The 144,179-nt window shown below is 38.8% G+C and overlaps 6 protein-coding genes, 2 long non-coding RNA genes, 6 other non-coding genes and 2 pseudogenes across 16 annotated transcripts; 14 read left to right on the top strand and 2 right to left on the bottom strand.

Moving 5' to 3' along the window:
• Positions 1-51,902: 51,902 nt before the first annotated feature.
• Positions 51,903-68,136, bottom strand: LOC113168111 (tripartite motif-containing protein 2-like). Of its 2 annotated transcripts, none has more exons than XM_026369115.1 (14): positions 68,036-68,136; positions 60,274-60,997; positions 59,478-59,626; positions 58,232-58,412; positions 57,830-58,089; positions 57,598-57,736; positions 57,324-57,509; positions 57,005-57,200; positions 56,662-56,765; positions 56,393-56,560; positions 56,139-56,307; positions 55,893-55,963; positions 55,583-55,723; positions 51,903-55,487 (listed from the first exon to the last, which is right to left on the bottom strand). In XM_026369115.1, the coding sequence occupies exons 2-14, from the start codon at positions 60,370-60,372 to the stop codon at positions 55,335-55,337; spliced, it is 2,016 nt and encodes a 671-aa protein (XP_026224900.1). In that variant the 5' UTR covers positions 60,373-60,997; positions 68,036-68,136; the 3' UTR covers positions 51,903-55,334. The 2 variants fall into 2 exon arrangements, with proteins under 2 accessions (XP_026224900.1, XP_026224901.1); XM_026369116.1 differs by lacking the exon at positions 68,036-68,136 and adding an exon at positions 64,960-65,012.
• Positions 68,137-69,764: 1,628 nt separating this feature from the next.
• On the top strand, positions 69,765-72,728 carry LOC113168121. Its single transcript, XR_003299340.1, has 9 exons — positions 69,765-69,819; positions 70,419-70,476; positions 70,693-70,818; positions 71,021-71,091; positions 71,296-71,354; positions 71,563-71,625; positions 71,912-71,980; positions 72,186-72,256; positions 72,461-72,728. It is a non-coding gene; the product is annotated as an uncharacterized LOC113168121 (long non-coding RNA).
• Positions 70,520-70,612, top strand: LOC113168757. The gene has a single exon (XR_003299518.1). It is a non-coding gene; the product is annotated as a small nucleolar RNA SNORD14 (small nucleolar RNA).
• On the top strand, positions 70,858-70,950 carry LOC113168758. Its single transcript, XR_003299519.1, has one exon. It is a non-coding gene; the product is annotated as a small nucleolar RNA SNORD14 (small nucleolar RNA).
• Positions 71,130-71,222, top strand: LOC113168760. The gene has a single exon (XR_003299521.1). It is a non-coding gene; the product is annotated as a small nucleolar RNA SNORD14 (small nucleolar RNA).
• Positions 71,403-71,495, top strand: LOC113168756. Its single transcript, XR_003299517.1, has one exon. It is a non-coding gene; the product is annotated as a small nucleolar RNA SNORD14 (small nucleolar RNA).
• LOC113168759 lies at positions 72,023-72,115 on the top strand. The gene has a single exon (XR_003299520.1). It is a non-coding gene; the product is annotated as a small nucleolar RNA SNORD14 (small nucleolar RNA).
• LOC113168762 lies at positions 72,295-72,387 on the top strand. Its single transcript, XR_003299522.1, has one exon. It is a non-coding gene; the product is annotated as a small nucleolar RNA SNORD14 (small nucleolar RNA).
• Positions 72,729-73,157: 429 nt separating the features above from the next.
• On the top strand, positions 73,158-77,145 carry LOC113168112 (RING finger protein 175-like). The gene is made up of 9 exons (XM_026369118.1): positions 73,158-73,178; positions 73,525-73,562; positions 73,713-73,854; positions 74,042-74,196; positions 74,341-74,448; positions 74,791-74,911; positions 75,076-75,209; positions 75,510-75,611; positions 76,068-77,145. The coding sequence occupies exons 1-9, from the start codon at positions 73,158-73,160 to the stop codon at positions 76,186-76,188; spliced, it is 942 nt and encodes a 313-aa protein (XP_026224903.1). The 3' UTR covers positions 76,189-77,145.
• Positions 77,146-77,497: 352 nt separating this feature from the next.
• On the top strand, positions 77,498-79,590 carry LOC113168114. Its single transcript, XM_026369119.1, has 2 exons — positions 77,498-77,703; positions 78,245-79,590. The coding sequence occupies exon 2, from the start codon at positions 78,310-78,312 to the stop codon at positions 79,459-79,461; it is 1,152 nt and encodes a 383-aa protein (XP_026224904.1). The 5' UTR covers positions 77,498-77,703; positions 78,245-78,309; the 3' UTR covers positions 79,462-79,590.
• A 3,875-nt stretch (positions 79,591-83,465) lies between these two features.
• On the top strand, positions 83,466-90,244 carry LOC113168469 (protein FAM111A-like). Of its 2 annotated transcripts, XM_026369485.1 has the most exons (6): positions 83,466-83,531; positions 83,964-84,088; positions 85,015-85,073; positions 85,315-85,362; positions 87,478-87,525; positions 87,620-90,244. In XM_026369485.1, the coding sequence occupies exons 3-6, from the start codon at positions 85,047-85,049 to the stop codon at positions 89,387-89,389; spliced, it is 1,893 nt and encodes a 630-aa protein (XP_026225270.1). In that variant the 5' UTR covers positions 83,466-83,531; positions 83,964-84,088; positions 85,015-85,046; the 3' UTR covers positions 89,390-90,244. The 2 variants fall into 2 exon arrangements, with proteins under 2 accessions (XP_026225270.1, XP_026225271.1); XM_026369486.1 differs by lacking the exon at positions 85,315-85,362.
• Positions 90,245-90,373: 129 nt separating this feature from the next.
• Positions 90,374-91,217, bottom strand: LOC113168746 (toll-like receptor 2). The gene has a single exon (XM_026369778.1). It carries the CDS (start codon positions 90,761-90,763, stop codon positions 90,374-90,376), a length of 390 nt encoding a protein of 129 aa, XP_026225563.1. The 5' UTR covers positions 90,764-91,217.
• Positions 91,218-98,388: 7,171 nt separating this feature from the next.
• Positions 98,389-99,657, top strand: LOC113168470. The gene has a single exon (XM_026369487.1). The coding sequence runs from the start codon at positions 98,419-98,421 to the stop codon at positions 99,475-99,477; it is 1,059 nt and encodes a 352-aa protein (XP_026225272.1). The 5' UTR covers positions 98,389-98,418; the 3' UTR covers positions 99,478-99,657.
• A 4,250-nt stretch (positions 99,658-103,907) lies between these two features.
• Positions 103,908-106,712, top strand: LOC117153104 (annotated as a pseudogene).
• A 4,134-nt stretch (positions 106,713-110,846) lies between these two features.
• LOC113168471 lies at positions 110,847-112,763 on the top strand. Its single transcript, XR_003299438.1, has 3 exons — positions 110,847-110,954; positions 112,083-112,130; positions 112,299-112,763. It is a non-coding gene; the product is annotated as an uncharacterized LOC113168471 (long non-coding RNA).
• Positions 112,764-114,947: 2,184 nt separating this feature from the next.
• Positions 114,948-117,628, top strand: LOC113168745 (annotated as a pseudogene).
• Positions 117,629-144,179: the final 26,551 nt, after the last annotated feature.

Genomic DNA, 144,179 nt, shown 5'->3' with positions numbered 1-144,179 from the left:
ACCTGTGTGGAGCGCTACCTGGCTGTTGTTCACCCCATCACCTACCTGGCTTTGAAACAGGCAGGTGGGGTCAGAATCAGAAATGTCAGCACTGTATGTGTTTGGCTGCTGTGTGTTGGACTCTTGAGTTTCTTTAAACTTTTCATTCCTGCTTTTAGTTCTATCACAGTGACTTGTATAATGGTTTTCTCCTTAATTATTCTCTTTTTCTGTAGCTTTTCAATTCTCCATGTTTTGAATCATGCAGGGCCAGGGCAGGTTAGAGGGGACAAGAAGCGGCTTGACCAATCGAAAGCAGAGGGCCTTTCACACCATTGTGGCCATAATGGTAGCACAGATGTTTAGGTTTGTTGGAAACCTGATTTCCAATACTATGTTTACTTCATCAGAGGTGACCCACGCAAAGTGTGTAGTAGGGTCTTCTGCAATCTGGTGGACTCTTCCTTGTAGTCTGGTGTTACCTCTGCTGTTCCTACAAAGAGCTGGAAAACTACCAGGCTGCAAAGGCAACGCTAAATCAAGATAAAGTTTGATTTAGAACAACAGGAACAGGAACCGAGTGCAGGCAGGTTGGAGCGGGTGGAGGAAAGTGTCAGGAGTGTTGTGTGACAGAAGAGTGTCAGCAAGACTCAAAGGAAAGGTCTACAAGACAGTGGTGAGACCAGCTCTGCTCTATGGGTTAGAGACGGTAGCAGTGAGAAAGAGACAAGAGGCTGAGATGGAGGTAGCAGAGATGAAGATGTTGAGGTTCTCCTTAGGAGTGACCAGGTTAGACAGAATAAGGAACGAGTACATCAGAGGGACGGCTCACGTTGCCTGCGTTAGCAACAAAGTCAGAGAGACTGAACTGCAATGATGAATGGCAAATGTACTTTTAAGGAGACTGGGTAATTGGTTATTGAGACCAAGTTCATAAATTATATATTATCATTTTAAAAAAGTGAAGTATGGTTTTTAATTTATGGCTTGAAGTTCAATCCCTGCCCAATTTCAAATTGTTACTTGTCTTTTAAATTGACATTTTACAACCAGATACTATTTTGTTTCCTTTTAAAGTGAAAGTTTGTTATAGGAGATAGAAAAGTAGTATAAGAAATGAAAAGCAGGCTAAACTTAATTAATTACACAGAGGTTTATTCAAAACTAAATGTATTTTGTACTTTGGTATTGTAAGTGTTAAACAGCAGCAGGACTGCAGAGATTTTCCATGCTGTCAAACAAACAAAGGTTTTTGTATGTTGTATACATATATATATATATATATATATATATATATATATATATATATATATATATATATATATATATATATATATATATATATATATATATATATATATGTATACACTGTAGTTCTTAAGCACCTGGTGCATGTAAGACTTCCTCACTAGTTTGTTCAGCCTGTGAGTATCTGCCACTCTCATGTTGCTGCCCCAACAGACCACAGCATAAAAGGTGACAATGGATGATGATTAAATGTGTAATTTTAGTTAGTTAATGTCATTTAGAGTTCAACATCACAATATGTATATGAAATGGTGACAGTTGTATCTTTTCAAGCTATTTTCTATTCTTCTACTGACTTATAGCCTGAATGTAAAACACAGCACTTCAAAGTAACAAATGAATGTGATGACAATATCAGTAACCTTCAGAGATTAATTAACAAAGATCTGTAGGACAAGAAAAAAAACATTTAAAGTTAAGAGTTAGATAACGAATAGCAATGAGGTTTGACTCTAAAGTTATTGTCACTTTTCACTGGATGTTGGAAGAAAAGTGTAGCTACAATGCATCTGTGCTGCACAGGATTGATTAATGGGGAAGGAACATTTGCTTCTCGTGATCAATCATTTATTGGTTTTCCAATATGCAAACAAACTTCACGTATCCCTGCCACCTGTTGCAAAATACACACACCTTCATCACAAAAGCATTAAAGTATGAAATGGGGTTTGTTGCCATCATTTAGCGAGGTTGCCCTTGTAGAAAACGAGAAAACACTGTTCTGAAGGTGAGTAATAATTACAGAAATTTAATAATTACAGTGTTTGTCTGATTAGATTTTGGAAGTTATGAGGGGATTATTCATGTTAATCAATAGTTAAATCTTTAAAAATCTAAAAATTGTAAATGCTTTTCTACACACCTGTTCGGTTTTGCAAAGATTTAAAGATAATTTTCACTTTAAAAGCGTGGAACCTGTAGTAGTAGTAGTAATTTAAACAACACTGGACAAGGAAACAGTAAGATGAAAAGTTAATACACTCTAGTTGAGACAAAAACATCTACTCTAGTACTGGGACGATGAGAATGAGAGAAGTTATTTTGATCTCTGATAACTTATAATCCAGAAACAGTCAGGCTAAGACAGATGTCATACTCTGATCTCAGATTTAATATTAATGCTGCTCTTTGTATGATCTCTATGTCTCATCTTTGTCTATGTAATTGTCTCTTTTTCTTCTCTTCCTACCTACAGACATGTCGTTCAACGCATTCAACTCCTCTGACTCTTATCTAAGTTGCCTCAAATCCCAAATAGCCATTCTCATATTTATGCCCTTTATCATCACCTATGTCTTCCTCCTCTTACCTCTCTTATCACTCGTCGTCTATTTGGCCTTCCAGCAATGGAGGAAGCAGCGCTACAAGTCATCAGCTGCAACAATCAGTCACTCTGACTTCTTCACCTACAATGTAGTTGGCCTGGAACTTATCAGCATTTTGGCCTCTGCGGTTTTTTTCTTTGGTCTCTACGATGAAGGCCAAACACCACTACTTGCTGCGTTATCTCTCTACTCAATCAGCGGACCTGGACAGAGTCTGTTTCACCTCCTAACTTGTGTGGAACGCTACCTGGCTGTTGTTCACCCCATCACCTACCTGGCTTTAAAACAAGCAGATGGGGTCCGAATCAGAAATGTCAGCGCTGTATGTGTTTGGCTGTTGTGTTTTGGAATCTTGAGTTTCCCTGAACTCATCATTCCTGCTTTTAGTTCTATCACAGTGTCTTGTATAATGGTTTTCTCCTTAATTCTTGTCTCTTTCTGTAGCTTTTCCATTATCTATGTTTTGAATTATGCAGGGCCAGGGCAGGTAAGAGGGAACAAGAAGCGTGTTGACCCATTGAAGCGGAGGGCCTTTCACACCATTGTGGCCATAATGGTAGCACAGATGTTTACGTTTGTTGGAAACCTGATTTCCAATATCATGTTTAACTCACCAGAGCTGACTTACACCAAGTGTATAGTGGGGTCTTCTGCAATCTGGTGGACTCTTCCCTGTAGTCTGGTGTTACCTCTGCTGTACCTGCAAAGAGCTGGAAAACTACCAGGCTGCAAAGGCAACACTAAATCAGGATAAAGTTTAAATTAGAACAATAGGAACCAGCTGTAGTGAGTTTGAATGAAACCAAACCATGGACATATTGGATATGTCAGATTAAAATTATGTCACTGGTTGACAAGAATCTTTAGGGAAAAGTTGTGCAAAAACATGTGATTTGTTAAAAATTATTAAGAGCTCTCCTCTGGAATCAAAAGTTAACCTGGAAACTCCTTTTTATTCAAATTTGATGTCTTACAGACATCAAATCTCTGTGTGTGCAGACAACAACTTAGTGGAAAGGCTGTATTGTGTGACCACACACAGTCACAATGACCATCAACACGCTGGTTCAAAGTGCTCGTCAGGGTCAGAGCTGAGGCACAGTGAGGTGTTCTACTTTTGGGTTAAAGAATTTATTTTGTTACTACTATTTCTATTTAGGTCCAGTTTAATATTGCTTTAAAACAATAAAAAATAAAAAAATATTTTGTTTTTTTTGGGGGTCACCATAGGCACTTTGTCTCTATTCACATCTCTATCTCTGTACAACTTGTTCATGTCAATGTAACTGTGTTCAGTATTTATAGATAATACATGAACATGTGTGTATGTACTTTATGTATATATATGCATTGTTGTGTTAACCTATTTTAAAATCAAAATCAGAGAAGACAGCAAATTAGTACTTTGAGTAAAGTAAAATTTTTGGATTTACTTAGTCAGCAAACAAACACTGAACCACACTAAATATCTGATCTTAAAATATTTGATGTCATTGTTTAGTGATTGTATATAATAAAAAGCCATCAATGTCAATAAAATTAATAACAACAAACAGCACTCATCAATGGTAACTACAAAAACAAAAACAAATGTTTTTTCAGCAAAGAAAAACATTAGGCTTTGGGGTAAAATTATATCAATTAGGTAACTTTCTCCCTAATGTACAGAGTAATGATTGGTGTACCACAATGAATCAATTATGGCAATTTTGAAGTGTATAAGTTAATTTGTACACACAAACTAATTTGAACACTGTATGATTCATCATTGATTGATCCTTCATCAAAGTGTGAGTATTTCAGGTTTAAACAAACTTTGAAATTAAAGACGTATGTAGACATACAAATTGAAGATGTCTGTATCAGCGGCGTAGTGCTGCTCTTTTAGCCTCAAGACATGTTCCAGTCTGTGTAATAAAAAGTTCTAACATGACGAGTATAGAGAGTAGTCCATTGTCTGAAGCTAATAGAAGATCATTAGTGACCTTTACCAGTGCTGTTTCTGTGCTATGATGTACTCTAAATCCTGACTGGAAATCTTCATACAAGTTATTACTGCGCAGGTGGTCATACAATTGCTTAGAAACTAGTTTTTCAAGTATTTTAGAGATAAATGGGCAGATTGGATATTGGTCTATAATTCACTAAAACCCCCGAGTCCAGAGTAGGCTTTTTGAGTAAAGGTTTGACTACAGCAACCTTAAATGCCTGTGGTACATAGCCTGTTTGTAAGGATGGATTGGTCTGATCTAGTATGGACGTGCTGATCAAAGGTAAGACATCTTTGAGGAGTCTAGTAGGGATAGAGTCTAAGAGACATGTTGATGGTTTAGAGGAATTAATTACTGAAATTGATTCAGAATGATCTACGGGGAGGAAGCAGTCTAAGTACGAGTGTGGTCTTACAAATTAATCTACAGTTGTTGAGGATCTGATCTTTTTTTTCCTCCAATAGTTATGATTTTATTTGTAAATAAATTCATGGAATCATTGCTGGCGAGAGTTGAGGGAATACTAGGCTCAACCGAGCTATGACTCTTTGTCAGCCTGGCTACAGTTCTGAAAAGAAACCTGGGGTTGTTCTTCTTTGTCTCCACTAATGATGATTAATAGTAGTATTAGCTACATAAAGGGGTTTTATGTATTATAATAATAATAATAATAATAATGTATACTTTATTCATCCCCTTGGGGAAATTCGTCCAATGTCTTCTCCAAGGATACCTCAGCAAGTAGCCAGGAGGACCCAGAAATCAAACCACTCACCCTGGGGTTCGTAAGCGACTGCTCTACCCCCTGAGCTGCTGCCGCCCCGATTATTGAACGGTATTTACAGTCTAGGTAAGATTCATCTAAATTAGTGGAACGCCACCTTCTTTACGGCTCACATCTGAGTCAAGCCACTAATATGTCAACTGTACCCTGGAGCTAACTTCCTCTGATTCGCTACCTTCTTTTTCAGAGGAGCAATAGTACTGTTTTTGTTGTATGATCAACAAGATGAGCTGGAGCAACATTATGGTGACTGCCCTATTCTGTGTTGGTACATGGCTCTGAACAGTGAGTGGGGTTTTTTTTTACATTTTGAGTAAATCAAATGGAGTTTAACAGTGAATTAAATGCAGTGTTGAAGCAGGTATCATGAACATCTACGTGGATATTAAAGTCACCCACAATTTACATTTACATTCAAATTTAGTCATTTGGCGCTTTTGTCCAAAGAGAATTACAAGTGAGTCACTTTATTTATTATAATTCATCACATCATTATTTAAAGTAAATCAGCTTGCCTACAATAAATCACTGGAGCAGTCAGGCACTTTACTTAAAGCCACTGAATCACTAACAGTGGATTTACCACGCAGCTGTGCAGAATGACCGGTGTAACAATCTAATTTGCCTGGTGTGATTCTTATTATCCATACACACTGAATTACTTTTTGGTTTTGCAGTATGCAAAAACATTTGAAGTGTTTCTCCCAGCTGTCATAAATCCACAAAATCTCGATCACAACAGCATTAAAGTAAAGACCGGAGATCATTTAAGAGTGCTGCAGAGGACCAATCCGAAAACATTGCTGTGAAGGCGAGTGTGATTCAATAATGTCAGCGTTTCACTAAATGCATTTTACAAATAATTTTGAGATAATTCCTGTTGTTCAATAGTTATGTGATGCAGTGTTAGGACAATTGTGATTCTGAGATCAATGGACAATTCATGTTAAGTTAATGAGAATATCATTCAAGTAGAAGTTTAGAGATGGAATGAGATTCCTCCAGAGCAGGCAAATGTGAAGAAAATGTTATGGTTCTGATTTTCAGTGTATTTTCAGAGTAAGCCAAGGCTGATTTCTTATTATGTTCTCTGATTTAGTATTAACACTGTTCTTTTTATGTCTTTTCTTTATCTCAACCTCTTTTTCTGCTCCACATACCTACCTAAAGGAGACATGTCATTCAACTTCTTCAACTCCTCGGACTCTTACATCATTTGCTACAAATCCCAAACAGCCATTCTCATATTTATGCCCTTTTTCATCACCTATGTCTTCCTCCTCTTACCTCTTATATTACTTGTTGTCTATTTGGCCTTCCAGCAATGGAGGAAGCAGCGCTACAAGTCATCAGCAATAACAATCAGTCACTCTGACTTCTTCACCTACAATGTAGTTGGCCTGGAGCTGATCAGTATTCTGGGCTCTTGCGTTCTTTGTATTGCTGCCTACAACGAAGGCCAACCACTACAACTTGCAGCGGTGACTATCTGCTCACTCGCCGCACCTGGACAGATTCTGTTTCACCTCCTAACCTGTGTGGAGCGCTACCTGGCTGTTGTTCACCCCATCACCTACCTGGCTTTGAAACAGGCAGGTGGGGTCAGAATCAGAAATATCAGCGCTGTATGTGTTTGGCTGCTGTGTGTTGGATTCTTGGGTTTCTCTGAATTCTTCATTACTTCTTTTTATTCTATCACAGTGTCTTTTCTCTTGGTTTTCACATTAATTCTTGCCTCTTTCTGTAGCTTTTCCGTTCTCTATGTTTTGAATCATGCAGGGCCAGGGCAGGTAAGAGGGGACAAGAAATGGCTTGACCAATCAAAGCAGAGGGCCTTTCACATCATTGTGGCCATAATGGTAGCACAGATGTTTAGGTTTGTTGGAAACCTGACTTCTAATATCATGTTTACTTCACCAGAGCTGACCGAATCAAAGTGTATAGTGGGGTCATCTGCAATCTGGTGGACTCTTCCCTGTAGTCTTGTGTTACCGCTGCTGTTCCTGCAAAGAGCTGGAAAACTACCAGGCTGCAAATGCATTGCTAAATCAGGATAAAGTTTAAATTAGAATAACAGGAACTATATGTCAAATTAGAGTTATGCTACTGGCTGAACAGAATCTTTAACAGCAATCATTTTAAATTGTGCACAAACATAACAGACATTCTACTTTTGGACTCATCAACTAATTGTTACTACATTGATAATACATAATGGAATTCCCACGCTAGATTAACAGGCTGCTTAGCCTTCAAGTACTGAAGGCTAAGCACCCTTGAGAATCAATTCCTAGAACCGCTCCTGCAATTAACATTATTTAATAAAATGTATTGCATTGTAAAGAAACTATATGTGATGATATTGTGTTGTGTTTGTTTATACTTGTGATGTAGATCAAAAAATGTTTAATTACCAGGGAAGGCAAATGAAAATACAGTTAAGTTATCTTTCACCATCGTTTGAGAAAAAAAAAGTTGTTCGGTTTGTAACTTCATTCATTTCAATAAAAGTTTCTCTCCACAGTCGCCGAGTGCTTGTTCAAGTGAGATTGTTGTTGTTGTTTTTTATTATTCTGGTTACAGTTATATTTTATAAGCTCTTAAACTTTATACACTGTAAAGTGCCATGAAATTACTTTTCAGATAAAATGAATTTTACTTTACCAGTGCTAAGCCATCAAGGCTAAGAATGTGGTTAGACATAGAGTCCCTGAGGTTTTTAGGACCAAACAAAATAATCTTGTCTGAATTTAGGAGAAGGAAATTGGAGGACATTCAGGTATATTTTAAACATGGTTAAAGTTAATTAATTCATTAGTTTCTTCTGGTTTCATAGATAAATGTACCTTGGTATCATCTGCATAGAAAAGGAAATTTATAGATTGTCTTATAATAATATTTCCTACGTGGGTCATATATAGAGTGAAAAGAATTGACTCAATCACAAAACCTTGTGGAACTCTGTAGCTAACTTTTGTGTGCATTGAAGACGTGTTATCATTAACATGAACAAAATAAAATCTCTCTGATAGAAAATCCAAGTAGCCTGGTGCAGTTCCTTTAACCCTAATGGCATTTTCCAGATTTTTTTATAAAATGTTGTCTGATGCTAATACAAGATGGTTAGAGACCTTTACCAGTGCTGTTTCTGTATTATGATGTACTCTAACTAACTCATACAAGTTATTTCTGCACAGGTGGTCATGAAATTGCTTTGAAACTACTTTTTCAAGGATGTTAGAAAAAAGGGTGGGACACACTGTGCAGTGGGTGGGAGCGATTGTCCAGGGTTGAGAGGAGTTTGGACAGCATCGTCCTCCCAGCTACAACATGTAAGAGGATCCAGTTCCACCCCCCTGAACAGAGCCAGCCCTCCGGATCAGTTTGTTCAACCAGTGAGTATCTGCCACCTTCATGTTGCTGCCCCAACAGACCACAGCATAAAAGGTGACAATGGATGATGATTAAATGTGTAATTTGAGTGTTCAACATCACAATATATGTTGAAAGTCATGTCTTTTTAAGCTTTATTCTATTCTTCTACTCACTTGTAGCGTGAACTCAAAACACAGTATTTCAAAGTAGCAAGTACATGTGATGACAATATCAGCAACCTTCAGAGATTAATTAACAAAGATCTGTAGGACCAGAAAAAAACATTTAAAGTTATGAGTTAGATAACGAATAGCAATGAGGTTTGACTCTAAAGTTATTGTCACTTTTCACTGGAAGTTGGAAGAAAAGTGTAGCTACAGTACATCTGTGCTGCACAGGATTGAATAATGCAGAAAGAACATTTGCTTCCTAAGATCAATCATTTATTGGTTTTCCAATATGCAAATAAACTTCACGTATTCCTGCCACCTGTTGCAAAATACACACACCATCATCACAAAAGCATTAAAATATGAAACAGGGATCAGTTGCCAACATTTGGTGAGGTTGGTGTTGTAGAAAACCAACAATCAAAAAACGTTGTTCTTAAGGTGAGTGTGATTTAAAAATTACAGTGTTTGTCTAAGTAGATGTTGCAGGTTATTCATGTTGTTCTATAGTTACATCCCAAAAAACACAAAATATTGTAAATATTTTTCTAGTTTTTCATATAATCTTGTCTTTATAACCATGGAACCTGTAAAAGTACTAGTAATTCAAATAATCCTGCACAAGGAAACAGTAAGAAGCAAAGTTAAAATGATTCTAAACCATTGAAGATGTAGTTGACAACGTACTGGGACAATGAGAATGAGAAAATTATTTTGATCTCTCATGACTTAATCTAGTAACAGTCAAGCTAATACTCTGTTCTCAGATTTAATATTAGCACTGCTCTTTGTATGATCTCTATGTCTCATCATTGTTTATCTAAATGTCTGTTTTTCTCCTTCTCCTACCTACAGACATGTCGTTCAACATCTTCAACTCCTCTGACTCTTATCTAAATTGTTTCAAATACAAAACGACCATTCCCATCTTTATGTCCTTTGCCATAACCAATGTCTTCCTCCTCTTACCTCTCATATTACTTGTCATCTATTTGGCCTTCCAGCGATGGAGGAAGCAGCGCTACAAGTCATCAGCAGCAACAATCAGTCACTCCGACTTCTTCACCTTCAATGTAGTTGGCCTGGAGCTGATGGGTATTTTGGGATCATTCCTTCTTTGTATCGGTGCACATGAAAAAGGCCAAGCACCACTACTTGCAGCAATATCTCTCTACTCAATCAACGGACCTGGACAGACTCTCTTTCATGTCCTAACCTGTGTGGAGCGCTACCTGGCTGTTGTTCACCCCATCACCTACCTGGCTTTGAAACAAGCAGGTGGGGTCAGAATCAGAAATGTCAGCGCTGTATGCGTTTGGCTGCTTTGTGTCGGTTTGATGGGTTTCTCTGAATTCTTCATTCCTACTTTTAGGTCTATCACAGTGTCTTGTTTAATGGTTTTCTCCCTTAGTCTTGTCTCTTTCTGTAGCTTTTCTGTTCTTTATGTTTTGAATCATGCAGGGCCAGGGCAGGTTAGAGGGGACAAGAAGCAGGTTGACCAGTCAAAGCAGAGGGCCTTTCACACCATTGTGGCCATAATGGTTGCACAGATGTTTAGATTTGTTGGAAACATGATTTCCAATATCATGTTTACTTCATCAGAGCTGACCCACACAAAGTGTATTGTGGGGTCATCTGCAATCTGGTGGACTCTTCCCTGTAGTCTGGTGTTACCTCTGCTGTTCCTGCAAAGAGCTGGAAAACGACCAGGCTGCAAAGGCAACACTAAATCAGGATAAATTTTAAATTAGAATAACAGGAAACAGCTTAAGTAAGCATAAGTGTAAACCATGTAAACCTATGGTAGATAAGAGTTATGCTACTAGATGACAAGAATCTTTAACAGCACTTATTTTAAATCGTGCACAAACATAACAGACATTCTACCTTTGTACTCATGAACTAATTGCATTACGACATTACTTCAACAGATGTCAAAGAATCAGGGATTGTTTAGTCCCTTTTTAGGGGGGCTATTTAGTAACAAATGCTTGATGCTAATAATTAATGGAATTCCCAACAAACTTGCTAGATTAACATCAGTAGTTATAAAGTTGTGAAGGCTAAGCCGCCTTAAGGGGGAAATCCTTAAGGCAGCTTAGTGTCAATTGCTCTTCCAGTTAAGCTATTTATTGAAATGTGGTGAGATGGTTCAGAGTCACCTGATCCATCTCTAACTATAAGCTTTATAAAAAAAAGTTTTAAGTCTAGTCTTAAATGTAGAGAGGGTGTCTGCCTCCAGAATCTGAACTGGCAGCTGGTTCCACAGGAGAGGAGCTTGGTAGCTAAAGGCTCTGCCTCCCATTCTACATTTGGAAACTCTAGAAACCACAAGTAAACCTGCAGTCTGAGAAGGTAGAGTTCTGCTTGGAAAATATGGAACTATGAGGTCTTTAAGATAAGATGGAGCCTGATTATTAAGGGATTTATAAGTGAGGAGAAGAATTTTACATAAAATTCTGGATTTTACAGGGAGCCAATGGAGAGAAGCTAACGTAGGAGAAATATGATCTCTCTTGCTGATTCCAGTCAGAACTCTGGCTGCAGCATTTTGGATTAACTGGAGGCTTTTTAATGAGTTATTGGGACAAACTATTAATAATGAATTACAATAGTCAAGTCTGGAAATAACAAATGCATGGACTAGTTTATCAGCACCACTTTGAGACAGGATGCTCCTAATTTTAACAATTTTTCTGGTTATTAACACTGTACTTTTTGTGTCTTTTCTTTATCTCAACCTCTTTTTCTGCTCCTCCTACCTACTTAATAGACATGTCATTCAACTTGTTCAACTCCTCGGACTCCTACCTCAGCTGCTTCAAATCCCAAATCTTTATGACATTATGACTTTATGTCCTTTGACATCATCTATGTCTCTTACACCTCATATTACTTGTTGTCTATTTGGCCTTCCAGCAATGGTTGGAGTTGAAATTAGAACAACAGGAATCAGCTTCAGTAAGCATTTTGTTTGTGGTATTTTTCCTTTTAGAATTTAAGTCTGTATTTAGCCAGCTAAAACTTTCATCATTTCAACTGTTTTGAAATCTATAACTCTATATATTTGTTATTTATATATGTATTTTTACCTGTCTATAAAGAGGTGGAGTATGCATTTCTGTCATAAAGTTTGTCACTTTAAACAAACATAACAATGTTGTTTACTGAAAGTAATTTCTGTAATAAAATGTTGAATTGCATACTTTAATTTAGACTTAACTGTGATTTATAATATTTTTTGTGTTCATTTTTTATTAGTTATAATATTGAAGTTAAAGGCTCTGAAAACGAATTCAGTTTAATTTAGTTTTGTAATTAAACTGCAGAGCAGGCTAAACTTTACTAAAAAGAATTCTGGAAAGACTGGAAATCCTTTTCCCCATTATGAGCAGAATGAAGAGAATTGATTCCTCGGATATATGTATATTATATGCACCATCATATGACACAGAAAATATATGAACATGTACAGTGGTCTGTAAATTGAAAAGCTGCTCCATCCTCCAACATACTGTCTGTAAACTGAAAGTTTGTGTCTATATGTTGTTCTTCGCTCCTCTTGTTGCATGTTATCTGTTCCCCCTCTCCTCCAAAGAAGCACACAGTGCTCTACTGGAGAAACAATGGTGATTCCAATAGATTGGAATTTTACGATCAAATGATGTCCATTAGAAGACAGTGAAAGACACTGGATCACGAACAGTGGTTATACCACGCAGCTGTACGGTACAAGAATGACCATGCAAAAATCTAATTTGCCTAATGATTCCTAGTGTCTATGCAAACTAAAACACTTTTTGGTTTTGCAGTATGCAAAAACATTTGAAGTGTTTCTCCCAGCTGTCATATAATGCAAACAATCGTGCTCACACCAGCATTAAAGTAAAGACCAGATATCAGTAAAACTGTGCTGTAGAGGACCAATCAGAAAACACTGCTGTGAAGGTGAGTGTGTATTTAACAATGTCAGTTATTTATCAAAATGCATTTTACAAAGAATTATAATGAGGCAATTCCTGTTGTTCTATTGTTACACAGCAAAAAATTGTTTAGCACGGTATTTACAGTTTTTAATCTGTGTGGTTTTGTGTTTTTACTCTATTTCTCTGGATCCTTGCTGAAAGAATTAAAGTAGAATGTAAAGTTTACAAAAAGATTTAGAGAAAATCACTGCAAAACTAAAGCTGACACAGTTTAAAGATAGAGGGAGATTGCTCCAGAGCAAACAAATGTGAAGAGATTTGTAATCTAATAAAAAATTAAGCTAAGGCTGATTTCTTATTATGTTCTCTGATTTTGCATTAACACTGTACTTTCTATGTCTTTTCTTTATCTCATCCTCTTTGTCTGCTCCTCCTTCCTACTTATTAGACATGTCGTTCAACTTTCTCAACTCCTCAGAAAATTACTTTGACTGCTTCATATCCCAAACAGCCATTCCCATCTTTATGTCCTTTGTCATCACCTATGTCTTCCTCCTCTTACCTCTTATATCACTCGTCATTTATCTGGCCTTTCAACAATGGAGGAAGCAGCGCTACAGGTCATCAGTAGCAACAATCAGCCATTCTGACTTCTTCACCTACAATGTAGTTGTCTTGGAATTGATCAGCATTTTGGCCTCTTCGGTTTTTTGTTTTGGTCTCTACGATGAAGGCCAAACATCAGTACTTGCTGCGGTATCTCTCTACTCAATCACTGGGCCTGGACAGACTCTGTTTCACCTCCTAACCTGTGTGGAGCGCTACCTGGCTGTTGTTCACCCCATCACCTACCTGACTTTGAAACAGGCAGGTGGGGTCAGAATCAGAAATGTCAGCGCTGTATGCGTTTGGCTGCTGTGTGTTGGATTGTTTGGTTTCTCTGCATTCTTCATTCCTGCTTTTTATTCTATCACAGTGTCTTTTCTCTTGGTTTTCTCCTTAATTCTTGTCTCTTTTTGTAGCTTTTCCGTTCTCTATGTTTTGAATCATGCAGGGACAGGGCAGGTTAGAGGGGAGAAGAAACGGGTTGACCAATCAAAGCAGAGGGCCTTTCACACCATTGTGGCCATACTGGTTGCACAGATGTTTAGGTTTGTTGGAAACCTGATTTCTAATATCATGTTTGCTTCATCAGAGCTGACCCACACAAAGTGTATAGTAGGGTCATCTGCAATCTGGTGGGCTCTTCCCTGTAGTCTGGTGTTACCTCTGCTCTTCCTACAAAGAGCTGGAAAACTACCAGGCTGCAAATGCAACACTAAATCAGGATAAAATTTAAATTAGAACAGAAACCAGCTTCAGTAAGCGTAAATGTAAACCATTTCAATATATGTCAGATTAGAGTTATGCTACTGGTTGACAAGCTTCTTCAGAGATATTCATTTTAAATTGTGCACAAATATGACATCTTAAATTATTTAGATCTCTCCTCTGGAATCAAAAGCTAAAAAAAACTATCATTCCTTTTAAGTGATAACCTGGAAACTGAAGTCTCTGTGTGTGCAGACAACAACTTAGCAAGCCGGTTCAAAGTGCTTGTCAGAGTCAGAGCTGAGGCACAGTGAGACTTTCTACTTTTGGGTTCCAGAATTAGTTTTATTACTAGTGACAGATGTCAAAGAACACTTGTTATTTGCTTATCAGGTTATTAGTTTAGGGTCTAATTAAAGTGGTTATATTATGATCAATGACAAATTGAGATTTTAGGGTTATATTTCTCATGTTACACACGCACACAAGGTGAAACACTCCATTTCCTGTGTCTTACTGCCACCAGCTGCAGATCAGCAAAATAGCAACAAAACTGGGGAGATTTTTTAGAGTACGCATGTCCAGTCTAATATGGCTATAAAATATAGATAGATAGATAGGTGAGTGTGTGTGTGTGTGTGTGTTTAAAGATTACAACTGTACAACTGTGTTATCCAACCCTAACTACCCTAATTACCTATGAAGACAGAAGAAAATATGCTCAACATCTGTTTTTCTGTACAACTTCCCACTGCACATGTCAATGTAACTGTGTTCAATATTTATAGATAATACATGGACATCTGTGTATGTGATCTATGTACATATGTGCATTATTGATATTATCTATTGTACTGTTCAATCATGTTTTATTTTATGCAGTGCTGTGTTTAGGTGTGTTAACCTATTTTAAATCAAAACCAGAGAAGACAGCAAATTAGTACTGTGAGTAAAGTAGGATTGTGGACTCTGATTTACTTAGTCAGGAAACAAACAATGAACCACAACGAATATCTGATCTTAAAATCTTTTATGTCATTGTTTAGTGATTGTACATAATAAAAAGCCATCAATGTCAATAAAATCTATAACAACAAACAGCATTGATGAATGGTGACTTCAAGACAAAACCAAATGTTTTTTCAGCTAAGTAAAATGTTGGGCTTTGGGGTAAAATTATATCAATTAGGTAACTTTCTCCCTAATGTACTTTCCAGAATAATGATTGGTGGACCCTAATACATAAATTATGGCTGCCAAGTAGTTGTTGAAGATACAAGAGTGGCTCAGAACAAGGTAGAGGACGAGAAGGGGGAGAGGATGAAGGAGGAGTCTGACTGTGTTGAAGGCAATGGCAATGAGTCCATCTCTAGCATTTGAGCAGTGGTGAAAACTAGTGAGGGAAGAAGAAGAGGAGTTGACTCCCACATTGTGAACAGTTTGTGTGGTGTCTCCGTCATGGAGAAAAGAGCAAAAGTGATCATTCCTGTACTGTAACATGTTTTTTGTCTCTTGCCTGACCCCTGGTGCTTTGAGTTCTGCTTACCACCCGCCATTCCCCCTGCTCAAGGTACCAGACCTGTACCTGTATCTGCCTGATTCCCCTTCCCGGACCTGCACCCCTTCGACCTTGTCTCTGTATGATTCCCCTCACCAGACCTGCCTGACCTGAACCTGCTTCCCATCTATTCTTCTGTCACACGAGTGTTTTCCCCGGATCTTTTCTCTCCTTCATTGTTCCTTTCCCTGCTTCAACTCTGTTTGGACCTCCTAGTGTTTTTGACCTGGACTGTCTTTTCCATTGTGGGTTTTGCCTGCTGGACCTTTTCACTTTGTATGACCTGCATTGCCCCTGACCACAAAGTATAGCCTGCTGGATTTATATTTGCTCTGCCCTTTACATATCCCCGGACTTTAGTAGCACACTGTGTATTGGACTTTGGTTTCCGTCATCATCATCTGTGTTTGGATTTGGACTCTCTTCTGGACACTCCCCACTATTGTCAGCCGCCATTCCCAGCATTCACCATCTGCAATCACTTCCGCTTCCCACCCAGACCTCCACACTCAAAATTTTGTTTTGTAATTAAACAGGAGAGCAGGTTAAACCTCACTTAAAATGATTCTGGAAAGACTGGAAATCCTTTTCCCCCAAAGAAAACCCGGTTATTACTAGTGACATAGTATACGTGGATGACAAACTAAAGCCTTGGCTGCTCTAATATGTGTATTTTCTGTGTTGCATCATATGACACAGAAAACATGAACATGTACAGTGGTCTGAAAATTTAAAATCTACTCTATCCTCCAAGTACACTGAAACTTTAAGTCTATATGTGGTCCTTCACTCTCTTGTTGCATTTATCTGTTTCCCCTCTCTTCCACACAAGCACACAGTGCCCTCTGAAAGTCCTGGAACAGCAATGGTGATTCCAATAGATTGGGATTTACAATCAAATTAAGTCTATTAGAAGACAGTGGAAGACACTGGATCACTAACAGTGGTGATACCATGCAGCTGTACGGTGCAAGAATGATGATAATGCACATTTGCCTAATGATTCTTATTGTCTAGGCACACGAAATCACTTATGGTTTTGCAATATGCAAAGTGTTTCTCCCAGCTGTCATATAATGCAAACAATCGTGCTCACACCAGCATTAAAGTACAAACCAGAGATCAGTGAAGAGTGCTATAGGGGACCAATCAGAAAACATTGCTGTGAAGGTGAGTGTGAATTTAATATTTATCAAAATGCAATTTACAAATGATTATTGAGATAATTCCTGTTAGGTTATGTAGCAAAAATATACATGACCTTTTTATTAAATTTAGATTAATTAAATTTTATTAAATTAAATTCTTTAGCACATTATTTACAGTTTGTAATTTGTGTTTTTTTAAGGTTTTGTATTTTCACTCTATATCCCTGGATTCTTACTGGATGAAACTGTTACAAACAAACTGACGGGGACCAAACAAGTAAGAACAAAAGGATATTTTATTAACAAAAACGGCAGGGGACACAGGGAACTAACAAACACTAACAAAGTATCAACATAAAGAGACCCGAAAAAACGGTGGATAACTACAAAGTGACAAACAAAAGTGCTACAGTGACGCATGCAAAAGAGGAACTAAGAAACTAAAAAAAACATACAAAGTACCAACTAATAAGCAATGCACAAACACACAAACTACAACTCACCAAAATAGAAATACAAAGTAACAAACGAAAACACTGCCTAAGGCAGGAGAACATTAACAAACAGACAAACCAAACAGTGCAAAGTATCAACATAAAATGCTGCATTAACGCAGACAAGAAAAAACACACAGACCGAAACAAACAAACTTACCAGAGTTGTGGAGCAATACGGCACAAACGAAGTCCATGAATAAAGCAGAGTAATGTGAGCAAAGTAGTGTGACTACCTGACAGACTGACTAACTGACGGACGAGCAAACTGACGAGTGAAGTAGACCCATGTGAGATGTGCAAGAAACCAACTGAGGACTGAGGGGTACTTAAAAAATAAAGGGTGACGCACAGGTGAAGTCAGTAATCAGTCTGGTGAGTAGAGAGTGGAGGAAGAGGAAGTCCAAATATGGATATGGCAGGAGAGCGATACACAAAACAAAAACCAAACCCACAGACAGGGGCAAAGGGAGGAATCGTAACAGAAACATAATGTAAAGTTTACAAAAACATTTAGAGAAAAACACCAGAAAACTAAAGTTGTCACAGTGTTGGGACAATCGTGATTCTTAAAAGAATGGACAATTCATTTGAAGTTAATGAGAACATATTCAGATTCAAGTCAATTTAAAGGTGAAGGGAGACTGCTCCAGAGCTAACACGTGATAAAAGTGAGGTGGTACTGATTTTCAAGAACTTATAATCTAATAAGAAATCAGCTAAGGCTGATTTCACATTATGTTCTCTGATTTTGCATTAACACTGTACTTTCTATGTCTTTTCTTTATCTCAACCTTTTTCTCCTCTTCCTTCCTACTTTTTAGACATGTCAGTCAGCTTCTTCAACTCCTCTGACTCTTACTTCAGCTGCTTCAAATCCCAAACAGCCATTCCCATCTTTATGTCCTTTTTCATCACCTATGTCTTCCTCCTCTTACCTCTTATATTACCTGTTATCTATTTGGCCTTCCAGCAATGGAGGAAGCAGCGCTACAAGTCAACAGCAATAACAATCAGTCACTCTGACTTCTTCACCTACAATGTAGTTGGCCTGGAGCTGATCAGTATTTTGGGGTATTGCCTTCTTTGTATTGCTGCCTACAACGAAGGTCAACTACTACATCTTGCAGCGGTGTCTATCTGCTCAATCACCGGACCTGGACAGACTCTGTTTCACCTCCTAACCTGTGTGGAGCGCTACCTGGCTGTTGTTCACCCCATCACCTACCTGGCTTTGAAACAGGCAGGTGGGGTCAGAATCAGAAATGTCAGCGCTGTATGTGTTTGGCTGCTGTGTGTTGGACTCTTCAGTTTCTCTGAACTTATCATTCATACTTTTAGTTCTATCACAGTGACTTTTCTCTTGGTTTTCTCCTTAATTCTTGTCTCTTTCTGTAGCTTTTCCGTTCTCTATGTTTTGAATCATGCAGGGCCAGGGCAGGTAAGAGGGGACAAGAAACGGCTTGACCAATCAAAGCAGAGGGCCTTTCACACCATTATGGCCATAATGGTTGCACAGATGTTTAGATTTGTTGGAAACCTTATTTCCAATATCATGTTTAGTTCACCAGAGCTGACCGACTCAAAGTGTATAGTGGGGCTTTCTGCAATCTGGTGGACTCTTCCCTGTAGTCTGGTGTTACCTCTGCTGTTCCTGCAAAGAGCTGGAAAACTACCAGGCTGCAAAGGCAACACTAAATCAGGATAAAGTTTAAATTAGAACAACAGGAACCAGCTTCAGTAAGCGTAAATGTAAACCATTTCAATATATGTCAGATTAGAGTTATGCTACTGGTTGACAAGAACCTTCAACGGCACTCATTTTAAATTGTGCACAAACATAACAGACATTCTACTTTTGGACTCACGAACTAATTGTTACGACATTACTTCAATAGATGTCCAAGAATCAGGGGTTGTTCTAGTTCCTTTTTAGGGGGGATTTTTAGTAGAGATTAGATTAACATAAGTAGTGCTGTTATACAGTAGTGAAAGCTAAGCCGCCTTCAGGATCAAATCCTAGATCTGCTCCTGCATTTAACACTATTTACTGAAATTAATTGCATTGTGAAGAAATTAAAAGTAAAGAGGTGAAGAGGCGAGTGCATGCAGGTTGGAGTGGGTGGAGGAAAGTGTCAGGAGTGTTGTGTGACACAAGAGTGTCAGCAAGACTCAAAGGAAAGGTGTACAAGACAGTGGTGAGACCAGCTCTGCTCTATGGGTTAGAGACGGTAGCAGTGAGACAGAGACAAGAGGCTGAGATGGAGGTAGCAGAGATGAAGATGTTGAGGTTCTCCTTAGGAGTGACCAGGTTAGACAGAATAAGGAACGAGTACATCAGAGGGACGGCTCACGTTGCCTGTGTTAGCGACAAAGTCATAGAGGCCAGATTGAGATGGTTCGGACATGTTCAGAGGAGGGATAGTGAGTATATTGGTAGAAGGATGTTGGAGATGGAGCTGCCAGGCAGGAGGACAAGAGGACGACCAAAGAGGAGATATATGGATGTCTTAACAGAGGACATGAGGTTGGCTGGTGTTAGGGTAGAAGATGTTCATGATAGAGTGAGTGTGGAAAAAGATGATTTGCAGTGGCGACCCCTGATGGGAAAAGCTGAAAGAGTAACTTCATTCATTTCAATAGAAGTTCCTCTCCACAGTCGCCAAGTACTTGCTCAAGTAACACTGATGTTTGTTTTCTTTTTTATTCTGTGTACAGTTATATTTTGTAGAATCTTAAACTTTAAACACTACAAAGTGCCATGAAATTACTTTTGAGATAAAAATGTTTTTACTTGTTCTGCTGAAAGTCACTCCATCAGAACCACTGATCAGGTCTCTGTTCTACTGCCTAAACCACAACAAATGTCTGATCTTAAAATCTTTTATGTCAAAGTTTAGGGATTGCACATACAGTAATTCTAAGCAATCAACAAGCTATTGCATATGGTTACTACCCTTTTAAAAACACCTTTTACAACCAGATTCTATCTAAGTATGTTATAGGAGATAGGAAAATAGTATAAGAAATGAAAAGCAGGCTAAACTTCATTAATTACAGGTTTATTCAAAACTAATTTCTGCATTTAGGTATTGTAAGTGTTAGACAGCAGCAGGACTGCAGAGAATTTCCATGCTGTCACACAAATAGAGGTTTTTGTATGTTGTAAATCGTAGTAGGCAAATTTTCTCAGATCAAGGTCAGATCAATTCAATTAACTTTTATTCGTATAGTGCCAAATCACAACAGTAGTCATCTCAGAGTCATCTCAGAGTCATCTGAGTCATCGCTAACTACAAAATTTGTAAAAAATGACAGTTTTAAGTCTAGACTTAAATGTGGAGAGCGTGTCTGAATCCCAAACCTGAACTGGGAGCTGGCACATCCTGTACAAGACAAGTGTCTTGTATAATTGGCTCTTTCTGTAGCTTTTCCATTCTCTATATTTTGAATCATGCAGGGCCACGGCAGGTAAGAGGGGACAAGAAGCAGGTTGACCAGTCAAAGCAGAGGGCCTTTCACACCATTGTGGCCATAATGGTAGCACAGATGTTTATGTTTGTTGGAAACTTGATTTCCCATATCATGTTTAACTCACCAGAGTTGACTTACACCAAGTGTATAGTGGGGTCTTCTGCAATCTGGTGGACTCTTCCCTGTAGTCTGGTGTTACCTCTGCTGTACCTACAAAGAGCTGGAAAACTACCAGGCTGCAAAAGCAACACTAAATCAGGATAAAGTTTAAATTAGAATAACAGGAACTATATGTCAAATTAGAGTTATGCTACTGGCTGAACAGAATCGTTAACAGCACTTATTTTAAATTGTGCAAAAACATAACAGACATTCTACTTTTGGACTCATCAACTAATTGTTACTACATTGATAATACATAATGGAATTCCCAGTCAACACGCTAGATTAACATCAGTAGTGCTGTTATAAAGTACTGAAGGCTAAGCTGCCTTGAGAATCAAATCCTAGAACCGCTCCTACAATTAACACTATTTACTGAAATTAATTGCATTGCAAAGAAACTATAAGTGATATACTGAAAGTGATGATACTGTTTTTTGTTTTTTTTTACACTTGTGATGTAGATCAGAAAATTTTTAATTACCAAGGAAGGCAAAAGAAAATACACTTAAGATTAAAAAAAAAAAGCTGTTCTGTTTGTAACTTCATTCACTTCAATTAAGGTTCCTCTCCACAGTCGCCGAGTGCTTGTTCAAGTGAGATTGTTGTTGTTGTTTTTTATTATTCTGTGTACAGTTATATTTTATAAGCTCTTAAACTTTATACACTGTAAAGTGCCATGAAATTACTTTTCAGATAAAATGAATTTTACTTGTTCTGCTGAAAGTCACTCCATCAGGACCACTGACCAGGTCACTGATCAACCGCCTAAACCACACCAAATATGTGATCTTAAAAATATTTTATGTCAATGGTAAGCGATTGTATATAATAATAAACAAGCAACATGGTATCAACTGGACTTTAAACTGCAATGATAAATGGCAAATGTACTTTTAAGGAGACTGGGTAATTGGTAATTGAGACAAATTTTATAAGTTATATATTGATATCTTTGTTTATCTGAAGAAACTGATTTTAGTAAAAAGTTAAGTATGGTTCTTAATTCATAGCTTGAAGTTCAATCCACTGCCCAATTGCATATGGTTACTAACCATTTCCTCTTGTCCTATATGATTCACATTGTGGAGAATGATGAGGCTGCAGGAAGACGCAACTAAAAAAAAAACACCAAAGACCCCAGCTAAATGTTTTAGTTTCAGATGGATGACTGGATGAATCACAGCCAGGTAGCGATCTACACAAGTCAGGACATGAAAGGATGTATGTACAGTGAGAACAATAAAACATTAATAATAATAATAAATTCAGTTTCTGTAATTACATTTTTATTTGTGTACTATAACCGAGATGTAATTATGATTTCATTTATTTGGATTTTATCATGATTATTTATTGCTAGTAATGATATTGAAATTAAAAGTAGGGAAATAGTTTCACATATTGTGTTTCTTAATTGACATTTTACAACCAGATTCTATTTTTTTTCCTTTTAAAGTGAAAGTGTGTTATAGGAGATAGAAAAGTAAGCAGGCTAAACTTCATTAATTACACAGAGGTTTATTCAAAACTAAATGTATTTCTGTACTTAGGTATTGTAAGTGTTAAACAGCAGCAGGACTGCAGAGATTTTCCATGCTGTCAAACAAATAAAGGTTTTTGTATGTTGTAAATCATAGTAGGCAAATTTTCTTTTCACAGGGAGGTCAGATCAATTCAATTTCATTTGTATAGTGCCAAATTACAACAGTAGTCATCTCAGAGTTATCTGTGTCATCTCTAAGTACAAGATTTGTTAAAAAGAAGAGTTTTCATGATGATGTTGAGAGGGTGTCTTCCTCCCAAACCTGAACTGGGAGCTCATTCCATAGGCCCGATAGCTAAAGGCTCTGCCACCCAGTCTACATTTGAAAACTCTAGAACCACAAGTTAACCTGCAGTCTGAGAAAGGAGAGTTCTGCTGTGAAAATATGGAACTATGATGGCTGCAGCATTTTGGATAAACTGGATGGATGGAGACTTTTTAAGAAGATATTGGGACATAGTCCAGTCTGGAAGTAACAAATGCATGGACAAGATCTTTGCCATCACTATGGGACACAATGTTCCTAATCTTACCAATATTCCTTTGATAGAAGAAGGCAGTTCTAGGAAATTAATATATTATATATATATATATATAATGATATAAAGGAGATATCCGGGTCAATGTAAGTCTGAGGTTCCTCACAGTGTTCCTTGAGGCCAGTGATAAGTCATCAAGGGGAATAATGTGGTTAGACATAGAGTCTCTGAGATTTTTAGGATCAAACAAAACAATCTGTCTGGTCTGAATTTAGGAATTCAAAATTAGAGGACATCCAGGTATCTTTTAAGCATGCTTGAAGTTTGACTAATTGATTAGTTTATTTCGGTTTCATAGATAAATATATCTGGGTATCATCTGCATAGAAAAGGAAATTTATAAATAGTTTCATAATGATATTTCCTACTTGGGACATATATAGAGTGAAAGGAATTGACCCAAGCACAAAACCCTGTGGAACTCCGTAGCTAACTTTTGTGTGCATTGAAGACTTGTTATCATTAACATGCACAAAATAAAATCTCTCTGATAGAAAATATTTAAAGCACCCTGGTGCAGTTCCTTTAACCTCAATGGGATTTTCCAGATTTTTTAAGAAAATGTTGTGATCTATAGTGTTGAATGCAGCACTGAGATCTAACATGACGAGTATAAAGAGTCAGTTGTTTGATACCCTGTACAAGATCGTTAGAGACCTTTACCAGTGCTCTTTCTGTATTATGATGTACTCTAACTAACTCATACAAGTTATTTCTGCACAGGTGGTCATGAAATTGCTTTGAAAGTACTTTTTCAAGGATGTTAGAAAAAAGGGCAGAACATACTGTTTAGTGGATAGGAGTGATTGTCCAGGATTGAGAGGAGTTTGGACAGCATCGTCCTCCCAACTACAAAATGTAGAGGCTCCAGCTCCAAACCCAGAACAGAGCAAGCCCTCCGGATCATTTTTTTCAACCAGTGAGTATCTGCCACCTTCATGTTGCTCCCCCAACAGACCACAGCATAGGTGACAATGGATGATGATTAAATGTGTAATTTAGTGTTCAACATCACAATATATGAAATGTTAAAAGTCGTATCTTTTTAGGGTCTAACCTATTCTTCTAGTGACTTATAGCGTGAACTCAAAACATAGTACTTCAAAGTAACAAATGAAAGTGATGACAATATCAGCAACCTTCAGAGATGAATCAACAAAGATCTGTAGGACCAGAAAAAAACATTTAAAGTTCAGAGTTAGATAATGGATAGCAATAAGGTTTAACTATTTCTTTAAAGTTATTGTCACTTTTGACTGGTTTTTGGGGAAAAAAAAGTGGTGCTACAATGCACTGGATTGATTAATGGGAAAGTAACATTTGCTTCCTAAGATCATTCATTTATTGGTTTTCCAATATGCAAATAAAGTTCACGTATTCCTGCCACCTGTTGCAAAATACACACACCTTCATCACAAAAGCATTAAAGTATGAAACAGGGATCAGTTGCCAACATTTGGTGAGGTTGGTGTTGTAGAAAACCAGCAATCAGAAAACACTGCTCTTAAGGTGAGTAATAATTAGAGAAATTTAATAATTACAGTGTTTGTCTAAGTAGATTTTGCAAGTTATCATGGGATTATTCATAGTTTTGTATAGTTAAATACCAAAAAACACAAGATATTTTAAATGTTTTTCTACACACCTGTGTGGTTTTGTAAAGTTTTACATATATTTTTTTCTTTATAAGCCTGGAACCCATAGTAGTAGTAATTCAAATAATGCTGCACATAGAAACAGTAAGATGCAAAGTTAAAACGATACAAAACCATTGAAGAGGTAGTTGACAACGTACTGGGACAATGAGAATGAGAAGATAAGTTTGATCTCTGCTAACTTAATCTAGTAACAGTCAAGCTAATACAGATTCCATATTCTGTTCTCTGAATTATGATTAACACTGTTCTTTGTATGATCTCTATGTCTCATCTTTGTTTATCTAAATGTCTCTTTTTCTTCTCCTCCTACCTACAGACATGTCGTTCAACTTCTTCAACTCCTCTGACTTATATCTAAGTTGTTTCAAATCTAAAACGACCATTCTCATCTTGATGCCCTTTGCCATAACCAATGTCTTCCTCCTCTTACCCTTCGTATTTCTTGTCGTCTATTTGGCCTTCCAGCGATGGAGGAAGCAGCGCTACAAGTCATCAGCAGCAACAATCAGTCACTCCGACTTCTTCACCTACAATGTAGTTGGCCTGGAGCTGATGGGTATTTTGGGGTCTTGCCTTCTTTGTTTTGGTCTCTACGATGAAGCCCAAACACCACTACTTGCAGCGGTATCTCTCTACTCAATCACCGGACCTGGACAGACTCTGTTTCACCTCCTAACCTGTGTGGAGCGCTACCTGGCTGTTGTTCACCCCATCACCTACCTGGCTTTGAAACAGGCAGGTGGGGTCAGAATCAGAAATGTCAGCACTGTATGTGTTTGGCTGCTGTGTGTTGGATTGATGAGTTTCTCTGAATTTTTCATGCCTACTTTTTGTTCTGTCACGGTGTCTTTTCTCTTGGTTTTCTCCTTAATTCTTGTCTCTTTCTGTAGCTTTTCCGTTCTCTATGTTTTGAATCATGCAGGGCCAAGGCAGGTAAGAGGGGAGAAGAAACGGGTTGACCAATCTAAGCAGAGGGCCTTTCACACCATTGTGGCCATAATGGTTGCACAGATGTTTAGATTTGTCGGAAACATGATTTCTAATATCATGTTTACTTCATCAGAGCTGACCCAAACAAAGTGTATTGTGGGGTCTTCTGCAATCTGGTGGACTCTTCCCTGTAGTCTGGTGTTACCTCTGCTGTTCCTGCAAAGAGCTGGAAAACTACCAGGCTGCAAAGGCAACGCTAAATCAGGATAAATTTTAAATTAGAACAACAGGAACCAGCTTCAGTAAGCATTTTGTTTGTTTTGTTTTCCCTTTAGGATTTAAGTCTGTATTAAGCATCATTTCAATTGTTTTGAAATCTATAACTCTATGTAATTTATATATATTTATGTTTACCTGCCTATAAAGAGGTGGAGTACGCATTTCTATCATTTCTATCATGCCCATACAAATAATTCTTTGAGAACCTCAAATACTAACAAAGGGCCTTCTATGCAGCTCTTTGTTACAATTTTAAAGTTCCTACCAGTAACATTTTAAACAAACATAACAATGTTGGTTATTGAAAGTCATTTCTGTAATAACATTTTGATTTGCATACAAAAATTTTGACTTAACTATGATTTATTAAATGTTTTTATGTTCATTTGTTATTAGTTATGATATTGAAGTTAAAGGCTCTGAAAACTACCTAATTTGGCTTTGAAATTAAACAGGAGGGGCTAAACTAAAAAAAATTCTGGAAAGACTGGAAATCCTTTTCCCCATTATGAGCACAATGAAGAGAAAATCCAGTTATTACCATTGACGTACTTTAGTATACGTGGATGACAAACTAAAGCCTTGGCTGCTCTAATATATGTATATCCTATGTCCCATCATATGACACAGAAAACATATGAACATGTAGAGTGGTCTGAAAATGGAAAATCTGCTCCATCCTCCAACATACTGCCTGTAAACTGAAAGTTTGTGTCTATATGTTTTTCTTCGCTCTCCTCTTGTTGCATGTTATCTGTTCCCCCTCTCCTCCAAAGAAGCACACAGTGCTTTACTGGAGAAACAATGGTGATTCCAATAGATTGGGATTTACAATCAAATGATGTCCATTAGAAGACAGTGAAAGACACTGGATCACGAACAGTGGTTATACCACGCAGCTGTACGGTACAAGAATGACCATGCAAAAATCTAATTTGCCTAATGATTCCTAGTGTCTATGCAAACTAAAACACTTTTTGGTTTTGCAGTATGCAAAAACATTTGAAGTGTTTCTCCCAGCTGTCATATAATGCAAACAATCGTGCTCACACCAGCATTAAAGTAAAGACCAGATATCAGTAAAACTGTGCTGTAGAGGACCAATCAGAAAACACTGCTGTGAAGGTGAGTGGTAATTTAACAATGTCATTTTTCAAAACACATTTTACAATTAATAATAACGAAATAATTCCTGTTGTTCTATAGTTATGTAGCAAGAAAATACATGGACCTTTTTAAATTCTTTAGTACAATATTTACAGTTTGTAATCTGTGTGGTTTTGTATTTTTACTCTATATCTCTGGATTCTTGCTGAAAGAAACAAAAGTAGAATGTAAAGTTTACAAAAACAGTTAAAGAAAACCACTGGAAAACTAAAGCTGACACAGTGTTGGGACAATTATGATTCTGAGAATAATAGACAATTCATTTAAAGTCAATGAGAACATATGATTCAAGTCGAAGTTTAAAGATAGAGGGAGATTGCTCCAGAGCAAACAAATGTGAAGAGATTTGTAATCTAATAAGAAGTAAGCTAAGGCTGATTTCTTATTATGTTCTCTGATTTTGCATTAACACTGTACTTTCTATGTCTTTTCTTTATCTCAACCTCTTTTTCTCCTCCTCCTTCCTACTTATCAGACATGTCGTTCAACTTTCTAAACTCCTCAGAAAATTACTTCGACTGCTTCATATCCCAAACAGCCATTGCCATCTCTATGTCCTTTTTCATCACCTATGTCTTCCTCCTCTTACCTCTTATATCACTCGTCATCTATTTGGCCTTTCAACAATGGAGGAAGCAGCGCTACAAGTCAACAGCAGCAACAATCAGTCACTCTGACTTCTTCACCTACAATGTAGTTGGCCTGGAGCTGATCAGTATTTTGGGGTATTGCCTTCTTTGTATTGCTGCCTACAACAAAAGCCAACCACTACAATTTGCATCAGTGACTATCTGCTCAATCACTGGACCTGGACAGACTCTGTTTCACCTCCTAACCTGTGTGGAGCGCTACCTGGCTGTTGTTCACCCCATCACCTACCTGGCTTTGAAACAGGCAGGTGGGGTCAGAATCAGAAATGTCAGCGCTGTATGTGTTTGGCTGCTGTGTGTTGGATTGTTTGGTTTCTCTGAATTCTTCATTACTCCTTTTTATTCTATCACAGTGTCTTTTCTCTTGGTTTTCTCCTTAATTCTTGTCTCTTTTTGTAGCTTTTCCGTTCTCTATGTTTTGAATCATGCAGGGCCAGGGCAGGTTAGAGGGGACAGGAAACGAGTTGACCAATCAAAGCAGAGGGCCTTTCACACCATTGTGGCCATACTGGTAGCACAGATGTTTAGGTTTGTTGGAAACATGATTTCCAATATCATGTTTGGTTCACCAGAGCTGACCGAATCAAAGTGTATAGTGGGGTCATCTGCAATCTGGTGGACTCTTCCCTGTAGTCTGGTGTTACCTCTGCTGTTCCTGCAAAGAGCTGGAAAACTACCAGGCTGCAAAGGCAATGCTAAATCAGGATAAATCTTAAATTAGAACAACAGGAACCATATGACAGATTAGAGTTATGCTGCTGGTTGACAAGATTCTTTAACAGCAATCATTTTAAATTGTGCACAAACATAACAGACATTCTACTTTTGGACTCATGAACTAATTCTTACTAAATTACTTCAACAGATGTCAAAGATTAAGGGGTGGTTCTAGTCACTTTTTAGGGGGCCTTTATAGTAAAATAAGCTTGATGCTAATACATAATGGAATTCCCAATTAACACGCTAGATTAACATCAGTAGTGATGTTATACAGTAGTGTCAGTTGCTCTCGCAATTAACACTATTTATTGAAATTAATTGCATTGTGAAGGAATTATAAGTGACGACATTGTGTTGTGTTTGTTTATACTTGTGACTTAGATCAGAAAATGTTTAATTACCAAGAAACACTCAGTAGTTAATGAAGAAAACCCAGTAAGGGTTCATAAAGTTCCCACTGTACACGTCGATGTAACTGCATTCAATATTTATAGTACATACACTGACATCTCTGTATGTACTGTATTTATATATGCATATTTTTGTACTTCTGTGATTGTACATAATATTCAGCAATCAACTGACACAGCATTGTGAAAAGTGACAATTTTGTTTACACAGGTCAGAACATGAAAGGACGTATGTACAGTGAGAACAATAAAACATAATAATAATGAATTTGATTTATGTAATATAATTCTAATTTGTATACTATAATTTAGACTTCATTATGATTGAATTTATATAAGTATTTTAGTATGATTGTTTATTATTAATTATGATATTGAAGGTAAAGGCTGTGAAAATTACGTATTTTATTTCTGTAATTGATATTTTACAACCAGATTCTGTTTTTTTCAAGTGTGTTAGTGGAGTTAGGAAAGTAGTATAAAAACTGGGAGGGAGACAGAGAGGAGGAAACGCAACTATGGGAGAAAGAAGATACAAATGCTGCCCAATCTCCTCTCAACCCTGGACAATTCTTCCCACCCACTGCACCGTGTGTTGGCTGGAGAGAGGAGCACATTCAGCCAGAGACTTATTAACATTAAATGCTCCACAGAGAACCACAGGAGATCCTTTCTACTTGTGGCAATCAACCTCTACAATTCCTCCCCCCTCTTTAAGGGATGGGGGAACTGACACTTTCTGTCATATAATTGCTGTCATTCCACCCTGGACTATAAATATTGGGCCATTTTCATTAATCTCATATATTCTGTATATATATTGAGTTATCTCTATTGATGTTATTGTGTATTTATGTTGGTGTGGATCTTTATTGGTTGTGTAAAACAATTTCCCTTTGGGATTAATAAAGTTTTTTTGAATCTTGAAGTTAATGACATGCAATGGTAGCAGTTGAATAGATAGAGAAGAGAGGAGAGGAGCTTGGTGTATCAGTAGAGGTCCCCCAGCAGACTAACCTATATCAGCATAACTAAGAGATGGTTCAGAGTCACCTGATCCACCTCTAACTATAAGCTTTATGAAAAAGGAAAGTTTTAAGTCTAGTCTTTAATGAGTTATTGGGACATCCTATAAATAGTGAATTACAATAGTTCAGTCTGGAAGTTACAAATGCATGGACTAGTTTATCAGCACCACTTTGAGACAGGATGCTCCTAATCTTACCAATATTCCTCAGATAGAAGAAGCCAGTTCTAGGAATTTCTATATAACATATATTAGTATAAAGGAGATATCCTGGTCAAAGATAACTCTGGGATTCCTCACAGTATTACTTGAGGCCAATGGTATGTAATCTAGGGTAAGAATATGATTGGACATCATGTCTCTTTATGTCTTTTAAGCAGCTTGAAGTTTGATTAATTTATTAGTTTCTTCTGGTTTCATAGTTAAGTATAGCTGGGTATCATCTGCATAACAATGGACATTTATAGAGTGTTTCCTTATAGTATTGCCTAAGACTTTGCTGTGCATTAAAGACTCATCATTAACATACAAACTGAAATCTATCTGATAGATACGATTTAAACCACTCTAGTGCTGTTCCTTTGATTCCAATGACATGTTCCAGTCTGTGTAATAAAATGTTGTGATCTATAGTGTTGAATGCAGCACTAAGATCTAACATGACGAGTATAGAGAGTAGTCCATTGTCTGATGCTAATAGAAGATCCTTAGTGACCTTTACCAGTGCTGTTTCTGTGCTATGATGTACTCTAAATCCTGACTGGAAATCTTCATACAAGTTATTGCTGCGCAGGTGGTTGTACAATTGCTTAGAAACTACTATTTCAAAAATCTTTGAGATAAAGGGCAGATTGATTATTGGTCTATAATTTGCTAAGACCCCTGAGTCCAGAGTAGGCTTTTTGAGTAGGGGTTTGACTACAGCAACCTTAAAAGCCTATGGTACGTAGCCTATTTGTAAAGACAGATTGATCTGATCTAATATGGACGTGCTGATCAAAGGTAAGACATCTTGGAGGAGTCTAGTCGGGATGGGCTCAAAGAGACATGTTGATGGTTTAGATGAATATATTATCTGCATCTAAGGCCAATGATTTACCCATTGAGTCACCAGGCCGCCCAGCTACATAGTTGTCAAAGTCACCCACTGTAATGATTTTATTTACACTAAGAACTAAATCAGGTAGAAAATCTGAGAATTCAGTTAAAAACTTCTAGACTAAGGGACAGGAGGACGGTACACAACCATTCCAGTTTGGATCAGAGAGGCTAAGACTGAGTCTCTCAAGAAGATTGCTGGTACTCTTCCATCCCCTGACCTGTGCTTCTAGGAATATGATAATAAAAATGACTTGGGGGGGTTTGACATTCAGACAGACATATTCTTCCTTCTGCAGCCATGTTTTAGTAAGACCAAATAAGTCTATTTTATGGTCACTTATCAAATAATTTACTAACAGGGATTTAGCAAGAGATATCTGAATTTTACCAGGCCAAATTAGATTGTTTTCTTTTTATTTTGTTCTGTGTGAGTCCTCTTTATTTTTTATTAAATTCTTATGAATCACTCCTCTTGTGTTGGTTTTTGATATATAAATTAGGTGTTCGGAGAGCTGACACTGTCTCCATGATCAAAGGGTCAAGATCGAATGTTCTAGAAAGATTAGAAATCCCCAAGCAGAAAGTATAGAAAAAAAGGGAAAAACAGCAAAGTTTGTTTTGTGTTCAAATAATAATCAATGTTCATAATCAAATTATGAACATGAGACCAGAGTTGACAATGTGATGCTATACATATGACCAGTATTTAGAGTAAGAAACAGCATTGGAACAGTTAATTAGATTGCCCAGAATAAATCACTGGAGCAGGCAGACAATTTACTTTTGGAAGCCACTGGATCACTAACAGTGGTGCTACCATGCAGCATGTACGTGCAAGAACGACTGATGCAAAAATCTAAATTGCCTGGTCTGATTCTTAGTGTCTATGCACAGTAAATCACTTTTTGGTTTTGCAGTATGCAAAAACATTTGAAGTGTTTCTCCCAGCTGCCACAAAATGCACAAAATCCTGATCACACCAGCATTAAAGTACAAACCAGAGATCAGTGAACAGAGCTGTAGAGGACCAATCCGAAAACATTGCTGTGAAGGTGAATGTGATTTGTGTTATTTTTCAAAATGCATTTTATGTAGCAAAAAGATACATGACCTTTTTTAAATTCTTTAGTACAGTATTTACAGTTTTTAATTTGTGGTTTTGTAAGGTTTTGTATTTTCACTCTATATCTCTGGATTCTTGCTGGATGAAACAAAAGTAGAATGTAAAGTTTACAAAAACAGTTAGAGAAAACCACTGAAAAACTAAAGCTTACACAGTATCAGAGTTTAAAGATGGAGGGAATTTTCTCCAGAAATGTGAAGAAAGTGGGGTGGTACTGATTTTCATCTAATAACATGTCAGCTAAGGCTGATTTCACATTGTGTTCTCTGATTTTTCATTAACACTGTACTTTTTATGTCTTTTCTTTATCTCAACCCCCTTTTCCACTCCTTCTACCTTCTTAATAATAGACATGCCATTCAACCATTCCAACTCCTCAGACTCCTACCTCATTTGCTTTAAATCCAGAACAGGCATTTCCATCTTTATGGCATTTGCCATCACCCACATCCTCTTCCTTTTCCTTATCTTCTTTCTCATTTTCTACTTTGGCCTCCGTCAAATGAGAAAGAAATGCTTGAGTCACTCTGATTTCTTTTACTACAACGTGGTTGGACTGGAGCTGCTCAGTGTTTTGGGGTCTTGCCTTAACTGTTTTGGTGCCTACAATGTAGATCTATCAGTAAAAGTCACAACGGTGACTATCTGCTCAATCACCTCAACTGGTTAAACTCTGTGTGGACAGGGAGCGGGTTGACCCATCAAAGCAGAGGGCTTATTACACAATTTTGGCCATAATGGTAGCACTGCTTGTGAGGTTTGTTGAAGTCCTGGTTTGCAATATTATGTTTACTTCACCAGAGCTAACTGACACAAAGTGTGCCGTGGAGTCCTCTGCAATCTGGTTGAATGTGCCCTGTAGTCTGTTGTTCCTCCAGATAAGTAACGGAATAACTGAAGTAAAATCAATTATTAGAACATATATGTGCACTGCCCATCCAACCCATTGGACCACCTTTAACTTTAATTACAGCACACATTTACAGTGGCATCATTTAAATAAGCTTTTGCAATGTTTCAACATTTATTTCCATCCAGAGTTGCATACATTTATTATTTTAGTTTTTATTGATCAGACCACATGACCTTCTTCCATTGGGCAGTTCTTAACCCAGTTTTAGTAGTTTCATCAATCTTATTAGATGTTTTCTTTGCTTCATTCATGCCAATAATTTTTCTAATCTTTTCCACAACCACAGGATGTCTTCAGACATTGTTGTTTACTAACTTGTTTGTGGCTCATTTACAAGGCCCAAATTACAAATGATAAAAAAAAAAGAAATTAATAAATTAATAAAATAAACTAAAAAATTCTTTGCTGTTGTGCTGTGTCTGATGTGGTGCTGTCTGTGATAGGATGACAAGCTCTATAATGAATTAAAAATGATCTGTGCAGTGGCAATTTGCCTTATTTAAAGTCAGTGTACCTTTAAAATGATGAAAAAGGAGCTTGTGAACAAGACTCTGGCTGTCCACCTTGCAGGTGCAATATTGATTAATGCAAACAGAATTTGACTGGTGTATTTTTTTATTTATTAGATTTGCATAATGCTTGCACCACCTGTCACAAAATACACACACCTTCATTACACAAGCATTAAAGTAAGAACCAGAGATCAGTTATCAACAGTTGGTGAGTGTTGTGACACAGTAGAAGACCAATGAGAAAACAAGGTGAGTGTGATTTAACATCTTCAGTCTATCAAAATACTTTTTAAGGTAACTATATCTTAATTCCCGTTACTCCATAATAACACCTAAAAACTGCTTAACAGCTTTCACTTTGGTGTAATTTGTTGTTTTATTGCTCAGTCATAATTGTTGTATGTCTATAGAATACAACACCTTGTTTTTAAAACTTTAGTAACGACACACAGTGTTGTCACAGCAAGTGTTAAAGGAGCTTATTTCAGAGAACAATATATGTGAATAAATTATGTTCTGTAGATGTAAACTGTTTAACATTTAATAGGTCTGATTAAAGTTAAAGTCTGATTTTCAATAACCAGTGATTCCATAAAGATGGGCTAAGATTAATGGCACACTGTGTTTGTTCCAGAGACTCACATCGACAAGTTTTACACTATTTGTTCTTTACTTCAGTCCCTTTTTTGCCCTTTTTTCCTGCTCTTCATATTTCCAGATGGATATGTCAGCGAACTCCTTGACCAACTCCACGAACTCAGCTCTTTTTTTTTTACTCAACCACTGCTTTGAATCCAAAACGACCATCTTCATCTTTATGTCCTTCGGCATGACCAACATCCTCCTCTTCCCTCTCTTCTTTTTTATCCTCTACCTGGGCTTTCAACAGTGGAGGAAAGAGCGCTCCACTTCGACAGCTGCAACAATCAGCCACACTGATTTCTTCACATACAACGTGGTCGGCCTGGAGTTGATCAGTATCTTGGGGTCTTCATTTTATACTTTTGGTGCCTACAATGAAGACCAAAGACTAAAGCTTGTGGGGATGTGCATCTGCTCAATTACATCACCTGGACAGACTCTGTTTCACCTGCTCACCAGTGTGGAGCGCTACCTGGCTGTTGTTCACCCCATCAGCTACCGTAGTCTGAGACAGGCGGGTGGCATCAGAATCAGAAATATTGCCACTGCGTGTGTTTGGCTGCTGTGTGCTGGATTGACGATTATTGGATTTTTCATCAGTGCTTTAAGTTCTGTCAGTGTGTCTTGTATTTTGATTTTTGCCTTAATTCTCGTCTCCTTCTGCAGCTTTTCTGTTCTCCGTGTTCTGAATCACCCGGGGCCAGGGGAGGGTGGTGGGGACAGGCAGCGGGTTGACCAATCAAAGCAGAGGGCTTTTCACACCATCGTGGCCATAATGGTAGCACTGATGCTGAGATTTGTTGGAGTCCTTGTTTGCAATACTCTGTTCTTTTCACCTGAACTGACCCACGCTAAGTGTGCAGTGGGGTCGTCTGCAATCTGGTGGACTCTTCCCTGTAGTCTGGTGTTACCTCTGCTGTTCCTGCAAAGAGCTGGAAAACTGCCAGGCTGCAAACACAACGTTAAATAAAGATAAAGTTTAGATTGTATATTTCAAATAATAATTATTGTTTTGTTATTTTTCCATAACAAATTGCAAATGCATGTTTCACATGTGTAGCAACATCTGTAGAATTCCTCCCTACTGAATCTTTATGTATTAATCTTACATCACATCTGCTTGTGTCATAAACATTATAAAATAAAAGTGTTTTACTTATTTTGTACATTGTTAACTGGAAAGAGGGTAAATGTCTCCAGGAGCACTGAATAAGAACAACAATGCAGTGTAGTGATTGTCTACAGTCATTGGTGTCAATAGCTTTTGGTAATTTGATTATTTTAGGGTTTGTAAGGGAACAAATAAAGTGTCGTGATTGCATTCTGACTTCCTGTTTTGCAGACATTTATTCTGAAATTCAGAACCTACTTCCTGTTTTTTATTCTCCTCAGTCACTTTAGACTGATTAACATAATCACAGACTTCAGCTTTTTTTACTTACAGATTCTAAATTTGTGATTTATACTTTATGTTTTATAAATGTTTTTACTGTAACTTACCTTTAAGCAGAATTTCAGGTAACTACCAGTGATGCCCATCTACTGCTGATCCTGTGCTCTGACCTTCCTGTGAAAGAATAATGTGAAAAGAAAATTTGCCTGCCAAAATAATTAGTATGACACTATGCAAAAAAATGGACGCTCTGCCTACACTGCTGCCTGATATTGACAAGAGGGCATCATTAATATCCTTACACACACACAGTAGACTTAGTTTGGAGATTCAGGAAAGATGGACACACTGCTGATGAGGTGGGTGTTCTTTAATTACACAATATCTTCAGTTAATATTTTCAATAACAGCTTTTAATTGGATAATTACTATTTCCAATAGTCAATCACTCTTTTTGGAGCGTTCTGTTTATTCTTCTTACAAAAAATGAAATGTAACAGTATTAAGCCAAAACAAAAAGCATCAAGCAGCAAATGTACCTTTGACAAATATATACATTATGTAATAACAGGTGATTTAATGTTTTCCACTTAAAACTTGGTGATTTAATGAGAAAGTGATTATTTTATACCCTGTTACTGAGAAGAGAGACATACAAATTACATTTAACTAAATTACCTTACCTTTACATGCTGTTCCCTTTTGTTTACAATTTGTACACAATGGCACACATTTTTTTCATAACTGAAATTGTTTTCTAATTTACTTTTTGTTACTTTCTTTTCCCTTTTATGGATAAAAGTAAGACCAAACAAACGGCTATGGCACTCAACTCGTCTTTCTCCCTCAGTCGTATTTACCACTGCTCCGAGTCCACAGTTGGATTTTACACCATCGCTGCTTTTGCAGTCACCAAAATCTTCCTCCTGCTCCCTCTCTCCCTCCTCGTCCTCTACCTGGGTCTCCAACAGTGGAAGCAGCAGCGCTCCTTTGCCACAACAAGCCACGTTGACATCTTCAGCTACAACACAGCTTTCATGGAGCTCACCTTTGTTTTGGGGGGGGCGTTTTACTTTTGTGGCAAATGTGTTCATTGGTCAAAGTTAATGGCAGTGGGGTATTACTTGTGTTGTGTTTTTATGCCTGGAGAGACATCTTTTCACCTCTTAACCTGTGTGGAGCGCTATTTGGCCGTGGTTCACCCTGTCATCTACCTGGGGTTAAAACAGTCAGGAGGGGTCAGGATCAGAAACATCAGCATTGGGTGTGTTTGGCTGCTGTGCTTTGGCTGGATGGGTGTCTTAGCTCTGTACAGTCCAGAATTTCCCTCTACCCTGATAACCTGTGGTTTGTTTTTGGTCTTAGTTGTTGTGGTGTTTTGCAACCTCTCTGTTCTTCATGTTCTGCTTCGTCCAGGTCCAGGGGAAATGGTGAGGAACAGGGAGCAGGTCAACCAGTCAAAGCAGAGGGCTTTCAACACCATCGCAGCTATACTGGGAGTGTTGTGCTTTTGCGTTCTTGGGTGTCTTGTTTGTCTTGCTCTAGATAACTCACATGTCCTTAGTTACACTCATGGCTGTCTGGTGCTGTTATCTGGAAACCTTTTTACTCTGCCAACCAGTTTAGTTTCACCTCTGCTGTTTCTACAGAGAGCAGGAAAACTAAACTGTTGTCAATGCAAAAATAACGACTGTCACCGTTGATAACACTGCATAACTCCAACTACATTCGTAAACACAAACTCATACAGTGTTGTAGCAAAAAGTTGGGTTTATTACCTTGTCTTTTTAACAATCTTCACAAGATTGTAAAAATATAATAATGTTGAGTATTTATTAGGAATTTCACAGTTCAGTTGCTTTAAGTGATTCCCTTTAACTGTAATCCTTGTATTCTATTATTTTTTTAGCATCTACTACTACTATACTTACTCCACCTTGTAATATCTTTCAGAGTTTGTTTCAATCAAATGACTTTTATTTGTCATTTGATTTGCTTAATTCTGTCAGCTATCCTTTATAATATGTATGGAGCCTAATTACTGATTACTTAGAATTAACTCAGGACATCTCTAATATGTTTAGTAATGTTTCCTCGTAATTTAATTAAATAATAACTGACCTAAAAGATTCTATGTCTAATGTCTTTTCTGTTTAAGCCATCTGTAAGTTTCTGAAGATGTTAAGTTCGCAAACAATCTCAATCTCTCCTTTTTATCGTCGCCAATTATGGCAGATGTAAATTCCCTCTACTCCCCTTTACATGAACAGTGAGAACTAGCAACAAGACGACAAGATGAATATAAATGATTGATACTTACACATTGGCTACCGGGTGGATAACTAAAGCTAACAAAGAATAATATTAACATAGAACAATGATCCTACAACAATCACAATTTACTAACCATAATTGTTTGGTCCAATTGGAATGAGCAGTCAAATGCTTTGGGCCAGCAGTGTTTGGGTGCCAGCATCTAGTTTGTCAACAGGAATACATGGAGCTAATCCTTGTTTTGTTAATCTGAAATATAGCATTGCAACATGGCAGCCTCCATGAAATTGGACACACTCCCTATAGATGCACTGTAAAAGGCTCCTTGTAAGGTGCTCTGATTTCCTCCCACACTCCTACATGCTTGTAGGTCTCAATGTGAACGTCTCATCAGTTTGAACAAGACTTAAAACATCTGCCTGAAAGATGACACCGTAATGCTATAAGCCTTTTTCATCACTAAACATTTAACCTTGTTAAAAATTATTCAGGAAATATCACATTTTTAAACAGCTAAATATAGCATTGTATTATTTTATTATATTGTATTCTATTCATCGTTTTTTCTGGAGAGTGGGTTGGGATTAATTATGCAAAAACTGAATTTGCCTGATATGATTGACAATAATTTATCTAATGCAAAAACGGTGCTACCCTGGTGTTGTTTGTCACTCTGACACATCAAACAACACAGTATTATCAGACAACAGCAGACAAGAAGGAAAATCAGTATACAATACACTTGACAAGGTGAGTTTCATGTAATTTAATGTTCTTTTTTTCAATTTCAACATTTGATATTTTTGTAATAATGAAATATGTTATTTTAAGACATATGATCTTCCTTTGAAAGTAAAATAAGAATATCTACACTTACATTTGTACACTGTAAAGCACAAAGTGCATATCATCTCTTACCTATATCTCAAAAACTGCTGGCTAGAACAACTTTAAGACATGCATAATCTTCCAAAGCACAAATCTTGTTGATTTTGGGGATCTACTGATTTCTCCAAACAAAGTGGCCATGTTAAGGACTAGGCCCTGCTGATCCCATCGAATTGGGAGTACAGGATAACAAAATAATTAGGCTGTGTGAGATCTAACAGGTGTGAAGGGGTAGCCTGTTGTTACATACAATTAAATCAGATCGCAGGTTGAGGAGCCTGAAGAGTGAGATTCAGCATGCTCTCTTTACACCCTCTTCCTTACAACAGTCCCTTTCTCTCTTTCTAGTACCAGTTCAGACATGTCAGCCAACTCCTCGCTCCATCATGTGCTCACATATTGCTTCGAATCCAGAACAACCATTTTCATCCAGACAGCCATGCTCATCACCAACATCCTCCTCCTCCTCCCACTTTTGTTCTTTATCATCTACTTGAGCCTCCAACAATGGAGGCAACAGCGCTCCAGTTCTACAACAGCAACAATGAGCCACTCTGACTTCTTTACCTACAACATGATGGCGCTGGAGCTGATCAGTATCTTTTCGTCTTTTTTTTACTGTTTTGGTGGCTACACGGACGGGCAAAAACTGCAGGGCTTTGGGAACTCCATGTTTTACTTCACCTCACCGGGACAGAGTCTGATTCATGTCCTCACATGTTTGGAGCGCTACCTGGCTGTTGTTCACCCCATCACTTACCTGAGCCTGAGACAGACAGCTGGAATCAGGATCAGAAATATCAGCACAGGGTGCATTTGGCTGCTGTGTTTGGGGTTGTTGGGTCTGACCCAAGTCGTCAGCAGCACTTTTGTAACTGTCACAAATTCCAGCATCATGGTTTTCTGCTCAGTTCTTGTCTCCTTTTTCAGTTTTTCATGTTTCCATATCCTGAATCACCCAGGGCCAGGGGAGGGTAGTGGGGACAGGCAGGGAGTTGACAAATCAAAGCAGAAGGCTTTTCACATCATTCTGGCCATAATGGTAGCAGAGTTATTTCGCTTGGTAGGAATCCTGGTTTCCTCTGTAATGTATGGTTCATCAGTGCTGACACACTTTAAATGTGCAGTGGGGTCATCTGCAGTTTGGTTAGCTGTGCCTTGTGGTCTAGTGTTACCTATTCTGTTTCTACAAAGAGTGCGAAAACTACCAGATTGTAAACACAAGAGCCCGAATATTGATCAGATCAAAGCATCACAAACCACATAATGAAGTTTAATAGATCCAGGTGCATCAATAAATACCAGATTACCAGTCACATTTATAAAAGTCAATATCATCATGTCAATAAAATGAATCAATGGAAAAACTGTTCATCTGTAGACGTCTTCCAGTCTTGACCTGGTTTAGTCTCCACCAGCACAGTTGTGTCATGCACTTCATAAAGTAAAACAGTTTTTCATTTATCTGAAAGTTTAGTCATGGCAACTGGACATCTTTCTTGTAAGGGTAAAGGTTTCACTACTTTTCCATTTTTTTCCATAATATAAAGTGAATTAATTGAGATTATGTTAAAATTTAGTTTTAGAATATAGATTTTTTTTTACATTTTTTAATCTTTGGCAATAATCTGTATTTACAACGTCACATCACATTGTAATTAAAAGTTATTAAAGTTAAACTTGAAATAAAGCAAAGTCAGTGACTTTTTGCTGCTTTATTAATGTCAAGGAGCCTTTTTGTCACTTTTCTGGTAAATTCAATTCAAGTTAAAAATGGCATTTAAATGTGCAAAAAGAAATTCAAATATGAACATTAGACTAAACAAACAGTTACAAACAGTAACACTACATGTTTAAGTCAGTCATATTAAGTCATTACCAAAATAGTAAGTCAGATTGCCCTACTATCAATGAATAAAGTTAGGATAGGGTTGAAAATCGCTTTTGTTTATTATTCATGGCTACTGGATGCTACAAATAATTGTTAAGTATTGAGATTATTTCCTATAAGAACTCATTATGGTCATTATGGTTTAAAAAGTTTTTTTACATTGCTTTGCTCATTTTCAAGCATTCAAAGGATTTTTTCCAAACTGCTATCTAATCTGTTGACAATACCACAATTATCTACATGCAGTTTGCATTTGACTTTGTGTAATTTGAATAAACACCTGTTTTTGTGTGCAGGTGATTTGAATCATATCGGATGTAAAGGATTGATGGAAAAAGAAGCACAGATACTGCTAAAAAAAACATGTCAACACCACAGTTGTTTTACCTAACATTAATAGACATGGGCTGATTCTCTTTTATAAAGTGGCACATCTTTAAGGTCGAGGATGTGGATTGATGATGAGTGGGTTGGTTGCATACCTGTGACTCTACAATTTTTATTTTCCAACATGAGTAAGACAGCACTGTCCTGGGTCTTTGTGTTTTGACATATAATCAAAGGCTTCTAGAATCACCTAGCTCTTTCTTCTAGACAGTGGGTTGGGACGATGAATGCAAAAATAAAATTTGCCTGCGACTGTCACTCAATATAATGTATTTGTTTTGCAGCATGCAAATATAGATCTTCTTCTGTCTGTCATTCTGGCATATTATACAACACACACACACTCACATGTAAACAGCAGTGTGTGAGATTACATTGGAGGGGGGGGCTGTTTTCTAATCCTTCATGCCCTACCCATTGCTGATTACCTGGATCAACTTTGTTCAGTCCCTCAGTCCAGTCAGGGCAGGGATAGTTGGAAAACAAACAGCATAGCAGCCTACAAGGACCAGAATTCCCCACTATTCAATTGGAAAAGGTGAGTGTGTCGTTTGTCAACCTGGATTATTAAATCAAGGATGAGATTATTCTTATTGTTCTACAGTTACAACCTTTACAAAAAAGTCAAACAGCTATTGAATTACAATTGTTAGAATTCTGTGAATGACTCTAGAGATCCTCTTACCTAATAAAATAACTGGAGCATTGGAGGAACAGGCTGTGCTTCCTTTCTGATTCCAACCCCATCACTATTGTTGTTTGTATTCTATATCTTCACCTTCTTCACCTCAGCCCCCTTATTTCTCTCTTCCTCCTCCTTCTCTCTCAAATAGACATGTCGGTCAACTCCTCCTTCAACACTTCCCTCCACTATGTACTCACGAATTGCTTTCAATCCAGATTGACCCTTTTGGTCTTTACACCCATGCTCATCATTGACGTCCCCATCCTCCTCCCTCCGTTGTTATACGTCTTGTACTTGGCCCTCCAACGATGGAGGCAACAGTGCTCCAGTGCTACACCAGCAGTGATGAGCCACTCTGATTTCTTCACCTACAACATGGCTGCCATGGATCTGATCAGCCTCATAGCGTCTGGCTTCTACTGTTTCGGTGCCTACAGTGATGGCCGAAGCCTGCAATGGGTGGGGAACTCCATGTTCTCCCTTACCGTTCCTGGACAGACTTTGTTTCACCTCCTTACGTGTGTGGAGCACTACCTGGCTGTTGTTCACCCCGTCACTTACCTGAGTCTCAGACAGGCAGGGGGCGTCAGGATCAGGAACATCAGCACTGGGTGCATTTGGCTGCTGTGTCTTGGATTAGTGGGACTGACTCAGATTTGCAACAGCATTTTATTCATCATCACATATTTTGGAATTATGGTTTTCTTCTTAGTTGTCATCTCGTACAGCACTTTCTCTATTCTCTGTGTTTTAAAGCACCCAGGGCCAGGGGAGGTTAGAGGGGATTCGGAGCGAGTTGACCAATCAAAGCAGAGGGCGTTTCACACTGTCGTGGCCATAATGGTGGCACTGTTGTTAAGGTTACTGGGAGTGCTGGTGTGCGCTGCGACATTTACTTCACCAGTGTTGACTGACACAAAGTGTGCAGTGGGGTCAGCAGCAATGTGGTTGACCATGCCCGGCAGTCTTGTGTTACCTCTGTTGTTCCTGCAACGGGCAGGAAAACTGCCAGGTTACCAACACAAGACTGACTCGGGATAACGTCGAAATAAAAGCATGATGAATTTAACCCAGTTTCAGTAAGGTTGTGATGATGCCACTGCAGGGTAGGGTACAGCATGTAGATAAGTAGGTATATAAAAAGGTAGAATGAGAAAACAGAATAAATCTAGTTCAAGAAAACATTTTGTTAAGTCAATACAAACTTTGCATATTAAATAATTGAGGATAATAATGTATATTCTTCCGGGTCCCTTTAATTAACTACTAAAAATTACAACATTAGCTGGCGCTTCAGTCAAACTGACCAGAAGGAGCTTTTATCTCGAAGTTAAACTGATGTTGAACTGGGTTGTGATGATTGAAAATACAGGTTGCCTTATGTGGCTGTCACACTCAATACTTTGTTGTACGTCATGCAATCCACAGCAACCATACACACACACATATTAATGTTTTATCAATGACAATTGATGAGATTAAAAACACAGCTGACTGAGTGAGTTAAAGTAATAATAAGCACTTATTATTCCATAGCTAAATGCTTTTCCTGAACATTGTTACTGTGTTTTTGGTTTATGATCATATTTCTCATTTTGATTTGTCTACTTTTAGGCCAAGGTCAGTTTAAATATAATTTATTATTAAATGTGTAAATAAAGTAAAATGAAAAAAAAAATAGCACAGCTATATACAGAGAGTGTGAATGTGTCTTGTTAATTTCAATAAACACCTGTCTGTGTTTGTCGTCATTTAAATGTTGTCAAATGTAGTGAGGCGTAGTGTAGTGTATGGAAATGCCTCAATACAACTGTTGAGTCAGTCAAAATGAGTGCTCAGACATTTATTAACCAGTGATGGCAGCTGAAAAGACAAGTTCATAAATCCAAGTGCTTCTTTATTTTTGGTCAGAGGTGAAGTTGTAGTTTATATATAGTGCAGATAAGTTTGGTCTCAATTGAAGGAAATACAACTAAAGACAGGAAGAAGGTGTTTAAAATAGAAGGAAACAAATGAAAAATAGTGATACAAACTATTATAATTATTTGATATAGTATTGACCTGTCAAAGCAGCAATGGTGAGATGTTTCAACGCCCCATTTCACCACACAAAGAATCTACATAAGTATCCTCATTTTACTTACACAGAGTTATAGAGTCTATTTAAATGCTCTGATTTTATAATACAGACTTAACAACAAGATAACACTGAAGAGTCAGAGAACACAAACCATTTCGTCATAGTCTGGGGTTGCTTTAACACATTCAAATGTAATATTTAGTATTTGGCAGCAGATGTCACTGTTTTATACTGAATCAGATGTTCAGAAGCAGGGGAGCATTTCAACAAATATTTGGTGTCTCCACCATGTATTCACTTACTTACTACATACACGTTGAATCTCTTCCTAATTAGTTTTGGTGCTTTTCTCTTTAAATTAGACGACAAAATGTTTTCTGAGGTTATTCTCTCACTACCACATCCTGAGTTATATCATCAATAAAAAGTAACGTAAGTAATAAAAAGATCCAGTTATGCAGTTTATCTCAACAAACGTTTAAGTTTATATTCATCAAAATATTCTTAGGGTATGAAAATGATCATGAATTAGCTGAAATTACAAAGATGACAAAGTTAGAATTTAATTTTTTATGTAATGATCTCATCTCATGACACATCATGTAAGACAAATATCTCTGCCCAAAGGTTTTTTAAGAAACAATGTGCAACAATATTTAAGAAATGTGCAACCAATTAATTTTCAATTAGTTTCTTTAACTTTGCATTCATTCTATCACTATCATTATATTTTTGCTCTTCTAAACTCAAAATAAATACCTTTTTATACCTTTTTTTTTTTACTGAATTGTTTCAGTGCTTAACATGGTTTTTACAAAACTGTCTAAAAAGCACTTCTCCGTAACCTAATGTCTGCTTTTTGGTGCTTATTTTGTCATTTTGCATAATTTAAACAGGGATTTTGCTTTCTCATACCAGAACCAGAAAATAACAAGCCTGAATAGATTTTATAGAAATACAGTTTATTCAGAGGTCTTTTTGCTTCTGTTTTTTTAAGGAGTTTTGACACGTTGACACATGATGTTAAAGAAAAAATTGTTTTTTGCTGCCATAGATCACACAATAAAAAACGATCATGCACACACAACCACAGGAACCCAGAGCAGACAGGTGCTCTAAGCTGCGGGACACCTTTAGATTTGAATACAAGACCAAACTTTGTGTAAAACCCACCAGACTCCAGACTGTCAAATGCTCATTCTGTATGGATTCAGGATTTAGGGTAGCGACAGAAAAGTAACTTGGTGGTCTTGAGGACGAAGCCTTGAGGAGGGCACATCAGGATGATCTGATATGACTTCACAAGATAAGCAGATTTGGCTCAAATGTTAATAATATATATTGTAAGGCATTTGTCTGTACTACCAAATCTGAAGCCTTTGATCATAGTTGGATTAATAATTAGACCACCAGCAGCACATAAATGCTAGTAGTAGTATCTGTAGCCCATTTAATAAAATTATTTTAATAGTAATTTGACGTGTTTGAAGATGTGTTTAGTTTGTTGTGGGTGGCAGTGAGGCCTTTTCATTACAAACACTCTCTTGTTTTGAAGCCCTGCTTCTACAGGAGAGGTGGGAAAACAAAATTTGCCTGCTTGCCAATTTACCGTGAAAGTATCAGAAAATCTGCATCAGTTTTGCAACATGCAAAAGACCCCACACTCCTGCCCCCACCTGTTCCTCAGACAGACACAGAAGCATTAATATGTATTTGAACCAAGTGTCCATGCATGGCAGTCAGCGAGTTCAGAGACACAGAGGATCAGAAAACAAACAGTGCTGACGAGCGAGGTGAGTTTCTTTATTAAAATGATTCCTTTATGCATTTATACAAATATCATCAACATTTTCCATGATGTGGGTAACAAAAAAGCACCAAAACAAATAACATCTGGCTACACTGTCAGATTCTTGGTGCATATCTCAACAAAAAAAATAATATAAAACATAATACACATAGATTTGTTTATATGACTTTGTCCCAGCAAGCAAAAGTGTTCATTATGTAAATCCTGTTTAAAAAAAAAATGATTTCAGATTTTTGTTGTTTCAAATGCCGCCTGTAGTCACCAACATCTTATCACAAAACTTAACTTTCACCATGACTCAGTTTGTTTTAACACAGTCTCTTCCCCTGCATTTGCTGCTTCTCCTTGTCTTTTCATCTCTGTGCATCTTGTCCTGATCTTCAGGCCACCATAGATATAAATATGTTGGTCAACGGCTCTTCCTTTGCTGATCTTCCTCTTGCTCCTGACCTTTCCTCATTCAATTCATCCCTTATTCCTGTCTTGGACAAATGCTCCAGGTCCACAAAGGGTATTTTAGTCATCGCATCCTTCTCCATGGCCAACATCCTTGTTATGTTTCCTGTGTCCATCATTGTCTTATATCTGGGATTTCGTCGATGGAAATCAGCTCCTACAGCAACCGTGACAAGTTCTTCAGACATCCTCATCTACAACATGGCCGCCATGGTGCTGACTGAAGTTCTGGGGTCTGTTCTTTATTGTGTTGGAGGGTACGCTAATATCTTAGCCATTGTTACCTTTTTATATGACTTTTTCTGCACTGTGTGGTCTGTGAAAATGCAGTTGCACATGTTGACCTGTGTAGAGCGCTACGTGGCTGTTGTTCATCCGGTTATATACCTTGGTCTGAAGAGCAAGAGGGGTATCAGGACCAGAAGAATTTGCATTGGGTGTATCTGGCTGCAGTTTGTTTTATGGGTGGCGTTAATTCCTATAACTAGTGCTGAATTAAACTTCACTATATTATTCTGTAATTTAGTCTTTGCATTCATTGTTATCTTTTTTTGCAATGTCTCTGTTCTCTGTGCTCTCCGTCGCCCTGGACCGGGGGAAGTGGGTTCGAACAGGGAACAGCTAGATCAGCTAAAGCAGAGGGCTTTCCACACCATCACTGCTATAATGGGAACTCTGTTGTTGTGCCTAGGAGGGTTGCTGGTTTGTTCCGCCCTGTACGCCTCATCACTGCTGAGCTACGTTGAGTCATGTGTAGCAATGATGTCTTTTCTTTGGTTCTCCCTGCCCAGCAGTTTAGTTTTACCTCTGTTGTATCTGTACCGGGCAGAAAAACTGCCACTTTGCACAGGCAAAGAAGAATCAAGTTAAGGATGTGCATTATTGTTATAATTACTACCATAATTATTGTATGAGTTTTAGTCTAGATCATCAGTATAGCTCACCATTAGAAAGTTGCAAGGTGGTTGCTAGTTGTAGTCAGTCACTGTCATGTTACAATGGGCATTTTAAAAACAGACCTGTTACTTTGGACTTGGCAAGTTCAAACTTATAACAGTGGGGCATCGTGTTGCATGTAAGTTTGGCTAACAGTAAGGTCCTGAAGGTTGTTTTTATGTGTGCTGCTATGTGTTCTAGCTAAATACTTAGGTGTCATGGTTTGACCTAGCATTCTTTTATACCTTATAATGCTTGTGTAACATTTGCTTCAATAAATAATAGCTGTATCAAGTGGTTTTATTTATTATTCTATTTAATAACTTGCTGGGATTTAGGCAATAAGTAAGGATTTCAAAGAGTTTACAAACTGCTTTTAACTGTATTCACAAGAGGTTGAAATCAAAGTGATATTTTTATGTTAAATAGAATTATTATTGCAAAAACAGATTATTATTATTGAAGACACTAACTCACATGCAAATGGCTTCATCAGTACTGAGTGGTTGTGCAGTCCCAAGCTACTCCACTTTTAACCATATGTATTTTCAGATTGCGAGCAAGACTAGCTGCTACTAAACAGCAACTTTGGGATAACTATCACCAAGATGTCTGAGAATCTCCACAGAGTTAAATTCCTTGCATGCAAAAACTTATGACGATTAATTTCTTTCTAACTTCCTCCTTGCAGCTTACTGCTGCACTTGCTGAATCAAGTCAGAGAGCGATGGACAGGAAAACATTACTTAATGCAGTAATAACCAATAACAAACAGGTGAGTATAGTTAACTAACGTCCCAGGCTGAAACAAATAGAATCAGATAGAACTATAACTTTATTGTTTCATTTATGTATCCACACATGAAGAGCTATTCAAAACAGAAGTAATGTTGTGTTTCCCAAAAGCAGGAAGTCATGTGAAGTAGGTACAGGCTATGCAAATGCCACTGTATATCATCTTTATTGGGGCATAATGCATGGAATATGTATCTGAGATATATGGTGTGAGTTGTTCAGGAGTTTATTTAAAGTGTGATCACCACAGGGGCCTGATTTAATAAAGACTACGTTCTTTTTCATTTGAATAATGTCACTATTCTGCTGCCATAGCTGAAAATGGTTGGGGTTTTTTATACAATCTTTGAATAACATGATGAATATATTTCAGGAAGACAACAATGTCACAATTCACTGTTCACATGGTTGAAAGTATGTGGACAATCAGATTATTATGTGATTGGTGAGCGAAAAAAAATAATTCTCTATCATTTTTCTCATTGACAGTGTCTTCAACAAACAAAGTAGAGCTATTATGGTTAAAATGCCTCCTTGTATTGAAATATATACAGTAAAATAATGCAAAGTCAAATACAACATATTATACACTTTTCTTAGAAGAGAATGACTTTTATAATAAGGAGGAAAGCATAAACACATTTTTCAATCTTGTCACATTTAGTATTATTTACAGTATTAAATGATTTACAGTAAAGCATCAAATTGGTCTAAAGCATCAAATTGTAGAATCATTATTTCAAATGCTCAAAAACTTTCAGGTCACTAACTTTTGGTTAGCACGTAACACATATAGTTGGACCCTGGGAGCTCAAATTTACAGCACATATAGCAAACAGAACATAAATATACAGAACCTCCATGGAAAGATTATATAATGGTGGTTACATGATCTCTAATCATGATTATTATCTTCTTTACAAAAGTGTATGACACAGGTATAGTTCAAACCCAAGTACAGTTTTAACAAATGTGAAACAAGTCACAAACTAAGAAATCACAAAATATTATTTAATGTATGCGGCTGGTTAGTGTAGTGTTAACATCACCGCCTCCCATGTGGGAGACTGGGGTTCCACTCCCAGCTGTTGTCTACCACCAGTAGGGGTCCTTAGGCAAGACCTCATCATGCTGCCCTGCCTACCATTGTACCTTGTAATGACTTGTAAGTTGCTTTGGATAAAATCGTCTGCTAAATGTAAATGTATGTCTTTTTTTACATTCACCTTTGTAAATGTTTTGTATGCAATTGCTATCACAGAAACTACTGCTTTCTTTATCTGTATGCTACAACTACTAAACATTAGCAATACCACATCTGAAACTACAATCTACCTCCCAAGCAGCTACTGTTACCACAGAAAACACCCTAGCATCCACCCTTGGGTAGATAGAATGACTGGCCACAAGTTTTCAGTGCACTCAGTTCTCATTGGCAACGTGGTAGTTTCCCAGCTCTTTGCAAAAACAGCAGGGGCAGAGTCAGGCTGCTGGGGAGAGTCAACCAGACTCCAAAATTCATGAACAAACATGCATTTTCATGCACTGATACTATGTTTGACAAGCCAAAACTAAGAAAAAGTCCAAGAAATCTTAATAACAATGTTCCCAATATGTTCACAATGATACGGAAGGCTCTCCGCTTTGATTGATCAAACCCATCTCTGTCGCGGCCCCTCTTTCCTGGCCCTGGGCGATTTAGAATGTGGAGAACAGAGAGACTGCAGTATAATACAATGAGTATAGAAAATCCCAAGAGGCAAATAAATTGGATATTGGGAAAAGATGGGGAGTAACAAGCTCCTACACCCAGACATCCAAAGCAGGACAGCCAAACACATCCAGTGCAGATGTTTCGGATCCTGACTGCACCTTTTTCTCTCTGGCGGAGGTAGATTATGGGGTGAACAACAGCCAGGTAGCGCTCCATGCAGGTTAAGCAGTCAAACAACACCTGTCCAGGTAAATACATGCCGAACACATAAACAGCCGCTGTGATCATCTCCTTCCTGTCTGTAGAAATGCCATAACTGAAAAGGATTAAAGCCAAAGATCCAAGGCCATTTAGTGTGACCACGTTGTAGGTGAAGAAGTCAATGTTGCTTATTCGTATCACACCACCCGCGGAGCATTGATTCCGCCATTGTTGGACACCAATGTAGATAACAAGGATGTGGAGAGGGAGGAGGATGAGGGTGTTAGTGAGGGTGAACAAAGGGTAGATAATAGCAGCTGAATGGTATTGGTAGCACATCCTCAGGGTAGGAAAGAGGGAAGAGTTGGTGAAGGAGGTAAGGGGAGAGGGGTGAAGGGTAAGACTGTGGGGAGAGAAGAAGCTGACAGACATGACCTGTGAAATAGTACAAGAAATAATAGTAGTTTAAAAAAGTGTTACCAGAAATTGTTTGTGAAGTCATGACTAGACGTTGAGGGTCAATTTTGCCAGGTTCTATACAACCATTTAAACAGTCTACTGAATCAATGGGACAGGTTTAAACTGAATCCAATATAGTAACAAAAAAAAAATCTAAAGGTTTCCTGCTTCCCACAAACAGGAGAAAAGTCATAGTCATAGCAACAATGAAAACAGAAGATTAGTTTTGAATGTGTTTGTCACATGTAATCTGAAAAATTTAATTAAAAAAGACCAACCTTGTCAGTAGAATTTTCTTATTATTAATTTTTTGTATATTGACGGAGCTCACAGGAGACTGCCATACACAGGTGTCCTGTCAGTAGAGAAATATTGTTGATGTAGGTGTGTCTTATGAATTAAACGTCTTTGCATGTTACAGAACCACAAATGATCACATTATTAATATTATTGATTTTGTTTTCTCATGCTGCAGATAAATTGTGTCTTCATTTGCCTGCAGTGAAGGGATGTGGGTGGAGGTTCATTTGGTGACTTCAGAAACAACAAAGTAGCTGCTGCGTGATGAAACACAGGTTGAACTGGGTTATTGAGAGGGCAGATACAGAAATAATCATATAACAGGATGTTGAGCTTTTAGAGCATCTGTGGTGTACTTAGTCCTACATGACCACATGTACAATATGTGCAGCTGTTCAATAACAACTTTTCCATGGGGATCAAAAAATTATGTAATTATTATTATCCTGTATTATCCATTATCTATCTAAAAGAATACAAGGCAACATCACTTCCTGTATTCCACATAGAGCGATAGCTGGCAAACCTTTAAATAAAGAGTGTAATGTTAATGCAATTTAACCAGTTAAATGTAGCTACATATTAATGTTTGCCCTCAGAGATTTCTGGGTGGAAGTTAATGCATGCATAAAATTTCGAAAATAAAGTAGCTTCCAGTTTTTTTTTTTGTTTTGTTTGTTTGTTTTTTTGCATCCCATCACTATAATTCTGTGGTGCTAACTGCAAGTAGAGAGCAAAATGTTACTTGGGAAGCATGTATGAAGCATGTACACTCTCGGTTTGTATCATTATCGTGGTCATAAATGGATCAGATAAAGAAAACACAAGGATCAAAATTAGATGGTCATAAGGAGGTGAAAATACAAGAAACCGGTCCACAAATACCAAGCAAAAAAGACTTGTGAACCTACATTTACATTCAAGAGTATTGGAGTCTAATGCTTTTGTATGATGGTCTAAATCCATCTCAAAGTTGTTAACATAGCAATACATTTTTTTGTATAGCATTTTTTTGTATATACTTTAATAATCTAAAAAAAATAACACTGTAAAATAGGAGTGAGCTGTGCTTATGATCACTCAAGGTCAGTATATAGTAGGATTATCATTACTCCACTAAGTGCATATTTTTCCACCTTCCTCTTTTAAGTGGATAAACTGAAGAGTTGTATGGGAAACTATGCTGTTACTAAATAAGTATGCATAATATGCATGAATGAATGAACAGAAGAAGAACAATGGTTCTCAGTAAATATTTGAACAGGAAGGTTTAGATTTAGATACAGGTGGCACATGTGGCATATAAAAATGTGCATTTATTTAGATGCATTCTTGTGTTTTTTTTAGGATCTTTCAATATATGCAGAGTTTTCACAAAACCAAACCACTACAAAAGGCGTCCATGTTGGAATCGATGCTTTATTTCAGCGTTGAGTGTGTGTGTGAATAGGAGACAGTCCATAACAGTGAACAGACACAACAGATAGTAAATACACAGAGAGAAAAAGCAGGCAAGTGACACTGTAAGGAATTAATCAGTGTTTCAAAACACTACATCTCCATCTGAGGAAAAAACAAAACTGATGTACATATTTGTTCATGTCATGCTGCTGATGTGAACTGATAATGATACACAACCAAGAAATGATGAATGCAGTATATTTCCGCTGTGTTGATTTGGGGGCTCTTTCTTTTTCCCTCAAATGGATGTGTAGTCTGCGATTAAACTATTGATGTTTTAAACGGTTTGAATGGCTACATCTTGCACACATATAAATCAACATTACTCAAAGGCAATTTCACCATATCAACTTTGAAACAACATTCATGTGTATCACTGACATTAAGGCTGAATCTCCAGCATACAAGGCCCAGATCACTGTAAGAAAATGGCCTGGTTTTGTTGAAACAATCAATAGAGCCAACAAATCTCTCAGTTTGTTGTTGATGAGCGAAATGTGAACCTTAATAATGCTATTGGGCAACTGGCACTTTTGACGGACTCTTGACGTCACTGTCCTGACACAACTTATGGAAAAGGTGAGCTCTGTCAATTTAATCTGGACTGATCAGCTACAACATTACCACCACGTTGTGGTATTAATATTGCCGAAGACCACGGCATCATTATAGAAACAATCTCATGCTGGACGTGGTGAACAGTTGTCAAACATGCTGTGCTTTGCAGCTTGTCTGTGGGGCTGATCAGCCACAAACGGACACTTTAACACCACCATGTGGGTTTAATGTTGTGGCTGATTGGTGTATTATCTTTATTAAACATGTACTTGTTGTATTTCACTTGCATAAAAAATATTTGATATCTGTCAAAGCGACAGTTAGCATTAGGATTGAAACCAGTGTCTAAAAACGACCAAAACTATAGAGTTAGCTTTAAGTACTTTCACCATATCTTACAAAATACAGTGCTAGTTATTGAAACCTAATGGCCTGAACACCAGCAAGTAATGATCTATACAGTTGGTCATTCTTGTACTGTAGTCATGCGTACAGCTAATTAGCTTGGTGGTAAAAGTAGCCACTGGTTTCCATCAGAAATGCTACGCTAACAAGCTATTTTTGGTAACTTGCTAGCTTGTTTATTTTTTTCCCCCACATCAGGACAACCTTCATTTTACCAAAAAATGATACAGTAAAACTTTAAACACTCATTTGTCTCCTTACATTAAGCCAATAAAAAACATATCAAATACCAACGCCATGTTTTAAGTTAACACAGACAAGATGTATCAAAAGGAGAAATATAATGGGCACTTAAGAACTGTAATGCACATGGTGGAACACAATCAAAAAAATATTAAAATGAATAAATGAATAAATAAAGAACTCATAATATGGTAATAACTTCTATTGAGTAGACGTTTGTTCGGTTGTGATTGTAGTATATTTATGTTACTAATAGCTGTTTTTACTTCCTGTTTTATTAAAGACAACATTGTGTAAATCACTGACACCACAAGCATCTGTTAGTCAACAAGATGTTTTCTGTAAATGAAAGATGCAGGTTAAACTCTCCAAACCATTGTTAATGTGAGTAACTTAAATCTAGTTTTCCTATTTAATAGTTGATGTAAATGCTTTATATTATTATCACTTTGCACTTTTCCAAAATGACTTCGTAAATGCTTTGTAGTTTCAATTACTTTTCGTCCTACACTGTACTTAACATGACTGTAAATCTACTTGGTTGTGGATGAACTATGTGTCAAATGGGAGCTTGCATTTGGAATCAGGGATGTTCGATGTTAGCGGCATGCTTCTAGAACACTGAGGTTTTGTTTCACTGGTGATGACGGAACGTGAAATTGCACAAGCGAGCGACAGCACCGGAAATGGTCGAAGAATGAAAAGTGACTTGAAACATTCTGGTTTTCCATCCTCCAGCTTCTTGTCTTCCCAACAGAGATTGCGAGCAGAAACGAGCGTGGTAAAATGTTGATTCCAAATATGTTGATTACTCTGAATATTTCACATGATAATATTAAAGGTATTCTCACAAATATATAAGTTAGATTTTATAGATTTTTTTTCCTCCTTGCAACAGATTTCTCGGGAAAAAAATATATTAACACCTAAAACAAGCGTAAATAGGCAATGCTGCTTCTCTCAAAGCTATGTCAATCAACCAAATAAATCTATCATTCAGACAATCAGAATCACAGTCAAGCAATCATTTCTAATGATTAATCTGCTGTATAACAATTGTAAATAATACAAGCATACGCCAAGAAAGAAAGTAAACATTCCATGAACAACAGGCTGAAAGTGGCCAATGTCTTGATCTAAAAACAATTTATTGTGACATATGACAATGTAGTCAATGGAAATTTGGCTGAGGAAATACCCACTTTTAGCACTTTTTGTGTATCTTATTTATGGATTTGCACATTTACTGTTGTTTCCTTCTAAAACTACAGTATGCTACTGCTGGACCAGTTTACAGTAAAGTGTTGTCTTCAAGGGCAGCCAGCCAAGTCCTAAGACTTGCTAGCTAATATTAGTTTCCAAATGTTAGAGCAGATGTTGGTACAAAAGGTTTAAGGGAAATCTGTGGAAATGGCATGGAGTAAACAAAATTATGTCAAACCAAGACAAAGGCCTCTTTTAGCTCACTGTCCGTTGTTTTGTCTGCATACATACAATATGTGAAGGCAGAACTTTAGAAAACGTTTAATCCTTCAGGTAATCTTTTTTGAAATTCCTCTCTTCATGCCTTTGAAGCCTTTGAAGCCTTTGTGATCCCCATAGCCACCATCATTTGTGGGTTTAGGGAGCAGTGGTTTCTAAAGATGTTAACATCATCAACTCTTGCAATCTGTTGTTCTTTTTGAAGCCATTTTCAGCCACTCTTCCAGCGTTGTACTAGTGCCAAATTGGGTGAAGGAAGGACTTGTAGAGTTTGACATCATGAATCTGTCATTGGATAGCGCACCCTCCAACCTTTGCATCTCTTGTGTATCTCATTCAGTAATACTTATTAAATTTGCATGGAGATTGCAAATTTTCGTTCTGTTCGAGCTCACAACTCTGCAACTCAGCCGCCTTTAGCCTTCTAAGAAGATGTTGTTCAAAGACCAATAACAAAGATCTTAAAACCACATCATATTGCCACTGCGGTTCTAATAATGTAATGATGGTAACTTATAATCTATCGTCTTTGCTTCCAACTATTTTGTATCCATCTCTTCTTCAATTGTTACAGGCAGTGATAGAGGTTCATGCAAGAATTCCCAAAATTTTGACATTGTATCTTCACACTCCAACAACTGCTCACTGGGCCCATCTCTCCTGCCTCCATTTCACTTCTCTACCCAATCCTCCATCATTGTAGGTAGCGATAGACTTTGAAGCAGTGGTTGCCTGAGTCAGCCACTACCACATGCCCGTCTGAAGTCAGAGCCAGACCTTGGGGTCCATACAGCGGGTCCGCCGATGTGTTGATGTATGAGAGGAAGGAGCCAGTGCCATCAAACACCTGGAAATGTTTGGACACAGGATAAAAATGGGTTTTCATAATTATTTTCTAGGAAAAACAATGTGACCATTACAGCTTGAGAGGCATTGCTGTACCTGTATTCTACTGTTACCCCAGTCAGCTACAATGATGTTTCCATTAACATCGACAGCAACACCAGTGGGAGCATTGAACTGACCGTTTCCCTCACCATTAGAGCCAAATTTTAACACCAGCTCTCCCTCAGGGGTGAAAACCTGTCCAAGACAGAGGTAGAGAAAGATATTAGAAATCATATTCATGGTATATGTTTTAGGTCTCAATGAACAGCAAATTAAATATCCACCTGTTCCTTCAGATAACATTAAAGGCATCTTTTAATTTGAAATGGATCTAGACCATATTGTGTTATTGCTTAGTTAGTACCTTGACTGAGTGGTTATGAAAGTCAGTCACAATGATCTCATTGTTCTGGTTCACTGCTGCAAAGTGTGGACCTTAGGAACAGGAACACAGAAAACAACAAAATCAGGCTGCGTTTTCACTGCACCTCTGCTGACACCTCAGCTGTTTTCACCACTTACACTTAGCTGGTACTTACATTGAACAACTTTCAGTAATTAATATATATTCAAACATTTCAGACATTTCATATCTCTAAACATGAACTACCTGCAAACTGCTTGTCACCATTGCCGCGACTACCAAACTTGGTAATGAGCTTGCCGGTCAGCTGGAAGATGAAGACAGTACACGCCTTATTGTCCACCACAATCACGTGACCATTCTGGTCCACAGATACGCCCTTTGGTCCCATAAGTCTTCCGGAGCCAAGCTTTGCCTAATGGACAGCAAGCACAACCAGTAAATACAAAGAATGATTCGACAAAACTTTTAATTCGCTTCAAAGTTAAAGGCACACCAACCTTAAACTTTCCCTCACAGGAGAATATGCTGACCCATTTATTGTCATAGTCGGCAATAATGATGTCACCACTGGGGTGCACGGCCACACCTGTGGGGCGCTGCAGTTGCCCTGGCGATCGTCCCCGCACTCCAAAACGACTCTTAAATTCCCCCTCATTGGAGAAAATCTGGGATATGAAGATAATAGTTAGACATAATGCAGTGCTTAGCTTCTACATCATCATTTTAATAAGATGAGGATATAAGGACTGGGCAAACTGTGTTTTACCTGGACACACTGATTGTTGCTGTCAGCAATCAGTATCCTGCCACTGGAAGATGCAGCCACTCCTTGAAGGTTAGTAAACTCTCCTTTGTTTCGCCCTTTTGTTCCTGAAGAGAGCGATAAAATAAAATATAACAAAATAAAAAACTATTTCAAGCAGCAGCTTTAACATGCTGTCAGTTTTTCAGCCAGTATTTGTTTATGTTGTGGTAACTCTGTCTATGTTTTCACCATGTTCATCGAAACATTTTTTAAGGATAATTAGCAACATGGCAGACAGCAGTACAGTCAAAACCACGTTAGAAATGTACCCAAATCTCCTGGTTTGTCTGCACTAAATTCTCACCGATCCTGAAGATGAGGTCGTCTTCAATGGGGTTTTGGGTTTTGCGTCTTGGGGTGCCCAGAGCACTACTTGCCCTCTTGGAGCCCTTCTTCTTCTGGCCGGGGGACTTTCCTCGTCTCTTTGCTCCTTCAGAAGAGCCTGTGGATGGGGTGGCATTGGCTGCTGAGTTGGTAGCTGTGGTGGTTGAGGGAGACACCTGAAGAGATAAAAATAAAGTCAGAATACAGTGTAAAGAGGTCTTTACTTGTACTGTACATCAAAGCTGAGACTGAAAGGCATTGTCCATAAGTTGTCCAGTGCATATACACTACCCACCCACCTCTACTTCTGTCTCAAAAGCCCTAGTGACGGTCAGTTTGAAGGGACTTCCTTTGATGTGCTGGTCATAGAGACGTAGAGCCAATGAGAAGTCGCCTTCCTTTGGCACCGTGTACACAAATTCATATGTCCCATTCTTGTGGTCCACTATTTCGCCGTCTACTATGCTGCCATCAGGGGTGAATACCTGTAAAAACACATGGGTAAGTCTTTATAAATATTTGTGATACCACAGAACAGCTCAAATTGTATCTGAATGTGGGCATAAAACAAACCTCAGCTGACAGAATCGCATTTCCACTCTTACAGGCTCCCCCTGACTTGTCTCTTGTCACTATGGTAACAGAGGCAGGGTGTCCCACAATGCACTGCTCCAGTCCTGCACCCATAGCCTCACTCTGGCTTGCCACCGCACTGAGGTAGACAAGTAAGACAAGGGTGGGTCAAATAATGTTAAATTGGAAAATACTTGCGTTAGGGTTGATTTTTGTGTTAGCAGGGTTTCACCTGGTCGTAACAATCGTCCCCAAGTTGTGTATGGACTTCCTCATCCCGTCAGTCTCCAGCTGGAGATCCAGCTGGTCATTCTCCTCTGGCTGATATGGTAGGCGGAGACTGGCCAGCTCTACCAGCCTCTCCCCTAGCTCCCGCTCCACCTGCAGGCTTGCTACGCATGCCTCCCCAGCCAAGGCTTCCTCTGTCTGGGTACAGGTGGCAATGATGTCCCCCTCTCCCCTGGAAAGGCTGTCCACCTGGGCCTGGAGGACCTAGAGACAGAGAGAGATGACATTTGAGGATTATCCTACATTGTTCTATGACCATAACAAAATAAGAGTGAGAAGTAATAATCAGTCATATAAACTTAAACTTTGCCAGGTTCCCCAAAATCTACAAGCTAGACATGTGCACCTTCTGTTTGAGCCCATATGTGACCTCCAGCTCCATCAGTAGAACACTCTTCCGAACATCCAGTTGCTTATGCAAGTCCTCAAAACTTGATTGGATGTCCTCTTCAATGGAACCTCTCTGATTGGTCAGCTGTTGGAGGATCTCTTTAATGAAGGTCAGGGCATCTGAGATCTGAGGGAGTCTAGTGAGGTACACATAGAGGAAAAAAGGGATTTAAAGGTGAAAAGAAAATTCAGCTAAATGTCTAATTGTTTGTTTCATTGTGACACATTCGCAGAACACCCTTAATTTTTCAAACCAGGAAAAGCTTTGTTAATTCTCTCTTTACCATTCTGAGCATGTGCAACCAAGTCTGAATTTGCAGTTTGTTCCTTGTGATAAATTGCTAGTGTGTGTGCTTGCAAGACATACTGTCAGGAGAGCAAAAATAAATTGCTTATGCAAAGCTAAAAGCACTGCAGTGGGGAGGGGATATGATTTTTTTCATTTTATTTATTTATTTTTTTTGCTATTGTGTATTGCATTTCCCTGGCTGTCCTCCAGATGTCAGCCTCTCATCTTCCCTTGTACTGTATTTGTTGGAATTTAGCTTCAACTTCAAAATCTAAATATAGATATTATTGGTAATTAACTGTATTCATGTTTATTATATAACACATATAGCAGAAATTATTTGCTTTTACTTGTAAGACTTAAATAAGATTTGAATACAAGATATTTAATTGTAATGGAGTATTTTATAGTATTTTCATAGGTTAAATGTTGCTAATCTTAATGTTTATTTTACCAATCAGTCTGAAACTACACCTTTTTATTAGCTTTTTTTTTAAACAGCCAATTTATGCTGTCATCCTTACAGGGTTTACAGTATTTGCAAAGCACATGTCTTTGAACTTGAATGAAAACCAAATATTAATGGAAGTTCAGTTTGATCCTAGTGCCCCCTACTGGTTATGTGTAGTTCTAGAACAAATATTACAACTTAAGACATCACAGTGACATTGAAGTCATTACTATCCATAAAGGAGATAGAAGCATTGGCTTTAATTACAATTTAGTCAGTGTACGTACCAAAAAGTAGCAAAAAAAACAACAGTATGTTCTCATTACACTTGGTGCTAGTTATAGATGCAAGACTCACAATAAAGACGAGTCAAACAGAAAAGGAAATGACATGAGATGACTTGCATGTGTTTGTGCTTTAATTGATTTTGTCTGAATGACTGTATGGAAATGCGATCCGTACCTGTTCTGGACTGCCCCCAGTCTCTCCTGCAGGCTACTGCGGTGCTGCTCTAGGGCCTGGCTGAGGGGAACCTTTGGGTGTTCTTCATGATCCGACACACAGTCCTCACACAGCGCACATTCACAGGCTGAACAGTAGAGGTCAGCCACCTAGACATGAAAAGGTTAGAATGAGAAAGAGAGAGAGAGGGTGGAAGATAGAGGTAGAGAGGGAGCAGGTGGAGTTAAATTCATTCTACTAAGTGCTCAAATGTCAATAATCAATAAGTCCTCTTTGTTTGATTTTAGCATCACTGTGTGTTTGCACTGAAATGTACCTAACGTAAACCGGTTGTGACAAATAATGAGGTTTTGAACTATTTTAAAATGAGTCAGGTTCATATTTCTAGATCTGTCAGACCTGTCAGTCAGTCTTTCAACAATCCTTGCACATCATCCTACAAGATAATATGCTCTCTTCCGAGGAAATAGGAAAAGAGTGTAGCCAATAGCATTTAACAATAATTTATAAAATGCCAAAAATGGCTTAAAAAATTTGGTTAGATTTTTGCAATGAAATCAGTTCACTATGAAATATCATAGTGGTGTGACCATGAATGGCAAATTACTTTGAAGATTTGTGCTTTAGATTGTATATGCACAAGTATTTTCTCATTGAAGACATGTATTTGTATTTGAGTTGTTATTAACCCAAGTTGCTAGAATCTAAGGATCTATAGAGGCCTTTGCAAGTTGCCATCAAAAGCAAACACTTTCTTTCCAGCAACATAGAGTTACTACAGTATGTGGTTTCCTACCTTCCCTGCATGTTGGGGGCAGGTGTTTTTGCCGGGCGGAGCCTCAAGGACGGTGCACTCCTCACTGCTGCTATCTGGGGAGTGCTGGTGGGCCTCCATCTGCGAGCGACACCGTGGTGGGGGTGAACCTCTGAACACACCCCTTTTCCCACTTTACAGCCAGGGGAAGAATCTGGATGTTTAAATACAAGGATTCCTACGTCCTTTTAGTACTGTTTGCTGTGGTAAACTCCTTGTTTCGTATTTCATTCCTTTGTCATATCAAGAAAGATCTGAGGGGTTAAACTTCCAAGTTACCCCTTAGCTGCCGGACCTTTCTACACAGCACCCAGAAAAGAGTGCTGGGAATTCATATGTTCAGTGGTTTTGGTTTACAGTTATCCACTTCTGTCAGAGCTTTGTCTTATTAGTCTCTCTGATGCTAAGAGAAGGGATTACGGTTTAAGACGAGCCCTTTAATGAAGTCTGTAATCAGAGAAACATTATTCCATTACATTCCTGTTGACTTGCTGATCCAGACATCCAGAAATCCACAGCTTGTCCCTTTCCTCTCTCTCCATGCGTTGTCCAGTACTGGGGTCATGAGCATCTCTTGAAAGACACATGGAAACAGAATTATAGTCTGTGAGCAGTGATCCGATCCTCTTTAGGGTCTTTTTTGGGTGAAAGTCGTGAACCTTGGCGTTTATTTTATCCATAGAGGGTTCAAAGTATCCACTGCACCCTGAAAGAGAAGAGAGAAGAACAAGGAATAAGTAAACAAAGAGATATTAAGAGAAAGAAGTGTTCTGCAAGGGAAGGTTCACAATTTCCAGGTTTGTCCTAAAACAATAGTCAAGTGCTCCTTTGAACATAAAAGGGGTTTTCTTTGTCGTAATAATTCCTCCTGGTAATACTCTTCATTCAGTATATATCTGATCTGAGCCTTTCATTGGAAGTGACTGGTGACACAATCTATGGTCCCTGTTGTGTAGAACAATATGAGGCTTTAGCAAACTGAGATAATGAGACAAAGCGGTCGTCCTCCGATGTTTTAATCCTCTTATTAGAAAAGTACCTTGTTGTGTTTCCCTGTTAAGTTGTCGTGGAATGAAAGCAACAAAGACAAATAAGTCCTGTGTTAAAGCTGGACAAGTGTTCGGGACGATAAAACACAACTGAGCCAATACTGAAGGTAGAAAATTAACCAAGAAAAAGGGGGTTCTTCTAAACCAATTAACCAGTGGTGGTGCATAAAAAAACATTACTGGGTTACATTTACCCAAGACAAGAGGGTTGTTGTGACCCAGTGTTGGTTTATGTACTTGCTGGGTCAGTTGCTTTAAAAGATTCAAATAATATATTAATAATATTTTTGATCTATGAATTTGTTGCTTAAAGGCCTGCAATAAGAGGAGAAATGAATTGTAGCAGGTAAAAGCTGCTTCCGTTTTCATAGAAACACCAAACCCCAGTTGGTTTAGCACAGAACCTGTAATTTCAGTCTTGATTGTGCACTGTCATACTTTGTCATGTGTAGTTAGTGTTATCATGAGAATGAGTATTTTACTTTACAAATGTAGGGTAAACATGATGAGTCATAATTGGGAAAACCCCAAACGTGCCCTGAGGGTATTTGCTTCATTGACAGACGTTTGTCAATTTCATTTCATACACATGTAAATAACCAGTGGAAATCCACTTGTTTATACACACAAACCGTCCAAGTCTGTCTTCCCCACTATAGGAATGTCCATATGTTCTTCCCAGGCGGCATGTTACATCAACACACACCCCTAATTACCTCCCAGATGGTATGTGCAACAAGCCCCGAGACAGATGGTACAACCCAGGGACGGGGTTGGGGGGCGAGTGTGGTGCAATGTGTGGGATCCAACAGCATGAAATGTACACATACTAAAAAAGAGCTTCTAGGAGCAGCAATGTAGGTCACTGCCGTGTCTTCAAAGTGGGAGAGGATGGAGAGAGAGAGAGACTTGGGGGGGGGGTGAGGCTCTGGTTTCCATGGTAACAGACTGTATGGGGAGGGATGAGGAAGAGGCACCACAAAAAGTGAAGCAATCTTGGGCCTTTTAATCCTAAAATCCTAAATTTAGCGGCCTGTGTTTTCACAGATTCACGCTGATGATACAACATGTCCCAGTTCCCAGTTTCTCCCCCCGCGAGGTGACGGGATGCACATAGCATTCAAAAACATGTAAATGTCTTGTTATTTTAAACTATTATCTGGTTAATGTGGATCCTAAGGCAGTTTAAAGGGAAATGAAGTCAGACGTCAAACACAGTTACTAAAACCTTTCTGTGGACAAACTGATGTGTTTTATGAGGCGTGGTCACCTGGGAAAATAATTCCAAGACACATTAAACGAAAGTATACAATATACTGTAATAATATGAACTGTTTTTAAAAATGTACCAACAATTGTTTGGGTATATATATTTGGAGCTGTATATCTCTAGAGTCCAGTTACCGGTCCTACCGACCTGCCCACCCAAACCGGTCAAGGCAGATGGGCGCCCACCCTGAACCTGGTTCTGCTGGAGTTTTCTTCCTCTAAAGCGAGTTTTTCCTCTTCACTGTCTCCTAGTGCTGCTCAAGCAGTGTTGTTGGCTTTTCTATATAATTCTGTCTACAGTTATATTTTATAAGGTCTTTAACCTTAAACACTGTAAAGTGCCTTGAGATGAATTATTTTATGATTTGGTGCTTATTAAAATTGAATTGAATATTTAAATATACACTCAGCGGTCCAGTTCTTCAGTACCCTTGAATTCTGTTACCACCTGTCTATACCACAGTTTTCAAAGTGTGATAACATTAACAGCAATTTTGACTGACACTATATGTTTATTACACAGGTTTGTAGTTTTCATTGGTGTTGAACTGGGCTCCTTCAAAACAGTTTATAGACAGTATTTCTATAAACTATAAAATTTAGTTTTTCCTAAACCAGGTACAAATATATTTGCATTAGATTACACCAGTTCACTTGTAAGTACTTTACTTTTTTATTACATATAGTGTAATATGCATTTCTCTTCATTAACTAAAATATGTAGCTTTAAAAGATGCTCAAACATAAAAAAAATAGGAAAACATATAAATTTAGCACATTATATTCGAGAGCACCTTTTTTGTTCCCAGTCACTTTGCTTTTTCTGTCTTCCTCGATTCTTTGTGTCTGTTTTTTGGGGTTCACTCTTTGATGTCTGTATTTCATTATTTTATCATATGTGTGTAAAATATGAAGTGAACATTTTGATGAATTATTCATAAAGGGGAGGGATTATGGATATGAGTTGCCTCTGATCATGTACATAATCCTGTTTCTCCTCCTCCTCCCCCAGATTTTCTGTTCAGAACACACAACCTTCAGACATGACAGTAGCCGATACTCACTTTGTGTCTGTCTCACGCTACAAGATAGATTTTTCTTTATTTTAGACTTGAATATGAAATAATTTTATAATTTTGTGTTCAGTGTCATAATGCAGACACACACACACACATTATGCTGCACCCCCACACTTTCACTGAAGGTTTTCCTGCAGCACATTGCAGAAAATCGAGGATTAGGGGGCGACGGTGTGTGTGTGTGTGTGTGTGTGTGTGTGTGTGTGTTTGTCTTGTGACACTGTGGTGACTCTCTGTAACAGTCACATACAGAATCAGAGACAACTGAACCCTTTCTTTCTTTCTGGTTCTTTGTTTTTTATATAAAGGACACAATTCTAAGAAGTCTAAATCTTAGTATTTAATATTTTTTAATATATTAAAGTTTTCATTTTTATTTTTTAGCTTTTTTATTTGTTTGCTTATCTAGAGTGAGCGTGCAAACAACAGTTCATATTTCTCTGTATATGTTTTACTCTTTAAGACTACTTATCTTAATCATTGTCTTTACATTGTAGTTTTCATTAGTGGTAGTACTGTGCCTCTGTGTTTACCGTCCACACTGCTGGTCAGAGCTTTTAATGCCAATGATAACCCAACACTTCCTGCTGCTTCACATTAAAAGCACTCAGTGGATTTTATTGTGCAGGGGTTGCAGGAAGCACAATTAATTAGTATTAGACAAAGAGCTGCAGGTGACAGGTTGTAAATTCTAACTCCTCCCGCATGATCATCTTCAGGTCAGGGTCCCTCATGATGGAAACAGCTGATTAGTGGCTGAATTTTTTATTGTAATAACCTGATTTCGTTTAGCTGCACTGAAAACATACAGTGTTAATGCAGTGCAGTGTTGTGCCAATCTATTAAAATAATTAAAGGACATAACATGCATGTAATGTGTATATGTATTTATTTTCCCAGTCACACTGAACTGCCCAGATCACAGTGCATTAAACTTCTGTTGACCTCTGAGCCAGCTCCACCAGGATTTATCTTCTCTATCTTGTTCCATATTTTTTTTTTTATCTACTGCAATATATCCAGTAATTCATTGAGAAAAAGTCAGCAGCTCTGCACATGTGTTTCACAGAGCTGCTCAGTACATCCTGCTTTAGTTCTGCTGAGGGCACATGAGCAGTGGATGTAAAGGAAGGCCACTTAAATCAAATCCACGTCAATGTCTCTCAATGAAAAGTGCAACATATAATCTAAATACAGTACATTACAGTTGCCCCAGTTTAAAGTTTAAAAAGCAATGTCTAAATGAATGCAACAAGCTAAAAGCAACTTACGTCACCTCGACTCAACAGACCAGACTCCATTACATCAACGTGGGATTTAAACACAGACCAATACTCAGTGTAAATTCATTTCCGTCAAGCAGCGGCTGCAGAGTGTGTAAGAAATGTGACATTGAAACCGGTCTCTAAAGAGCTTGTCAGTAAATCTACAGTGTGACGTCACGCTAGAGGAAAATACACACACACACACACACACACACATGTAATCTAATCTGTTTCTCTTCATATATTCCCATGGGAAGATTAATGGCCACGTTGCCTTTCAGTTTCTGTTTTTCTCTCTGTTTGAATTAGTCGCTCTCTGTCTCTATTTGTAGCTGTGTTTCCAATTTGTCGAGGGTTTAACACCTCTATGAAAACTATTCCAGTAAATTTTATATTAGTAAATTCACTGGAGACACAGTCCCAGAGACTTTAACCCGGTGTTTAGATGTTTGAGTTCAACATCAAGGACGAATGAGGAAATAAAAAATAAAAGATTACGCTGTTGCACGGGTTGCTTTATGTTTGTGTCTATTGTAGCTCTTGTTTTGCTGATAATTTATTTAATTACATCCTTTCACAACTAACTTCCTGTGATTGATTAGTTAAACTGTGAACACCTGTGGTTAATTAGACTCTGGCAGAAAGCAAAGAGGGACGTTAGAGAGACCTGGTCTGAGTCTGAACTCACTCCCTGTTCACTCATTCATAACTTGCATTATAATGTACACTAAGTCGTTCATTCAGTGGTGAGCAGTACATTTTTATATTTCAGATACTGTTTAAACAATGTACCTAGCTCTCACACAGGGAGCAGTGCATTGTGGGATGGTACTACATGCCAGGTGAACTACTTTTTTCTTTCCACTGTGGAAGCTTTCAGTGCCCTATACTCTTTAGTGTACTGCTTTACAAACTCAACAGTCTGACACCAGTACAACATGGTGAAGACTCTATAGTGTGCACTTCAGAAACAGTCCTGGAAAGAAAAATATGGTACTATGGTACTCTGCTTTAATATTTTCACCTTGACTTAGACTTTTCGCTTCCCTTGTACCTCAGTCACTTTGGATCAAAGCTAAATGGCTAAATGTAAATGTATGGTGCAGACAGAGAGAAATGGATAGCACACGCGGAGATCAACTGTATGGGGAGGTAGAAAACGTGGAGTTGTATGGGCAGAGCATGCAGTCACACAGACGGGCAGAAGCCATCGCTGGCAGACGTAACGTCAGCAGAGCACAGGGAAGGGCAACACAAGAGCCAGAATGATGGACACTACAAGTGATGCAACAGAGCTACGATCTGGGTAGAGACAACAGAGAAAAATGGAAGCGTCTGTTCCTAAAGCGGTGAATGTAGTTCTCTAAGGTGTGGTTGGATTTATTCCTTATTATTTTAAGTAATATTTTTATGCTGGGGTTTACCAAGAGTTTAATAAATGCTGCAACACCTGCTTAAAGAAATGATGGAGGGTAACAGAGAGCAGGTCCCTCCTCTTACCCCTTTCATATTGCCCCTGAATTAAATGGACATTGTTTCCATTCTTAGTTTTCCATATCAGTTAGTTAGTTAATCTGTAATAATAATGTAAATATCCTATCCTATAGTTACACACACACATATCTCTTCACCAAATGTAAAACTTTAACATTTGTATAAAAAGTACATGACGTTTCTAAGGTCTTTGGTTTTTATGTGGTGTCCCACAAGAATGCTTCTTGGGTCCTCTGTTATTTTAAATTTTATAAACAATAAGTCTCAACCACTATCGTTTTCTAGCCACAGTTGTTCTCAGGAAAAAACTGTAAAAATCCACTAAGCCTGGTGACCACCAAGCACCAGACAGACACCATACGTAATTAACACAGTGGAAGCAACTTACAAAAAACACTCTGTGCGTAAGTGACTGATTAAACTATGCTGCAGAATTTAAAGTTTTCATCTCAATTTTCACAATATTCCTTGTTTAATTTCAAGCATTCAACATTTGTCCTGCTGCAACCTGTATCATTATTATCACAGTGATTCCTGTTGTGCATTTGTTGACAGTTAAATTTAAAAGCAATGCTGAATTTATTGCTTCAGCTTTTGGCAACTACAGAAATTTACAATAAGTTAGAAGCAAGGATCAACTAACATCTGTTCTCAACACTATGAGCATAACCAAGATACCATTCCAACAAAATTGGTCAAGGCAAGTAAAAGTTGATATTAGTCAAGAACTTGACAGCTCATTTAAAGATTCTTGGACTGGTTGAGAATCTACTGTATGTAGTACCATGATTTTTGTTTTTATGTATCTTTGTTTATTTGTTTTTTGGGAAATCGTTTATTTCCGTGTTTTCCATTGTAAGAACATGTGGCATCATATGTTCTAAAGATTGTAAATTTGTGATTAGGCCATATAAACAACATTAAATAGGATTAATTTGATGTATTTTATAGTCCTTTCACTGTCTCTTAGCATTTTGGGCTTCCTTTAGTCATTTTTCGTGTCATTCTTGCTGTTTTTCCTGCCTTCATAAGTATTTTGTATCTTTTTGTGTGGTGGTATTTTTTGCAGTGCAGTCATTTGTTTGTCTTTCTAACACTAAATACTATTCTCTTCATATTTTACAGAGGCTTTGGCTTGGTGGCTATCTGACCTGCTGGGTCTCTGGGCCTGTGTCTGATACTACTGCTCAGTTGTCATAGATGTTAAAGTCAGAGTGGATCGGCTCAGTTTCTGTTCAGAGATGTGACGTACCTCCTGTTACTGTTAGCACTCAGGATGCTAGCGTGGAGTACATAGAGGCCTGATAGCACAAGCACACACACATATGTGCATTTGCTCTAAAGCTGAGGTGGATCGTTCATTCATTCATCCTCCACCCTTCATCCTGAAATCCCTCCATCCTCCTCTGATCCATCCCTTTTCAATCTCTCTTTCCTGCACCTCCCTCATCCCTCTCTGTCAAACACACACCATGCTACAGATGCTGCTGTCATCTTAACATTCCTCCACCCATCCATCCATCCATCCACCCAGCCATCCGTGCACCCTCCTGTCCTCTCATCCCAAAAACACAGAGCCAGAACTCACCATGTTTTCCTCAGACGCAGGCAGTGAGTGTGAGCGTGTGTTGCTTCTGCAGCCTGAAGCCAGCGCGTCACATAGCATCTTGCTTGCTCCCTCTCTTCTCCGGTGTGTGTGTGGGAGGGGGAGGATATCATCGTCACGGCAACACCAGCAGCTTGCAGCAGCAGCAGCACCACCAGACGGAGGAGGGGGTGGAGGATGAAGAGGGGGGCAGCCATTGAGTTTTGCTGCAGTATGCACCAATCAGGGGCATGAGAGAGTAGCAGAGAGAGGTGATTGGTTGATCTGCCAGTCAGTTAACTGATGGTGTGGGCGGATGAGTCTCTCGCTCTCCCTGTTTATCACAGTGTCTCTCTCTCACCTCTGATCTCACTTGTATCAACTCAAAATAATATCCGTCTTTAAATTACTGTGACCTTTTTCTAGTTTGCTTTTTCTGTGACATATGATGCAGCTTTCACAAACTAAAACAACAAAACTGTTAAATTAATAATTATTAATTGTTAATATTATATTATACTGTATAAAAATACTTATTATACGATTATGTATAATTTATAATGCTATTTGAATGATAACATAATTTCATATGTTATCATATCAAAGTTTATCACTTTGTAAAGTGATTAACAGACAAACTGTTATTTAAAAATATTTTATGTCATAATATATGTAATATTCTAAAATGTCATTGCATAAATGAAGCATATACTCATATTGTACAATTTTCACTACATATATTAAAATATATATAATAATCTATGAGTTAGTGCCATTAAAGTACCAATAATATTTATATTGTTTAAGTACTGTCTACTTAAGTGGATCAATGTTAACCATTATTATCAATACATAATGATCACTAAGATTCTAAATTAATATCATATGTACTTATATCATGAAATATGCAGAAGAAAAAAAATATTGAAGAAATCATTTTCAATTAAATTTTATTTGTATAGCGTCAAATCACAACAGCAGTCATCTCAAGACACTTTACACTGTTTAAGGTTTAAGACCTTAAATATAACTGTATACAGACTTATACCAACATCCCATTTGAGCAACAACAACAACAAGCAGCAAGAACATTGGGCGTGTCGGTAGGACCAGTAAATGCACTCTATTTCTAATGATCTAATTATATCTAATTATCTATCTGCATATTATATGGTATATATATGTTGTTTTTGTCGCCTGCTGTTCTTTTCTCTCTTCTCTTTCCACTCACCCCAACCGGTCGAGGCAGATGGCCGCCCACTATGAGCCTGGTTCTGCTGGAGGTTTCTTCCTCTAAAGGGAGTTTTTCCTCTCCACTGTTGCCTAAAGTTTGCTCAAATGGGATTGTTGGGTTTTCTCCATCATTTATTTTGTATAATTATTCTCTGTAAGGTCTTAAACCTTAAACACCGTAAAGTGCCTTGAGATGACTTCTGTTGTGAATTGGCGCTATACAAATAAAACTCAATTGAATTGGATATTAATTATCTGATTATTAGACTTATAAAACTACAGAGATACTATATGAAGAAACTGTGACATACACCTGTACTTCATTGTGTGTGTATAAATAGTATTTATTTGTATTAATTTGGAGGTTTACTAGAGACAATTTATATAACAGTAGCTGACCGTATGACGGGGTTCACCCTCCGGTCCAGCAGGCGGCAGCACCGCCTCATCAACCGGTTCACCGGCTTCATGACGACATAAAAACACGTGTTTGACGCGGCTCCGTTCATTTTTCTGTGAGGAGGCTGGAGTCGACGTCAGGAGGTAAATATCAGGTAAATATGTTCAATCTGAGCTCTTAATCCACAAATAAGATGTTTTTCTTGTTCACCGCCGCGTGTGGATCCATCAGCAGGAGACATGTATCTTAGATGATGAGTTTATTTGATGGATGGTTAAAGATTTGACTTCAGTGTCCTCACGTTGCAGTGAGCAGATGTGTCTGCACATGAGTTTATTTAATCTTTAACAGACACTGTTGTGATGATTAAAGGCAGCAATTTAGAAAGTTGTGCAATAAATTGCTGCAACTGTGGTAGTGAAGTGGTAAAACTGCAGGATTAGGATTTATTGTTAAAACGATTGATTTTAAACTACAAATGTGTTTAAAGGGACTTGAAAAGAAACCTACAAGTGTCCAGCAGCTCAACACGTGGTCATCACAGGATAACTTTACACTTCTCCATCAGAGAAGAGGGAAAAATAAATAAAATGTTTTAATGACCTTTAACAGTAACTGTAGAAAGTATTTGGATTGTTAATTTATACTGTTCCCAAGTGTATAATATTTATATATAAAGTATAAATGTGTAATGTTTTTTTTTCTCTATATAATATAAGACATTAAGCCTTTTTCTTTCTTTCACGTTCTTAGGACTGCGAGCTGAGGACCTCGGCGTCGTCTTTGACTTGAGCGTCACAGTATAGACGAGGTAAAATGAAGGAATATTCTTCTTACAGTTACAGATTAAATTAGCGCTGTGATGATGCTTTTTCCTGCCATTCGTAGTTTCCACCAGAGGTCTAAAGACCAAAGATGGCTCAAACCTTCCTTGGATGTCTGAGCGTTTTCCCTTTTGGAAACGGCTCCTGCTTCATTTTCAGTATAAGAGATGTAACCGATGTCTTTCTAACTCTGATTCCTACAGATCACCACAGAATGAGCTTCAGGGACACCGTAGAGAAGCGGCTCAGCTGCTCCTCAGTGGATGATTCGACTAATTCCTTCAAAGCCAGAAGGAGAAATGCGTCAACTTGACTCAACCTGACAACAGGTGGGCTTCAGTTTCATCTGCGTACTCTGCTGCTGCTGTTCGCTGTGATGATGCTTTTTCCTGCCATTCGTAGTTTCCACCAGAGGTCTAAAGACCAAAGATGGCTCAAACCTTCCTTGGATGTCTGAGCGAATTAATTGAAGTGACTATCATATGGTGGTTCTCGTGCTTCTCAACTAACTCTTGATTATGTCTCTTGTAGGGTGACGGTCTGGACTGAGTGCTTTCATAATCTGTCCAGTCAAAGGAATCATTCGATGGAGGTTAAACCAGGTACGGATTTCCCTCTTTGCACATTAGATTTAAATAGTTCGCTGTGATGATGCTTTTTCCTGCCATTCGTAGTTTCCACCAGAGGTTTAAACACCAAAGACGGTCCAAACCTTCCTTGGATGTCTGAGCGAACAATGACAGTAGAACTCCTCTTGTAACGTCTGTCTGCTTTTAAAATTAACTCCCCTTATCTCTCATTTTCAGGGTGAAGGCCTTGGCGATGGCGCCGTCGTTAAAACTAAACTGTCGACAGCATTGAGCAGGTATGTGGACCTCACGTGTATTATAGAATTGAATTGAGAGGCTGATTGTCGCTGTGATGATGCTTTTTCCTGCCATTCGTAGTTTCCACCAGAGGTCTAAAGACCAAAGATGGCTCAAACCTTCCTTGGATGTCTGAGCGATTTAAGACGAATGAATTAACTTCAGTCTCTTTTTTATAACTGTAATTAACAAATGTCCTATTCTCAGTTTCAGGCTGTAAAAAGATGACTTCTGTTGGAGGTGTTTTCATCATGCTGACATCGGGACAAGGTGCGATTCTCATCTATGAAACCATAAGTCTGTTTGTAATTTGTGGTCTGCTAACTTGCTCTGACAATTTAAATGCACACTGCAGGAGTGTTAATATCCAGTTAAGATGCATGTATGAGATTTTAGGTGTTGATAAAACATCCAATATCTAAATTAAATGGGGCCCCAACATGATTATTGTGCAATATATTTGTCAGAACATGACCAATATTAGGTTTTAATTAGAGTTAAGTAGTGACAATGTGTTGTTATCTGCATCTAATTTGTCATTTAATGTCACTTTCAGGCTGAAACTCTGGTGGCAGTGATTTGATGTCAAGTCAGGAGGTCGGTCATGAAGCGTCCACAGTACTTGGTATGTTTTCACATGTTCAAATGATCTGCGTTTGAGAACAGTTCGCCGTGATGATGCTTTTTCCTGCCATTCGTAGTTTCCACCAGAGGTCTAAAGACCAAAGATGGCTCAAACCTTCCTTGGATGTCTGAGCGAATTAATTGAAGTGACTATCATATGGTGGTTCTCGTGCTTCTCAACTAACTCTTGATTATGTCTCTTGTAGGGTGACGGTCTGGACTGAGTGCTTTCATAACCTGTTCAGTCAAAGGAATCATCTGACTGAGGTTAAACCAGGTACGGATTTCCCTCTTTGCACATTAGATTTAAACAGTTCGCTGTGATGATGCTTTTTCCTGCCATTCGTAGTTTCCACCAGAGGTTTAAACACCAAAGATGGTCCAAACCTTCCTTGGATGTCTGAGCGAAATCTGTTCTGGTTGTAATCGTTCAGTGCGATGGCCTGGTCTGTTGACGTGTATTTATTTATTGTCTCAACAGGACCGTAAGTGAGGACCTGCTGCCCTGCATCACTTGGTTCTTACTGCCAGTAGAGAAGCAAGAGTGGGGTTCAAATCCCGGCTGTGGCCTCCAGTAGGGTTCCGTAGCCAAGACCTCCTTACACTCACCCTGCCTTGTACCTCATAACTCACTTGTAAGTCGCTTTGGATAAAAGCGTCTGCAAATGACTAAATGTCAGAATGGAGCGTGTAACATGAAATGAATTTTTATTGAACTGTATAATGAAATAAAGATGTTAATGTGAAAATTCTTGTCTGATCTATATTTCTTGTTGTTTTTTATATCATATCACATCTTATTTCCTAATTAACACTGTACTATGTACATGTGTGCATATGACAAACTATCTCATCTTATCCTAATACAGTAGGACAGAAATAAATGATTTGGCTTTGGGTGTCAACACCACCTTACAGAAAAAACATCAGATATTTAATATATTATGACACCCACAGACACAGGTATTGCTGTAAATAATTTTGATAAGTTAGTAATTTACAGGACTTTGATTATTTTGTTCGCGCTCGTCCCGTACAGTATTTACTCGTAGTGGTAATTGACCCTCTCGGCTTCCATACCGGCCGTGTTCAGAGAGCAGTAGGTGCGGTGCTAACCTGCTAGCTTAGCCTAGCTGTTTGCCGGCTTCCTTTCATCGGGAGAGGATAAAAACCACACAATGGCGGGCGTACATCCCCAGGTATGTAAACGCCACCTAATAAACCAACTGTCCACGCATTAATGGTAGCTAATTTTAACGTCAGTGAATAAAAGCGGGTAGCTATAGTTAGCATATCGTTAGCTTAGAAGCTGCTGTGGTTTAACAGCTGTGCAGAAACTGTCAATACTCAGCTGCTGCTTCGACGTGGCAATGCAGAAGCTTTCCTTTACACATTAAACACCCTTTTCCTAACTAAACGTGGTGTCTGGCTGTGTTTTTATTTTGCCATCGTGTGTAGCACGTTGTGTTAACCTATTTAAATCAGCCCAGTGAGACCCACTAATAGACCCAGCTGCTATTTCTGTGTGTGACCCTCTTATTACAGGACGACCTGCTGAAAATGACTCACAGGGAAAACTGGAAGTGAGTACTGCCTGCTTCTCTTAAATCAAACAAGTTCTAATTGTAAACACTGGACACTAAAATTAAAAGCTGCATTCCTCCTTTATTTATCATTTCTCTCTGGCTCCCCTTTTTGTTTCCCACCTCTCTCCTCCACCCTCTTTATGGCAGGGTGCAGCATGAGCGTCTGCATGTGAAGCACAGGGGCCATGAGGCCATGCATGCAGAGATGGTGCTCATCCTCATCGCCACGCTGGTGGTGGCTCAGATAGTCCTGGTGCAGTGGAAGCAGCGGCACCACCGGTCCTACAATGTGAGTCACAGTACACTCGTTGATCACAGTGTTTTTCTTAAAAATGAAACGTCTTTAAGCTCTTTGCATTCACCTAAACTGAAGTGTCTAATGGGATGAATCTGCAACGACTATTGTTCATGGAATAGTGACTAATAATAAGTATAGAGTCTAAATAATGCAATGTTCTGTTCATCTGCCTCCTCAGCTGGTTACACTGGTGCAGATGTGGGTCGTCCCTCTTTATTTCACCATCAAACTCTACTGGTGGAGGTTCTTGTCCATGTGGGGCATGTTCTCCGTCATCACCAGCTACATCATCTTCAGAGCCACTCGCAAGCCTCTGTCCTGCAGGACGCCGAGGTAAGAGCAAGGGGTGGTTGACAGTGAATGTGTAATCTGCAGCTGAAATGTGAATTAATCTGCATAATAATGAAGAATATGATGTGCAGATTGTCAGTTGCAGCCTCTGCTCTCTCTAATGTGCTGCATGCTTTCGTTTTTCAGGATGGTCTACAAGTGGTTCCTGCTGATCTACAAGCTGAGTTATGCGGTGGGCGTCCTGGGCTACTTGGCCATCATGTTCACCATGTTCGGCTTCAACGTCTTCTTCAGGTCAGTTGCAGCCGATTGTGATTGATAATGATTTTAAACGTCAGGGAGTTGAGGACACGACCTAATGTTTGACTTTACCCTATAATTGCCACACTACATTAAGTGTAACACTAGATGGCGCCAATTAGTAATGAATTTATTGCACTACAGTCGTCAGTGGTCTGCCCCCCTAGGAAAAACCTGACTATAAAGCTTGGATACATAATGGCTTTTTCAGATGCTCAGTGGAAGTTACTTGTCTCAATTAAATGTCTCAGTTCAGTTAGGCACAGTTTATATTAGATTTATTGGTTAGATATTGATTATTTCTGCTCACTGTGAGACAACTGTTTTATTGTTTAGGATCAAGGCAGAGGACTCTATGGACGTTGGCGTTATCATGCTGTTTTACGGGCTTTACTACGGTGTCATGGGCAGAGACTTTGCAGAAATCTGTTCTGACTACATGGCTTCTACAATTGGAGTAGGTTGATTTGAATTTAAATTTAAAAATGGATTCTTCCGCATGTCACATAATACGTCAGTATGAATGATAATTTTTAAGTTTTTCTATGTTAAAATCCTGTGACTGTAACTCTCATTGAATTAGATAAATGTGTACATGTCCATATATGTGTGTGTTTCCAGTACTACAACAAAGGGGGCATGCCCAGCAGGAGCCTGACCAATGACATCTGTGCAGTGTGCGGTCAGAAGATCCTGGTGGACGTGGAGGAGGAAGGTTTTATAGAAGACACCTACCAGCTCTCCTGTGGGCACATGTATCCTACAGAGTGGTTCCTGCATTCTCGTTTATTTAGAGACAAAAAAAGCTATTGAATGTCAACTGTGCCTTTAACAAGTGTTAATCTAATTAAACCTTCTTACACTGTGGGATAATGTAAAAACTGAACGGTACAGTTCAAAATACAGAGAAATGTATTATTTTGCACAATATTTTCTGTTATTATGTTGTTAAATAAACTGCAGTAGCCTGTGATACAGGGACAAGTCATCTGTGACTGTATAATATTATAAACAAAGAGGATTTTCAGCCTTTCTGACCTTAACCCCTGCTCCAGATTCCACGAGTTCTGCATCCGAGGCTGGTGCATCGTGGGTAAGAAGCAGACGTGTCCGTACTGCAATGAGAAGGTTGACTTGAAGAGGATGATGAACAACCCGTATCCTTCAGTTGTTTCTGTTTGATGGGGAACTGTGATGCTAGACTCATCATGATGTTTTGAGAGTCTCAGAGGGTTTTGGTTTCGATCAGTGACATTTTCTGGCCCAGTTGAAACATGCATTCAGTCCAGAGAAATCTTCGTGATTGTGCTGCTGTATCAGCCACTCCACTATGGTTGAGTAACCAGAACCAGTGTTTGGGAAAAGAAGAGTTACTCTGTATTTATTTTATTATGCCTCATTTCTCCAGGCCACTAGCAAGCGTAATTCTAGTGAGACGTTCTTGGCATCTTTGTCAAAAGTCTTCCAGACAGTGAAATACGTCTCCACGTCCATTCTACGTTTAGCTTTTTGGCTAATAGCCAAAGGGAGCGTGCACATTACTGAAAAAAGTTATAATATTAAATTAACACCCATGTCTGATTACTCTCCTTAATTTCCATATCTCTTAATAGGTGGGAGAAGACACATGTCCTTTACGGGCAGCTGCTTGACTGGCTCAGATACCTGGTTGCCTGGCAACCCATCATCATTGGTATTGTTCATGGGATTAACTTCTCATTGGGCCTTGAATAAAGCCCTGGTGGACACCGCTGTGAGTACATATGGACTTGTGCAAGTGCAAAACTGTGACGGTCAGTGCAAGGAGCAGATTCAGGCTGCTTTGGAGTCTTGTGTTTCTTCTGCACACATTATTTCACTGAACACATGCACAGTTCCCTGCAGAGCAGATGGTCCTGCTCTGTGTAAGAACGACTCAGATCTCAAAACTGCTGCCAACTTGAACAAACTTTATTTAAGCACGACCCAGTATTCAACCATTTCAAGGATAGACGTCTAGTGTGGGACGTCTGACAATGCTGTCTTACATGTTGTTTTATGGTTTTTGTTGCTTTGTACTGTAAAAAAAATCCAGTGTTTCTTAGCAGTTTTACTGAATGTTTGCACACTCCTCGGTTCTGTTGACACCACTAACACATATCTCTGCAAAAACCAACTTGATCTACATTTGGAAGGCTGCAGCATTTTGCACACTGTTTTATGATTATTTTCGAAGTCATACACAACACCTGTTTACAAATTATGTAACTTTATTACAAAAGTTTTATTTGAAATGTCTGTTGCAGTACAGTTTAATTTGTGTGAAGCTGAAGTTGATGATTAATGGTCAATGTAGCAATTGAAGCTGGTTTGCCACTAGTATTTGTGTTTATGAATGAGGTTTGTGGATTTCTCGTTGCTGCTGATTCTTGTGTAAAAGAGAGTAGCACATTTCTTTATCAATTCAATATTATGTTTTTAAACAGGGGGAAAAGATCAGAGAAGGGATCAACAGCTCTGTTCTCTGAGCTTTGTCCTTTTCACACCCTCCAAACGTTCAGTGTTGAAAAGTCAACTGTCAGGAAACCAGCGTATTATGTCCAAACCAAACTGATGTAGCTGTATTACAAGTGTGCTACTGATATTAACTTTGTATTTAATAAATATTCCTAAAACTCATCAGAGTGGTCGGTAATAAGAAGTTGATACACACATGGGATGATCGCACACACACAGTTCAAATATTAATAATGTAATATAATGCAAGTAATACATAAAAAATAAACAGTTTATTACATACTGTTCATGTTGTATTAGATCAAACATATTCAAACTGTCTTTGTTTACTGAAAACTCACATTAGGTTACAGTGGACTTGACTGGTTTTAATCACTTTCAGATGTGCGAGTCATTGTTTACTGGAAGGAAATATTTAAACATTACATCTCCAGTCAAACTGTGCTCTCGTGAATGGCTGGTTTGTCGTCTAGGAAACAAATAAGCCAATCAGAGATGTTCAGAATAAAGTTGGTGACACTTATTCAGTTGGGGTGTTGGAGACGATCAGTTCAGGAAATGTAGTGGTTAGGAGATCATCGTTAGTATTACTTTTATTATTTATTCATTTTACTATTCATATTATTTTTATTAATATTCGTTCTATATCAGTGCCACTGGAAGTAGAGTAAGTGTAAATTGCATTTAGTTATTTGGCAGAAAGTTAAATTTGGACAACATACATTTGATCAACAATTGAACTTCATCTAACAGGTAAAGTAACCTTGTTTTTATGTTAAGGAAGGAATTTCTAAATAATTTTATCATTATCATCATAATCAATAATCATTGTTATTATCTTATATGTAACATGTTACATCTTCCACATAATTGTTTTGACTGAAACCTTTTACTAGTCTAAATAATCTGCAGAAAGAGTTTCTAACAGTATGTTACACATGTTATTTCTGTAGTAACAAAAAAAACGTAATGCATCATACTAAACCAGAGCTGAGTAAGAAAGTTATTTTGTTTGCGCCACCCCCTTCACAGGATGCAAGAGTCGCCATTTCATGTAGTTTCGTTTGTATCTGCGCTGACTTTTCACTAAATGGCTGCTGAACACAGACAGGAAATAAAACTATAGATATGTATACGCACACAGTAAACAGACATTAGCAGATCATCATCTGCCTATATCTGTAGAATATAGGCAGATATATAATTCTGTACAGATATGGAGGAAGCGTAGTTAACGTTTTAATAACAATATCTTTACTATCTAACTTTTGTTTCTCGTTCTCTTTTTCTGCAGGACAGACATTTATGTGAAATCATAATCTACAGTCCAGTTGGGTATTAGCAGATCCCAGTAGGAGTATGGAGCAGCCGGCCAACAATCATTTACATCTTAATTACGTCGTAAATAACAGTTCAACTTCTCTGAAATCATTTAATCACAGAATCAAAGACATTTTAAGAAATGGAGCCAGCAAAAGGTCAAAGTTAACTTATGGAGAGGAAGAGAAAACGGACAGTCGCTTTATTAACAATTCCAAATTCACTTACTTTGAGAAAAATCTGTTTGGTGTAAACATCGATGAAGATCAGGAACTAGACAAGTCAGTCTGTAAAGTGTTTGGTCCTAATATTTCACAGGGAACTGGCTTTGTCTTTTTTTCCAACTTTATCATGACTAATGCCCATTTATTTGAAAACTACATTCAGGGAGACTATTTAAATTCTGATGTTCATGGGTTTGCTCAGTTTAGCAATGAACCTGAGCAAACCTACAGATTTACAGTTAAAGTATTCGACATAAAGTGTGATTTTGCATTGCTCGAGCTTAATCTGGATCGTCTATCAAAGATTTTTGATTTACCACCAGGACTGCTTAAAAAAACTTCTCCACCACCTTTACACGGCAGCGGCTGTAAAATTTCTGGTTATCCCGGAGGAGATGAGAAAAAAATGGAATCCACGGAAATCATTGAGAAACAGAAGAGGGAGCAGGCTGTGTATGATCTTTTATTTATTGGCAAAAACAGGTCTTCACAAATCATGAGAATTATGAAAGAACAAGGTTTTGCGAATGTATTGCTGGGTAGAAATGAGGGAGACAAGGTTGTCGCGTACAAAACTCGAATGGGTCCTGGTTCCTCTGGTTCCCCAGTGTTTAATGATCAAGGAGTATTTGGGATGCACAGAGGAGGACATTGGTATCGGAGTGAAGCAGCTGCTGAGTGTAGCATTGTCTTAGGGTTCGCCTATCCTCTCTACGTTATATTTGGAAGACTCGTTATTTTACTTAAGGAGAGTAGAAGTTATGAACTATTAAATAAAATTAAAGAGGAAGTAAAAGGAAACAGCTACTTAGAAGAAATACTCAGGGCAGAGACGGCTGATGATTCGGACGAGCCAATGGAGATTAACTTGGATCAAACGAATAAGCAACCTATCAACATACAAGGCTTTCAGTTTCCTTTCCAGGATTACAGATTCACAGAACAACTCCAAATAGAGCTTAATTAAGGATTGTAACTCATCAGGAAAATTGTAACAGAAAATGCTTTACACTGCTTTAGAGGGAGTTTCTCCTCTCCGCTGTCGCCTAGTGCTTGCTCAAGGGAAATTTGTTTGACTTTTTGCATTATTATATGTTGTTTTATTGTTATATATAAATATAATTCTTTCCAGTTGTATATGTTTTTTATATAATTTGTAAGGAACATGATACCAAAAATACAGTTTGTTCTTTTAAAATTTGGTTTTCTGTCATTTTTTAAGTATATTAGAGTTTCTAAAATGTTCCGCCTTGCCATATTAACAGGCCAGTAGAACACTTTTTTTTAACAAATTAAGTCCATGCGTACTGTAATTATAACAGAACTGATTTAAATATTTGAAATTAATTTTATATAGTCATATTCAGTTAATATTTCGTAGATCCTGGGACAGACCCTTCTTAAGTTTGACAATAGATCTGTCAATAGATCTGACAATAGATCTGCACCACCCTACCACTAACCCGGCTGGTTAGTGTAGTAGTAACATCACCACCTCCCATGTGGGAGACCGGGGTTCAATCCCAGCAGTGGCCTACCTCCAGTAGGGGTCCTTAGGCAAGACCTCCTCATGCTCACCCTGCCTACCATTGTACTGATATATGTAAGTCGCTCTGGATAAAAGCGTCTGCTAAATGACTAAAAATGTAAAATGTAAATGTAGAATAGAGTCAGCACGTTAGTTGGAGGTAGAACAGCTTTCTCTATCCTGGCTAGACATTCAGAAAGGATGTGTATGGAGCGTGCCGTGCCGTATAATTTATTTTCTTTACTTTCAGTTTCTTATTGTGTAGATAAGTAACTACAATAGGAAATTAAGTTCTAACCTCTCAGATCAGATTCATTATAAATTTGAAATCATACAATTTGATCAATTTCCCACTGGGATTATTCAAGATTTTTTTTATCTTAAACCCTGAATCTCAAAAGACAGAACCGTGTAAAAGATGCAAACTTCAGAAATGTACACTGTATATGGCATAAAATACTATATAATAAAATTAAATATAAATTATTGTTATTATTCCCTAATTGGCACACCAACGTTTCAGAGGTCAGTGTCTTGTCCTGACCTCGTTCTTTGGTCTTATAACGTTGCTGAACCTAGACCTGACCAACTGCAGCAAACCCCAGATCATAGCACTACCCCCACAGGCTTGTACAGTAGACAATAGACATGATGGTGCATCACTTCACCCACCTCTCTTCTTACCCTGATACTCCCATCACTCTGGAACAGGGTAAATCTGGACTCATCAGACCACATGACCCAGTGGGTGGACCTTCCACTGGACAGTTCTTAATCTTTACAATCTTTACCGCAAAGATGTTTTCTTTGCTTGATTCATGTCAATAATTTGACTCTTCTGATCAGACTAACATCTTATTTACAACCACAGGATGTGTCTTCAGACATGGTTGTTTAAGGAATGAGAAGCTACTCACTGCATCAGTTCATCAGCATTCAGTAACAATTTTTTTTTGTTGTCACCGTTTCCTCTTACCGGATGTATGGGTAGTCATTTCATATGGTTTCATTTGTATGTGGGCTGACTTTTCATTAAATGACTGTTCTATAGAAAAGGCGAGATGTTGTGTGTATGGAACATTAGCAGATCATCAGCACCTTCAGTCATCTGCCTATACAGTGAGGGAAAAAATTATTTGAACCCCAGCTGATTTTGTAAGTTTGCCCACTAACAAAGAAATGATCAGGCTATAATTTCAATGGTAGGTGTATTTGAACAGTGAGACACAACAATGACAAAAAAAATCCAGAAAAATGCGTTTCAAAAAGAGTTATAAATTAATTTGCATTTCCATGAAGGAAATAAGTATTTGATCCCCTATCCGTCAGCAAGATCTCTAGCTCCCAGGTGGATCTTATACAGGTAACGAGCTGACATTGGCAGCCCTCTCAGCTCGTTACCTGTATAAAAGAGACCTGTCCACAGAAGCAATCAATCAATCCAGATTCCAAACTCTTCACCATGGCCAAGACCAAAGAGCTTTCCAAGGATGTCAGGGACAAGATTGTGGACCTACACAAGGCTGGAATGGGCTACAAGACCATCGCCAAGCAGCTGGGTGAGAAGGTGACAACAGTTGGTGCAATTATTCGCAAATGGAAGAAACAGAAATTAACTGCCAATCTCCCTTGGTCTGGAGCTCCATGCAAGATCTCACCTCGTGGAGTTTCAATGATAATGAGAACGGTGAGGAATCAGCCAAGAACCACTCGGGAGGAACTTGTCAATGATCTCAAGGCAGCTGGGACCATAGTCACCAAAAAAACAGTTGGTAACACACTACGCCGTGAAGGACTGAAATCCTGCTGTGCCCGCAAGGTCCCCCTGCTCAAGAAAGCCCATCTACAGGCCCGTTTGAAGTTTGCCACTGAACATCTGACTGATTCAGAGGAAGACTGGGTGAAAGTGTTGTGGTCAGATAAGACCAAAATCGAGCTCTTTGGCATCAACTCAACTCGCTGTGTTTGGAGGAGGAGGAAGGCTGCCTATGACTCCAAAAACACCATCCCCACTGTCAAATATGGAGGTGGAAACATTATGCTTTGGGGGTGTTTTTCTGCCAAGGGGACAGGACAATTGCACCGCATCAAAGGGAGGACTGGATGGGGCCATGTACCGTCAAATGTTGGGTGAGAACCTCCTTCCCTCAGTCAGGGCATTGAAAAGGGTCGTGGTTGGGTACTCCAGCATGACAATGATCCAAAACACACGGCTAAGGCAACAAATCACTGGCTCAAGAAGAAGCATATTAAGGTCATGGAGTAGCCTAGTCAGTCTCCAGACCTTAATCCCATAGAAAATCTGTGGAGGGAGCTGAAGGTTCGAGTTGCCAAACATTGGAGAGGATCTGCAAAGAGGAGTGGGCCAAAATCCCCCCTGAGATGTGTGCAAACCTTGTGGCCAACTACAAGAAACGGCTGACCTCTGTGATTGCCAACAAAGGTTTTGCCACCAAGTACTACAAAGCACGTTTTTCGAAGGGATCAAATACTTCTTTCCTTCGTGGAAATGCAAATTAATTTATAACTCTTTTTGAAACGCATTTTTCTGGATTTTTTTTGTCATTGTTGTGTCTCACTGTTCAAATAAACCTACCATTGAAATTATAGACTGATCATTTCTTTGTTAGTGGGCAAACTTACAAAATCAGCTGGGGTTCAAATAATTTTTTCCCTCACTGTATCTGTACAGGAAGGGTTCAGGCCCATACTGAAATGTCAGTCATTACATTTGGTATTTGTCATGAAAGTCTGGACAAGGCTCTCCTCCCCATTCTTGTGAATGAGGTGTTCACATCAACTCTTTAAAAGAATTTCTACAGATGTGGCACTAGCATCCATTTGTACTCAATAATAAGCTTAACGTGCAATTTCACCAAAATGTTGCAAACTGTGTGTCCTTACATTAAATTACCTTAATTCATCACTGTTCAGCTTTTAGGAACTCAATAATGAAGATGTATTTGCTTTAGCTATGATACATATATAAATCCCACATGTGCAGGTGTGAAAGCTAAGTAGAAAGTGAGGCAAAGACAAATGCTCTGTCTCAATAGCTAAGAGAAGACAACTTTCCATTACACGTCCTTCACTTCCTTGTTGGTCTAAAGACAGGTACCTTTTTTTTTTTGATCTTCCATTTTGTGGTTTGGCCTAATTTGTCACATCAGGGTTTTTCCAGAATCATCTGTGACCTTAAAGCTACAGAGACAACTTCCTGCTATTCTCGTACTGTCCCATGTTCTCTCCTATATAAAATCTATCGAACTTATTTTGACATGTTATAAGAGGTGTGATGACAGTGATTCTAGAACATTTCATTATATACTTTGCTAGAATCTGTCTAAAACTGGTCTTAGATTAGGGCTTGTTGTCAGTCAGAAGGGTTAATATAATGTACCAATGAAAAGTGAGCACGAGTCAGGATCTGCCCAGTAGACACCCCGCCTTTTTCCATCTATTCTCCATCACAGCAGGCAAATTTTCAGAGCAGAATGACCAAAATCAAGGTAAGACACCCAGATTCTTTCTTTACAAATACAGTATGTTGTAATTGTTAAATTTAATAAATTACTAATGGTAAATGGTAATGATATAAATAAATAGAAAAAACAGTTTTTTATTTTGACTTGCACTACTTTGACCTTTGTATTTACCTTCATGACTTGGCAAGAAATTCACATTCAAACGTTTCACACATTTAAACTAAGGTAGTGTAAATAAATTTTTGGGATTTTCTAAACAACTCTAAATAGTGTATGGTTAATTAATTCTGTACAATGTAAAGTGACTACAGATGCTTTTTAATTTGGCTTGGTGCTATACAGATAAACTGAATTGAACTTAAATTGTTTATTATTACATCTACCATGTGTTAAAACCCGGTTGTGTGACTATAGTGAATTTATAGTGAAGTTATCACTTTCTACTTAATTACACAGCTCTGACAAGGTGAGTGTTCCCCAACTCCAGCCAGAACAGTTTTCAGCTCCTACCTAAGGATTTGGGTGAAGTATCTGCGAGTGTCTTTGTGAGGCAGCAAAGTACAACTTTCTCCAACCAGAAGGTATCTGGAACAAATTATAAGTAACTTATCTTTATTATTTTAAAACAAAATCTTTTCAGTTGGGGAAGGAGGGACTGTCGGGCTGTAGCAGGAGATAATTGGATTTGCTGAGCACATCTGACATCTAGTGGAGATGCTTTGTAAATACATGATGTAAAAAGTGCCTTTTCAAATTTCTTTTAGATAACTAATGCAGACAGCAAGCAGGGGAAAGTGCGTGCTGTCCAGACAAAATCATTAAAAAAAAAAAAAATTGGACAACACCACTGATACTATTTGTATCAACTGAATTTCATGTATTTTAGATATTCCAGAAACACTATTAATGTTAAAAATTGTTAGTTAAGACAATAAATTATGTTAATCATGGTTAGGGTTAGGGTTAGGGGATCTGAAATGTCAGAGAATAATTTCTTAAAATATAAAATCAAATTACTTTTTGATGAATTTCTCTTGTACCACTGAGAACATTAGAAAATGATGGCTGAAATATGAAAAGTCTGTTGTAATACTGAATTAATGAAATAGGCTTTGTTGGGTTTCTTTGTTGGTTTGTTTCTTTTTTTTTTCATGATTTCTTAGTCCGGGGGGATTTTTGGGGTCGGGCAGAAAGAAAGAAAAGCTCAATGACACACTGGAGCCACTGAACTGAAGTCAACCCAGAACTACTGAAAATCCAATTGAAATTTCTAACATTGTAGTGTTTTTTAGCATTATGTCCTGTGACTGATCTGGTGTGTTACGATAAATATGTTTATTATTTAGTTTTATGGCATTTAGGAAATATTCCTGAAAATGGCTTCAATTTACCTATATTGAGAAATAATCACTTAATTTCAAGTATGGAATGTTTCTAGTGACTCAACAAATCTATCATTGATCATTTGAAACTATTCTGTTCTGTGCATTTGTTTGCTCTTTTGCAGAAAAGAGAGCTGTTACCTCTGAACCCCAAACAATGGCAGAAGGAAACATCAAATCTCATGTAAGCAATTATATACAGCAAACTGGAGCAAAATCAAAAAAGTATTAAATATTATTTTGAAATGAATACAGCTGCATGTCCAACTGGGTTCTAAAGCGCAGGTTCTGCATGTCCTAGTTAGACAAACACTAGAGTTTTGAAATGATGATTTGATTCATTACAGGAAAAAGAAAAACAACTATTTCACATCTCTGTACATTGTTCTTAAAACATTACTTACAAAGTAATTTCTTATTTTCAGACACTCAGTAAAGATAAAGTGAAGAAAGAGGATCTTGGTGATACTACGGTTAGTTTACTGTAACACATACACAGTGTATTTTAAGACTGCATTTTAATTAAACAAAGATAGCAATGTAACTTTGATGTTCTCACTTTAATTTCTTGCAGAAACACAGTACCTTAGATTTGAAGTCAAATTCAATTCCAAACATGATAATAAATACAGCTTTCATTGTGGTCAACCTCACACAGTGCTGGCAACAATAAAATAATTTAAAAGGAGATAGAGAACAAGTGGTCAGATGAAAACATTTTAACTCAATTGGAAAAAGCATTTAAGAAAGTTAAAAAGCTTTGCATAATACCCTGACTTCTATTTATCATCCATCCCCAGAAAAATCAGCCCAAATCACACATCCACCATGTTGGACACACCTAACAGACCTCTTTAGGGGGGAGCAGGATGTCAGAGGTGTTACTCTTACTGTAAATCTTTTCGTTTATGTTTACATTTGGTCATTTAGCAGACGATTTTATCCAAAGCGACTTAGAAGTGACGAACAAGTCAAGCAAAACAAAATCTAAGTCAAGGAGAAAAACATCAAAGCAAAGTGCTATTAAAAAAGTGTTTCTGTTTCAAGAGATGAGAGTACAAGAGAGGAGAAAAGTTTTGTTTTTTCAGGTGCAAAGGAAGATGCAGAAGAGTTCTGTTTTCAGCAGTTTTTTAGATATTAAAAGTGAGGTGGTTGAGTGTGCAGAGTTTGGCAACTCATTCCACCATTGTGTGATCACTGAGCTGGAGACTTTTCCTTGGTGTTTTTTGTGTGGTGCCGAGCGCAGTGGACAGGAGGGGACTTAAACCTGAATGATAGAACTGAGGTAAGATGAAGCTGTAGAGTTGACCAGTCTGTAGACAAGAGACAGAGCTTTGAACTTGATCCTTGCAGCCACAGGAAGCCAATGCAAAGATCTGAAGAGTGGTGTGACATGAGACCTGGTTGATTAAAAATGAGGTGTTTTGCCGCATTTTGGATCATCTGGAGGGGTTTGATTGTGGATGCCGGTTTTGTCAGAGTCAGAATGACGTCCCTGCCAGGATAACTTGAAGGTTTGTTCGAACAAGTATGAAAGAAGCCAGGCTAGAGCTGATCCAGAGATGCCCAAGAAGAGTGGAGTGCATCGGATCCAGAGAGCAGGTGGTCTGGCAATTCGAGAGGAGGACACGTTGTCCTCTGACAGTGTTGAAAATGTGAAGTGAGAGGCGTCGTTGGGTTTTGTTAGTAGAATGTCATCGTCAGGAGGAGAGAATTGGAAGCTGATGGCTGCCACCTTGTTGGTAAAAAAGGAGGCGAAGTTGTCAGCTGTGAGACAGGTGGGGGTGGATAGAGTAGAGGTTTGAAAGTTGAGAACAGCTTTCTGGTGTCTGTGGTGTTGCTGAGCTTGTCCTGGTAGTATTCAGTCTCCGCCCTGGTGACACTGTAAGAGAAAGATTGAAGCAAATCCTGATAATCAGTTAGAGCAGGTTGAGATGTGGATTTGCGCCACTTCCTCTCAGCACTCCTGAGCACCGTGCGTTGTTCACGGATCTGGTCAGTGAGCCACGAGTTGGAAGCTGAAGGACGAGCAGGTCTAGAAGATATCGGGCAGAGAATATCCAGGCAGAATGAAAGTGTATCGCAGAGCCTGTCTGTGGCTGTGTCTGTGTCAGATGTGGAGAGAACCTGCGATGAGGGCAGTGCTGCAGAAACCAGGGAAGAAAACTGATCCACTGTATGACTGATGAAATCTCTTCCACAATACATGGACACTAAATGTTAATACATTTATACAATTTACAGAGGAGAGGAAGTTTTCATGGACAACCTGCCTTCTAGCCTATTAAAAAATGTCAATTGTTTCTGCTTAATCACTAGGTAATTGAGAATTTATTTTAATTTCTCAATAATAACAATGTGAAGCACTGGGCAGACCATAGCGAAGTGTAGTAATGTGGGTCTCATTATTTTAGTATAAGTTTCATGTTGCAGCAAATTATTTAACTATTGAGACAAGGCTGTAATCATGACAGCCAACATTCAACATTGTTTAAAACATAATCAGAACTAGTAATACATGGAGGATATATAATTGCTCATGCATATAAACAAAAACATGACACTGACTCTTGTTTTCTCCTTTGTAGACTGTTAAAACAAGTCAAGTGAAAGAGGAGGACGATGGTGATACCACAGTCAGTATTCTGTTTCTACTGCATATACAGAATAGGCAGTGTCTTTATTACCAAAACAGATGTTGTAATATTTTCTCATTTTTATTTCTTCCAGACCAGACCTTCACATAAATTTACAGTGGACTTCAAAACCGGAAACAAATATCAGGTCTTCTGTGATAAACCTCTCACAGTGCTGGAAGCAATAAAATCAAATTCAGAATGTAAAAAAAAAATGAAGAAGATGAAGTGGGAAGATGAAAAAACTATAATTCGGATGGGATGTGGAGATAAAGAATCTGCCATTGCCACACATTTTCCTGGTTTCTTAGTCAGTGATGGCGAGTTGCTTACTGTGTCATGTAAAAAAAGAATTGTTGAAAAGGGCCAAGATCACAAAATTGATCCAAACAACAAATATATTTTTTTCTACATTGATACAAAGGGAGGACATAAAAGCATGTGTAAAATTAATGAGATTGTCAGACACTTTGCTGTCAAAAGGTTTAAGTATCTCTGTGTTTATGGAGAGGAAGGGATGACAGTGAAGGAAGCTCTGAAGCGTGACGGTCGTTTCACTGATGACATGGGTGAATTTAAACTGTCTGACAATGAAACAAAAAATATTATCAGTTGCACAGAAAAGGTTAAGAACATAGATAAAAAAAAGCTAAAGATAATTATTGAGACAGAGAAAACAGTCCCAGAAGACAAAGAAGGGCAGGAAAACCAAGGTGCAGCAAATAGGTCAGAACACAAGCCGGGCACCAAAGCGATCTTAGATGCAGCCCAGCAGACTGGAATCAGTGTGAAAAGAGTGGTGGAAAAGAGCAGCAGCGATGAGACTGAGGAGATTTATGAATTACTGCGTCAGCAGTTTCCAGAGCTAAAAGAAATAATGGAGAGTAGATTTACTGAAAATTCTTATCAGGAGGAGCTGAAGCTGAGGACAGAAAACTTTGGGAAGATCCAACAGTCATTCAGTGAAGTTCACAGAGTCAAGGATCTGCTGAAACTGGGCAGGTCAGTTTGTAAAGTGGTTGTTGAGGGAGTTTGTACGGGAACAGGCTTCGTACTGTTTGATAACTTTATCCTGACTAATGCACATTTATTTAAAAATTGTGTTGAAGGAGAAAAGCTGCAGGATGGTATCAACGTGTTTGCTCTTTTTAACTATGATAAACCTGAGCCAAACACAAATTACTACTACTTCAGTAGTAAGACAACATTCAATGACTTTGATAGGGAACTGGATTATGCCATACTCGAGCTGAACACTCAGGCCCAAAAACACAACATAAAATTAAAAAAGAATATAAAGATACCACCAGGGCTGCTGAAGGAAATTGGTCCAGTGCCTCAGAACGGTGAAGCCTGTATCATTGGTCACCCAAAAGGAGAAGTGAAAAAAATGGATCCCACATGTATCATTGAGACCGAAAAGAGGGATCAGGCTGTCGATGATCATTTACAACAATACATGGACACTCTGTTCATCATTCACTCAATCAGTCAAGTGATCAAAGATCAGGGCATTGAAAACATAATGATGGGTGGAAATGAAGCAGATGATGTAGTGACCTACAACACTTTCATGTATCATGGGGCTTCAGGCTCTCCAGTCTTTGATGCTTGTTGCAAAGTTTTTGGTTTGCATTCGGCAGGATACTTCTATGGGTTTCCACGGGAAACCAAAAATGTGATAGAGTTTGCCCGTCCTCTGCTTACTATATTTGGAAACTTTGTGAGGAGGCTGAAAAAAAAGGAAGATGAGGATATATTGAAGAGAGTTGAAGAGGAAGCAGAGGCAAACCAGCACCTAGAAAAGGTTCTGAAGTCTGTGTTAAATGATCCTGAGGAGCCAATGGATGTTGATAAAGAGTGATGGTGTATTCAGAGGATCCTGAACACATTGAGCTGTATAACCTCTAGTTCACAAAATCCAGAAGTGACAGAAGCACAGTTTGACCAAACAATTGACCAAATGCAAATTTGTTAACCCAGCAAATGTTTTATACTTCACTGTTAAAGCATTTTTTTCTTTAGTTAGTTTGTTTCACCTTCTATAATTATAATCATCAGCTGTTGTTGCTTTTATTGATATTTTATTTTAACTTTAATGGGGAACCTAGTTGATCTGCTGTATCCAGATCAAGCAGCTGTTAACCTGTGAAGTAAGACGACTTTACGACTTTCAGTGTCCTGTTGTTTTATAGTATTCTTTTAAAACTACTGTATTAAAACTCACTTTCATTGTTCAATATCCATTTCTTCTTCTTTTTCCCCGCAAATCTGACAAGAAATTACAAACTAGCAGCTCATCAAATAGTCATTTCAACATGATGCCACGTTTTTAGGTGATGTTTAGTACAAGTAAACGTTACACGCAGCTAAAAATCATAGAGAGAATGACTCCAGAACTGTAATAATAATAAGTGATACTTTATGTATGATCTGTATGAGACAACAAGGGTTCAGTGGACAGTGTCTTGTCCAGGGTCACTTCAACATGTGTCCAGGAATCAGAGGAACCATGAGTGCAGCTACCAAAATGTGCCTCCTTTATTTTGTCTACTTTACTCCTCTCACTTTTTTCTTTCCTTTGTTTACTACTGAGGACAGACAGTGTCAATAATGAGCAGATAGTAAAGCCCAATGAGACCAATTTTCATCTTTTCAGTTGATTTGATTTTACAATACTAATTAGTTTGCTTTTATACTGGTGTGAGTGAAAATTTCTATACAAATAAAATTAACTTAACTTTCTTTTATACACTTTTTTATTTGTTTGTTTACTTTCTTTCGAGGATGCTTATGTTCTTAATTTTTCCTTTAGGTCCTTTTTTTTCAAGGATTTTGTCTTTCTCTCTCAGTCGTCCTTTACTCTTAAAGCACTCCGGAGACTCCTCCAGAACTCCCCTCTCCTCTCTTCCTCCTGTGGCCACTTCAGGTAGGTGGTGGAGCTCATGAGTTTGCGTAGTTTGCAAAATCGCTTGGGGACATCGTCCTTGGACAGTGGTTCCAGTAAGATCAAGATGGCCGCATCTTTGCCAGACTGCCCATCAAAAAGCCAGAAGTGGGAGAAGTCCAACTCATAGCGGCACCAGTCAGACTGAACAAAATTCTCTGAGAGGATGAAGACAGTTCGCCGGCTACGCTCCATGGCGCTCATGATGTTGTCCACAACCCACTGTCCAGGAAGAAAGTCTCGCTTGTGGAGGCACAGGTTCAGTGGCCGATATGAATTTGAGGGATTCATAGAGTCCTCACTAGTGTCGCTATAGGTTAAACCAGAGAGAAGGTTAAATGTGGTTCAGCATGCTGACATGTACTGTCATAAATGTTAAGTTAAAATAAACAACGTAGTATTTTATATTATGAAAGATGACATTTGTAAATGAGTCATACTGAGGTCAAGGTCAAGATATAAAAAAAATTCTCATTATTTAAAAAAAAAAAAAAAACAAAAAAAGTGCTTGCACAGTATACCTCCTGACTCAGGAGCCTAAAAGTTAAATACTTGAGAATTGCCACAAGGTGGCGACATCTACACTAAAAACACAACTCTTCTTCCTTGATGTGGTAAAAACTGAATAGCAGTGATAACAAGTAATAATCTTTAAAATATGTCATGACTCTGGATTCTCAAAGTCAGGTAACAAGAGGTTTTCCACCCATCTAGCAGCATAAAGGGATAGTAACACCTTGGAACTCACATTAAGAGGAAAAAGGTGGGTTTTATATATTTATATAGACATGTAATTCAATATGATTCTGTTAGGCCTTTACCTAATTATCTAAGGTTCCTTAAGATACTTTGTAAAATGAACAAACACACATTTTAGAAATTGGTTTAGTTTTTTTTTTTGTAGTTTACTTTAATCTAACATGGCTGCATGTGCCCTGTAACTGTGCTTACCAGATGCATTCAGTAAAAGTATTTTTCTGCTGATATTAGCTTTAATTTCACTAAAATCTCACTAATGTACTGCATCACTGAGACCACTGCAAGAGGGTCCAGCTGCTGACCTCACATCTGGGGACCCCAGCTCTCCCTTGCCCCACTGTCAACTCGACCATGAAGATCGTCTTTGTGGGAATAGACCACAGCAAAATGTCAGGTAGTAGCAACCGATCGTTATCAGCTATTAAGTTCCACTCAGCTCCAGAGATATTAGAGACCAAGCCTTGGGGGTGCTGGTTTTGGCCTGTTCTCCTTGTTTAATGAAGTGGATTCACTTACATACACCCCTGAAATGTAACTGTGTGTTGTTTTTTCTTTTTGCCTTTAGACTTGTGCAGGTCCCAGTCATGGCCAATAGCACTGTACAATAAAGTTGAAAAGGGACATTACTGAGCTTTGTGGTCGACTCTCGAATTGATTATTGCAACTCTCTTCGGTCTCCCTAAAAAATTGCTTCATAAGCTCCAACTTGTTCAAAACTCAGCTGCTCGCATCATCACAAAAACCTCCACTTCCGAGCACACTACCCCTACCCTGCAACAACTCTGGCTCCCAGTTAAATACAGAATAGACTTTAAAATCCCGCGTATGCCGTTCTGCCCCTGCTCTATGGAATTCAATACCACAGGACATCCGTAACACTGACTCTCTTCCTATCTTCAAGTTCAAACTCAAAACATACCTGTTTAAGATCGCCTACTAACAAATCTACATTTGTGCTTATATAGTCTGTTTTGTCCTGTGTTGATTTATTGTTGATTGTACAGTGTCCTTCAGTGTTCTGAAAGGTGCTTTTAAATAAAATTTAGTATTATTGTTATTATTATTATTATTGTTATTATAATTACTATTATTATTATTATTATTATTTTGTCTCAGCCTCTCCTTAAACAATAAAACTGTGTTTGTGTGTGGAGGTGTGGGTGTGTCTTATGTTGAAAGTTCAACTTAAGGCACGTCCTTGTCTCCATTAAGACATCTTTTGTTTCCAATTTCTGGTTTGGCCTCATTTTTCACATCAGACCTTTCCAGAATCATACGTGGCATGAAGACAACTTCCTGCTGTTCTCCTCCTGTCACATGATTTCTCTTATAACGTGTCTTAGTGTTAGTTGTGTACTTACATAACTGAAACTGAAACTGATTCAATCACAGGTCTCTGTAAAAGAACAGTAAAATCAGGATCAGGAAAACTGGCAATTTGCTTTTGCATTTAGTAAAATCTGATTCTAAAACATATCATTAAATGCTTTTCTAGGGTCTGTCTTTAAAACCTCTCAAAAAGGAGAGAAAAACTCCAAGTGTAGAGTTTTTCAAGAAAAATGGACCGCTTCCTATTTATTCACAGAGCTGAACGGAAAACCTGTGTGCTGTGTCTATGCAACACTATCAGTGTTATAGGAATATAACACATAATATATTTTAATATATAATCGGCACCACAATGAGACTCAGGATAGTGAAAAACACGATAGCCTGCAGGGACAACTAGAAGATGTTAGTCACCAGCTTCACTACAAAAAAAATTTGGTCATAAAGTTTATGTATGTATTTTTTATATGTGTTTCATGTATAAATCTTAATTTTACAGGCCAGGTAATTACTTTGTTTTGTAAACTTTTAAAATGGCCAACACTTTTGTGTTCCCACATCTTAGAGGTTTGTAAGATGTGGGGAGTCAATTTAGGTTTTGAGAATTATTACACATGTGGAAAATGGAGTAAAAATAATTCCTAAATGTTGTTAAGTTGATTTACTGTTAAATTGCAATAGGCTACCGTATTTTTCAGATTTAAATATCTGTGACTTTTGTGTTTTGTGCCTTTTGTCCAATCGCTGTGATCAGTTGTAATGCACACTTGTAAATGATAAACTGAAGCAAATTACATGTTTTTCTTGAGAAATCTGACTTTCTTCATAACATGTTTTGTAAAAAAGATAGTTCATCCGGCGCACTTGACATCAAATTACACTGTATGCGGCCCCTGAACTAAAATGAGTTTGACACCCCTGGATTAGAGCTTGTTGTAAAGGTGAGACTCAGGATCAGGTTAGTGTTTAGTAAATGAAATAATGATATTAAAATTAACAATGTTGTTTTCTTGGCAACACAAAGCCTCTGGGAGAATGTCCTTTGGACAGATGAGATTAAACTGGAATGTTTTTGGAAGTCACATCAGCTCTATGTTCACAGACGCAAAAATGAAGCATACAAAGAAAAGAACACTGTACCTAATGTGAGACAAAGAGGAGGCTCTGTTATGTTCTGGGGCTGCTTTACTCCATCCGGCACAGGGTCTCTTAAATCTGTGCAGGGTACAATGTAATCTCAGGACTAACAAAGCTTTACAAGCTTTATGCATTGTGCTAAACCAGAGTTCAGTGAGAAAGTTATTTTATCTCCACCACACCCTTCATGCATGAGTCACCATTTGATGTATGGTTTGCTGAACCCAAACTTACAAAAACTTACAAGAAACTCTGTTGTTCTAAGACAGACGCACTAGCAGATCATCAGCACCTTCAGTCACCTGCCTTTATCTGTATAGGAAAGGCTCATGATATGTCAGTCACTATATCTGGTGTATGTCTTGAGACAATGTCTTGAAAATTTTCTCAAGGCCTTGGACCCATTCTCTCCATTCTTGTGATGAGATGAACAAATGACCTCCATGAGGGAATTTCTACAAATTTGTCACTAGAATCCATTGGTAAACTAGAATGTGATTACATGAAGTGCCGCCAAATTATCGCAAAACAAATTTTACCACAGCTGCAGTTCAGCTTCTGGGAGCTTAATAATGAGACTGTAACTCTGCGGGTTTGTTTGCCTTCAGTCTTCGTGCCTGCAGATTTGTGCAGGACCCAGTTATGGTGCCTCCTTTATGGGCCCTGTATGAAGTTTTGTTATTTAGACTAGTGTCTTTGGGGAAAAAAGGGGTAGAGCTATCAGTCACTATCATTCCTCTTGCTCACTGTCCCCTGTCTTTGTGCTGATGTGATTTCACTGCTAAGATGAAACCACCGGTTCAAGAGTGGAGAGGCTGGTTTGAGACGGCTGTCGCATCCAGGAAAAAAAGGTTTCATTTTAAGACATATGATGAAATTTAAGCTTAAAAAGCAGCTAGCTACATAATGTGTTATTTCACTTTTACCTTGTTGACTAATAAAGTGCTTTCAGTTTAACAATAGCACTGTACAATAAAGTTGAAAAGGAACATTACTGAGCTTTGTGGTTATATTTTCTCAGCCTCTCCTTAAACAATAAAACTGTGTTTGTGTGTGGAGGTGTGGGTGTGTCTTATGTTTAAAGTTCAACTTAAGGCACGTCCTTGTCTCCATTAAGACATCTTTTGTTTCCATTTTCTGGTTTGGCCTCATTTTTCACATCAGATCATTCCAGAATTATACGTGGCACGAAGACAACTTCCTGCTGTTCTCCTCCTGTCACCACATGATTTTCTCTTATAACGTGTCTCAATGTTAGTTGTGTACTTACATGACTGAAACTAAAACTGATTCAATCACAGGTCTCTGAAATAGAACAGTAAAATCAGGATCAGGAAAACTGGCGATTTTGCTTTTGCATTAAGTGAAATCTGATTCTAAAACATTTAATTAAACGCTTGGATCTTTCTTTAAAACCGGTCATAGATTAGGGTTTGTTGTAAAGGTGAGACTGAGGATCAGGATGGTGTCTAGTAAATAACATAATGACCTGAAAATGGACAAACAATGTTGTTTCGTGGCAACACAGCTTCTCAGAGAATATCCTTTGGTCAGATGAGACTAAACTGGAACTTATTGGAAGTCACATCAGCCCTATGTTCACAGATGCAAAAATGAAGCATACAAAGCGAAGAAAACTGTACCTACTGGTAGACAAGGAGGAGGCTCTGATATGTTCTGGGGCTGCTTTACTCCATCTGGCACAGGCTTTCTTAAATCTGTGCAGGGTACAATGAAACCTTAAGACGATCAAAGCATTATATGCTATATGCATTGTGCTAAACCAGAGTTCAGTGAGAAAGTTATTTTGTTAGTTGTTATTTAATTAGTTTGTGGCTGCTGAACACAAACAGGAAAACTTACAGGAAACTCTGTTGGTAAGGAATGTGATTACATGAACTGCCGCCAAATTATTGCAAACCAAATTTTACCACAGGCGCAGTTCAGCTTTTGGGAACTTAACAATGATACTGTAACTGTGTGGGTTTGTATGCCTTCAGTCTTTGTGCCTCCAGGACAGCAGATTTGTGCAGGACCCAGTCATGACGCCACCTGTATGTAGTTGTTTGCTATTTAGACTAGTGTCTAAAGGCATGGACAAACGGGTGGATGAGGGAATTTCTACAAACTTGGCACTAGCATCCATTTGTAGTTTGCTACATCCAAGCTAAATAGAAAAATGTGGCAATGACAAAAGAACTGTCTCAATAGCTGAAAGAAGAGAAATTTTCATTACACCAAAATGGCACTGGCAACAAAAAGTCTCGCCATCAGACTTTATTGCACAGCATCTGATTAGACAATGAGAATGTGTTTCTGTGTAGAGGTGTGGGTTATGTTTCAAGTTCAACTGAAGGCATGTGCTTGTTAGTCACTTTCCAGTTTGGCCTCATTTTTCACATCACACCTTTTTTAGAATCATATGTGGCACTAAGACAACTCTCTGTTTTCCTCCTCCTGTCACAAGGTTTTCTTTTCTCTGTAACATGTTCAGTGTTTGTTGATGACATACAAAGCTGAAACTGCAACTGATTCAATCACAGGTCTCTGAAATATAATAGTAAAATCGACATCAGGAAAATATAAAAACTAACCAGCTAAAATATGATTCTAACATATGTTTTATGCTTTACTGTGATCTGTCTAAATCTGGTCTTAGATTAGTGCTTGTTGTAAAAGTGTGACTCAGAATGTACCAATCAAATAACAACTCAGGATCCGCCCAGTAGACCGTCCACATAATTCAATCTGTGCTCCCTCACTTCAAGCAAATTTTCAGAGCAGAACGACTAAAATCAAGGTAAGACACATAGATTCTTTCTTTACAAATACAGTCTTAACTAGCACTACTTTGACCTTTAAATTTACCTTCATGACTAGGCAAGAAAAGCGATCTCACATATTTGAACTAAGGTGTTGGGAATTTAATTTGTTGGGGTTTTCTATACAACTCTATGTAGTACATGTTTATTTAATTCTGTACTACGTACAGTAAAGTGATTTTGGATATTTTTTTTTGTGATTTTTTGCTAAACATATAAACTGAATTGAACTGAATTACATTGAATTATTCATTATAAAATCTCCTTTAAAAATAACTCCATCCAAAAAAGGACTAATTAACTAAATTAACAAATATAAATTAACATAGTCCACAACATGCCAATCTAAATTCCCCCTCACAGGTGGCAGAGTATGGTACAGTCCGATGAGCCTTCGAAGCAGCCTGAATCCGCTCCTTGCACTGACCTTCAGAGTTTTGAACTTTAACAAGTCCATATGCACTTACAGTGGTGTCCCCCAGGCCTTTATTCAAGGCCCAATGATAGTTAAATGGAATGGATTCCAGTCCAATGTGTTCAGTGAAAATAACATGTGCAGAAGAAACAGAAGAGTCCAACTTGATTCCATTCTACTATCATTGGTATTGTTCATGGGATTAACTTCTCATTGGGCCTTGAATAAAGCCCTGGGGGACATCGCTCAACTGTCAGGAAACCAGCATCTTATGTCCAAACCAAACTCACGTAGCTTTATTATTAAGTGGGCTATGTTAACTTTGTATTTAATAAATATTCCTTAAACTCATCAGAGTGGTCAATAATATTCAGTTGATACAGAAATGGGATGATCACACATACAGTTCACATAGTTTCATACAATGCAAAATGACGCTGAAAAATACTACAAGGTAGAATGTACAATAGAGCACAAAGTTCTTTAGATAATAAAGTAACAAGGATAATTAAACATTATAAAACAGGCAAGTAATAAATAAAAATGAAACGGTGTATTAAATACTGTTCATGTAGTCATCATTTACTTTGAAATTCATATTTTAAAGTATAATTCTCTAGTTGGACTATGCTCTCATGAATGCCTGCTTTGTTGTCATTCAGTCAATCAGTTCAGGAAATGTAGTGGTTAAGAGATAATCGTTATTATTATTATTATAATTTGTTTATAATATTATTGGTAATGTTATGGTTACTATTAATATTTGTTCTCTATAACAACCACTGGATGTGGAGTGAGTACAAATGGAATTTACATTTAGTCATTTGGCAGAAATTTTTATCTTTGAATGACATCTTTAACTAACAGGTAAAGTAACCTTATCTTTATGTTCAGGAAGGAATTTCTAAACGATTCCATCATCATTGTTGTTATTTGAAATGTAACATGTTACATATTACACATAATTGTTTTGAATTAAACCTTTTACTACTCCACATAATCTGCAGAAAGATGAAGGTTTCCAACAGTATGTTACACATGTTGTTGCTGTAGTAAAAAAAAACTCTATGCATCATACTAAACCAAAGCTGAGTAAGAAAGTTATTTTGTTTGCGCCCCACCCTTCACAGGATACAAGAGTCACCATTTGATGTAGTTTAATTTGTATCTGCGCTGACTTTTTACTAAATAGTTGCTGAACACAGATAGGAAATTCAGTTCTAACTACAAAGATATACTTTATATATATTTATATATACACACACAGTAAACAGACATTAGCAGATTGTCAGCACCTTCCGCCATCTGCCTATATCTGTAGAATATAGGCATATGTATTGCCTTCAGTCATATTCTGAGATGTCAGTCATTATATCTGATATATGTCTTGAGAGAATGTTAAAATTTAATTGCAATATCCTTACTATCTACCTTTTGTTTCTCTTTTTCTGCAGGACAGACATTTATCTGAAATTCTGAAGAATATGGAACGGCCGACCAACAATCATTTATATCTTAATTACATTGTAAATGGTTCAACCTCTCTGCAGTTATTCATAGACATTTTTAGTTATAGAGCCAGCAATCAGTCAAAGTTAACTTATGATGAGGAAGAGAAAACAGACAGTCGCTTTATTAACAATTCCAAATTCACTTATTTTGAGAAAAATCTGTTTGGTATAAACATCGATGAAGATCAGGAACTAGACCAGTCAGTCTGTAAAGTGTTTGTTCCTAATATTTCACAGGGAACTGGCTTTGTCTTTTTTTTCAACTTTATTATGACTAATGCCCATTTATTTGAAAACTACACTCATGGAGACAATTTAAATTCTGACGTTTATGGGTTGGCTCAGTTTAGCAATGAACCTGAGCAAACCTACAGATTTACAGTTAAAGTATTTGACATAAAGTGTGATTTTGCATTGCTCGAGCTTAGTCTAGATCATCTATCAAAGATTTTTAATTTACCACCAGGACTGCTTAAAAGAATTTCTCCACCACCTTTACACGGCAGCGGCTGTAAAGTTTCTGGTTATCCCGGTGGAGATAAGAAAAAAATGGAATCCACGGAAATCATTGAGAAACAGAAGAGGGAGCAGGCTGTCTATGATCATTTATTTATTGGCAAAAACAAGTCTTCACAAATCATGAGAATCATAAGAGAAGAAGGTTTTGCGAATATATTGCTGGGTAGAAATGGGGGAGACAAAGTCATCACTTACAAAACTCGGATGGGTCCAGGCTCCTCTGGTTCCCCAGTGGTTAATGATCAAGGAGTATTTGGGATGCACAGAGGAGGACATTGGTATCAGAGTGAAGCAGCTACTGAGTTTAGCATTGTCTTAGGGTTTGCCTGTCCTCTCTACGTTATATTTGGAAGACTCGTTATTTTACTTAAGGAGACTAGAAGTTATGAACTATTAAATACAATTAAAGAGGAAGTAAAAGGAAACAACTACTTAGAAGAAATACTCAGGGCAGAGACAAATTATGATTCTGACGAGCCAATGGAGATTACCTTAGATCAAATCAATAACTAACCAATCAACAAACAAGACTTTCAGTTTCTTTTCCATGATTACAGATTCATAGAACAACCCCAAATAGAGCTTAATTAAGGATTGTAACTTACCAGGAAAAATATTTTCTGTACGCCCTTGCCAACTGGTCGAGGCAGATGGCCGCCCACCCTGAGCCTGGTTCTGCTGGAGGTTTCTTCCTTTAGAAGAGGGTGGAAAAAGTATGTGAAAAAAAAAGATGACTGCAAGAGCACAGCGTAGAATGCTTAATGAGGTAAAGAAGAGTCCTAGAGCAGGGGTGGCCAACCCTGGTCCTCAAGAGCCACAGTCCTGATTGTTTTCCAACTAGCTCTGCATTTCCTGCTTCTGATTGGCTGAACACACCTGATCCATGTAATCAGCAAAGGGTAGGACTGAGATAGTTGGAAAACATGCAGGGCTGTGGCTCTTGAGGACCAGGGTTGGCCACCCCTGTCCTAGAGTCTCAGCTAAAGACTTACAGAAATCTCTGGCACATGCAACATTTTTGTTGACACATCTACAATAAGGAAAACATCAAACAAGAATGGAGTATATGGGAGGACACCACAGAGGAAGCCATTGATGTCCAAAAAAAATATTGCAGCACGTTTGAAGTTTGCAAAAGAGCACTTGGATGTTCCACAGCACTACGGACAAAATATTCTGTGGACAGATCAAACCAAAATTTAGTTGTTTGGAAAAAACACACAACACTATGTGTGGAGAAAAAAGGCACAGCACACCAACATCAAAATCTCATCCCCACTGTAAAACATGGCAGAGGAAGCATCATGGTTTGGGGCTGATTTGCTGCCGCTGTGCTCTTGCAGTCATCTTTACAGGACGACCACGCCTAGGGAGAGTAGCAACAGTGCTGAACTTTCTCCATTTGTAGACAGTCTGTCTTACCGTGGACACATGGACATCAAGGCTTTTTGGAGATACTTTTGTGATCCTTTCCAGCTTCATGCAAGTCAACAATGCTTGGTCGTAGGTCTTCTGAGAGCTCTTTTCTGTGAGGCATGGTTCACATCAGGCAGTGCTTCTTGAAACCTGCAAACCCAATTGGTGTGTGTTTTTAAAGAGCAGGACAGCTTTCAGCAGCACACCCAATATCATCACACTGATTGGACTCAAGGTTGGCTCACTCCTGGCCAACTGCAGCAACCCCAGATCATAACACTGCCCCCACAGGCTTGTGGAGTAGGCACTAGGCATGATGGGTGCATCATTTCACCTGCCTCTCTTCTTTCCCTGATGCTCCCATCACTCTGGAACAGGGTAAATCTGGACTCATCAGACCACATGACCTTCTTCCACTGGACAGTTCTTAACCCAGTTTTAGTAGTTTACTGCAGTCTCTTTAGATGCTTTCTTTACTTGATTCATGCCAACAATTTGAGCCTTCTGAAACAGATTAACATCTTCTCCACGACCACAGGCTGTGCCTTCAGACATGGTTGTTTCAGGAATGAGAAACTACTCACTGCATCAGTTTGGGTAAAATAACTTGGAAGGCTCTTACCTATTTGTTAGTTTAATAAGATTAATTCTCATATCTAGCCATTTGTCTGCATGTCTGAATTCTGTTCTACACCACACACACATTTCTTAAGATGGATTGTAAAGCAAGAGCATTCAGTAAGAACGTTTTTTGTTGTCATCCCCCCTCTTACAGGATGTATGGGTGGTCATTTCATATGGTTTAACTTGTATCTTGGCTGACATTTTATTAAATGACTGTGGTTGCTGAACACAAACAGAAAATTCTGTTGTTCTGCAGAGAGAGTGGGATGTTGTGTTTATGGAACATTAGCAGATCATCAGCATCTTCAGTCATCTGTATCTGTACAGGAAGGGTTCAGGCCCATTCTTAGATGGCAGTCATTACATTTCCTATATGTCTTGAAATTCCTTGGATTCAAGGAGACCCCTCCTCCCCATTTATGTGAATGAGATGAACATATGAACTCTTCGAAAGAATTTCTACAAATGTAGCACTAACATCCATTTGTACTCAATAATTGTTGCAAATTGTGTGTCCTACCTTAAATTAACTTATTTCACCACTGTTCAGCTTTTGGGAACTCAGTAATGACCAATTTCTTTGCTTTAGCTATGATACATATATAAATTCCACATGTGCAGGTGTGGAAGCTAAGTAAAAAATGTGGCAAAAACAAAGGCTCTGTCTCAATAGCTAAGAGAAGACAACTTTCCATTACATGTCCTTCACTTCCCTGTTGGTTTTAAAGACAGGCACCTTTTTAAATCTTCTATTTTGTGGTTTGGCCTAATTTGTCACATCCGAGATTACCAGAATCATCTGTGCCCTTAAAGCTACCAAGACAACTTTGTAAACACAAAATTGGTAAACACCACAAATACTATTTGTATCAGCTGGACTGCAATAAAATATTCATCTAGCACGTTTAGTGCTTTAAAAGATTAAATAATGTAATTTTCTCTTTCTCTGTAAACATATGTACAATATTGTTCAAAATAATAGCAGTACAGTGTGACTAACCAGAATAATCCAGGTTTTTAGTATATTTTTCATTGCGACATGACAAACAAGTTACCAGTAGGTGCGGTAGATTCTCAGAAAACATGCATCAACAAGCATTCACGATATGCATGCTTTTAAGGCTGTGCAATTGGGCAATTTGTTGAAAGGGGTGCGTTAAAAAAAATAGCAGTCTCTGCCGTTGACTGTACAAACTCAAAACAATGTTTTTGTTTCTAGGATTTAGTAATCCTGTGAATCACTACACTAATATTTAGTTGTATGAACATTTTTTTCTAACAATTTTATTCTCATTAGTCCACAAAATGTTCCTCCATTTCTCTTTAGGCCAGTCGATGTGTTCTTTGGCAAATTGGAACCTCTTCTGCACATGCCTTTTTTTTTAACAGAGGGACTTTGTGGGGGATTCTTGAAAATTAATTAGCTTCACACAGACGTCTTCTAACTGTCACAGTACTTATAGGTAACTCCAGACTGTCTTTGATCATCATGGAGCTGATTATTGACTGAGCCTTTTCCATTCTGGTTATTCTAATGTCCATTTTGTTGGTTGTCTTCCATTTTCTTTCACATCTCTCTGGTTTTGCTCTCAATTTTAAGGCATTGCAGATCATTTTAGCTAAACAGGCTAGATATATTTTTTTTAATATTTTTTTTGCGCCTCTTAATAGGTTTTCCCCTCTCCAATCAACTTTTTAATCAAAGTACGCTGTTCTTCTGAACAATGTCTTGAACGACCTATTTTCCTCAGGCTTTCAAATGCATGTTCAACAAGTGCTGGCTTCATCCTTACACAGGGGCCACCTGATTCACACCGGTTTTTTCACAAAATTGATGACCTCACTGATTGAATGCCACACTGCTATTTTTTTTGGACACACCCCTTTAGCCAATTGACCAATTATCAACATATCATGAATGCTGGGTCTTGTTTGTTTTCTGATAATCTACTGCATCACCTGGTAACTTGTTTATGAATGTAGCAATGAAAAATATATTAAAACCTGGATTATTCTGGTTAGACACATTGTACTGCTATCATTTTGAACAATACTGTACTACAATACTACAAAGAAACCAGTTTGTAACTAGTTTTATACATAAACATTTAATGATAAAATGTGATTATTGATTGGTTTTGTTTGGAGCTATCTGTCTATATTTTAATTTCTTTCTTCTATCTTTAGCAAAATATGAAAGAGCTGATCACACTGTTGAAGAACTATATATCTTAGTTCAGTGGTTCCCAACCCTCAACGCACACTGTCCTGCTTGTTTTCCAGCTATCCAGGTTGGGAGCCACTGTTTTAGATATTCCAAAAACAGTACTACTGTTAGAAGTTGCTTGTCAAAAGTTAAGACAATAAATTGTGTTAATTATGGTTCTGTGGGCTCTGTTAGATGCAATGTCAGAGAAGGATTTCTTAAAATATAAAATCAAACGACTTTTTGATTTTCATTTTTTTGTACCACTTAGAAAATAATGACTGTTGTAATACTGAATTAATTAGTTAGACTGTGTTTTTATTTTGTTTGTTTCTTTTTCATCATTTCTTAGTCTGGGTGATTTTTTGGGGTCAGGCAAAAAGAAAGAAAAGCTCAATGACACACTGGAGCCACTGAACTGAAGTCAACCCAGAACTAGTGAAAACCCCATTCAAAATAATTTCTAACATTGCTAATAGTGTTTTCCAGCAGTAAGTCCTGTGACTGATCTGGTGTGTAAAGACAAATATGTTTAGCAATTATTTCATTTTGTTGCATTTAAGAACTTTAGAATTTTTTTTTTCCTCATAATGGCTCAATCAATGGAATGATTGTAGTGACTCAACTAAACTATCATGCAGTATGAGTGTTATAGTAGGGTTAATTTGGAATTATTCATATTTTTTGTTAGCTCCTCTACAGAAGTGAGAGCTGTTATCTCTGAACCCCAAACAATGGCAGAAGGATACATCAAATCTCATGTAAGTAATTCTATATAGTATACTGCAGGAAATCATATAAATCATATAAACCATAAAAATAATATGTCAGTGCTGTATTTGTTGTTTCTTTTTTTTGCACATTTGTCACACTTAAATGTTTCAATGAAATCATCAAACAAATTTCAAACGTTACACAAAGATAAGTAAATACAAAAAGCAGTTTTTACATTTTGATTCAATTTATTACAGGAAAAATGTCAAAAATTAAAATTAAAATCAGGACAGGGGCAAATACTTTTTCACAGCACTGTACATTGTTTTTCAAAAACATTACTTACAAACTAATTGTTTCCCGTTTGCAGACACCCATTGAAGTGAAAGTGAATAAAGAGGACCTTGGTGATACTATGGTCAGTTTAGTATCACACAACATACACAGTATTTTTTCAGACTGCATCATTTTATAACACAAAAATGTAACTTTGATGTTTCCACTTTACTTTCCTGCAGGGCAGACATTCACATACATTTAAAGTCAAATTCAATCCTAAAGATCATGATAAATACACCATTCATTGTGATCAACCTGGCACAGTGCTGGCAGCAATAAAATCAATTGAGAAGTACAAAGAGGAGATGGAGAACAAGTGATCGGATGAAAACATTGTAATTCAACTGGGAGAAGCAGATAAGGAATTTGCCATTGCAACACATTTTCCTTGTTCTTGCTTGGGAAAGTATAAGTTGCTGATCATCCTAACACCAAGTGATAAACAGCAAAAGTTGAAAAAGGTTCAGGAGGTCCAACTTCAAGATTACACAGTACATCCAAAAGACAAATATTCAGTTTTCTACATAGATACAGTGGGAGGAAAAAACACCACATCAAAGAAGCTTTTTAGGAATAATATATTCAAAGAGTTTAAGTATCTGTGTGTTTATAGAGAGAGGGGGATGACTGTGGGAGAAGCTCTGCAAAGAGACGGTCGCTTCATTGATAATCTTGACAAATTCACTCTATCTAACAATGAGAATCCAGAGTCTAAGACTGAACTTACTCTAAAGGTTGACCTCCTACATGGAGAAAAATGTTAAATATGTCTTTCACGGGAAATTAAAAAAGAAAAAGAATCACAGCAGGAAAAAACAAAGGCACCAGAGAAGTCAGAGGGGCAATATAAGGAGACACGGCAATGCTCAGATGTAGCACCACAGGGTGAAATCAGTGTGAAAACAGAAGTAAACCAGGTGTGGAGAAAAAAAATGGCTCCTCCACAGTCCAGCAACATTGAGGAGATTTACCAAATACTGCGTCTGCAGACGCCGCGTCTGAAAAGATTAATGGAGAGTAGATTCCCTGATGATTCATATCAGGAGCTGGTGCAGGAGCTGAGTAGAGAAAACTTTGGAAAGATTCAGTCGTCATTCAGTGAAGTTCACAGAGTCAGGAAGCTGCTAAAACTGGGTGAGTCAGTTTGTTATTTGGAAGTACATTGTTCTTCTCAAGCAGTTCAGGGCACAGGCTTTATGCTGTTTGATAATTATGTCTTGACAAATGGCCACTTGTTTACAATGGTTAACTTTCCAGCAGATATGTTAATGAAACCGTTGGAGGAAAATGTTACTGCTGTGTTCAATGTTGAAGATCCTACAGCAGCTGCTGAGTGGAAAAAGTGTAAAGTTAGAGGTATAGTTGATTTAAGACATGATGAACTAGATTATGCCATACTTGAGCTTGAAATTGACCAAAACAAACCACAAGGGCTCCTGAAGAAATTTTGCCCGATGCCTGAGAACGGTGAAGCCTGTGTCGTTGGTCACCCAGAAGGTGGAGTGAAAAAAATGGATCCTACTTGTATCATTGAGAAACAGATTAGAAAACAGAAAGTCATAGAAAGGTTATATCCCTTTATTTTCCACAAAATCATTAACAATCTAAAAGACAATGACATTGACAGTATAATGTTGGGTGGAAAGAACTCAGAAGAAGTAGCTACCTACAATACTTTCATGTATCATGGATCTTCTGGCTCTCCAGTGTTTGATGGCGATGGGGGAGTTTTTGGTTTGCACACTGGGGGATTTCCCTATAAGCATTTAAACCAGACACAGAGTGTGATTGAGTATGCCCAACCTCTGCTTACTATATTTGAAAGCTTTGTCAGTAGGTTGAAAAAAAATGGGTATGATGAACTGTTGGAAACAGTTAAGAAGGAAGCAAAAGGAAACCCAGACCTAGAAAAGATCTGTGGGCTGGAGCTGGACCACAAGGTGGCTCATGTTGATGATGAGTCCATGGAGACTGATTAGTATTAGATCTTCAGAGACCCCTTAGCATATTTTTTAAATATGTCTAGTTGCATAGATTCATTCATATTGAGAGTATTCAATAACTAATCTGATTGTACTTCAGTTGGACATTTTTGTGTTGTAAATAAGTTGAGTAGTAATGATAAAAAAACTGAACAAAAACAGAGTTTAAATCTTTGACTTTATGTAATAAATCAAGAATATATGAGAATTTCACTTTTTAATTGAAAAAAAGAGAACAGTCATACTACAAGAGGAGCAGGTAAAGTTCAGTTTGGTATTGACAGGATGTTCAGGTCAGTCAAATCAAAACTGTAAATGTAGTCATCAGATGTAAGTTATTTTTATTTGGTAGTACAGTTTTTTTGTTTTTTTTTTTGTTTGTTTCAGCTGTTTGTGAAATGTTCGGTGACAAAGTAATAGCCAAGTATTGTAACTTTTCTCATGTTAAGTTGTATGGATTTGATATATAATAAATAATGTAATTACATCTTAAGAGATTTGTCTTTTATGAGTTTCATTTGGCACCAAGTTTGTTTAACGGATTTGGAACTAGTTACATAAATACTAACAATTGTGGAATTAAAACAAATTTCTACTGAGACCTTTTAAGTGGTTTATTACAAAGTATAAAAGACATGAGAACCACAACTGAGTTATACAGCACAACAGTCTTATGAGCTGTTTCAGCTAATGAAGAAAGAACTGTTACACAGCTATTTATCAAAGCCTCAATCACTTTCTCACCAGACTATGCTACACTCCCTGTCTTTGCAGTATTGACTCGCACTCTACCTCTCCAAGGTCAAATATATCTATTCTAAAAACATCTGCTCCTTCATCACTATCAACAATGTCAACAATACAAAAAGCAGTGTTTAACACAAAAACCCTGATTGACTGAAGGGGTGTCATGGGTATCCACTAAATTATGATCGTGGGTGGGTAGTGTACGATAAATGCCTCTGGCACCTCCTTACAGTGATTGACATGCACCCAAGCAGGTCATCCTTTCTTACTCTACTGCTGTGTCAAACATGAAACGCACCTGGTGTTGAATGCATGACTTCACTGGCTGGAACTGGCAGTGCTATTTTAACCTGTGAAGTCACATCTGAAATGTTGGCAGAGAGATTTGCACAATATTGCAACACAGAGTCAACAAACTAGGGTTTTTCACACTGGACTAAGTCCCTTTTGTAAAACCAGGACCACCGTCACACAATGACCTTTGTGACTTTTTGTGTAGCCTCTTGATGTGGGAACAAAGCTGTGGGAACATTCATTGTTAATTTAGTTTATGACTGAAACTTAATTTACTTAATGCATTTAAACAGCATATATAAAAAAAATCTCACACAAAAGTCTGGGGCATAAACTGAAAACTTGTGAGTGTGTTGACGTCTACACACACTCCTTCCTCTTCAACATGATGTCAGCCATCTGGAATGGTTAGGCTTAGACAATTTGTTATCCGGTTAAGACCAGACACCATCATTGTTAATGTGCTCTGATTTGTGCCATAGCAGCTCCTCGGCTTTGTCTGTCTCCTGCTGCATGCAACATCTGAAAGTGGGAAAATGTTGTGAGAGTACAGTTAGAGAAACAGCAAATGGAAGTCCTGTTTTAACTGTGTCCTTTCCTCAAGATTGGACCAGAGTTGTAACAAAACGGCTGTTGCTGTGTTGGGGTAGTTATCATCAACTTCTACATGGATATTAAAGTCACCCACTATAATGACTTTATCTACACTAAGAATTAAATCAGATAGAAAGTCTGAGAATTCAGTTCAAAACTCAGAGTAAGCGACAGGAGGACGGTACACAATAACAAACAGGACTGGTTTTTGACTTTTCCAGATTTTTCAGAGAAAACAATTTTTAGGTCTGGGGTTGATTAATAAACTTGAGTGGAAGATTGCTGCTACTCCTTCACCCCGACCTGTGGGGAGGACTCTTTCATTACATTACAGTCACTTAGCAGACGCTTTTATCCAAAGCGACTTACAAGTCATTACAAGTTACAAGGGTAGGCAGGGCAGCGTGAGGAGGTCTTGCCTAAGGACCCCTACTGGAGGTAGCCATAGCTGGGATTTGAACCCCAGTCTCCCACATGGGAGGCGGTGATGTTACCACTACACTTTCAGACAGACATATTCATCCTGCTGCAGCCAGTTTTCAGTTAGACTATTTGTCTACGTAGCCCACGTTTTTAATGGGACACAACTTAGACAACCAGCGGTTGGAAAAGCCAATTTATGACAGCAATTAATAAACTTAACATGCATGTCTTTGGAAGGAGGAAGCCAGGGTAGCCACAGAGAAAACTTCACACAGAAAAGCGGCTGGACAACCAGAACGGTTTAAAATTAGTGCAAGCTGCCGTTTGGGCTGTTATCATGACTGCTGTATGGTTACACTGGCTGCACCAATCACTTACATTACAAAGTGGTTACTGTCACCTATTGGTGAAAATCTGTACAGCTCCACAGATAGCCCAACTAGAAGCAGGTGAGGGTATCTTTGTTTTGCAGGAGCCATAAAGCAGTTAAAATGAAAATAACCAAAGGAAAAAAAAAAAAAACTTGAGGCACATTTGGAATCAATAGCAGAATTTAGATCCAACAGAGATGTTACTGGGCATGTTTGTTTGCCTCCAGTCCTCGTGCCTCAAGGACAGCAGATTTGCACAGGGCCCAGCCCTGTATCAAAGCTGCCTTACATCCTGAAAGAATGTGCTGCAAGATTTACATTGATTCTCTTCCCTGTACCAGAGTAGAGGTTCAGGATATGGGGAATCATCATACCTGGCCATACTCAGAAAGCTGAGCTATGCTTGGGGTATCTACAGAGGTATTTGTTATTTAAATAATTGCGATTAAGTGTGTAAATAATGAACGTGTCATGCAACCAGAGGGTACAAAAGATGGAGTCAGACCATATCTAATTTCTTGCTTGTCCTGTGCAAACTTGGCCAATAAGCCAATTCTGATTCTTAGATTAGTTTCTTGGAAAAAAAGGGCTGGACAAAGAAGCAGGCATTAAAAGGAATATGTTTCACTCTTAACTCTTGAGGCACCAAGTCTGAACTTCCAAGTATGGGAGTATGTACCATACGGCCTGTACTCTGTATTGAGAAACACACTGGGACACTGTTTACAAGTCAGAGCGTGTTTGTGCTTTGCCCCACCTCAAAAGCTGAGGATATTCAGATCCAGGTGATTAACGTTGAGGTAAGATATTTGTTTTCTTCTATTATGTGCACGTAAGGGTAAATTATCGAGGTATTCATTTTATGAATTTATAAGTGAGATCTCATCTTCATTTGAAAGTTTTTGTTTAAATTTTATTTTCACTTGTAATCATTTATTGTTACATACAGTTAGTGTTAATCCATAATGTGTGTTCAAACACATTCTGACAATTAGGGTGAATTAACTATGTGTCTTTGTGAGTCAGCACTTTAGTTAGAGATAGAACACCTTTCTCTATCCTGGCTAGACAGTCAGAAAGGATGTGTATGGAATTAAACTGTATTAGCAGCTTTTCTTTCAGCCTTTAGCATTAAGCACAAACTGTGCTGTAGCCTGTTTAAGTTGCTCTCTTCTTTCTCATGTCTTTTTATTAATTTATTTTCTTTTCTTTTCAGTTTCTAAGTAACTGGTTTAGGAAATTAAGTTCTACCCTCTCAGATCATGGTGTTTGAGAGAGTTTTTTATCTTTGTTTTAAATTTTTGAATCATAAAGCATTAATAAAGTTTATTGTATCTTAAATCTTGAACCTTGAAAAACATACACCTATAAAAGATGCAAACTTCAGGAAAAAAAAACAAAAAAAAAACAAACAAAAAAAAAATATATATATAGATCTATGTGATTTTTATATGATTTTCCCAGGTGTTGAAATACTTAAGTTCAGCGGTGCAAGACAAATAAATTCTTTAAAAATCATACAATGTGATTTCCTGGAATTTCGGGAATTTTTTATTCTGTCTCTTAGAGTGGGAATGCACATACAACGTGAATTTCAGACCCCTCCATAATTTCGAAGTGGGAGAAGTTGCAAAATTGCAGGGTGTTCAAATGCTTCTGTTCCTCACTGTATCTCTATGTATTTCTCTCTTTCTATCTCAAACATATATAGTTATATCTATAATTCTGTACAATAGCATTCATTTTCTATCTAATTCAGTAAGGACTTAGCCTTATATGTAAATGTGTCTTGAGATGCTTTTGCTATTATATAAAAAAATGAATTTAATTATGTTACAAAAAGAAGCATAAACCGAATTTTCCTATATCTGTTATGGTCAGATTCAGTTAATATTTTGTAGGTCAATTTTGTGCCACCAAGGAGTAACCTGTGTGCACAAGTGGTTCTTGTATGTCTTTACAACAAAGTTTATCAGATAGGGCACCAACAATACAATTTATATTGTTAGGTATTTATTTATTGGTATCAGCTTTGCTTGAATACAATTCAGATCTAGTACATCTCAGTACACATTGCAGCTAAAAGTGTTTACAGCAATTAAACTAATGACATTTAAAATATACAAACAATGTGTTTTGTATGTATCACTTTTTTTCTTTTTTAATCATTCCAGACCTCTGAGAGACAAACTCCTACCAGGACCCTCCACATGGCTGCCATATGTGTATCTGAGCTGACTCAGCCTGAAATCATCCTGGTTGCCGAACACAAACTACTAAGTACTTGCCTTTAAAAAGTACTCCATGACAAGAAGCACCTATTCAAATTATGTATAATTAGTTTTAATTGAAAAATTACTCAGATCTACAGTACTTTTACTTAGATAAAAAGTACCCAAACCTAAATGTTCAGCAAGAAGACTTAGAGTTGGACCGGACTAGACTGGTTTTCATTATGTAGGATTTGATGGACACATCGGACATCTAGTGAAGATACTTTAGAAATACATAATGTAATAAAGTGCCTTTTCCATTGTCTTTTAGATAATTAATTTCTGACAGTGGACAGGGGAAAGCGTGTGCTGTCCATTGTTCAAGACAGAAAAAAAAACTGCTGAACACCACAGATACTATTTGTTCCAGCTGGCTGTAATACGAATTTCATGTAGCGCCTTAAAGCGTCAATCAATCAATCCATCTGTCTGAATTTTCTTTTCTTTTCTGTTTTCTATTTTATCTCCAACCAATTTAAAAAAAATGATAACAGTGTTGAAAACCTATAGATTGTAGATTTTAAACATAATAATACCAGTTTTTAACAATTGACTAAGAAAATAAACCCACAGAACATTGAGAGTGTTGAAATAAATGTGAGAGAATTATTATTATTATTATTTTTATCAAATTACTGATTTCTTTCATTTGAAACATTCATTTTTGTGGCATGTAAGAACTTTAGAATGATTTTTTCCCTTACAATGGCTTAATCAATTTACCTATATCAGGAAACAATCACTTCACTTCAAGTATGGAATGATTCTAGTGACTCTATCTCTAACACATCTATTCATACAGTATGAGTGTTTTATTAGGGTTAATTTGAAATTATTCAGTTCTTTTGTTTGCACCTTTACAGAAGAGAGAGCTGTTATCACTGAACCCCAAACAATGGCAGAAGGAAACAAAAAATCTCATGTAATTCTATATAGTACTCTGGAGTAAGGCTAATTGAATACAAAATGCATTTTTAAATGATGATTTGATTTATTACAGGCAAAGCCTGTAAACTTTTGACCCAAAGGTAAAACATTAAAAAAAACAGGAAAGGGGCAAATACTTTTTCATAGCACTGAACATTGTTCTTCAAAAACATTACTTAAATAACTTATAATTGTTTCTCATTTGCAGACACCCAGTGGAGTGGACGTGAAGAAAGAGGATCTTAGTGATACTATGGTCAGTTTAATGTCACTCATTTGTAGACTGCATTTCATTACACAAAGATGTCATTTTGATGTTTTCACTTTAATTTCGTGCAGGGCTGACATTCACATTTATTCAGTGTCAAATTCGATCGTAAAGATCATGATAAATTCACCCTTTATTGTGATCAACCTCGCACAGTGCTGGCAGCAATAAAATCAACTGAGAAGCACAAAGAGGAGATGGAGAACAAGTGGTCGGATGAAAACATTGCGATTCAACTGGGAAAAGCAGACGAGGAATTTGCCATTGCAACACATTTTCCTTGTTCTTGCTTCGGAAAGTATAAGTTGCTGATCATCCGATCATCAAGTGATAAACAGCAAAAGTTGATCAAGGTTCAAGAGGTCCAACTTCCAGATTACACAGTACATCCAAAAGACAAATATTCTGTTTTCTACATAGATACAGTGGGAGGAAAAAACACCACATCAAAGAAGCTTTTTAGGAATAATATTTTCAAAGAGTTCAAGTATCTGTGAGTTTATGCCGAGAAAAGGGATGACTGTGAAAGAAGCTCTGCAAAGAGACGGTTGTTTCATTGATAATGATTGAATGATTGATATCATCCATAAACATGGTATTTTTTCCATTACTTTGCTGATGACACTGCACTGTCCCTTTATGGCTCAGACCATTGAAGGCTGAGTTTCTGACATGAGTGTATAAAAGACATGAAAAATTGGATGGCTTGAATTTTTTTGCAGCTGAATTCTAACAAAACAGAAATAAGTTCACAACATGTATCCAAACACATCTTGCCGTGCAAAAATTCTCTTTTAGGTAACTCTAAGCCCCCTGTCTTGTCTCCTTATTTGGTGAGCATTGTGTCACAAAACTTGTTTGTTGGGGTGGCTGTGGCTCAATAGGTAGAGCAGTTGTCTGCCAATCACAGGATTGGTGGTTTGACTGCCACTTCACATGCCAAAGTGTCCTTGGGCAAGATACTGAACCCCAAGTTGCTCCTGGTGAGTCAGGTCAGCTGCATAGCTGCTCTGTTGTTTTGTTTTTTGTTTGTTTCATTTTTAACTAAACATTCTGTATGTATGTTGTGATGTGAATAAAAAGTCAAGTACAATCAAATTGGAATGTCTTTAATTGTCCTTCTGACAGAGAGGCTCCTAAAGATGCAGGTTAACGCTTCCTGGATTACTTACTACCTAACAGACCACAGGTTTTACCGCTGCAAGGTTGATTGAGCATGTGATTACTCATTAGCAGCACCCCAGAGGACTGTCCTCTCACCTTTCCTGTTCACCATCTACAACTAGAACCCAGAGTCCTGTCATCGCCAGAAGTTCTCAGACGACTCTGCAATTGTGGGGTGGTTAGTTGTGGAGAGGAGGCAGAAGACAGAGGTCTGGTGGAGTGTTTTGTAAAGTCGTGTGGAAACATTCACCTGACCTTGAATGTGACAAAGACCACGGAGATGGTTATGGACAGACACAGGAAGTAGAGGTGGTAGTGGGGTACAAATACCTGGGAGTTCACCTAGACAACAAACTAGACTAGAACTGCAGCACAAAGGCTGTCTGTTAAATCTTTTACCAGTCTGTTGTAGCCAGTGCAATTTTCTGGGTTATGTTTGAGATCAATATAAAGTATGTCCCGTAGAAATGCATCTTTTATCTTTTCTTGTTTTGGTTTGGCCCCCCTTTTTTTCACGAGATTTCTGAAACCTTATGTGGCACTAAAACTCCCAAGACAACTCCCAGTTGTCCTCATGTGGAACAAGTCAGACGTCATTGAACTGAAACTGAAACTGTTCTATTAGATCCGATCACGGGTCTTTCAGGGATTTGAAACGGTGGAATAAGTGAGGTCAGAAAGGAGCAAAAGCTGGTATTTTGCTTTTGCCTTTTGCTTTCGCGTTGTGTTTACGTGATTCTAGTGCATCAGTTTCTTGAATGGGATTGAATGACAGATTACAGCTTGCTGTAACTGTGTGACATAGAAGGGTTAATATATCATGTGAGAACAATGAAGAAAGATCCGCCCACTAGACAACCCGCCTTTATCTATCTGTGTTCAAACACAGCGCGCCATTTTACAGAGCCGGGTTACAAACGTTGAGGTAAGCTGCTTTCTTTACATACACTGAATGGTAGTGTGCCCATGATTGTCTAAATACATTAATGAGATTAATTTACATTTACATCTATATTTAGTCATTTGGCAGACGCTTTTATCCAAAGCAACTTACAAGTTAAGCAAACAAAATCAAAGTCAAGAAGAAAAAACGAAGAATCAAAGAAAAGAGTTATCATATAGGTGTTTCTGTTTCAAGAGATGTAAGTACAAGAGAGCAGAAACGTTTTTTTTGTGTGTGTGTGTGAAAAGGAATATGCAAAGTGCATATTTTTTATGTGCAAATGAATATGCGTGAGAGATCTGTTTTCAGCAGTTTTTTAAATAATTAATTAATACAAAAAATAAAAACACGTCTAATAACACAGCTATGCCTGAACTTTGCTATTTACTTTTCCATATCTGTCAAACTGTCTTTTTTGTGGACACGGTCCAGTTCTGCTTTCAGCCACATCCTGGGGATTTGGGTGGAGTAACAGCCAGTGTCCTTGTGAGTCACCATCCTGCATGAAGGAAAAACAGCTTTCTCCAACCGTGCTACAATAAACAACTCTTTTATCATTTAAGAATAAAAACTAAGGAACTAAGAAACATTATATTCCTTTAATGTTCAATATAGTACCCGATTTACTCCATGTAGCTTATCTAGTGTTAGTCAAATTTGCACATGTAATCAACTTTTCATAATCCTTACATTTTGACATGGCCGTAACTGTTGCATCCCCACCAATATGAAGGACGTAATCATATCTGTGTTCTTATTTTAGGCATGACTTAAGTTAATCCAGCTCTTTGTATAAACAGTTTACTTCCTTATTGTGGTGTTAGGTGAAAATGCCGCCAACCAAATGAAGAACTGAAGGAGTGAAGGACATCAGGTCCTTTTTTGAAAAGGAAAGTGTGAGTAAAAAACTTGCTGTTCTGCTATCAATGCTTAGAAATAATAATAATAATTGTAATTGTGTCAAATCATCTGAGACATTTGTAAATTGTGTTAAGTAATGTTTAGTAAACTACTCCAGTGTTACTTTTATGCAAATTTAGTGTAATGTATGCTTGTGTGTTGAATATATGACTTGCAAGTTGCAACAGTGTTGAGGTCTTTCTCATGTTCTGCATCTTTTCATTAGAACCATCCTGGCAGCAGCACTGAGACCAGTACAGGCACTTCACAGCCAGGTGGAGCTGCAGCCTCTGAGGTGAGTCACTGTAAAATGCAGACCGGGCTGCAGATGGCGATCGTGCTCCAGTTTAAGCACCCCTCATGTATATGTAGAAAAATATTTTGTTTTGAAATAAGACATATTTTGCTATTTCTTCAGTAATAGTATTGTGTAACTACAACTCCTGCACCAGAATGAAAATGATCTTGTTAGATAGTTAAGATGTGGTTTATTATTAACACAGGTCATTTTTTCAAGGCCAAAATCTAAAAGTTTTTCTCATTGTACAGACCTTTACAGGCTGTCAAGCTAGAGTGAAGTAAGAGAATGACGGCGATTCTGTGGTCAGTAGACTTACACACACAAACCTACACACTTCACACCCAAAACTGTTTGTTTATAATAACGAGGGCCTTTAACTTATATTATCTCCCTCTGAATTCCTGCAGGAAGAACATTTGCACAGTTTCATAGTGAAATTCAGTCGCACTGACCATAAAGAATACACCATTGACTGTGATCATCCTCGCACAGTGCTGGAGGTGATAAAGTCTAATGAATTGTACAAAAAGATGAATAAATATTCAGATGACCACATAGTAATTCAACTGGGCAAAGAGGACAGGGCGTCTATTGTTGCAACACATTTCCCTTGTTCTTGAATCAGTGATGGTGAGTGTTTGATCATATCAGGTAAATCAGAAAAAAGTTGAAGAGGCCAAAGCCCAACATTACCAAATGATACATCCCAGAAACAAATACTCTGTCTTTTACATTGATAGAGAGGGAGGGATCAACACCAAGACAAAGGAGCTTTTCAGAAGCACCGCTGTCAGACAGTTCAAGTATCTGTGTGTGTATGGAGAGAAGGGGATGACAGTGAAAGAAGCTGTGAGACGTGACGGTTGCTTCATTGACCTTGATTACTTCGAACTGTCTGACAATGAGAATCCAAACGTGTTCACTGGCTGTTCAGAGAGGGTTGACAAGCTAGACCAAAAAGAGTTCAAGATATGTCTTCCTCTGAATAGGAAGGGAAATGATGAGGAGGGACAGGAAAACCAAGGTGCTGCAAATAGGTAAGAACACAAGCCGGGCACCAAAGCGATCTTAGATGCAGCCCAGCAGAGTGGAATCAGTTTGAAAACTGTGGTGGAAAAGAGCAGCGACAAGACTGAGGAGATTTATGAAATACTGCGTCAGCAGTTTCCAGAGCTGAAGGAACTGATGGAGAGTAGGTTTACAGAAAATTCTTATCAGGAGGAGCTGAAGCTGAGGAAAGAAAACTTTGGAAAAATCCAACAGTCATTCAGTGAAGTTCACAGAGTCAAGAAGCTGCTGGAACTGGGACAGTCGGTTTGTAAAGTAGTTGTTGAGGGAGTTTGTATGGGAACAGGCTTCGTACTGTTTGATAACTTTATCCTGACTAATGCACATTTGTTTAATAATTATGCTTGAAGGACAGAATGGTATCGACGTGTTTGCTCTATTTAACTATGACGAACCTGAGCCAAATGCAAATTACTACTACTTCAGTAGTAAGACAACATTCATTGACTTTGATAGGAAACTGGATTATGCCATACTCGAGCTGAACACTCAGGCCCAAAAACCCAACATAAAATTTAAAAAGAATATAAAGATACCACCAGGGCTGCTGAAGGAATTTGCTCCTGTGCCTCATGAGGGTGAAGCCTGTATCATTGGTCACCCAAAAGGAGAAGTGAAAAAAATGGATCCCACATGTATCATTGAGACCGAAAAGAGGGGTCAGGCTGTCGATGATCATTTACATCCATACATGGACACTCTGTTCATCATTCACTCAATCAGTCAAGTGATCAAAGATCAGGGCATTGAAAACATCATGATGGGTGGAAATGAAGCAGATGATGTAGTGACCTACAACACTTTCATGTATCATGGAGCTTCAGGCTCTCCAGTCTTTGATGCTCGTTGCAAAGTGTTTGGTTTGCACACGGCAGGATACACCTATGGGTTTCCACAGGAAACCGAAAATGTGATAGAGTTTGGCCGTCCTCTGCTTACTATATTTGGAAACTTTGTAAGGATGCTGAAAAAAAATGGAAATGAGAATCTATTGAAGAGTTGAAAAGGAAGCAGATTCAAACCAGTACCTAAAAAAGGTTCTGAAGTCTGAGTCAGATGATTCTGAGGAGCCAATGGATGAAGGGTGATGGTGTATTCAGAGGATCCTGAGCCAAGCGTCTAAACACATTGAGCTGAATAACCTCTAGTTCACAAAATCCAGAAATGACAGAAGCTTATAGTTTGACTCCTTTGTAACAATTAACTGAATACAACAAATGTTTTATATGTTACTGTTAAAATGATTTTGCTTTATTAAAGTGGATTTCTTTCTTTTTTCTTTTGTTTCACCTACTATAGTTGTAATCACCAGATGTTGTTGCTTTTATTGATATTTTATTCCAACCTCAGCTGTTAGCCTGTGTAATAAGACTGTATGACTTTCAGTGTCCTGTTGTTATAAACAATTCCATTAAAACCATTGTATTAAAACTAACTTGCATTGTTCAATATCCATTTCTTCTTATTCATTAAGTATCACCTCTTTCCCCTTCAAATCAGTAAAATGTCAATTTATTTTGTCTTTGTTTTGTTTTTAGGCTCTCACAATGTGTTTATTTAAACTAAACTATGATCCTTCACTAGTAGTAGAAGTCTTTTTTTGCCTAAACTCAACCACCCACAGACTCTGGATTTGAACCTGGTACAATAGCAAAAGCTCCTCTAATGGAGGTCAGACTGGAAAAGTTTGTCACATAGGCTGAAATACAAGTCAGTAGGAAATGAAGATAAAACATTACCATACTACTGTGCAGGTTAGGAGAAATAACAAACCAGCAGCTCCCCTAAGTAACCATTTCAACTCAGTTCTCAGTTTTGTTGATTTGGTCTGGTTAATAATTCAGTCAATTACAAACACAGACATGATGATTTTTAGATTATAAAGAGAATATTAGAAGTTGATGTGTTTTACAAGTAAACACGTTACACACTACTCAAAAAAAAAGAATAACTCCAGAACTGTAATAAGTGATATTTTATGTATACTATAATTGACAGACAGAGGACTGATTCTATTTACTATATAAATGCCCCCCTTAGGCAATTTTATTATGAAGCACAATCAAATATCTATTGCTACGCAGATGATACCAGCTGTATTTATCAATGAAACCAGAAGAAACTAATCAATTAGTCAAACTTAAGACATAAAATCCTGGATGTCCTCCAATTTCCTTCTCCTAAATCCGGACAAGACAGAGGTTATTTTATTTGGACCTAAAAATCTCAGAAACACTATGTCTAATCATGTTCTCACCATTGATGACTTACCAGTATTAGCCTCAAGTAATACTGTAAGAAATCTCGGAGTTATCTTTGATCAGGATATCTCCTTCACTTCATACATTAAAGAAATCTCTAGAAATGCCTTTTTTCACCTGAGAAACATTGTTAAACTTAGGAGCATCCTGTCCCAAAGTGATGCTGAAAAACTAGTCCATGCATTTGTTACTTCCAGACTGGACTATTGTAATTCATTATTAATAGGATGTCCCAATAACTCATTAAAAAGCCTCCAGTTAATCCAAAATGCTGCAGCCAGAGTTCTGACTGGAATTAACAAGAGAGATCATATTTCTCCAACGTTAGCTTCTCTCCATTGGCTCCCTGTAAAATCCAGAATTGAATTTAAATTTCTTCTCCTCACTTATAAATCCCTTAATAATCAGGCTCCATCTTATCTTAAACACCTCATAGTTCCATATCTTCCAAGCAGAGCTCAACGTTCTCAGACTGCAGGTTTACTTGTGGTTCCTAGAGTTTCCAAATGTAGAATGGGAGGCAGAGCCTTTAGCTACCAAGCCCCTCTCCTGTGGAACCAGCTCCCAGTTCAGGTTCTGGAGGCAGACACCCTCTCTACATTTAAGATTAGACTTAAAACTTTCCTTTTTATAAAGTTTATACTTAGAGATGGATCAGGTGACTCTGAACCATCTCTTAGTTATGCTGATATAGCTTAGTCTGCTGGGGGACCTCTACTGATAAACTGAGCTCCTCTCCTCTCTCCTTTCTCCTGTATCAATGCAAATGCCACCATTGCATGTCATTAACTTTGTGTCTTCTCTCTCCTGTAGTTGTGTTTCCTCCTCTCTGTCTCCCTCTCTCTGTACTTTTCTGCAGGTATCCTCGACCTGGAGCTGTACATCTACAGAATCCAGTTGACCTGTCCAATGTTCTTGCTGCTTGTTGTTGTCTTTATTGCCTGCTGTTCTTTTCTCTTTTCTCTTTTCACCCCAACCGGTCGAGGCAGATGGCCGCCCACTATGAGCCTGGTTCTGCTGGAGGTTTCTTCCTCTAAAGGGAGTTTTTCCTCTCCACTGTTGCCTTAAGCTTGCTCTAATTGTTGGGTTTTCTATATCATTTTTTAATTCAATTCAATACAATTCAATTTTATTTGTATAGCGCTCTTTACAATTGACATTGTCACAAAGCAGCTTTACACAAGCAAAGAAACTATGGAAGTTTACATGAACAGTGAATGTGTATTAATCATAATAATCAGATTGTCCCTGATGAGCAAGCAGATTACTGATAAAGCTCTGTGCAGTAGTTGATGTAAATGTACGTTTAATGCAGTAGCACGGTGCTGAGTATACATTATTAATATGACACACTTTTGTTGAGACAAGATAGTGGTCTGAGATAACAGTGGAAGTGTAAGTAAATTATAATTAATCAGAAGGATATTATTAAATCCCGCTTTATGAGTGGGTCCTACTACACACTGATCTACTCCTAGCGAGTCCAGTATGGACATAAATGCTGTTCTCAGAGGGTCTTCTGGATTCTCAAAGTGAATATTAAAATCTCCAGCGATTAACGCTTTGTCTACAGAAACAACTAGGTTAGAGAGGAAATCTGCAAATTCACAAAGAAATTCAGAGTAGGGCCCTGGAGGTCTGTAAATGATAATTAGTGGGATCGGCTGAGCGGACTTTATTTTTGTATCTATACTTATGTTACATTCAAAAGCTTTAAATTTGTGAACATGTTTTTGTATGATAGTCAGATTATCTTTGTAAATAACTGCGACACCTCCTCCTCTACTAGTCAGACAAAGCTGGTGAATGTAGCTGTATCCAGGAGGAGTTGCTTCATTTAAAGGTTTTAGTCAACCCGAGTTGAAAATTGTTGTGTAGATGAAAAAACATGCGCGTCCTCCAAGGAGCAGAAAAGGAAGTTAACAAGCTAACAGATCAAAGAAAGCTGGAGTAGCTTTTTACACAGTTATTTTTGTAAGGTCTTAAACCTTACACTGTACAGTGCTTAGAGATGACTTCTGATGTGAATTATTGCTACACAAATAAAATTTAACTGAATTGAATTGAATTAAATTTCTGATCAGATGGTAAAGCCCAATGAGGCAAAGTTCATCTTTTCAGTTGATTAGATTTTACAATACTAATTAGTTTGCTTTTATACTGGTGTGAGTGAAAAGTTTTATACATAAATTAACTTCCATTGACTTCCATTTTCTTCCACATTTCTATTTATCTACTTCTTTTGTTTATTTGTTTACTTTGTTCTGAGGATGCTTTTGTTCTTCATTTTTCCTTCAGCTCCTTCCTCTCCATGACTCCTCCTCCTCCTGCGGCCACTCCTGGTAGGTGGTGGAGCTCATGAGTTTGCGTAGTAGATGGCCTATGAAGTAAAGACAGACATTGATGGTCATGAAAAGTACAAAGCAAGGTTCGTAGCAAAAGGCTACAGTCAGAAATCAGGAACTGACTATGAAGAGACATTTTCACCCACAGCTGATATGACAAGTGTTAGAGTGATCATGCAGAAGGCAGCTCAGGAAAATTTAGTTTTACACCAGATGGATGTTAAAACTGCTTATCTACATGCACCAATCGACTGTGAGATATACATGGAACAACCTAAAGATTATGAAAAGATGTCAGAAACAAGTGAAAAACTTGTATGTAAGTTACAGAAATCGCTTCATGGTCTCAAACAATCAGGGAGAAATTGGAATGTTATGTTACACACCTGCTTAGTTGAGAACAGCTTTACACAGAATCCAGCTGACAACTGTGTGTATACAAGAGAGAACTATGATGGAAAAGTGATCATAATAATATGGGTAGATGACCTGATCATAGCAGCAGACAATACAAATGTACTGACAGACACAAAGAAAACACTCACTGAAAGGTTCAAAATGAAAGACCTGGGAAAGTTAAAACATGTCTTAGGAATAGATTTTGAACAGACAGAGGAAAGTGTAAAGATGTCACAAGAAAAATATGTGAAAAAAATATTGAACAGGTTTAACATGCAAAACTGCAAACCTAGAGCAACCCCATGTGAACTCAAACCAGACTTCACAGAAAATGCAAAGAAAATGGACGACCCAAGAATCTAGAGGGAGGCAGTAGGAAGTTTACTCTACTTGTCCACTTGTACCAGACAGGAGTTTGGTGGTCAGTAGACTGTCACAGTATTTTGCTGAACCAACAGAAGAACACTGGAACACAGTGAAACACGTGTTCATATATATCAAGGGTACAGAAAAACACAGTTTGCACTTCAAGAGAAACTCTGAGAAATTAGGTCTAAAAGTGTACAGTGACGCTGACTGGGCATCAGATGCTACAGACAGATGTAGCACATCAGGATATTGCATCAGTCTGAGCAAAGACAGTGGTCTGATTGCATGGAAGACAAGGAAACAAACAACTGTAGCATTATCTACTTGTGAGGCAGAATATGTATTCTTAGCATCAGCTATGCAGGAGAGTATTCATCTGGAACAACTACTCACAGGGATTGATTCATACCAATACACAAAGACCAAGGGGTAGAAATATCAGTCACTATCATTCCTCTTGCTCACTGTCCCCTGTTTTTGTGCTGATGTGATTTCACTGCTAAGATGAAATCACTGATCGAGAGTGGACGGGCTGGTTGGAGACCGTTGTCATAGCCTGGAAAAAAAGGGTTCATTTTAAGATATATGATGAAATTAGAACTTAAGAAGCAGCTAGCTACATAATGTGTAATTTCACTGCAGCTTGTTGACTAATAAAGTGCTTTCAGCTTAACAATAGCACTGTACAATAAAGTTGAAAAGGAACATTACTGAGCTATGTCATTGTTTTTTCTCAGCCTCTCCTTAAACAATAAAAATGTGTTTGTTTGTAAATGTGTGGGTGTGTCTTATGTTAAAGTTCAACTTAAGGCACGTCCTTGTCTCCATTAAGACATCTTTTGTTTCCATTTTCTGGTTTGGCCTCATTTTTCACATCAGATCTTTCCAGAATCATACATGGCACGAAGACAACTTCCTGCTGTTCTCCTCCTGTCACGTGATTTCTCTTATAACATGTCTCAATGTCAGTTGTGTACTTACATAACTGAAACTGAAACTGATTCAATCCCAGGTCTCTGAAATAGAACAGTAAAATCAGGATCAGGAAATCTGACAATTTTTCTTTTGCATTAAGTGAAATCTGATTCTAAAACATATCATTATATGCTTTGTTAGGATCTGTCTTTAAAACCAACCATAGATTAGGGCTTGTGTAAAGGTGAGACTCAGGATCAGGATGGTGTTTAGTAAATAACTAGATTACATTCAAATTGCCAAACAATGTTGTTTCCTGGCAGCTACAAAGCTTCTAGGAGAACGTCCTTTGGTCAGATGAGACTAAACTAAAACATTTTTGGAAGTCACATCAGCTGTATGTTCACAGAAGCAAAAATGAAGCATACAAAGAAAAGAACACTGTACCTAATGTGAGACATGGGGGAGGCTCTGTTATGTTCTGGGGCTGTTTTGCTCCGTCTGGAGTTTCTTAAATCTGTGAAGGGTACAATAAAACCTCAAGACTACCAAAGCTTTAAAAGGTTTATGCGTTGTGTTAAACCAGAGTTCAGTGAGAAAGTTATTTTGTCTCCACCACACCCTTCACATGATCCACGAGTCGCCATTTCATGTAGTTTCACTTGTTTCTGCGCTGATTTCTCACTAAATCTCTGTGGCTGCAAACACAAACACACAAACAAGAAAACTTACAAATAACTCTGTTGTTCTAAGACAGACACATTAGCAGATCATCAGCACCTCCACTCACCTGCCTATATCTGTACAGGAAAGGTTCATGACATGTCAGTCACTATAGCTGATGTATGTCTTGAGACAATGTCTTGAAATATTTCTCAAGGCCTTGGATTCAAGGAGACCTATCCTCTCCATGCTTGTGACGAGATGAACAAATGACCTCCATGAGGGAATTTCTACAAATTTGGCACTAACATCCATTTGTAAACAAGAATGTGATTATATAAAATGGCACCAAATTATTGCAAACCAAATTTTACCACAGCTGCAGTTCAGCTGTTGGGAACTTAACAATGATACTGTAACTGTGCAGGTTTGTTTGCCTTCATTCTTTGTGCCTCCAGGAAAGGAGATTTGTGCAGGACCCAGTTATGGTGCCTCCTTTATGGGCCCTGTATGAAGTTTTGTTATTTAGACTAGTGTCTTTGGGAAAAAAAAGGGGTAGAGATATTAGTCACTATCATTCCTCTTGCTCACTGTCATTACTGAGTTTTGCGGTTATTTTTTCTCAGCCTCTCCTTAAACAATAAAAATGTGTTTGTTTGTAAATGTGTGGGTGTGTCTTATGTTAAAGTTCAACTTAAGGCACGTCTTGTCAGTGTCCATTAAGACATCTTTTGTTTCCATTTTCTGGTTTGGCCTCATTTTTCACATCAGATCTTTCCAGAATCATACATGGCACGAAGACAACTTCCTGCTGTTCTCCTCCTGTCACGTGATTTCTCTTATAACATGTCTCAATGTTAGTTGTGTACTTACATAACTGAAACTGAAACTGATTCAATCCCAGGTCTCTGAAATAGAACAGTAAAATCAGGATCAGGAAATCTGACAATTTTTCTTTTGCATTAAGTGAAATCTGATTCTAAAACATATCATTATATGCTTTGTTAGGATCTGTCTTTAAAACCAACCATAGATTAGGGCTTGTGTAAAGGTGAGACTCAGGATCAGGATGGTGTTTAGTAAATAACTAGATTACATTAAAATTGCCAAACAATGTTGTTTCCTGGCAGCTACAAAGCTTCTAGGAGAACGTCCTTTGGTCAGATGAGACTAAACTAAAACATTTTTGGAAGTCACATCAGCTGTATGTTCACAGAAGCAAAAATGAAACATACAAAGAAAAGAACACTGTACCTAATGTGAGACATGGGGGAGGCTCTGTTATGTTCTGGGGCTGTTTTGCTCCGTCAGGATTTTCTTAAATCAGTGCAGGGTACAATAAAATCTCAAGACTATCAAAGCTTTAAAAGGTTTATGTGTTGTGCTAGATCAGAGTTCAGTGAGAAAGTTATTTTGTCTCCACCACACCCTTCACATGATCCACGAGTCGCCATTTCATGTAGTTTCACTTGTTTCTGCGCTGATTTCTCACTAAATCTCTGTGGCTGCAAACACAAACACACAAACAAGAAAACTTACAAATAACTCTTTTGTTCTAAGACAGACACATTAGCAGATCATCAGCACCTTCAGTCACCAGCCTATATCTGTACAGAAAAGGTTCATGACATGTCAGTCACTATAGCTGATGTATGTCTTGAGACAATGTCTTGAAATATTTCTCAAGGCCTTGGATTCAAGGAGACCTATCCTCTCCATGCTTGTGACGAGATGAACAAATGACCTCCATGAGGGAATTTCTACAAATTTGGCACTAACATCCATTTGTAAACAAGAATGTGATTATATAAAATGGCACCAAATTATTGCAAACCAAATTTTACCACAGCTGCAGTTCAGCTGTTGGGAACTTAACAATGATACTGTAACTGTGCAGGTTTGTTTGCCTTCATTCTTTGTGCCTCCAGGAAAGGAGATTTGTGCAGGACCCAGTTATGGTGCCTCCTTTATGGGCCCTGTATGAAGTTTTGTTATTTAGACTAGTGTCTTTGGGAAAAAAAAGGGGTAGAGATATTAGTCACTATCATTCCTCTTGCTCACTGTCATTACTGAGCTTTGCGGTTATTTTTTCTCAGCCTCTCCTTAAACACAAAAAATGTGTTTGCGTGTGGAGGTGTGGGTGTGTCTTATGTTTACTGTTCAACTTAAGGCACGTCTTGTCAGTGTCCATTAAGACATCTTTTGTTTCCATTTTCTGGTTTGGCCTCATTTGTCACATCAGACTGTTACAATCTAACAAACAGGGACCGACGGGGACCAAACAGGTACAAACACAAGTATATATTTATTAACAAAAAGGGCAGGGGACACAAGGAACTAACAAACATCAACATAGTATCAACTAAAAGAGACGCGAACACACGGTGGACAAATCTCAACAAAGCATAATCTGACATAAAGTAGCAACCAAAAACCTACGCACCAACGCGGACAAGAACCAACTAATAAACTAAACGTACAAAGTAACAAACAAAAATCACTGCACAAGGCAGGAGAACATTAACAGACGGACAAACCAACAGTACAAAGTATCAACTAAAAAAAAAACCCAAAACCACAGTGGATAAGAACTAACAAAAACCAGGAACAAACGGCCCAAGTATCAACCTAAAACAATGCCGGAATGCAGGTAAAATATAAAATAACTAAACACACAAAGAACTGACTAACTTAACTAAGGACTAAACCTACAGACTAAGACATACAAAGTAACTGATGAAAATCACTGCCGAAGGCAGGCAAAACGTGGACCAACACACAAACCAAACAATACAAGGCGACAACGAAAACAGGCACTGCGGTAGCAGGCGAAAAGCAACACTCACATGTGGGGGAAACAGTCCAACAAACAAAAGAGGAACCGGACGGACGGATGAACAAGAGTTGCTGAGGAGCATGTGGAGGACACAACATAACATGCAACACAACATGTGGAGATATCTGCAGTGGTCTTCTTTCTAGTTAATTTGGCTACTGTATTAAATAAAAATCTAGGGTTATTTTTGTTGTTTTCTATAAGAGTGGAGAGATACGTTGATCTAGCTGCACTAAGAGCTTTTTTATAGTTCAGGATGCTCTCCTTCTATGATCGACTTTGTGGTTGTGTCATCTGACCTCCGACCATATGTCTTGGACACTCGGGTGAAGAGAGGGGCTGAGCTGTCAACTGATCACCACCTGGTGGTGAGTTGGATCCAATGGCGGAGGAGGGAGCTGGATAGACTTGGCAGACCCAAACGTATTGTGAGGGTCTGTTGGGAACGTCTGGTGGAACCCTCTGTCAGAGAGGTCTTCAACTCCCACCTCCAGGAGAGCTACAACCAGGTCCCGAGGGAGCCTGGAGACATTGAGTCCGAGTGGACCATGTTTTCCACCTCCATCGTCAATGCGGCTGTGCGGAGCTGTGGCCGTAGGGTCTCTGGTGCCTATCGTGGTGGCAATCCCCGAACCCGGTGGTGGACACCGGAAGTGACAATCTGACAATTTAGTTTGGCGCCATTTACGTTCTAACTTTCGAGCAGTCTGTTTTAAGACGCGCGTGTCATCGTTATACCAGGGAGCGAGTTTCTTATCTCTAATGACTTTTCTTTTAACTGGAGCTACATTATCTAAGGTATAACGGAATGACGACTCTAGATATTCAGTCGCCTGGTCTAGTTCTGCAGGGTCAGACGTTGATCCAATCAAAGTTGATAACTCTGGGAGATTACTGATAAAGCTCTGTGCAGTAGTTGATGTAAATGTACGTTTAATGCGGTAGCGCGGCGCTGAGTATACATTATTAATATGACACACTGTAGTTGAGACAAGATAGTAGTCTGAGATAACTAGTGGACAGTGGGAGCGTAAGTAAATTTCCTATAATTAATCTGAAGGATATTATTAAATCTAAAGTGTGACCCGCTTTATGAGTGGGTCCCACTACACACTGATCTACTCCAGTGACCATAACCTGCTGTAGGTTATGTCGCCTCGTCTCATGGGAGGGGGCCAGAGCAGATTACAACTTCAGACATCGCCTTCGCCAATTTAAACACCTCTTTAAAGTTATTCTTTGTAACCTCAGACTGACGAAGGCGTATATCGTTAGCTCCAGCATGTAACACTATCTTTTAAAAAGCTATGCTGTCCTAAGGCCCTGAGATTGCCTTCAATGTCCGGTGCCCTGGCTCCCAGGATACACCTGACCACTGCTGCTGGAGCCCCTAAAGGTCTGGCTAATTTCACGTGTCTCATGATGGAGTCTCCTATAACCAGAGTTGAACCAGAGGGGTAAACCTGTTGGACAGGTGAAGTGTGGGGGTGGTGTGCTCCAGTGGGCTAGCCTTAGTCTTAACTTTGGCTGAGCAAGTATGCCGCAGAGTCGTCACCCACTCGCCCCGCTGTTAGGGCTCTAATGCCGGAGTTGGGCTGTGGCTAACTCCGCCTGTGACATCCAGACTTTTCGCTATGGAAATAACACTACTGTCACTCTCTCTAACCCTCTCTAGAGTCTGGATCCTCTAACGCTGTTATCTTTCTACCACACACCTGACACAAATAAAATTAACGCTAACGATGGAGGACGACTGTCTAAACATCCTGCACTCCTCACACTGGACGAGCTGAATATTTGTTATTTTAGTGAACCTGAGTTGGAGTAATGTTTTTTAGAGTTCGAAATTCTGCTGTTATTCTCAAACGTGCGCGTCCTCCAAGAAGCGGAAATGGGAAGTTGATTATCAATGATCACCCCATTTCTTAAGACAATGTCTTGAAATATTTCTCAGGCCTTGGATTCAAGGAGACCTAGCCTCTCCATTCTTGTTATGAGAAGTACAAATTACCTCCAAGAGGGAGTTTTTACAAATTTGGCACTTGCATCGATTGGTAAACAAGAATGTGCTTAAATAAAATGGCACCAAATTATTGCAAACCAAATTTTACCACAGCTGCAGTTCAGCTGTTGGGAACTTAATAATGACACTGTAACTGTGCTAGTCAAGGTGCCACCTTTATTGGCCCTGTATGAAGTTTTGTTATTTAGACTAGTGTCTTTGGGGAAAAAAAAAAGGGTAGAGCCACTATCATTCCTCTTGCTCACTGTCTCCTGTCTTTGTGCTGATGTGATTTCACTGCTAAGATGAAATCACTGATCAAGAGTGGACGGGCTGGTTGGAGACTGCTGTCACAGCCAGGAAAATAAGGTTTCATTTTAAGATATATGATAAAGTTTGACCCCTCCCTGAACTGCCACCTTACTGTGGTGGAGGGGTTTGCGTGCCCGAATGACTCTAGGAGCTATGTTGCCGGGGGCTTAAGCCCCTGGTAGGGTCTCCCAAGGCAAACAGGTCCTAGGCGACGGGCCAGACTAAGAGCAGTTCATAAACCCCTTATGACGAGTGAAAGATCAAGGTTGCATACGTCGTCCGGATTGGCGTCACCGGGGCCCCACCCTGGAGCCAGGCCTGGGGTTGGGGCTCGTAGACGAGCGCCTGGTGGCCGGGATCTCTCCCACGGGACCCGGCCGGGCGCAGCCCAAACGAGCGACGTGGGACCGCCTTCCCGTAGGCCCACCACCCGCAGGAAGGCGCATAAGGGGTCGGTGCAGTGTGGATTGGGTGGCAGCCGTGCGGAGGTGCCTCGACAACCCAATCCCTGGACAAGGAATCTGGCAATTGGGACATGGAATGTCAACTTACTAGGTGGAAAGGAGCCTGAACTTGTGTTGGAGGTTGAGCGCTACCGGCTAGAGATAGTTGGGCTCACTTCCACACACAGTCTGGGCTCTGGAACACAACTCCTTGAGAGAGGTTGGACTCTCTTCTACTCTGGAGTTGCCCATGGTGAGAGGCAGCGGGCAGGGGTGGGCTTGCTTAGAGCCCCCCAGCTCAGCTGCCATGTGTTGGAGTTTTCCCCGGTGGACGAGAGAGTCGTTTCCCTGCGCCTTCGTGTAGGGGATAGGTCTCTCACTGTTGTTTGTGCCTACGGGCCAAATAGCAGTGTAGAGTACCCGGCTTTCATTGGGTCTCTGGAAGGAGTACTGGAAGGTGCTCCGACTGGGGACTCTGTCATCCTACTGGGGGATTTCAATGCCCACGTGGGCAATGACAGTGATACCTGGAGGGGCGTGATTGGGAGGAACGGCCTCCCGGATCTGAACCCGAGTGGTGTTTTGTTATTGGACTTCTGTGCTAGTCACAGCTTGTCCATAACGAACACCATGTTCAAGCATAAGAGTGTCCATCAGTGCACGTGGCACCAGGACACCCTAGGTTGGAGGTCTATGATCGACTTTGTGGTTGTGTCATCTGACCTCCGACCATATGTCTTGGACACTCGGGTGAGGAGAGGGGCTGAGCTGTCAACTGATCACCAGCTGGTGGTGAGTTGGATCCGGTGGTGGAGGAGGAAGCTGGATAGACTTGGCAGACCCAAACGTATTGTGAGGGTCTGTTGGGAACGTCTGGTGGAACCCTCTGTCAGAGAGGTCTTCAACTCCCACCTCCGGGAGAGCTATAACCAGGTCCCGAGGGAGCCTGGAGACATTGAGTCCGAGTGGACCATGTTTTCCACCTCCATTGTCAATGCGGCTGTTCGGAGCTGTGGCCGTAGGGTCTCTGGTGCCTGTCGCGGCGGCAATTCCCGAACCCGGTGGTGGACACCGGAAGTAAGGGAAGCCGTCAAGCTGAAGAAGGAGTCTTATCAGGCCTGGTTGGCCTGTGGGACTCCTGACACAGCTGATGGGTATCGGCAGGCCAAACGTGCCACAGCCCGCGCGGTCACAGAGGCAAAAACTCGGGCCTGGGAGAAGTTCGGCGAGGCCATGGAGGAGGACTATCGGTCTGCCTCAAGGAAATTCTGGCAAACCGTCCGGCACCTCAGAAGGGGAAAGCAGTTTCCTACCAACACTGTTTACAGTGGAGGTGGGGAGCTGCTGACTTCGACTGGGGACATTGTTGGACGGTGGAAGGAATACTTTGAGGATCTCCTCAACCCTGTCGATACGCCTTCTGCTGAGGAAGCAGGGGCTGGGGACTCAGAGGCTGACTCGTCCATTTCCCTGGTCGAAGTCACCGAGGTAGTCAGTAAGCTCCTCGGTGGCAAGGCACCAGGGGTGGATGAAATTCGCCCTGAGTACCTTAAGTCTCTGGATGTTGTAGGGCTGTCTTGGTTGACACGCCTTTGCAGCATTGCGTGGAGATTAGGGACAGTACCTCTGGACTGGCAGACTGGGGTTGTGGTTCCTCTTTTTAAAAAAGGGGAACCGGAGGGTGTGTTACAACTATAGGGGGATCACACTCCTCAGCCTCCCTGGGAAAGTCTATTCCAGAGTGCTGGAGAGGAGAGTTAGGCCGCTAGTCGAACCTCGGATTCAGGAGGAACAATGCGGTTTTCGTCCTGGCCGTGGAACACTGGACCAGCTCCATACTCTTGCCAGGGTGCTCGAGGGTTCAAGGGAGTTCGCCTATCCAGTCTACATGTGTTTTGTGGACTTGGATAAAGCGTTTGACCATGTCCCTCGTGGCATCCTGTGGGAGGTACTTCGGGAATACGGGATTCGGGGCCCTTTGTTAAGGGCCATTCGGTCCTTGTATGACCGGAGTAGGAGCTTGGTTCGCATTGCCGGCAGTAAGTAAGACTTGTTCCCGGTGCATGTTGGACTCCGACAGGGCTGCCCTTTGTCACCGATCCTGTTCATCACTTTTATGGACAGGATTTCTAGGCGCAGCCAGGGGTCGGAGGGAATCCGGATTGGGCACCACAGGATCTCATCTCTGCTTTTTGCAGATGATGTTGTCCTGTTGGCCACATCAGACCGGGACCTCCAGCAGGCACTGGGGCGGTTTGCAGCCGAGTGTGAAAGGGCTGGGATGAGAATTAGCACCTCCAAGTCCGAGGCCATGGTTCTCAACCGGAAAAAGGTGGCTTGCACTCTCCAGGTTGGGGGGGAGATCCTCCCTCAAGCGGAGGAGTTTAAGTATCTTGGGGTCTTGTTCACGAGTGAGGGTAATAGGGAGCGTGAGATTGACAGACGGATTGGTGCATCGGCAGCAGTAATGCGGTCGGTGTACCGGTCCGTCGTGGTGAAAAAGGAGCTGAGCCGAAAGGCAAAGCTCTCGATTTACCGGTCAGTCTACGTTCCTACCCTCACCTATGGTCATGAGCTTTGGGTCATGACCGAAAGGACAAGGTCGCGGATAGAAGCGGCCGAAATGAGTTTCCTCCGCAGAGTGGCTGGGCGCACCCTTAGTGATAGGGTGAGGAGCTCAGTCACCCGGGAGGAGCTCGGAGTAGAGCCGCTGCTCCTCTGCATCGAGAGGGGCCAGTTGAGGTGGCTTGGGCATCTGTTTCGGATGCCCCCGGGACGCCTCGTAGGGGAGGTTTTCCGGTCCTGTCCCACCGGGCGGAGGCCCCGGGGAAGACCCAGGACACGTTGGAGAGACTATGTCTCTCGGCTGGCCTGGGAAAGCCTCGGTATTCCCCCTGAAGAGCTGGAGGAGGTGTCTAGGGTGAGGGAAGTCTGGGCATCTCTGCTCAAGCTGCTCCCCCCGCGACCAGGCCCCGGATAAGCGGAAGAAAATGGATGGATGATAAAGTTTGAACTTTAAAAGCAGCTAGTTATATAATGTGTGATTTCACTTTTACCACGGTGACTAATAAAGTACTTTCAGCTTAACAATAGCACTGTACAATAAAGTTGAAAAAGAACATTACTGAGCTTTGTGGTTATTTTTTCTCAGCCTCTCCTTAAACAATAAAACTGTGTTTGTGTGTGGAGGTGTGGGTGTGTCTTATGTTGAAAGTTCAACTTAAGGCACGTCCTTGTCTCCATTAAGACATCTTTTGTTTCCAATTTCTGGTTTGGCCTCATTTTTCACATCAGGTCTTTACAGAATCATACATGGCACGAAGACAACTTCCTGCTGTTCTCCTCCTGTCACGTGATTTCTCTTATAACGTGTCTCAATGTTAGTTGTGTACTTACATAACTGAAACTAAAACTGATTCAATCCCAGGTCTCTGAAATAGAACAGTAAAATCAGGATAAGGAAAACTGACAATTTAGTAAAATCTGATTCTTATACATATCATTATATGCTTTGTTAGGATCTGTCTTTAAAACCAACCATAGATTAGGGCTTGTGTAAAGGTGAGACTCAGGATCAGGATGGTGTTTAGTAAAAGACTAAACTGGAACGTTTTTTGGAAGTCACATCAGCTGTATGTTCACAGAAGCAAAAATGAAGCATACAAAGAAAAGAACACTGTACCTAATGTGAGACATGGGGGAGGCTCTGTTATGTTCTGGGGCTGTTTTGCTCCGTCAGGATTTTCTTAAATCAGTGCAGGGTACAATAAAATCTCAAGACTATCAAAGCTTTAAAAGGTTTATGTGTTGTGCTAGATCAGAGTTCAGTGAGAAAGTTATTTTGTCTCCACCACACCCTTCACATGATCCACGAGTCGCCATTTCATGTAGTTTCACTTGTTTCTGCGCTGATTTCTCACTAAATCTCTGTGGCTGCAAACACAAACACACAAACAAGAAAACTTACAAATAACTCTGTTGTTCTAAGACAGACACATTAGCAGATCATCAGCACCTTCAGTCACCAGCCTATATCTGTACAGGAAAGGTTCATGACATGTCAGTCACTATAGCTGATGTATGTCTTGAGACAATGTCTTGAAATATTTCTCAAGGCCTTGGATTCAAGGAGACCTATCCTCTCCATGCTTGTGACGAGATGAACAAATGACCTCCATGAGGGAATTTCTACAAATTTGGCACTAGCATCCATTTGTAAACAAGAATGTGATTATATAAAATGGCACCAAATTATTGCAAACCAAATTTTACCACAGCTGCAGTTCAGCTGTTGGGAACTTAACAATGATACTGTAACTGTGCAGGTTTGTTTGCCTTCATTCTTTGTGCCTCCAGGAAAGGAGATTTGTGCAGGACCCAGTTATGGTGCCTCCTTTATGGGCCCTGTATGAAGTTTTGTTATTTAGACTAGTGTCTTTGGGAAAAAAAAGGGGTAGCGATATTAGTCACTATCATTCCTCTTGCTCACTGTCATTACTGAGCTTTGCGGTTATTTTTTCTCAGCCTCTCCTTAAACAATAAAAATGTGTTTGTTTGTAAATGTGTGGGTGTGTCTTATGTTTACTGTTCAACTTAAGGCACGTCCTTGTCTCCATTAAGACATCTTTTGTTTCCATTTTCTGGTTTGGCCTCATTTTTCACATCAGACCTTTCCAGAATCATACGTGGCACAAAGACAACTTTCTGCTGTTCTCCTCCTGTCACATGATTTTTTCCTATAACGTGTCTCAATGTTAGTTTTGTACTTACATAACTGAAACTGAAACTGATTCAATCCCAGGTCTCTGAAATAGAACAGTAAAATCAGGATCAGGAAAACTGGCGATTTTGCTTTTGTATTAAGTAAAATCTGATTCTTATACATATCATTATATGCTTTGTTAGGATCTGTCTTTAAAATCGACCATAGATTAGGGCTCGTTTAAAGGTGAGTCTCAGGATCAGGATGGTGTTTAGTAAATAACACATGACATAAAAATTAACAATGTTGTTTCCTGGCACCTCACATTAGCTACCAAATGTAAGAGCATTTGTAGCTGAGCTGACGCATCATAAAACCATACTCGTTGCTGAATACAAACAGAAGTACTTGCCTTAAAGAGCACTCAATTAAAAGAACCTATTCTAATTATTTATAATAATTTGTCAAATTATTAGTTTTTCAAGTTAGAGACATTGGCACATGCTCCAAAATTTTCTTTAAGTATTAAATGACACAACTAGTTTCTCAAGTCACTCAAAAAAAATATTGTAAACATTAATGATGCTGCTGATAGGTCTAGTCCAGATTAACTCAACATAAATGCCTCATAAATAAGGTTTCTGTAAAAATCTAAATGTTCAGACATTAAGTTTAATGGTGTACAAAGAGAGAACAACTTCATAAACCTTATTTTTTAGGATTTTATTGTAAAATGTGTTAAAATGTATTTAAATCCTCTTCAGAAAATGTCTCTTTTGTTAGTAACAATACAAAGTGAATATTGAAGACTAAAACAAATAGAAAGAAACCCACCCACACATTTTTTTTATACGGCAAACAAGCTTTGAAATGTAAAATAAAGGTAAATTCTCAATAGCAGAATAAAGATAAAAGATAGATAAAAGCGTCATAACCACATCTTCACAGCGTCATAACCATATCTGTACAGAAAAGGTTCAGGTCCATTCTGACATGTCAGTCACTATAGCTGGTGTATGTCTTGAAACAATGTCTTGAAATATTTAAGGCCTTTGATTCAAGCAGACTGATTTTCCCCATTCTTGAGAATCAGATGAACAAATGACCTACTTTAGGAAGTTTGGCAGTAGCATCTATTTGTACTCATGAATCTGTTAACATGAAATGCCACCAAATTGTCACACCAAACTTGCCACAGCAGTAGTTCAGCTTTTGGGAACTCAGTAATGACCATGTATTTGATGTACAGTATATATAAATCCCACATGTGCTGCAACAAAAAGACTCACCAACAGACTGTTTTTTTTAACACATCTGATTAGACACTGAGAATGTCTTTGTGTGTGAAGCGGTGAGTTTATTTTCAAGTTTAGTTTAGGTCAAATCCTTGTAAGTCTTTTTAATATTCAATTTTATGGATTGGCCTCATTTTTCACATTTCCAGAATCATTTGTGGCATTAAAACAACTTCCTCCTGTCATGTGTTATTTTGTATGTTTCATACAAAATCCTAACACATGATTTCAAACATGTGTTAGGAGAAGTGATGACAGTGATTCTAAAACACTTCACAATATGCTTTGCTAGGACCTGTCTATAACTGGTCTTAGATCAGCGCTTGTTGTAATAGTGTGACTCAGGAGGTTCTTTATAATGTACCAATGAAATACGGGAACAACTTAGGATCCGCCCAGTACACAGCCCACCTTTATCTATTTATGCTCCCTCACAGCACGCACAATTACAGAGCAGAACTACTAAAATTAAGGTAAGGCACACGGATTACAAATACAGTAATAACTAGCACTACTTTGACTTGTAAATTTACCTTCATGACTTGGCAAGAAAAGGGATCTCACGTTTAAACTAAGGTAGCCTGAATTGAATTTGATGTTTTCTATACAACTCTATATAGTGAATGTTTAAGTAATTCTGTACAACGTAGTGACTTTAAAAGATTTTTGTTGTGATTTGTTGCTAGACAAATAAACTGAACTGAAATGAGTTAATTGAACTATTCATTGTTACATCTACTCAGATGTGTGGTTTTAATGAATTTCTCACTTTCTACTTTATCACACAGCTCTAACAACACAACTCTGCCCGTCTTTTTATGACTGAGCAAAGTGAGTACAACAAAGTACAACAAACTAATTATTGATGGATAGAGAGGGGCTGTAGGGCTGTAGCAGTAGATATGTGGATTTAATGAACACGTCTGACATCTAGTAGAGATACTCTTGTAAATACATAATGTAATAAATTGCCTTTTCAATTGTCTTTTAGATAATTAATGCTGAGGATAGGGGAAAGTGTGCGCTGTCCATTGTTCAAGACAGAAAAAATGATAAAATGTTATTGCCTGTATGAATTTTCTTTTCTGTTTTCTATTTTATCTCCAAACAATTTCAAAAAAATTCATAACAGTATTGAAAACCTATAGATTGTAGACATTAAACATAATAATACCTGTTTTTAACAATCAACTAAGAAAATATACCCACAGAACAGTGAGAGTTTGGAATAAATGTCAGAGAAGATTTTTTTTTTAAATGTAAAATCTAATTACTGCTTTCTTTCATTTGAATTTTATGGCATTTAAGAACATTAGAATCATTTTTTCCTCAAAATGGCTTAATCAATTTACCTATATCAGGAATCATGTCACTTTACTGACTTCACTGATTCTAGTGACTCTATCTCTAACACATCTATTCATACAGTATGAATGTTGTATAAGGGTTAATTTGAAATTATTCAGATATTTTGTTTGCACCTTTACAGAAGAGAGAGCTGTTATCTCTGAACCCCAAACAATGGCAGAAGGAAACATCACAACTCATGTAAGCATTCTATACAGTAAACTGGAGCAAAGATAAATGAATACAAAAGGCAAAAGGCAAAAGGTCAAAAATTAAAAAAACAGGAAAGGGGCAAATACTTTTTCACAGCACTGTACATTGTTCTTAGTGATACTATGGTCAGTTTACAATCACTCACTTGCAGACTGCATTTTTATTACACAAAGATGTAACTTTGATATTTTCACTTTAATTTCCTGCAGGGACATTTATTCAATGTCAAATTCGATCCTAAAGATTATGATGAATACACCATTTATTGTGATCAACCTCGCACAGTGCTGGAAGCAATAAAATCAACTGAGAAGTACAAAGAGGAGATGAAGACAGTGCCAGATGACAATATTGTAATTCAACTGGGAGAAGCAGATAAGGAATTTGCCATTGCAACACATTTTCCTTGTTCTTGCTTGAGTGAGGATGAGTTGCTGATCATCCTAACACCAAGTGATAAACAACAAAAGTTGAAAAAGGTTCAAGAGGTCCAACCTAAAGGTTACACAGTACATCAGAAAGACAAGTATTCAGTTTTCTACATAGACACAATGGGAGGAAAAAACACCACATCAAAGGAGCTTTTTAGGAATAATATTTTCAAAGAGTTCAAGTATCTGTGTGTTTATGGCGAGAAAGGGATGACTGTGGAAGAAGCTCTGCAAAGAGACGGTCACTTCATTGATAATCTTGATAAATTCACTCTGTCTGACAACAAGAATCCAAAGCGAAAGACTGAACATACTCAAAAGGTTGACCTCCTACATGGAAAACATTTTAAGATATGTCTTCCACGGGAAATTAAAAAAGAATAAGAATCCCAGCAGGGAAAAACAAAGGCACCAGAGAAGTCAGAAGAGTAATATAAGGATTTGTACTGTTTGATAAACGCGAGCCAATAACAAGGGTTAGATATTTAGAGGTTGCCTAGGGATCAAAACACATTTGGCTTCATAGATTAGCATCTAGTTTATAAAGTCATTGTACTTTCCAAAAATCTATTATGGTTTTAGGGCCACTGTAACTACTGTATAACCACCCACTGTAACAAATTGTCATATCTGATTTTTGTTTTTATTTCTGATATAGAATCATATTTTTTGCCTAAAAGTTGTGTGTTGTGTGTAATCAGGGCCAATGACTGTTAACCTGTGAAAACGTCAATACTATAGTAATAATGAAAAACTTTTCTCTTGTATTGAAGTTAGAATTAGATTTGTTATGAACATTTTAATACAAGTTTCTTGTAATACATAATTTCCTTTTATTTTGGATTTGATTATTCTGAGTGACTGTATGTGATTTTGTATAAGGTGGTAGGGTTTTGTGATTGCAGTGAATAAACTCTCCTTGTTGTAAACTTCTTGTGTTTCCAACATGACCTGGTCATTGTTTTTGGAAATTTAGACCCAGCACTAAAACAAAGATTTTAACACAACTAAATGCAATGTGGTCTGTAAACTGCCTGCCCATTGGAACCACAGACTCATAAAACATCCACAGCATGGTGCTGCAGACGTTGAAGGACCTGAGTCTCCTCAGGAAGTATATCCAGCTCTGAGCCTTTCTGTACAATGCTGATGAGTTTTTGGTCCAATCCAGTTTGTTGTCCAAGTACACTCCCAGGTATTTGTACTCGGACACAACCTCCACCTCCTCCCCCTGTATAGAGAGAGGGATGACAGGACTCCCAGATTTCCTGAAGTCCATCACCAGCTCCTTTGTCTTATTGAGGTTAAGTTGCAGATGGTTGAGTCCACACCAGTCAACAAAACTGTCCACCACTCCACGGTACTCCGTGACATCTCCACCCTTAATACATCCTACAACTGCAGAGTCATCAGAGAACTTCTGAAGATGACAGGACTCTGAGTTGTACCTGAAGTCTGAGGTGTACAGGGTGAAGAGGAATGGAGACAGAACTGTCCCCTGTGGAGCACCTGTGCTACAGACCACAGTGTCAGACACACAGTTCTGCAGGCGGACGTACTGTGGCCGGTTGGTGAGGTAGTCCATGATCCAGGAAATCAGGGGAGTGTTGACCTGCATGTTTTTTTATTTCTCTCCCAGCAGTGCAGGACGGATGGTGTTGAATGCACTGGAGAAATCAAAAAACATGATCCTCACTAAGCCCCCAGGCTTGTCCAGGTGGGTGTAGGTGCGATGCAGAAGGTGTATGATGGCACACTGTTCTGCAGGCGGACGTACTGTGGCCGTTTGGTGAGGTAGTCAGAGGGTGGTGGCTGAGTCGTGTGGGGTAGGGACTGAGGAGCAGTTGGTGAACTGAAGTGGGCTCTGTGGATCAGCCTGGAATCGATTGAAAAAATTATTCAATTCGTTGGCTCGGTCCACTGTCCCCACAGTCTTCTGGCTGCTGGACTTGTAGCCAGTGATGGTCCTCATACCCCTCCAAATCTCCCTGGTGTTGTTCTGTTGAAGGCGTTGTTCCAGTTTTTTCCTGTAAACCTCCTTCCCCTCCCTGATCCTGACAGACAGCAGTCTCTGGACCTTCCTCACTGCCTCCCTGTCTCCTGATCTGAATGCCTTCTTTTTGTCATTCAGGATGGCTTTAATGTCCTTAGTGACCCAGGGCTTATTGTTTGGGAAGCAGCAAATGGTTTTTGTGGGTACGTGGGTGTCCACACAGAAATTAATGTAGTCAGAGATGTCTGTCAGTCCATCGATGTCCTGGCTGTGAGGTTCACAGAGAGTCCTCCAGTCTGTCTCTTCAAAGTATCCCTGCAGGGCAAGGTGTGCCCCCTCTGACCACCTCTTTACTGTCTTAATGGTGGCAGGCTGCCTCTGAACCAAAGATGTGTACTGTGGGAGGGGGAGGGGGGAGAGGGGAGGGCAGTGGAGCTGTAGGCATCTTTACCATTAGCATACATCAGGTCCAATGTCCACTCCTAAAGAATGAAGAAACTTGTGAGGAATTTAGGCAGAAGTTGAGACAAGTTCTGGGTGGTCAGGATGAGCTTCCAGATGACTGGGAAACCACAGCAGAAGTTATTAGGGAAACAGGTAGGAAGGTGCTAGGTGTGTCATCTGGAAAGAGGAAAGAAGGTAAAGACACTTGGTGGTGGAATGAGGAAGTACAGGAATGCATCCAGAGGAAGAGGTAAGCTAGAAGGAAGTGGGATGTAGAAAGGACTGAGGAAAGTAGACAGGAGTACAAGGAAGCACAGCGTAGAGTGAAGAGGGAGGTGGCAAAGGCCAAACAGAAAGCTTACGATGAGCTGTATGACAGGTTAGACACAAAGGAAGGAGAGAAGGACTTGTACAGGCTAGCCAGACAGAGAGATAGAGATGGGAAGGATGTGCAACAGGTAAGGGTGATTAAGGACAGAGATGGAAAGGTGCTAACAACCCAGGAGATAATCTTTAAGAACAAGGGTGACACGCAGAACTGCGGCAACTATAGAGGAATAAAGTTGATGAGCCACACAATGAAGCTGTGGGAAAGAGTAGTGGAAGCCAGGCTTAGGAAGAAGGTGGAGATTTGTGAGCAGCAGTATGGTTTCATGCCCCGTAAGAGCACCACTGATGCTGTTTTTGCTTTGAGAATGTTGATGGAAAAGTACAGAGATGGTCAGAAGGAGCTGCATTGTGTCTTTGTAGATTTAGAGAAGGCGTATGACAGGGTGCCGAGGGAGGAGCTGTGGTGGTATGAGGTTGTCGGGAGTGGCGGAGAAGTACGTCAGAGTAGTTCAGGACATATATGAGAGAAGTATGACAGTGGTGAGATGTGCTGTAGGTCAGACAGAGGAGTTCAAGGTGGAGGTGGGACTACACCAAGGATCAGCTTTGAGTCCCTTCTTGTTTGCTATGCTGATGGACAGGCTGACAGATGAGGTCAGACAGGAATCTCCCTGGACAATGATGTTTGCGGATGACATTGTTATTTGCAGTGAGAGTAGAGAGCAGGTAGAGGAACAGCTGGAAAGGTGGAGGTTTGCTCTGGAAAGAAGAGGCATGAAGGTCAGTCGTAGTAAGACAGAATACATGTGTCTGAACGAGAGGGATCAAGGTAGAAGCGTTAGGTTACAGGGGGCTGAGGTGAAGAAGGTGCAGGAGTTTAAGTACTTAGGGTCAACAGTTCAGTATGATGGGGAGTGTGGAAAAGAGGTGAAGAGGAGAGTGCAGGCAGGTTGGAGCAGGTGGAGGAAAGTGTCAGGAGTGTTGTGTGACAAAAGAGTGTCAGCAAAACTCAAAGGACAGGTCTACAAGACAGTGGTGAGACCAGCTCTGCTCTATGGGTTAGAGACGGTAGCAGTGAGAAAGAGACAAGAGGCTGAGATGGAGGTAGCAGAGATGAAGATGTTGAGGTTCTCCTTAGGAGTGACCAGGTTAGACAGAATAAGGAACGAGTACATCAGAGGGACGGCTCACGTTGCCTGTGTTAGCAACAAAGTCAGAGAGACCAGACTGAGATGGTTTGGACATGTTCAGAGGAGGGATAGTGAGTATATTGGTAGAAGGATGTTGGAGATGGAGCTGCCAGGCAGGAGGACAAGAGGACGACCAAAGAGGAGATATATGGATGTTATAACAGAGGACATGAGGTTGGCTGGTGTTAGGGTAGAAGATGTTCATGACAGAGTTAGGTGGAAAAGGATGATTCGCCGTGGCGACCCCTGATGGGAAAAGCCGAAAGAGAAGAAGATTGTAAGAAATATTCTTCAGTTAAACAAAAGTGCACACCATCACTAGTACTTAATGGTTGAGGACATACTATCATCACATAGTATAATTCACAGTGTTTCTCGACTGTATTTAAGCATACTACCTACACATGCTTGACTTTACTGGACTAAAGCACTTATTTTTGGACACATGTATCACTGATGGAAATGTAAAACATCTCTTAACATTCACAGAAACTAAACTCTTAATTGTAATAAACTATACATTTATATACTTATATATACATTCTCAAAAAGTGGAACAGAGTAAGTTTATAAGACTTTTTCCCTGTCAGCAAGTGAACAGGAGCCGAATCATTACACAGTGCAAGATTAACCTGCCTGCAAGACAACGCTCAGGTATGCAATACACTGTAGCGCCACACCTGTCGGCAATTACCGTCGTCGAGTTCGCGCTGACTTTCCAAACTCTTAAACTTGGCATAACTCTCCAAAAGTAACCTTAAACAAACGTTATTATCAGCTATTCAACAACAGTGAATAGGGTAAATGCCTGGTAAGTATGTAGATGGGATGATATGATGAGGTGTAGGTTGGAATGAATGGAAAAGGGACAATGGATGCTGGTAAGTGAGAAATGTTGGTTGAGTCTCTATTGCACTAACTACGAGTCGTGGTTGATATGTAGGCTGACCAAGTGAGGTGTACGTGAGCATTTGGCCAGGTCATCTCTCTCTGGCTGATCTTCTCAGTGCAGGCTGAGTCTCTATCTGAGGTCTTTGAACATCCTGTAATGACTCATCTGGTTCTGGCAAGTCTTGCTCCACTGAAGAGCATTATTCTGCTGGGGGACCTCTTCTGATAAACTGAGCTCCTCTCCTCTCTCCTTTCTCCTGTATCAATGCAAATTCCACCATTGCATGTCATTAATTTGTTTCTTCTCTCTCTTTTAGTTGTGTTTCCTCCTCTCTGTCTCCCTCTCTCTGTACTTTTCTGCAGGTATCCTCGGCCTGGAGCTGTACATCTCCAGAATCCAGTTCATCTGCCCAATGTTCTTGCTGCTTGTTGTTGTCTTTATTGCCTGCTGTTCTTTTCTCTCTTCTCTTTCCACTCACCCCAACCGGTCGAGGCAGATGGCCGCCCACTATGAGCCTGGTTCTGCTGGAGGTTTCTTCCTCTAAAGGGAGTTTTTCCTCTCCACTGTTGCCTAAAGCTTGCTCAAATGGGATTGTTGGGTTTTCTCTATAATTTTTTGTATAAATATTTTCTGTAAGGTCTTAAACTTTACACTGTAAAGTGCCTTGAGATAACTTCTGTTGTAAATTGGCGCTATACAAATAAAATTGAATTGAATTGAATTGAATTGAATTGAATTGAATTGAATTGAATTGAAGAGTGCAGGTCACTAGTCAGCACCTCATCCTCCAGCGGTTCCCCTTGCTCCTCTTCAACCACCACTTCTCCTTCCACTACAGGGTCATCAAGTGAGGTCTCCCCCATGTAACTTGCATCCTGTCTAGTATTGCTTTGTGGTACAGTGAGTACATCATTCTGAGGTTTGTTAGAGTCCACTATCGGCGCTCCCCTTGGTATCTGGAACCAGTAGTGTGGGACATCGTCATCCTCTTCTGACTCACTTGTATCCTGATGATGCATCTGTTCCGCAGAACTTCGTGATTTCCTTGATCTGACATCTTTCTTTAGTGCTTTGGCGGGACTGTTCATGACCAGTGGCTCGACAGGCAAGTCATTCACTTGTAACAACAAGTTCCTGTGGAGAGTCCGGGTGGCACGACCTCCAGTCTCTGGACTGACTTTGTATACTGGGTTATCACCAAGCTGCTCCTTGACAATATAGATTGTCTTCTCCCAGTAGGGTTTCAGTTTACATGGACCTCCTCTTTCAGAGAGGTTACGGACCAGAACCCTGTCTCCCGGTTGCAGTATTACTCCTTTGCTGCGTTTGTCATAGTAATGTTTACCCTTTGCGCTTGACTGTTGGCTGTTGGCACTTGCTATCTTGTATGCTTCAATCATTCTCTCCCCCCATTTTTCTGCATATCCTCTGGGTGTGACTTTCTCTTCCTCAGTTATCAACCCGAACAGCAAATCGACAGGGAGATGAGGATGACGTCCATACAACAAATAGTAGGGAGAGTAACCTGTGGACTCATGTTTGGTGCAATTGTAAGCATGAATGACATGAGGCAGGTGATCCTTCCAGTTCTCTCTCTCTTTATCACCAAGAGTCCAAAGCATCTGCAGTAGGGTACGATTGAATCTCTCCGCTGGATTGCCCTGAGGATGGTAAGGTGATGTTCTGGAATGGTTTACCCCAGCCAATTGTCTAAGAGCTTTAAACAGTTTGTTTTCAAGATAAAGAAGATAGATAAAGATAAACTTTATTGTCATTGCAACATCGTACAACGAGATTAAGGTGCCAACCAGTCTGTGCCATATATATATAGAATGAAAGGAATAAAAAAACAAACAAAAAACAGAATAAATAATCAGAGACAGTCAAAAAACAAAATAAGACACAAACAACCCTTCAAGTAATCAAAGAGGTCACATCACATTGTGTTCCAGACCAGCTTTCACTCCCACAAGTGAGCATACTGTCACTATGGTCCGTTCTTTATGGTATTGAATGTAGTTATTGCTACAGGATAAAAGCTTTTCTTAAATCTGTCAGTCCTAGTTTTGATGGACCTGAACCTTCTCCCTGATGGCAACAGTTCAAAGAGAGAGTGTCCAGGGTGTGTAGTATCCCTGAGAATGGTTTGGGCTTTTTTGAGGCAGCCGGAACTGTGAAGTTCTTCTAGAGGGAGGAGAGGGGAACCGGTGATCCTCTGTGCTGTTTTGATCACTCTCTGGAGAGCTTTCCTCTGAGCCACTGTACATCTGCTGAACCAC

This window comes from Anabas testudineus, chromosome 18, assembly GCF_900324465.2.
Source record: "Anabas testudineus chromosome 18, fAnaTes1.2, whole genome shotgun sequence".
NCBI lineage: Eukaryota > Metazoa > Chordata > Actinopteri > Anabantiformes > Anabantidae > Anabas > Anabas testudineus.
The sequence above is the reverse complement of the archived record's forward strand: the minus strand, read 5'-3'. Positions and strand labels throughout refer to the sequence as shown.

Excerpts from the sequence above, each read along its gene's own strand:
- LOC113168111 (XM_026369115.1), bottom strand. The coding sequence starts at position 60,372 with ATGGAGGCCCACCAGCACTCCCCAGATAGCAGCAGTGAGGAGTGCACC. Across the intron at positions 55,964-56,138 it reads TGGTGACAAGCAGTTTGCAG|GTCCACACTTTGCAGCAGTG; the intron begins GTAGTTCATGTT and ends CCTGTTCCTAAG. Across the intron at positions 55,488-55,582 it reads GGGGTAACAGTAGAATACAG|GTGTTTGATGGCACTGGCTC; the intron begins GTACAGCAATGC and ends AAACATTTCCAG.
- LOC113168112 (XM_026369118.1), top strand. The coding sequence starts at position 73,158 with ATGGCGGGCGTACATCCCCAG. Across the intron at positions 73,563-73,712 it reads ACTCACAGGGAAAACTGGAA|GGTGCAGCATGAGCGTCTGC; the intron begins GTGAGTACTGCC and ends TCTTTATGGCAG. Across the intron at positions 75,210-75,509 it reads CAGCTCTCCTGTGGGCACAT|ATTCCACGAGTTCTGCATCC; the intron begins GTATCCTACAGA and ends CCCCTGCTCCAG.
- LOC113168114 (XM_026369119.1), top strand. The coding sequence starts at position 78,310 with ATGGAGCAGCCGGCCAACAATCATTTACATCTTAATTACGTCGTAAAT.
- LOC113168469 (XM_026369485.1), top strand. The coding sequence starts at position 85,047 with ATGGCAGAAGGAAACATCAAATCTCAT. Across the intron at positions 85,363-87,477 it reads AGGATCTTGGTGATACTACG|ACTGTTAAAACAAGTCAAGT; the intron begins GTTAGTTTACTG and ends TCTCCTTTGTAG. Across the intron at positions 87,526-87,619 it reads AGGACGATGGTGATACCACA|ACCAGACCTTCACATAAATT; the intron begins GTCAGTATTCTG and ends TATTTCTTCCAG.
- LOC113168746 (XM_026369778.1), bottom strand. The coding sequence starts at position 90,763 with ATGAATCCCTCAAATTCATATCGGCCACTGAACCTGTGCCTCCACAAG.
- LOC113168470 (XM_026369487.1), top strand. The coding sequence starts at position 98,419 with ATGGAACGGCCGACCAACAATCATTTATATCTTAATTACATTGTAAAT.